Source organism: Amia ocellicauda, chromosome 18 (genome assembly GCF_036373705.1).
Source record: "Amia ocellicauda isolate fAmiCal2 chromosome 18, fAmiCal2.hap1, whole genome shotgun sequence".
Lineage (NCBI taxonomy): Eukaryota > Metazoa > Chordata > Actinopteri > Amiiformes > Amiidae > Amia > Amia ocellicauda.
The window spans coordinates 5,038,179-5,153,867 of record NC_089867.1 but is presented as its reverse complement, the minus strand read 5'-3'; the positions used below and the strand labels follow the sequence as shown (position 1 = coordinate 5,153,867).

Here is a 115,689-nt window from a genome sequence, read left to right as displayed (position 1 = left end):
AATTAAGGCAGTTCTGAAGGCGAAAGGGGGTCAAACACAGTATTAGTATGGTGTTCCTAATAATCCTTTAGGTGAGTGTATATATATATATATATAAATTAGTCATTTAATTGTACATCTGATAACAGCCCATGCTATTTTGTACATTTTACAGTGTGGGTACAAAGAATTGACTGAAAGAGTTCAAGTCAATCTTGGCATAGCTCAGCCAGCCAAAACAATACTGCCAGCCTCTGTGGATACATTGCTATGCTGTAGGGCAGAGTATAATTTCACAAAGGGTGTGATCCATGTTAATCCTGCAGCCCAATCAGATTAAGGTGTCCAAAGAGGGGAATTAACTTGTTGACGGGGAGGGTAGTGCTACTGCCAAGCTGGACAGACATTCACATTTAAAGAAGAGCTGTTCTAAATAAATAATAATAAAAAGTCTGTGTGTCTGTCTCACCCCTGGTTAAGAACTCCTGCCATAGGAGGACAGGTGGTTGATTGATGTATGTACTGTTTCAGTTAATAAATAAAGATGAAATTACCTTGACACTTTAGGACAACTGAACCTGCTTAGCTAAATTTGGAATGCTCATGGTTGGTTTTCAGATTCCGATTAGTTCTGGTTATTCAATAACATTTCAATGTACATCATAAGGATTTTTGAGTGGTGGGAATATTACAAAATGTTTCTAGCACTTTAACTGGGACACACACGATTTTAGAGATCATAAGGAAATCGCTCAAATGATAAAGTCATTAGGCCCTGATCTATGGATTTCAAGTCTCAGGTTTGGGGGAACATGCAATTGGCCTGCTGACCGCTTCTCTGTTTGTGTTTCATCAGCAGTCTGGGTGGCTGGTCTCAGACCATCCCACAGGTAAAGAAGCCAGAAGTGGAAGTCCAGGGCTGGCCTGTTACATGTGGTTTGTGCTTGCAAGGTTGGTTGGACATACTGCCAAATTCTCTAAAACCACATTGGACGGAGCTTATGGTAGATAAATAAACATTAAATGCTCTGGCAACAGCTCCAATGGTTATTCCTGCAGTCAGCAGCCAATCACACGCTCCCTCACAGTTGGTGACCTCTGTAGCATTGTGTTGTGACAAAACTGCACATTTTAGTTGGCCTCAGCACAAGGTGCACCTGTGTAATAATCATGCAGTTTAATCAGCTTCTTGATGCGTCACACCCGTCAGAAATGCTCACTAAAAGAAGTAAACAAATCTGTGGATTTTATTTTTTATTTTTTGAGAAATAAGTTTTGTGCATATGGAAAACCTCTGGGATCTTTCATGTCAGCTTATGAAACAGGGGACCAACACTTTACATGTCGTGTTTATAGTTTTGTTCAGTATATTTGAAATCAGACTTTATATTTAATGAAAACAGAAGTGAAAATAAATCCTGTACACTGTTGAAAGCTAAAAACATTTAATACATTAAGCCATACAAAACATTTCATTTAAGAATATAATCTAAATGAAAGTATATTTATAGCAAAATAAACATTTAATAAGTAGTCTTAAGCTTTTTACAATTAAATGATACAAGAAAAAAAGTATTTGTTTTAATGTGATGCATTTAATTTTGAATTTTCAAATCCGATCATTTATGTGAAGTTTTCTATTTCTTTGTTCATTTCCTGTAAAAAGATAGAAAGGCAAAGTAAAATATTTCACACTTAAAAACGCCAAGATGGCAGAAAGACTATGCAGTCAGCATTTTGCATTATAAAAATGAACTATAAAATCAAGAATTACAGTGCAAATATTCACATTTTAGGCCAACGTTTGTTAAAGTTGATGGTAACCGCAGCTTTTCAACTACAAGAACTTTTTTAATAAAAGTTCAGTGCCATATCCTCAAAATAACTTTTGAATTAATGAAAGCAAAATAGAATTTCAATGGATTTGGGAAAAATCTAAATTACACCATGTTTTATTTCCATTTATGAAACCACGTCTCTTGAGAATAAAGCCTGATCTGCTTACATAAAATGAGCAATTAAACCGCTTTAGTAATTTCTAAACAATGAAATTACCATTCCAGAGCTTAGTTTCTATTCAACAGCTCAATGACATGCTGAACTACCAAAACACAATTAAAAGCATTTGAAGAGTTTATAGAAAAAGTTGATTTGATTACTGAATACATACATTTCATAAAGTACAAAAGCACATACCTGTATTAGTGCAGTTTTATCATAGTCTCTCCGGTGTCTATAAATGCACTGACAAAGCAGTGCATAGAGCTTCTCAAGCTGATAAACTTCAAATCCCTCAGTCCTGGACACAACTTCATTCAGCAGATCCTACAACAAACAGAAGAATAACAAATTTGTGAAGTTTTTTTTTTTTTTACACACTGATGAGAATATACTTTTCCAAGCAGCTTTCGGTTTGTCGTTATCATGCATCACTAAAGTCTTCTAAAACTATGACTTCATACAACTTCAAATTTCAAGTGATATGAGTGAAGAGGAGAGGAAAAAAAAAAAAAAGTAGACCAGATACCTTTAGGTCCTGGTGGTTAACGATTAGCGGCGGTGTGTGTTCAGAGAGGATTTCCATGGCCTTCTCCACGCTGATGTGCTGCTGCTGCTCAACCTGTGAGCGGCGCCCTCGAGTCATACGCAGGAGGGATGTCTCTGGAGGAGCACACACAAATGGCATATTACACACAATATGGCAGGACAGCAGTGCTGGGAATGGCCAAGTCGAAGCAGCACAAAAAAAAAAAAAAACGGAAATTGTCCTTTCCTCAAGTTCAGTGCACCTTCGAAAAAATGTAATGACATTAAAACAAATTCAGATATTCACCATCACAGTGGGGGGGAGAATCCCCCTCCTATATGGTTGGAAAAATAGGGTTTATAAAGCCAGCTTAAAAAGAGCAACTATTTCAGGTTAGAACAGGAATACACATGATCGATATTTGATCAGATTTAGACCCATAGTGAAGATCCGTGAGAAATGACACTGCCTGCCTTACACATTTACAAACTTGGAAGACTATAAAACCCCCAGATTTAGAGCAGCCGCCAAGTCTACACACCTCTGGGCTCCTCCGGACGATCCGTCTTCTCGGGCTCGGGAGTTTCGGGGGGCAGTTGCTCTGCAGGCTCTTCCAGTTGTGCCGGCGTGTCAACGGGCTGCTGCAGCTTCGCGCACTCAGGCAGCTCGGGGTCACACTCCATTGAGGAGTCCCCATCACAGGCCTCCAGCTCGGTCTGCTCCAAGCTGCAGCCAGGGTCGTGGTCGGGCTCTTCTTCACCCTCATCGCTCTCGGCCTCGTCTTCTGCCTTCCCGTCCTCCTCAACCCCCGACATGTTTACGTTCTCCTTGGAGGTCTGAGCAGAGCTCTTTTTCTTGCTGATAATGCCACAGCTCCAACGGCATCGCCTGCGTTTTTTCTTTAGAACAGCTGCAAGCAGATTTTTGTGTGGGGGGAGGGGGGATTTAGCAAAGTGTTGCTTGCCTGACAATACATAGGGCTTCCCACACCTGATCCCCTGGACCCAAATGTAAACGTGTTAATATTTGAGCACATTTATTAAATTAAGTGAAATAGTTACCTACCTAAAATATTAATGTCAAGTTACCTAGAAGTTATTTTCATAAACCAAAATCAAAGTGGTAGAGAAGAAACAGGAATCACTGCATTGGCAATTTGTTAGAAAAATTGGTGTGCATACATGAGAACTGAAATGCGAAATGCTTGCCACTTTTGTTGATCATGGACACATTTGTCAAAGAGCTAACATTTTCAACTAACAGCCTTACAGGAGTTAAATTACCCTTTCCAATTATTCACATATATTCTGCAATGACAATGTTTAGCTCGTTCTTCAACCTCACTGGCTCAGAACTTCATGAACGCATTTATTTCTGCTTGCGAGTGAAGCCTTGAAATAGAGATTTTGAGATGTGATCTCAGTTACTCTGCTTATAACTCGAAGGTGGGCTCTATGCATCCTGTCCGGTCAAGTGGCTGTTCCTCTCCCTACTCTCGCTATTCCTTCAGTGGTGGTACACGAGTCTGATGAATAACTAACGGATGCTCAGAATTTGCCAACTGATGATTCTTTCATACTTCTGCTCAAGACCTCAGTGGTCAGAGATGTCAGCCCTGGGACTTTCACCATTCACTGAAGATGCACTACAAACTCTACAGCACTCTGGGATACAGAAGCTCCGAATGGTTAGGTCTTCAGATGCTTTATGCTGCAAAGATGGTGCCCCTTCTCGACGGTTTATCTCCCGTTTGAAAGGGCTCAATTTCTTCCTGATGTAGTGACTAAACTGATCGAACAAAAAGATCATGCACACAACTGTCAAACCTCACCTGCAGGGCGTGGAGTGCTGGCAGCCACAGGTACTGTGGACACGTGGGCCGTCTCTTTAACTACACTGGCATCCATCTTCTTGGGCTCAGCAACAGCGGCCTGCTTTGGCAGCACATGGTAATAGGAAGGTGCAAACTTGGATGTTGAACAACCTTCAATTCAAAAGAAAACCGTGATAAAGCATTTCAAATTTTAACGAGTACTACACAGGAAAGTTTATTTTTGTCTCTAGCAGATCATTAAACAGTGAGCTTTGTTCATGCAAAATGGGTTTGAAGCTAGGATTTGCAATGTAAAATAGCTCAAGTGTAATACCTTCAAAGGAATACATTTCACGCCTAATCACAATAGGGGGCCCAGTTTCTCTCAGAATACAGACCAGGGATCAGGAAAGATTAAAATTCAAAGAATGTTAAAAACTAGTCTGACTATGTGGCTAGTCAAGATATATTAAGCACTTGGATACACTGTGCCTATCTTCTAATAAATCATAAAATTTCATATAGCAATATAACCAAGCTTCTAAATCTCAAACTACTATACGCAATACTCCCTCTTTATCATGAAAACTAGTCCCAAACAGATTTCTAAAACACTTTACCTCTTTTGCTCCTGGATTCTTGAATTTGCTCGCAAAGCTTTTCAAAATCCTCATCCAGTTCTTCTCTGATGATTGCATGTACAGAGTCCTTCAGAGCACAGGCCCGATGGCGTATTAATCTATCTGTAACACACAAGAGCAAAACATTGAAGTGACTGTAGGAAATTTTGCTTAAATTACCAAGTCGAATACTTGCTAATCCAATTGAAAGGGTTTCCTCTCACAGGAATGCATGTAAAGTAAAAAATTCCACCCATGTATGCATCACTTATAAAAACCACTCCAATGGTTTATTTATTCAGATATAAATTAAATGGACGAAAGTTTAAATAAAACGAACGACCCCACAAACAACGTTCAAGATGTATAAATCTCTAGGATGCAAAGTCATGTTACCTGCAGGATCCTTGTCTGGATTGTATTCCAATGCATTTTTCCAGATGAGATCCACATCCTGGATGTACTCCTTCACAGTAACATACTTGTGCAAATCGATCTTGCAGAGAACAGTGGACAGATCCATGGGCTGCTTAATGACAGTTGTATAATCTGGGACCTAAAAAGTGGAAAATGTGCAGGTTAATCATCAAAGATGCATTTTCAAGGACAAAAGCACAGACAGTCATAATTTTCAATACCATGGAAGAATAAAGCACATTTTACAACCATATATGTCTTTACAGATAGTCACTGTAACCAACAAAGGGCTAGACCAAAAATTACAACCTCAACCTACATGCCAAAAATCACAAAAGTACAAATCACAGTTGAACTGCTCATCAGAAGTCAAAACATGATGGAGTCCAACTTTGTAACTTGCAACTTGTGGGCGGGTTAGCGCTTGGACTGTCAAACCCCGAGCTGCCCTGATCTGGGCGACGCACCTCCTCGATGTCCACAGGCTTGGTGAAGGCCCTAAAGCGCTTGTCCAGGGCCAGGCGGTTGGTGACGTCCCGCAGAAAGAGCCGCAGCTCCCGGAAGGTGTCCTCCTCCTGCTCCTCCAGCCGCCGCAGCTCTGCCTCGGTCATCGGTCGAGGAGGGGGTGGGGGGGCCACCGGGAGCACTTCCAGGGCCTGGATCACTGCATACAGCACAGGTCACAATCAGCTACACCCAGGCACTCACTGCAGAGCCACTACCAAGCAGCATGAGCAAAACACTCGACTAGACACCAGGCTGAATAGCAGTACACTCCATCAATGACTGGGCAAGAAATATTCAGACTCATTTACCATGGATAGACAAAGTAACAGAGGTCATGCATGAACTAGTATTTATAAAAAAAAGTATATTTCAGTGGACAATAGGCATTAAAAGGTTGTACTTGCAAAGTAAGCATAAATTAGTTACATATACATGCATAAATCACAACAGATGATTTCAATGATTCCCTCTCCCAAAAAAAAAAAAAAACACACAACCAACCAGCTTTCTTCTTAGAGGCTGGAGGCTTGGGACCTTGCTTTAGAATTAGATCCTCAAAGAACTTCCTCCTCTCTTGTTGGCTGGGGAGCTGAATTTCAAACACCTCTCCATATTCAATACGGAAGAGATCCTGGATCTGAAAATAAAATCAATCATTAACGAGACTCCCATTATTGAATCAGACAAATCGCTGCATTGGTTTCTCTGCATCAAGTGATTCAGTTTACAGTCAGCACTGCCATGTTCTGTGTTTGAAGCAAACTGATTTGCTAAAACATGAAAAAAAATCAGTAACTATAACTAAAAGCCAGTAAATTAGGCTAACTATTAAAAATGTGGAGTCTCATCCCCTCTATAGCATGCGTATATTCACAGACACCTTTAAGATTCGGGAAGTCTTTGTTATTCTCAGGATTTGGGTTAAACCCGTTCTGGCTTAAGTTGGACTCAATTGAGTTTAAAAAAAAACAAAAAACACAAATGCAAAACCCTCATGGTGGTAACATAAGGCACAGCCTGGAGGCAGTAGTACTACACATATTTAATTTGGATTGTTGATTGCATTTAGTCCCAGCAGGTGCAAATTACAGTGTGAAGAAAAACAATAAGGAATTAAAATACATCAAAGTGTTTCCATACCTCTGTGTATAGGCTTCCATGAGGTGAATTGCATGTGGCTAGAAGCAGTATTGGAGAGAATGAAGGAATATCTTGTAGCAAACTGAGAAAGGTGGCTCTCAGAGCAGATCCTACAGTCTCCCACCATTGGTTAATATGAGGAATGTACAAGATGCTGGGGGAAGTTCTCTTTGCTTGACAGAAAAGCTGAAAACCAAATTAAAAAAACTTTCAGATGCTGAAATAGAGGTGCAGAGAAAGTGTGAGGAGCAGACCATTCACTCTCCAAAATCCACACAATAAATATGGTTCCAACTGGAATCTATAGTAACAGCATACTATTCTAACTTGAGCAAATATCTGTTAGCATGATCAAATAAAAGTAAGTCTAAATCAAGTAAAAAGACTAATCATTTCACCCCCACCCAAAAAGCAGCTTTTCCCTTACCTGTGCACAAGTTTCCTCAGGGGATGTGGAGCTGACCCCAAAAAGCACAGCCATGTCCAGCGTGTACACTGTGAACTTCTCCAAGGAGTGGAGGACAGCAGGTGCCAAATGTGAACTCTGACCTGACCCCGGCCGGCCAGCCAAAAGTAGCCTGGGCCGGTACGAGGTAGGGTTATAATGGGCCGTCCTGAGGAGGGATACACACATTAGACCAAACTGGACTGGAAACAGATGCACGTGTATCTAGGCATCCATTATCAGCCCTATTTACATGCGCAAGTTACCTGTTAAAATGGAGGAAGCTGGGCTTTTGATTGGCTGGTCCATGGACAGGGCCATTTTCACAAACAGAGTGCCCTTCGCCGTCACTGTACATTAGATCATCATCCACAATATTAGCGGTAAGATCTGACAAAAAAATAAAAAGTTTAATTAGGACAAATACAAGAGGACTTGGCAGCACTGAGGGATGAGGAGAGCAGGAACACATGACCCACCGGTGTCCCTCTTCCTCTTGAGGCCCTCCTCTGCGTGGGGGAACACTCTGTGCAGGGCCTGCAGGATGCTGCCGAGAGCGCCAGAGAGCAGGGGCTGTACAATGGGCAAAAGGGCTTTGGCAGGAGAGGACACAGCCCGCTGGGAGGCTGGCACAGTCTTCCTCAATGCCATAGCGAAGTCCCGGCTGTTGATGTTAATGGAGGCAACATCCAGCTGCAGCTTCTCAGAGGTGGCGTAGATCTGTGGATACCGGCGCCGCAGTGCACAGAGCGCAGCCTCAGCACAGACTGCCTTAATGTCTGCACCACAGTAACCTAGGGAACCGGCATGAGAGGTCATGTTAAACGTAAAAGTTGTCTTTGGGAATGTCCAATAGCAACAAGTAACTTTGAACCGACTTTCAGTTCAGTTTTTAATTCAGGACTGGAATAATTAAGGCTATTAAATGCAATGTACAATCTGCAAAAAGCAGACTTGTAAGTCAAGGGTTTGAAAACATGAATGAGACCAAATACATAGCCAGATTAAACCCCAATTACTCAAACCAAAAGAAAAAGAGACTCTCCTACCCCTAATCAAAACCCCACTAAAATGTTTTAGAATGTACAAAACAGGAGTTTCTAATCTGAATACACCTGCATTGACATAAGGAATGAATGGACCATTTGCATTTTAATATCAAATCAGTTGATGTTGATAATCCCTTTTATGGAATTTCCAGACTTTTAACCCCATAAATGTATTATTTTCACCAAGAATAGGTTAAATCAAAAGGGAGACAACCTTTTGTGTACAACATGAATTAGAGAACAAAAAAAAAAAAAAGAGCCAAATAAATACCTACCAACACACTTGTCTGCCAGCTCTTCCAGAAAGTCATCAGAGGGCTGGGGGCTCCATTGCCTGGTATGTATTTTCAGGATTTCTTTACGAGCCTGCAAATCAATGAGCAAGCTATACATCATGCAGGACCAGAAAAAATGTACCAAAAATTTTCCTACTGACAACATGTATGTTCATTCTCTATAAAGAGTCAGTTGTATGTAAATTTAAAACCGGGGAGTTTTTGCATTACCTTCCTCTTCCAGTTAATGATTGGCATTTCCTGTACTTTAATGCATGTATTCAGTACTGCAGATTTCACACCAATTCATTTAATTTACACTTACATCTCTGTCTGGAAGCCCAAAGAGAAACTCCCGGTCAAATCGGCCTGGTCGTCTCAGAGCCGGATCAATGGAGTCCAGTCTGTTGGTAGCTCCAATCACCACGATCTCACCCCGACTGTCCAAGCCATCCATCAAGGCCAGCAGAGTGGACACAATGGAGCTGGAACAGCATTGAGAAGGGTCATGATGCAGTTACTGTATTCTAGAAACACAAGAGCTTAAAAATACTGGAGCATGTTGTAAGGAATGTCAGCTTCCATCCACTTCATTGCCTAATGAGGACAGACCCGTGATTCAGGCACTTAGTGAGTCATTATGGTCTACTCAAAATGATTGGTCACAGGAACTCAAATCCCAGAATGCTGGAGAAGTTTCTTAGTTAGCTTGAAATAATGTTATAGAACATTTTATAATGAAATCTTGCTCACCTGTGTATTTGGTCTTGCCTGCTCGATCGAACTGGTGCCAAACCATCAATCTCATCAAAGAAAATAATTGAGGGCCGCATCTGATATGCCTACAATTAGAGCATTTTAAACGTTTCTACTTTTAAACTCAAGCCATAGGAGAATTGAAAGTACAAGGTTGAGGATGAAGTTTAAATCTCCCTACACCAAAGACATAACAGAACTCAGAGATGTCAAGAGTTACTTTAAATTTTAAAATAATTGCAATTAAAAAAGTAAATAAAAACTGCATCTTAAAGTCTTCGGATGTAATTTGAAAAGTAGTAAGCAGTGAACGTTGACAAAACTAGAAAAAAAAAAAAAGTTAAAAAAGTTCAAAATATCTTTTAAGATCTGCTTAAACAAGAGCTATACAATCTCACAACTGTAACACCCTTTATACAATTAGTCTTTAAGCTACCATTAGAAAATAAAAGTAGTAAGTCACCTGATCAAATAACAGTCTGAGCTGCCGTTCCGATTCCCCCACCCATTTGCTCAAGCAATCTGCCCCCTTCCTCATGAAGAACGCCACCTTCCTGTCCCCCTGGCTGCACTCATTGGCCAGAACCCGGGCTACTAGGGTTTTTCCAGTACCAGGAGGTCCATAAAACAAGCAGCCTCTAAAAACAGAAAGTTAAAACAATATTTAGACTCCATCAGGTCATGTAAAGTACTTCATGGGTTATCATTTCTTAATGTCCTCATTTGTATTAAGTATTTACCGTGGAGGCTGAATCTTGAACCTCTCAAACACCTCTGGGTACAGCAGGGGGAAGACCACCATCTCCTTCAGGGCAGCGATGTGACTGGTCAGCCCACCGATGCTGTCAAAGCGAACCTGTTTGATGGAAAAGTGCAGGAAAGCATTCCTCAGGTTTAAATTCTTATACTCCTTAATAAAAACTATCCAGACTGGCATGCACTTATACAATCTGTCCAAAACATCAAGTACTAAATGGAGGATCGGTACAGAACATCAGGTTATTTAACCTTTAAAACTCAGGTTATGGGGGAAATAACGAGCTGTAAAAGAAAGTGACTTACTGACGGGTCGACCTGCATGGGGTCGACATCAGCGAGACTTGCTCCAATTTTCATTCTATCCTTGTGGATTCCCAACAGGTCCTCTTTGCGAAAGTTTATGGGCAGACATCTGGATGAAACACCAGTTCAATGAACACAGCTTTTAAAACAAGCTACAGTAAACCAAACTGAGACACTCTCAAAACAGGCTATTTGACAAAAAACTAATTGTAGACAGAAGAATTTAGAGGACTCTAAATTAAATTAAAATGGAGATGTATACATTTGCTGAAGATGCAATACTACCCGATGACAGACAAATGACATCATCATAATACTTTAACAAGAGACGTGGATCAAGACTACACCGATCAGTCATAACATTATGACCACCTGCCTAATATTGTGTAGGTCCCCCTTTTGCCGCCAAAACAGCCCTCATCAGTCGAGGCCTGGACTCCACTAGACCTCTGAAGGTGTGCTGTGGTATCTGACACCAAGACGTTAGCAGCAGATCCTTTAAGTCCTGTAAGTTGCGAGGTGGGGCCTCCATGGATCGGACTTGTTTGTCCAGCACATCCCACAGATGCTCGATTGGATTGAGATCTGGGGAATTTGGAGGCCAAGTCAACACCAGGGGTGGACAGGGATCAGCATGGGCACCCTGACTGGTCTGTGGCTACGCAGCCCCATACGCAACAAACTGCGATGCACTGTGTGTTCGGACACCTTTCTATCAGAACCAGCATTAACTTTTTCAGCAATTTGAGCTACAGTAGCTCGTCTGTTGGATCGGACCACACGGGCCAGCCTTCGCTCCCCACGTGCATCAGTGAGCCTTGGCTGTCCATAACCCTGTCGCCGGTTCACCGCTATTCCTTCCTTGAACCACTTTTGATAGGTACTGACCACTGCAGACCGGGAACACCCCACAACTTTGAGGACAAAATGTTCACTTGCTGCCTAATATATCCCACCCACTGACAGGTGCCATGATAACGAGATTATCTGTCAGTGGTCATAATGTTATGGCTGATCGGTGTAAAACTGAGTTCCACCAACTGGATACCATCGCATTTTCCTCTATATGGAAGCAGGAATCCTCTATGAAAGCAGGAATATGGAAGCAGGAAGTGGAAGTAGTTCCAGTCACAGCTATCCCAATAAATAACTTGTATGGCAAACCAGTGTATTTGTGAACTGTACCAGCTGAACGTCACCCTTGCAGTTACCTGTTCATTCCTCGGTTTCGATTCTTACTCCGGCGCCTTTCAAAGTGCTCCTCATCATCAGAGGAAGGGGAGGAAGAGGAAGTAGAGTCACTACTGTGGATGGCATGTCTGCGTCTTGTAAAAGAAAAGAATAAAAGCAGATTAAGGTAACTATTCTGTACAGTGGTCTGGTCAAACTTATGTGGCTTTATACTGAACAATATAGGTGATTGCTGTGATTATACCAGCTACACACAAAAAAAAAAAGAATACCATGTTTAAGGAAGGGGGTTTAAGGGTTTATAAGTGAAGCAATAACAAAAGGCCGTATTCAGTTTGGACAAACAAGCAAAGCTTTTAAATGAATGCAAGGTGTATACTAGATAAGAGGCATTAGTCTTCAGTGCATTCAAGGAGTCACTGACTGACTGCATGACTCAGTGACAGAATAGATTAATCCTAACCTGTTATTTCTCCTTTTGCTGTAGGGGCTCCTGGGGGCTGTAGAGCTGAAACGATAGCGTCTTCTGGTAGGCGAGGAGCGGCTATTGTAAAACAGGGTCTGCTTCCTAGGTTCTGCAAGTGGAGAAAACAAAAATCCCCTTCTGACAAATGCAGGCTCAGCTGGTACTGTTTGATATTAGAGATCAATGGGTCTTCCTCCTTTCTGGCTTTTGAGTAGGGATGATGTTTTTATATCCCATTAGGGGTGTTCATTTGAAAGGACATTTTCTGAAGATCTTCTATTTATAAATGGTTTCCCATGTGCAGCAAGAAGAGGGGGAACCATTTTGTTTTATGAAGTACATATCACCTTCATGCGTTTAATTCAATTAAGTGGTTGGAAGAGGCTTCTAAATCAGCCACTTCAGATAATTAGAATGCATAAGGGTCCAGATGTATTCCTTTTAAAAGGAGTGTTTAGATTGGTACAATACATTCAAAACTGATGCAGCATGAAATACAAACCATCCAAGGGAGCCTGGTAGCGATCCACCGTCTTCCTTTGCCTAAACTCATAGCGTTTTTGGTTATCCTCTTCTCCATCCTCATCCTCATCTTCCTCTTCAGTGAACCCTGGGAGGTTACATTATTATTAAAAAAAATGGACTGATTGGAGGTAGTGAAACTGGCACTCCACTGCTTTCTGACATTAACAGAAAAAGACCAACCTTCATTACCATCTTCTTGATTATCAGTCGTTTCCTCATCCGTTCTTTCAGACACCCTCTTCCGTTTGGCCCCTGAATAGATTCCGAGATTCTGCAGGAAGACAACAACATCAAGTCACAGAAAGCACACTCGCTCAAAGTAAACAAGGATGGTCACCCTGCATCAGGCTTCGCCATTCATATAGGTCACGGTTGGGAACTTACTGCTTCCTGCGTGTCCCTGCTTCTTAACCGGCGGCGCATCTTTTTCATGTGATCCATTTTCTGGAGCACAGCTTCTGCGGTGCTGAAGGAAAGAACACAATTGGATTTTAAAGAGTACATCAGGAGGTCAAAGGAGGCCTTATATTATACACCGGTCATCAATATCCCTGGGGATCAGAAATCAGCAGGTTTCAAATTATAATCTCTCAATGTTCTTGTACTGCAACACAGACGGTCATCCACGTACTTGGTAATGAGCCGGTCATACAGCACAGACTGATTCTTTGAGTTGAGCCGGTATCTGCTGATCCTCGAGCTGCGGCGCACTTTACCATCATCAACTTCAATCCCATCTTGCCGGCTCCTGGCACATCCGGGAGTGGGCGATTCTTCAACCTGATCTAAAGCATCTGAGGGTTAAAAACAACCAAAACAAATAACACTTAAATTCCTGTACTCAAAACTATTGCCGTCAATCAAGTAGTTGCAGAGTGTTAATCTGGACTGATGAATTTGGTTTCAGCATTGTGCATACATTGGGTGCACAAATCTCATCCAAGACAAATATTTATTTATTTATTTATTTATTTATATTTATTTATTTCACCCTAAGTGAGTGACTCTTTATTTTAGAAGTTGATCTTCAATATATAAATACATACACAAGCGAGATCAAGAGGGTGTTGTCATAGCTGCCATTTGTTTCTCCTTAAAACCATTTGATAATTAAAATAAATAAAATGGACAGTACAGATGCAGAAGGCAATACTATAGCAATAATGAGATGCATCACATTTTTATAGCTGTAGATCTTAGTCTGGAGGTTGTATAAATATACTGTATATCTAAATATAGCTTCTCCATTATCTGCTTTACAAATCATACACAGCAGGATGCTTTGATTAGGCCAAACTCCCTATCACAACAACAGGTGCTTAGCAGCAACATATCAAGGGACACAGATGTTCAACAACAGAGCACTAACGGTCATATTCCATTTGTTCCACTAGATGGGGCACAGTATAGAGAATGATACACTCAGCCATAAATAAACACAAGGCATACTACAATATAAGCACATTAACAGTAATACAGCCTATTGGGACTGCAGTATGTATATATACAGATATGCATGTACAATAAGTGATGCGATACTGTAGATGTATGCGCTTTGATTGGAACAAAAACTAGCAGGGCAGGGGTTACTCCAGCACCAGTTTGGGAATCCATGACAGAGCATTGAAATTTCAAAAATTAAAATATTTTTTTTATTAATTTCAAATTCAGTTTTTAAAGAGCCCCTACCTTTTGGTTGATCATCATTACTTTTACCATCAGCTTGCAATCTTGCAGATTTTCTATTAAGCAAACAAACGGGCAAAAATCAATCAAACTGTTCCACACTTTTTCCAATACCCTGCAATTATAGCCGATTTATTAATCAGATTCTGGTATGCACTTTAATTGTGATGCACGGGTACAGTGTCATTTTCAATTTGAAAAAAATACATCATTTTTAAAATGTGATAAAGTAGAAAAATTTAAAATTTTAACAAATCAGAAACACAAATGGGATTCTTATTTACACATACACACAGAAACAAGAAAATTAGATTACATTTAAAATTAGATCAGGATTTTCTATTTTCAAATGTTTTAAAAGACAATTCATACTGTTAGAAGTTAAACTGTAAACTGATCAAAAGAAAAGTACTTTGTTTTTACTTGTTAAATCTGCGTTTTCCTGTAGTGTATTATTTTGCTTAGATTTGTGTTTAGGCTATATATTTTTATATTCTAGATCAGCAAATATTGCTTCTTAAACAGACCAATTAGGGCTGACGGTGTGGCTTATTTTGAGACTGAATTTGACTTCATCACAAGGCTGTACCTGGTGCAATGTTTTCCCCCTTTATCATCCACTTCTGGAGTATTTGTACAATTTAAATCTGCAAAAGACACTTCTTGCTTGTCCTTCTGGCCTCTGGTCTTTCGGAGGGACTGTACTGCCAAGTTCTCTTCCTCCTTTACAGATAAATGGCCCTGAAGAAAAACACCCTTTCAAAACATAATACACCACCTCTCATTGTATCACACTGCACAGTATTGGATCTGTCAGTGAAAAACAACCTGTAGCATGCTGTACACTGGAGAAATTATAGCAAAGTCTGACAATACTTGTTAGTTTGGCAAACAACTCCAGTCCCCAGCTGGTTTGGATCTAACTGACATCTTAATTACACACCTATGTAAATGATAGGTTTACTTGGATCAATTTAAGACATTGGAGACACATGCATGCATACATACATACATACATACATACAACTGAGGTTGTAACCCTTGTGTGTACAGATGTACAGCACTGTATACAATTACTTTAAAAATGAACTTTTATTTGACATAGCATGTATGGTATATGAAGGATGAGGAGTTTAGACGGTGCATGGTTTAGATTAGGTGGCGTTATCTTAAACGCAATGCACAGGCAGCTCGAAAATAATAACCGACTGATCCGTAGGCATATTTCCCAGAAGTGCTAGTTATAAGTCCAGGGCGCCCTTTTACAGACAAATCATATATATTATATACACATATATACACATACACACACACACACACACTTTACCACAGTACACGTCTTAGACCAGGAAACGAGGGTATAATCTAAAATTATCCCACTGTATTCCATTTTCAAACTTCGTACTCGCCCCCCTAGGAAAGGAAATTGCGTATACAACAAACAACACACTTTGAAAAGCGCCATGTCGAAATTGCTCACGTTAGTGGGGTGGTTTTCCGTGCCACTGGAACTGTCCTCCATGGCCCTCTTGCAGCGGCCGGAGCGCCTCGGCGAGCAGCGCAGCGACAGAAACTCGGAGCTCGAATCCAGCACCGAGCGGTTCGGGGCAGCGGGGTCTGCGCCCGTACTGCTGCGCAACATCACCATTTTAGCTGGTAATCGTGCCAATCAGACCATCAATTAAGTGCTAAAGAATAATCACATTTAAATTAAACAGCAATCAGCCGCGTCCTTTTCCGGCTTTAGTCAGACTCTTGGCGAATGCACAGTACCCGTCTTTCTCTATTTTTCCATGCCTTGATTTCTGGCGCCACAAACGTCAGAGCTGCGCAGGTCACAACCGACAGTACGTCTCCGAGACGAGAAGTAGGTACTGTAACAAACTCCTATATACCTCAGAAAGAATTGCCCACTTGACAGTGCTGTTGTCGTGTAAAAGCGGTGTTGATACACGATTTTAAGATGGCTCTGGTCACTGTTCAATTCATGGTTTCTGATGGAACTGCGAAGGAGATCATTTCCTGGCGCGGAGTGATCTATCCTGCAAGATACCCAGGTACCTTTTTGGCGCGGCGCACACAACGCAGAGTGCGGCCTCTGGATTGGCTCGGCGCAAACACGCCTTCCTGCTCGCAGCAGATGTCATAACAAATGCATGAGGGTTAGAGAAAGAGCGGGAGCTGTCATTTCAAATCGCACAAATAAGCCCCGATCTGCCCCGTACAGCGACGTGGTTAACTTAACGACAGCCGAATTAAAATAGACACGAAAAGCAGCATTTCATTATTTACATACATATGCACGGATGAACTCCTGCATATGCCAATCAAATCATCTACATTTGGAGTATTTTCTGTTTTGATTGTGGAGAGGAGTATATAGGCGTATAGGAGTATATATCTAGCTGCTGTATTTAGTTAACAATTTACTTACCAAACTTTGTTAAAGCATTGTTCTGAATTTGCGATATAATCATTTGCTTAGGCTTTAGTTCCTTACTAACACAATAAGCAGAAACATACTCTAACGGATATGTGATCACCTGTTTATTTTCGGCAGGGGAAGGAATGATTTCAAATTGAACTAATTATTCATTATACAAGATTTGGGAATGAGCGGCTGCTAGTGGGGAAAAATAAGACTTAAATGTACAGCACTTTGCAACTTCCGAGATCGTATGAATTATGATGTATGGCGACGAACAAGCCTATGCATCCCTGTGTGTAAAAACACGTGGTTTTGTTTTTCACAATTAACAGAAGCGGTGTCGATCTCCAAATCCACGTCGATATAGCAAATAATCATACCATTTTAAAAGAGCAAAGACAGTACGAAGACCCTGCTACACACAATTGCATTAATGTAGGAACGCCAGTCAGCACTGTAAGTTAGTTTCCTTACCGGAGCAATAAACATGTAACACTCCAGTCCCACAAGTCTACTGTCCTGTCTAAGATGAAAACGTTTCGTTCCTTTTCTGGTTATTGCATTGATTAAGCCAAGTATGTTTTGATGAATTATAGTCTTTGACGTGTGTGGTGCAGTTTGTAAGTCATGAAAAAGGCAGACACTTCAAGTGATTATTGCTCTATCGCTCCTTCCGCACAAGACTACGTTTATACGAGCTGCTACTGGTGAGAAACCCGTGTGTTATCGAGTGCGCTGCACAGCAACTATTATCAATTGCGCGCCGCTGATAAGTCTGTTGCATTGTGACAGCTAGTCATATTATAGTGGTCTCAAGTTCAAAATTCAGATACTATTAAAACAATTGGTTACTTCTATGTTTGTCGTGTAAATATTTGCTCGGACTGCAGTATAAGGAAGGTGTTTTGGTATTTTTCCATATTAAGGCACTATTTACGCAAGATATAAACATTAATCATTAGTCGAGGTGATCATGAAACTCCACATTAATGTTTATTTAACTTAGTGGTTCAGAACTGCAGCACATTATTTATCTGTGACATATATGGTTTTATATACCCTGGTCTGTTTTAGGTAAAAGTATATTCGCATTTGAATGTGCAATGTGAACTTGAATTGGAACTGCTCTAAGAATTCCAGTTCCAAAAAGAACTTAATGAAACTCTTCTTCGATACAATTAAATCCATTCATAAATCCACATTGTAAAGATAAGTGAATGCTGTATTTTAAATTGCATGACAACTTACATATATGTAATGTGTGTTTTTGTGTGGTAATTTTATTCCCTTTTATATAGTGAGGAAAATGTTTGGAAGCTTTGTGAACATGTTATGACCAATAAGCAATGCCCTATGGATGAAGTTTATGCCATTTTCATATCAAATGACAGAAGGATGGTAAGATCACAAATTTGATTAAATAGAAAGCATGATAAAAATGGTACAATTCTACATGAATATCATCCTAAAACTCAAGAAAATGCCCAGTCAGATATAATTAAGATCAGTATCAAATGCATTGCTGGAGTAATTTTTTGTGATCTAAACCAAATGTAATCCATATATAACCTACCTAAATGGATTATAAATTAAATATATATTTTATATTACAGGTTCCTATATGGAAACAGAAATCAAGCCCTGGAGATAAGCCAGTAATATGGGTATGTCATAAGATTTTTCTTACTGCCACCTATTGATGCCTTTAATTTTATAATGCAATTTTGTTATTAAATGTTAGTTGGATAAAGCAGTTAGACAAATCAAATATTAGTTGTATGATCTATGTACACAATTGCTTTTAAAAGCTCCTCTTTGATTTTTGTTTCACTTAATCTTGCATGTAATGGGGCAAAGTTGAGTATGGTTTCTTTCAAAAGGCAATATGATGTTTGCAGGATCCTGTTTATGTTACAGTCTATATATACTCACTTTAACAATACAGGCAAATGTGAATGTCTTCCCCAGGACTACCATGTTATTCTACTACACGAATGTAACAAGGAACAAAAGAGTTTCATCTATGATCTGGATACCGTCCTACCATTTCCCTGTCCTTTTGATCAGTACGCCAGGGAAGCCCTCCAATCAGATGATTTTATCAATCCAACTTTCAGGAGGTATGTTTCTACACATTAAAAAAAATGGTTGTTACGATCACTTATCAGAGGTTATTGCTAGCTTTGAAGGGAAACAATTTCCCAGTTTAAAGGCTTCAGCTTTAATAAAGAGGTGATTGAGATCATCTCCAAGCTACTCCAGCCGTGTTAACAGAGGTGCAATGCTTTTCAGGAAGCTGCGAGTCATCCCAGCAGATGCGTACTTGAAGAGCTTCGCCTCCGATCGGTCACACATGAGAGATGCCAGTGGGGCTTGGCGCATGCCCCCGCCACCATACCCTTGCATTGAAACGGCAGGTATGTCTGTTTTCTTCCTTTATCGTACCCTACTCTAAAGCAAGGTTCATGAATGCACATAGATAACCTCCTGTTAAATGGTAGTCCTGATATTGTATGGACTAATTACAGTTCATTAGGTATATCGAGCGATCCATTTACACATACTTTTTAATTTTGAATATAACCCTCTTCTGCCATGCAGAGTCGAAGATGAACCTTGATGACTTCATTAGCATGGACTCTCAATTGGGATGTGGGCGTGTCTACACGTTATCAGAGTTTGTGCAACGGTTTGGCAAGACATGATTGCAGTCTGTTTGGAATCATCTTAAAGGAATGTCACTTTCCCTTTTACAAAGCAGCTCATAACCAGCCAAACAACATGCAGTGTCCCTTTTAACACAAAGGACTGAATTATTTGGAACAATTATGGGGTCAACATACTGTACCTCAGATCACCAGCTGGCTTCACAGATGGTACTTACATGGCAAAACATCAAGAACTCATCACCTACTGATGGAACACTACATGGCTACCCCAAAGAGAATGTTGTCCTTTAGACTTATGTCCTTTTATCTGTAATTTATCTTTAAATTCTATTTTAAAAAAATAATAAAAAGGAATAGAAAATGTGATAATTGAATTGGGATTTCATTTTGATATGACTTCAATGCAAAGATTTAAATTAGGCAAGATCCTTTCACTAATGAAAGGCTGTGGCCGCAACACAATTGCAGTCAGTTTGAAAAGACAATCGATTTGGTAGAATATAGATGAAGTATTTTGACTGTTGGGCTGAGAAGGTAGAACAAAACAACTCCATAAGCGTAGTAAATGTTGAATCCTTTTACCTTTCAAACTGAATGAGAAAAGGACAAGACTGCCCCGCTGACATCTTGTGCTCATAAAAATGTGCAGTCATTTTAAATGCCAGATTCATCAGTGTTAATCCCCTATGCAAAAGAATAAAGATCAAAGATTCAACAAAACCAGTTAAAAAAGACCATTTGGGTAGGAGATTAAGAAAAAGGCCTGGACTCTTATGTTTTTTTAATTACCGGCATTTATTGGTAGCTTTCTATTAAGAGGGAAGAAAATACAAATGATAAAAATGTTTCTCAGCTGAAAATACAGTATTTGTAAGTGTGTAGGTTTCACCAATAAATTCAACAAAACAAAATCCCAGACCAGGTAAACTTGATGCTGATGGTATTTTAGGCAATGGCAGCCAGATAGTCTTTGACCTCTGCGGGAGAAAGTCTTCTGAACCCTGCTTCATTGCAGATGCCCACCTCGATATTGTCTTCAGTCATCTGACCTTCGAAACTTTCCTGTAATTGAGCAAGACAATGGATCAAAATGCTTTATACTCCCATAACTAATATTCCATAGGCTCTTGCTTTAGAGAGCTACATAAAAATACAAGATTGCACTACAGTTAATTTTTTTACATCATTATTTTAAATCCTCCAGAGTACATTTTTCTATAACAGGAAAGTATCAGAGAAGAAGAAAAATGCAACTTTTTCTACCCAGGTTTCATCAATGGCAAATAAACTGTTATTCATCCAGGGAATACACCATATTCTGGTTGCATCACTGAAGGGATTTTATAATAATTTGAAAAGCAAGCTCCCTTCATGATTAACTCAATATCAAATATATTTTTTCTTTGATCATACACAGATGTTCAAATGTCATTCACTCAAATACAGATTCCCATTGTGCATAGTTTAAACAACTGGAGCAACCTGTGATTAAATTGCCTCAACTTTGTCAACAATAAAAACACAACATACATAACTCTCAAGGCAGAAGAAGAAGGTCCATAGGTTCTAGCTTCTAGAATGACTATCTCCATGTATGAGCAGGTATGGTGTTTTGGCAAACTGAATAACTCTGAAACTAAAAGAGGTATACTCTTATTACACCCTGGGTATTCTATTACCTTTAGCGTTAAGATTGCTGTGTGAATGGCATCTTCAAGCTCCAGATCTTCATTGTACCTATGAGGGGGGGAAAACAAAATGAATCAACTTCATGGGATTAGAAAAGCAACACTCATTTATCACATTCACCTTATTATAGGTTATACTAAAATACTTCTATGATGCTTGCTACATAAAATGAAAAAAAACATCTACTAAGTCTCATAATTGTTACCTTTTTTCAAGGAATGTTTTTCCATTTACATAGTTCTTCCCCATTGCAGTTGCTTTCCAAGCAAAATATGCACCCTGGGTGAGAAAAGAGTGTTATAAATGTTAAAGAGTAAAAATAAACCCCTTTATGTATATGAATCATTACAAGTTACCGACAAAATGTCTGTCAATACTTTTTAAAGTATATCTTTGCTAATGCTTATCTGCTACATACAGACGTGGCCAAAATTATTGGTACCCTCACCTCAATCACAACTAAGTAGGAATTGACAAAAGTATTTGGTATCCACAATTCTTTATTTCACATTCAATAGGACAGAAACTTTGCTTTTGATTTATGATGTAACATGTTACTTTAAATAGTAAAACAAATTAAGATGACACGGACAAAAACATTGGGACCCTTAACCTAATATTTCGTTGCACAGTCTTTAGAGACAATAACTGCAATCTAGCTCTGAATGAGATTTCTACATTTCTCGACTGGTAGTTTGGCCCACTACTCTTGAAGAAACTGCTCCAGTTCTCTCAGGTTTGATAGGTGCCTTTTCCCAACTGTGAGTTACAGCTCTTTCCACAGATGTTCAATGGGATTTAGATCAGGACTCATAGAAGACCACTTCAGAACGGTCCAATGTTTTCTTCTCATCCATTCTTGGGTGCTTTTTGAGGTATGTTTCAACTCATTATCCTGCTGGAGGAACCATGACCTGCGACTGAGACAAAGCTTTCCGACACGTTTCACTCCAAAATGCCTTGTCTATTGTCTTTTGATTTCATCGTGCCCTGCACAGATTCAAGGTACCCAGTTCAAAGGCAGTAAAGCAACCCCAAAACAACACTGAGCCTCCTCCGTGTTTCACGGTAGGGATGGTGTTCTTTTCTTTGACAGGTTAATTTTTTCCTGCAAACACGGAGTTGTTGTTTTTTTACCAAAAAGATATACTTTTATTTCATCTGTCCAAAGTACATTATCCCAGAAGGACTGTGGCTTGTCCAAATGCATTTTGGCAAACTCCAGTCGGGCTTTTTTGTGTTTCTCTCTAAGAGAGAGGTCTACCATGAATCCCATTTTTATTCAAACAGCGATGGATGGTGTGACTTGAAACTGTTGCAGCTTGAGCTTGAACGTTGGCTTGGATCTGTTTTGAGGTTTTCCTTCACTCTTTCTTCACCATTCGAACAATCCTTCTCTTCATTCTTGGGTCAATTTTCCTCTTGCAGCCATGTCCAGGGATGTTGGCTACAGTCCCATGGGCCTTAAACTTCTTAATAATATTGGTAACAGTGCTCACAGGAACATCAAGCGATTTAGAGATGGTCTTGTAGGACCATGCTTGGCTATTACCTTTTTTCTAACCTCCTCAGACAACTCTCTGGTTTTCCTTCTCTTTTCCATGTTCAGTGTGATACACACAGTGACACAAAACAACAGAGTGAGTACTTTTCTCCAATTAAACTGTCTGAATGAGTGATAGTGTGATTGAAGACACCTGTGATACTAATTAAAAGAGAATGGTCTGCTTGAGGTATCACTACAATACAATTATTTCATATCACTTCTAAAGGGTATCAATAATATTGTCCAGGCCATTTTAGAATGTCTTTATAGAATAAGCAAGAATTCAGTTATTTTCAGTTTTTTTGCTTTGTTCCACTGCAAACCAAATACATGCATGTATGGATAACAAAATATATATTAATTTCAACACTTTTCAGGGCAAATGGTGCATTATTTGAATAAAACGCAAGGGTAGCAATACTTTCGGCCACATCTGTACAACAGGATTGTAAAGACCACTTAAGACTTCCAAGTCCAACGCAATTGGCCTCTACAAATCACTGTACTACCCTTCATGCTACAAATCATGGCAAGAGTGGGTGCTAGAAAGACTAATATAGGAGCTCGTAATTAGTTTACAAGTTCCTATATTACAGTTTGAGGTATGATATTTACACAATAAATTCAAAGGTATATGTACAACTGAAACTTAACAATAGGTATGAAATACCTCTCCTTAGCCTGTATTTTCCATAAATGGCAAGAGTATGTTTTACAAACAAATGTACATTGTTTTTTTTAAACATAGCCTATAGTCCAAGTATGGATTACTGTAGTTTGACATGCTACAGCACTGAAAAGCTTTACTTACAGAAGGGTCTGACTGGAACAGATATGGACGACCTTCATCCCAACCAGCAATCAGCAACGATACTCCAAAAGGACGCACACCACTAAAACAGGAAAGGAAGGCATGAAATATTTCATTAACACAAAGCTGGTGATACATTTTGAATTAATGAATACTACTTGACAAGTTAAAAAGCAATATGCAGAAGTAAGAAGAATGTATGAGTAAGCCTCGTTGGAAATCTTATTCAACTAGCCCTGTAATATTCAGGATTTAAAAACCCTGCAGCACAAAAACTCAACACAAACTCCCAAGAACATTTTGTTATAATCTTGACTGATGTTACAGTAAAATAATATGGATGTGGACAGAATACGCACCCGGACTGCGTGTACTCCTGCATCACAGAGGCGACCCTCTGTACCAGCTGGGCGGTGGGAATGGGCTCCTGGTACACCAGAGAGTACTGCTGTGCCAGCTTACGAGCTCTTCGCACCAGCACTCTGCACACACAACCAGTCATCCGTTAGTGCCGTTCATTTCCTTCAACAATACTGCTTCTATTCATGACTTGTATAAATTTTGAATTTAGGTAAAATAAGAATAAACAAATTGAATTAATGTGATGCATGTCTACATAATCACACAGGTAATTTGCACTTTTCCTATATCAGTACTTTTTAAATACACTGTGGATAAAGAAAACGAAAAGCATGAACTTGGAAAAAGCAGTACCTGTAATCTGGACCCATGCCACTGTACACCATGCCTATGTGTTTGGTAATTGGCTCCACTTTGTGTACACTCTGTTCATCGTACAGGATGGACTTCTGTTTCTTCTCTGTGGCCAACACAACTCCATTTGCAGCTGAATGAAATCAAAGAGCATGTCCTCATAATTCAAATAAAAAAATATTCACCCATATCTGTGCACTGCATACTCTGAAGAACTTGAAATATCGTATTTTGCTAAATACAGCAAACCTAAATAATGCTTTAAATATTTACTCATTAAAAGATAAGGATATGTAAAAACAAAACTGCCACAAGTGTTTGGATTAGAGAGACATTCCACAAAGAGAACTTAAATATATGACATTTAAATTTCCACTCATGCATGTCAAACAAACACATGATTTCTAGTTTTATTTCAAGGGTGTATCATTGTTCATTAGATTACCTTTAATTCCAACAGAGGGGGCTCCGGCGGCTACAGCTGCCAGGGCATATTCAATCTGGACAAGCTTGCCTGAAGGGCTGCAGAAGAGAAAGATCAGTTTAGTAAAATAAGTCTGTTGAAGGGGAATGAAGTCTTAATAAATTGTGAAAATACATGACTGTTTTAAAAAAGGGAGTTAAGAAATATAGGTTATTAAAGTTACGTGCATTCAGAGTCCTGCCTTGTATTTCAGTTAGAATAGTTCATATTTAGGGATTACCAATAATATGCAGTAACATAATTAAAAACATAAGTGGAAGAACTAATCATTCAGAAGTGTGATCATTAGTGTAGTACTTCTCTGATTAAATCCATGCACAATATAAATAAAGTATTCAGTTTAATTTAAACTCTGAATACTCTACTTTTAATTTTCTGTGGGCATTTTACATTAAGACACCACACAATGTTCACAGTAAATACTAACGAAATAAAAATCAATTAGTTCATTTATGTAAAAATCCCAGCTGTGCTACTTTGCGTGAGGGTATTACATTGTATTTATAACGATTTCCTCTAAAAATGCAGTAGTTAATAAGTAGTTCAATAGTTATACATTCTTCAATGGCATCAGCCAAAATATTTAAGTAAAAAAAAATGTCTACTTAGCATATATAGCTCAGTATTTTTTAACGAATCTCTATAAAAATGAAGTGAACAGTTACTCTCATAGAGGGGACCCTTATGAAGAGGATCAACACTATGATTAAGCTGTTGGGTGAGATGCATGACATTGCAAATCCACATTTTCAATATAAACACCATCTTTTTTTGATGCAATTACAATCATTGACGTAGATGACGGTCTTATTACAGAAATTGACTGCTACACATCAGGAGAGATCTAGCTACCCATGATATGTCATGTCAATAACAGAGAAATACAAGACTTACGAAAGTTACAGTTCTGTGGTTAACTTGAACTTGTTCCACGTGTTTGATAAGTTTAGTTGAAAGATTGTGGAAACGGTTGAAAATGTAATAATCTCTAAACATACACCAAGACATAAAAATGAATTGAAAGTGAAAGTGCTTCACGTCCCAGCATACGGCCATACACTGTACTAAATACAAAACGATGATGCATCTACCTGTAAATTAAATTCAAATGGTCAAATGGGATGTCTATAACACATTTGTAATTAAAAGCAAACAATGTAAGTATTCAAACTACGGTACAGCACACTGCTTATTTTAAAGAAAAGAAAAAAGAATAAGAAAACGGACACTATAGGCCAACAGTGACTCTGCAACTATGTAGGATTATACCTCATCCTAAACACCCCGAATATCACCTATACAACTAAAAATAATTAACGTAGCGTTGCAAATTATTTTAAAAAGCAACATTTTATTTTTAGTTTGACAATACGGAAAAGAATGGTCAAATTTACCTGAATGTTGTGAGGGAGAAACTATAGCCTCTTTCTGCCATTTTCGCTCACTTGCCGGGGGAACTCACGCAGCACAGACATGCAGCGTGATTGGCTGAAACAACGTCTCGCGGTGCATTCTGGGATAATTATTATTTCGCCAAACAAAGAAAAAACTACAATTCCCAGCATTTGTTCCAGGTAATATGCGAGCATACAAATTACATAGAATGGACAGCTATTATAAGTGTAATCATATAATCGATTTAGTATGAGACAAATAACTTGAATAAAGTAAATTCGTTTTTACTTCTAGAGAACACGTGTTACGGGAAATCACGGCAGCGCAAGTAAACTACTTTTCCCAGAGTTCTCTGTAAATGTTCCCATAATCCATAATATCTGCGCAGTCGCAGTGCATGTGTGACCCTGACATGCTTTAACTTTAGTCGGGGGGTAGGTAGGGGAGATGAAAATGAGTGTGGCGGGGTTTATCTGTTTTTTGAGACGTTCATTGATAAGCTTTGAACAGCGAGTTCTTCAGACTGTGGGGTTTGAGAGGAATTTGGGTAAGTTTATATCAGTACGCTATTTTATTATTAGGCACCACTAGGCTACTTGATTGGGTAATTCTAGCTGCTCGTAGAGACACTTATGATTTCGGTCATAATTGAATCCCAACAAAGCAACTCAATTTAATAGATCACTGATGTGAAGTTTGACATGGACATAATAACAGCATAACTAGTGCAGCATTTCCACCAAGAGCCATAACACTCATCAGTATGCAGCAGATCCTCATTTACGTCCTTGACTAGAATAATATGCTTTTATTATGAATGTATTTTTATTCTTAAATCACACACAAACTACATATATCCACTATTCTCTTTAAGCATATGCAGTTGATGTTTGACGACCCGTAGCTGACGATCGTCTCAATCTGTATTTCTCCTAGTTCCCTGGCACACCTGCACTTCCTACTATAGACGTAAAGCATATTTTAAAGATGATCAAATCCGTTGATTTAAAGTCGTATTTTATTTCTCCTGCTCCTCAGCTCTTATTTGTGTTATTTCATACCCGATTGTGTATTAACTGCCTCTGCGCCGTTTCAGCTCAGATTTCCCTTGTGTTAGTTCTTCCTGCAGTAGGTTCTCAATATAAAGTGGCTCAATGCTCTGAATATTATACTGTTTGGTTCATCCACCCCTGATGTACTGTTTCTATTTCTCAATTGAAGCTGTGATGAGTATTTTCTGGATTTTTGTAGCATGAACAGGTATACTGCTGGACAAGAATCATGCAAAGCATATAGACCAACAAGTGTTGCAATTTAGTTCAACATGCATTTTTCTTATACTGTGTGTGTACGTTTGATATTTTCTCAAAATAGATGCATTAATTGATTAAGGTTTGTGGTGCTATATTATATAAATGGTAATTAATTTTAAATGGAAAGTGTCCCACTCTCCTACAGTGGTATTTTGTGTCTGCAGTGCAGAAGTATTTGCTTTATGGTAAACCTTTGAATAACCCGTGGTCTCTTGCTGTTATCCCATTTTGGTTTATAGTCCCCGCTTTGGCTGTACAGGGTCCCTGTCTCCTCCCCCAGCCCAAGTCCACACTTGAACAGGATGAAGTTCCCAGTTTTCTGGATAACATTTTCTGGATGGCTGCTCCCAAGAAGAGACGCACCATTGAAGTAAACCGCTGCCGCAGACGAAACCCTGCCAATCTCATCCCAATTAAGGTGCCTTTCTCCTTTTAAATAAGACCATAATAAGACCATAATAAGACCAGATCTGAAGTCTAAAGAAATCTAATGTTGGTGAAATTTGATGTAATTTTGTTGTTAAATTTACTGTAAAATGGCTTGAATGTAGAAGTAGGATCTAGTCCCCCTATGTTTGTTTGTTGTCCAATTCAACAATCACTGGAACTGTCTCCTTACTCACCAGTAAAATAGCATTCCTTTGCAGATCCATCCAATTCACATGTTTAGCATTGCCCAGATACACATGAAGCTCTTGCATTTAACTTCAATAACACTTCTTTATTGCATTGTGTGATTATGGTGGATAATGGTGGATTTAAAATACTGCACAGCTGGGACATTCTCACCAGTCATGCTTTTTAATTAAACTGTAAATGTGAACTTCTACTGTAATTTAAATGTCAGATTTGTTTTTATAATGGTTAATCAGCTGAGAGCAATGTTATATTTCCCATTACATTATGTGAAATGGGTTTTTGGTAGAGTTGCAGTGTTTTCAGAAGAATAATCATTAACTAGCACACAATGAATAGTCATGTGATGTGTAGTGATGTGACCCCTATGTATTCTTCCATCATAGGTGACGGGAACAGCATATCAATGTAGATTCAGGCTTTATATTCCGTCTGTTTTTCTTCCAGACAAATATTGTGCCATGCCCAGAATGCGGGCATCTAAAACTGAAGCACGTGTTGTGCGGTTTCTGCTATGAGAGAGTACGGAGGGAGACGGCTTTGATTCGAGGACAGATCCAGGCGATGGAAGAAAAGCCCTTTAACAGCCCGCATGTGGAGACTGTCGTTCTGTACGAGAACGAGAAGCCCAGCGAGGTGGACGAGGGGAAAAGAATCGTAGAGACAAAAAGGAAGCGTCCATCCTGGTTTACTCAGTACTGAATGTGTCGATTTCTCGCTCGTAATAAATGTTGTCTTATGGTACAGCTCGCTGAATGTGTAGTTCTTCTTTTTCAGTTTACTTTGTTACACTTGCTAGGGAGCTTTTGAAGGGCTACAGGGCAGGACTTGGTATAATGTACTGTGTATCTTGTCATTGAAGCACTACAGTACTTTTTTGAATGGCCTTATTTACCTATGTTAATTTTATCAATATGATTTCCTGCAGTATTGTATTTTTATTTAGAAATTGACAGCACTTCAGGGTTGCAATGTATTGGGAATACATGGCAAGAACTAATGGTGCCAATAAATGGTAGTAGTAATTATAATATATTCATATTGTCCATGTACCTGCTCTGTAAGTATAAACCTTGGACCTGGTGGCATAAAACAATATGATAATTAAAAAACAGAACAGTAACTTTACAAAGAACCTCTTTTATTTAATGTACTGGATTACTGTATCATTTTATATTTACAACAGGGAAGAAAGGCAATTAAAGCAATACAGTGCCAGTATAAAACAAATCTGCAAGCTGATAGTGTGAAAACAAGGATATTCTCACCACTGAGGAAAGCAAAGAGAATACATGTTACATTTGTGGTATTTCAAAAAGGTGGCGATATAATACGAATTAGAACAGATTTCAGATTTCAGATTCCCTAGTGTTTTCTTCACTTGCAGAAATCATTCAAAAGGTTTAACTAGAGGGGGTTAATATTAAACTGACAGTTGTGTGTCTCAAAACAAGTCCCTCTAGTTAGACCTAGACTTCTGTAAAGACGAGCATGCACTCGTACCAGAACATCTGTGAAAATACCAAGTTCTTAAACATTAGAAAGTCTACAAGCTTCATTAGTGCCCTTTAGTTAAATAAACACACAAGCCCTTCAGTGATCTGTACCAACTTTCTAATACTGAACAAGAGAAGCACCACTTTCAAATGTGCAAAAAAGGTCACAGATCTTTGCCAGTATCTCAGAGAATTCAGGAAGAATAAGGCAAACTAGAATAGTGAAATAAACATTTTATGACTGAGATATAGGCAGGGATATGATTTCCCCAATTCCTAAATCTAAGTAAGTACATTGAGAGAAAAAAACATGTAAGAAATAAGGGTGTAAAATTTATCACTTTATGGGTCTGAAAGTGAGCTAGAATATAATGCTAATGAAGTTATCAAGGTCTGGTACATCTCCATGTGTAGAATAATACATTCTGGAGGTCAAACCACTAAATATTTTTATAATTTACAATCTTAAAATGAACACGTGCCAAATAGCTTCTCACAAATCATGCTCTAGCATTACACTTTCAATTAAATCAAAAAGACAATTAATTCCCTGATACAATTACACTGACTCAAGGTTATCTTTTAAAACATGCCACATGCACAGGATGATTTTCAAAATATGTCTGCTGCAGGGCAAAATTTGCTCTCCCATTTTCTAAATTTAAAACATTAATGATGAAAGATTGAACTAAATCTCGATATGGATGAAATATCTGTGTCTCAAAAAAGCATTGAATCTGAACATTTACTGTGAGAATCTGGAAAGAGAAAAAGGCGTAACTTAACAGGTCATCTTGTTTCAGGGAAGTGTGTTTTATAATTAGGACTGTAGGGTATGACTGAGATATCGGCCTGAATTTAGCCGAGACAATGCACAATGTGTTTGACAACTCTTGTGGAAACCAGGTCAGCGTAGCGTTTCAGATGAAAAATCAGGGCTTTATCTTTGAAAACCAGTTGAGCTAATATGTTGTGGTCCACATCGGGCCCAACGGCAATTGCAGAGCTGACCACGTTTGCCTTCCTCATGGCTTCTATGCCTTCCTCGATGTTTTGGTCACGAGTTATGCCATCTGTGACGAAGACAAAGGAGACCTCGGCGTTCTTCCGCACTCCTCTGAATTGACTGTTACGGTTGTTCACTACATTATCTACAGCAAACAGAATGGCATTTCCTAACACGGAGGACGAGTCTCGATAAACAGCCTTGCTGATGAGGGAGCGAATGGTGGTCTCACTGTGAGAGAAATCTAGCAGCACATCTGGCTCTTGCTCCCCTCCATATTGCAGCACAGCTAGACGTGCTCCTTTATAGTCATTCTCCTTCCTGGCCAGCCTGATCTCCTGAGAGACCTGCTCGATGAAGTGCAGGACAGAGCCAAAGTTTTCGGCTCCGGTTCTTTCTGAGCCATCCACTAGGAACAGGATGTCAACGGGGCGTTGCACAAGAGGAGCCACCTGGAGAGCTGGGGCAACAGCACAATAAATCAATACATAGATATAGACAGAGATAGGTAGATAACAACTTTTTTACTACTTGTAAGGCAACCCAATACAACTATCTAATGAATAATACTGAGAAAATGTGATTAGATTAATGCTTTGGGTATGAAATAAGTCATTTTGTACCTACTTTTACCCTAGAGATGGAACCTAAACATAATTTTCCAGCTGTCATGTGCATTTATTTGAGAAGAATGTGATTTTGTTTTCCAGGTAATTAGTTAATTACACATAAAATACCAAAGGGGATCAAATAAGTAAAATCCTTACCTGTGGAACATTTCATGTCTGGGCAGATATGATCGGCTTCTGAAAAATTGCAAATGAGGTGTGGTTAAAGAGCTGCCAGCACAGATTCACAAAGCTGGAATCTATTTTCCTGAAAGGGAGAAAAAAATAAAAGATAAAACATACCTGGACAAAGGATTTGTTCAATTTCCTCCAGGAACTCTTCTGCAGTCAGATCGGCATACACGCTGAGCGTCTTCACTCTGTCACCTGTATTGCAGGCGATTTTCTCCAAAGACTGTCTTTCTGCACTGGTGTCAAACATGTCGCCAATTGCAATGGCGTACACCTCCACTCCTTTGCAAAGGGCTTCCAGGTTGTCCACGTCTTTGGGGTCGTAACGTCCGTCTGTTATGACAATGGCCACCACCTTGGTGCGCAGTCGTCTCCCTGGCATTATCAGGTTATCGTAGGTGAACTTCAGGGCAGAGGGTGTCCATGTCCCCCCGGCTATCCACTCCATTGCTTTGACTTTGGCTTTGAAACTGGTGATCGATGTTACATCCGGATCATCCATCCGTATCGCCTGTACAGCATCCTGATGGCTGTACTGCACTACCCCCAGCCGGGAACCTAAACACATATAATACGCATTAAGTGTTTATATTTGAATACTCTCTTAACATGAACTGTCCAAGGCTCTAAATGATCCACAGTTTTGGTCAATGTAAAAAAACATATAAAGCTGTTATAACAGCTTATGGCATTATTTTATATTAAAAGGAACTTGCAACTATATAGACCACAGATAGGTACCCTCTTACTAAATGTTTACTTTGGTAATTTTTATTGCATTTTCACAATATAATACATTTATAAAATAGCTACATATAATCATTGAATAAAATGCCTGCTGATTTTAGTTTTTGAAACATACCTGATACATCAGAAATATTCTTTGCCATTTTCCCTAGTCTGTTTGCCACACTGATAACAAAGTTTTTGGCAAGGCTGAAGTTGGATTTTCCAATACTTTCCGAGCTGTCAATCACAAACACTAGGTCCACAGCAGGGCACAGTTTTTCACAGTCTACAGGGCAAAAAAGCAACAGTAACAACTTTCATCTTCACACAAATGATGACTATTATTTTTCTGCAGCAGTGGATGTGGTTGTAGTTGTAGTAGTACACTCTATGTGAAAACATGGGCATACACGTTGCTTCTACAATGCTTTTTTAATAAGGTTCCTTTCAGTAGAGAATTTCTAAGCAAAAAAAAAAGGTCACGGAGGTTTAGTTATATCAATTTTTTTGTAAAACTGTTTCAATACATATGAGAATTAATTAAAATTACAAATGTTTGAAAATGAAGAAAAATCCACAAATAAAATGTACTGTGGAAATGAAATGAAACTCTCACCACAGCAACCACATGTTTCTCTCACAAATCCCATTATTTCGCACTCCTGGGGCAGAGAGAAGAGAGAGACACAAGACAGGTAGCAATAGATCAACCAAAACCATGTGCTAAGGGTACAACCATTTCAAGGGATTTTAATTGAATTGAACAAAACTCACAGTTAAACCAGAGGCTCCTCGGCTCCCAGGTGAACCCTAGGGCACATCAATGGCAAATTAAAAACACACCCTACTCTCCAACAGTGCTAACAGTGTTAAAAGTACAAAAAAGCATACAGTACAGTACATTTAAAAAAAATATTGCAGACTAAAACACCATTGAATTGCTTATATGTTTAGGAGAGATATACCTGATTTACAGTGAATGTAACTCAATATGATAAGCTCTGACAAAGGTAATGACACATTCACTGATTCCCAACATACTGCATTAGTAATACATGGGATTTTCTGTAAATGTTGTTTTGCCTTTACTCACAGGTGGTCCAGGCTGACCTCTCACCCCTCTGTCGCCTGGCTCCCCCTCGGGGCCTGGATCTCCCTGCAGCCAACACAGACCCATCAGACCCATTCGCAGCACTGGGCTGCACCATAAGTCAGCCCCACCCAGGACATAATACAAATCGCTCTGGCTATCCACCACCTTGCAGGGTAATTTATCAAGTTGTGTAATGTTTATTCCTTACAATACCAGTCTGTTCACATGCTTAACAGATTCAAAACAAAACATAACATAGGTAGGCCGCATCCAGTAAGCAGGCAATGTATACACTACGTCTTAGTCCATCCATAATCCATTACACATTAAGATAAGAACATAGGAATCATGAAAAATTACACTGCTTGAATTGGTCCCCAGTGTGTGATACTCACTGCATCTCCTGGGGTTCCTTTAGGGCCATGTCCTCCTTTCTCTCCATAATACCCTCTAGACCCCTAGAAAAGAAGTTCAGGTAAGCCAGTTGAGGGAGAGGGCAATACAAGAAAATGGCAGTATGGCAATGGAATGCAGTACTTACTTATTGTGGATAAATTGCTGTGTAAAACAGGGATTATTTTTTACAGACACTTTAGCTTTACACACCTGCCAAGTTGGATTAAATTTATGTTGTGGTCTAGTCATCAAGCTCTCTGGATACTAATGCTCATTAACAGCTTAAAATACAAGACATAACAGATCAAATCTATCCTAGAGAGGTGGAGGATTCGGGACAGGGACATTCACCTTGGTACCTTTCTGAAGTTTTGCCACGTTCTGCTCATACAGAACTCTGTACCTCAGTCTCATATTGCCACTTTTGGGGCCTGTTCTTTGTATTTCTACAACTCGAGATTTTGGACATTTCTTTTGGGAAACACCAGGAATATTTCCACCTTGCCATTGGTTAGTAAACACTATCCAGATGGTTTATGTTGGATAAGGCTTCTAATTAGTTTGAATGCATTAAGTGCATTTAGGAAACTGAGGATGGCAGCCATTAAGAGTCCCCTGTCACTGTATTTAATGTAAGTGTTACTGAAATTAAGACCGTGCAAGAACATGTACCAAGTCAGTTTCACCCTTATTCCTAACATGATTACAGTAATTTCAGGTCACACACACTCTTATGTGAAATCCATAACATTTAACAACCCTCACAGTGTTGCACCTATCAATGATTTAGGGTCTTGGCTAGATTTATCTAAACTGATGATGGCTTATGATATTAACATGTGAATTGCTGCTACCAAGAGTTCACCTGTGACCTCCCACACTCCCAGAGCAGTGATATTCTCCTTTGCCGAGTACCCATGACACGTACAAATACAGCAAATACAGAAACTCACCTGTAGTCCCTGCAAACCAGGATCCCCTCTGTCTCCCTGAATACAGATGGAAAGGAGCCTTAGTCACATACATTTGTAGCCAAACCTATTCATAGCCTGTATTTGAAATTGTGTTATGATGAAAGTCATTGAATTGTATAAAAAGTGATTATTAAGGTATACTTAAGTGTCACTGAAATCTTTTCAGATTTGCTGGAAACTGATTCGGCCTAGAGAAAACTGTGAACATTGATTGGATTGAGTAAAAAAACAAAGGGCTATATACTTCTGTCTACGGATTTCAACGTGTATATGTGTGTATATATTTAATAGCAATAACACATTCCACTAAACTTTACCATACCTGTGTTCCTCTAGGACCCACATAGTTGTAGCCGTCTTTTCCTTGGTCCCCCTGGAATTAACAAAAAACGATTCACAGCTGCATTAATAGTGCATCTTGGTCAATATTTCCATATTTCCAAGGAACTCACTGCCACAAGTATATGTATTAAGACTTATTTGAAAATAAGACCCACTTTGCACCAATTACTATTGAAAAATTGAGCATTATGTTGTCAAAGTTTAAATAATTAATTCGGTATAAATAAACATGAAGGGTAATTGCAGAAGTATGTTTGGTCACTTAAAACACCTGGAAATTGCAGATGACCTGTCAACTGAGAAAAGCAGAGCAAAAGCTGCTTCTTTCACACTCCCTCCCACAGAGGCATTCAGGTTTCCAGCAGTCTATATACTTTTAAAGCCTTTTGTGTAAGAACGGAGAGCATGTGTACACACTGTGTGACTCGGGCCTGCTATTACTTGAAGCAGGCCTGAAGCGCTCACCTTGGCCCCTGGATCCCCAGTGTCTCCTCTTGGTCCAAAATCACCTGCCTCCCCGTTGGACCCCTAATAAGAACAAGTTTCCATTTATTTAAATATTTATGAGATAAACTACCTTCAAAACAATTAAAGGGTAACTTTACAGTTCTGATTTCCCCCTGTGGGTAAACTGTGGGCTAATTGGCTGTGTAAAGGTTGGCAGCTAGCACACAGTTTGCGAAAAGGAAAAGAAGGACCCATATTTCTCTAATACCAAAAGCTTCCATGACATTCTGACCCGAATTCTGCACAGAATAATATGAAACTGTTAATATGTAAAAATATGTTATTTTTAATCCTAAATTGTGCTGGGACAGGAATGATTTAGACAAAAAGCAACACATTGGACACAGTGGACTACATCACCGACTACAGCACTGTAATGAAAGAGGGAATGAGGGGAAGGTACACCTTTTGAAACAGGGTTACTGACGGTTTTATGTTGATACCTCTTTTAAAAGATTTGCATTTTAGTGCTCTTTTCCTTTTGATGGAACAATGAGACAAACAGATCCTTCAGGTCCGAGCACAGACTGTTCAGTGTTGCTTCAGGACTAGAATGCTGTGTATATTTTCCTCATGTAAAAGTTTGAAAACCCGAAAGGTCTGAAAACTGATGAATCCGTATAGATGATTTTCCTGCGGCATTGTTTTAAATGAATGTACAATATACACAACAGACAAATGCTAAATTATCCTATGACAAGAAGGGGGATACAATGTGTTTTTTCTTTGTAATTGTGTTCTAATGAAATATAGAGATGTTTAAGAGAAATAAAAACATATTTATCATACTTTAGTATGTAAGTGTTGATTTTGTAAATGCATTGTAACTTATGATACCCAGGTAATTTATATGCCTTATAACAGTATGGATATAGCACAAGTATGACTAAAGTAGTACAAGTAATACAATTAATTAATTAATTAATTAAAGAACAATATATACTAAAGAGTACATTTTATACTTACAATTTCTCCAGCAACTCCAGTATCTCCAGGTGTACCTCTTACTCCCGGGAAACCCGGAGGCCCCTGGGAACATTAAGGGATTGGAAATTTAGGGGCTGGCTTGGTATCCTGATGAAGATCTTGTATTTAAATGTTGATCTGAATTTATTTTTTCTTTAACTTATTATTTTAAGAGATTAACAGATAATGAAATGATAGTATGAGTATTGCTGGAGTAGTGACTGCCTTAATGGGGGAATAGACAATAGTAATTAATAAAAGCTATTTGTTTTATACTGTTATTCCAACTAAACATTATTTTGCTTAGGCAAACGGTAATCTGACTTCCTTGAAAGGAATGGATCAAACATTCATCACAAATAATACAAAGTACAAATAATATTCTTGATGTACAATATCACAGACAAAGTGCAGGATAGAGTTTGTAGATATCCAGTTCTACATCAGAGTCAAGCACTCACCTAATGTTGTCGGGGTTCAGTTTAAATATAATGATAAGGTAGATATAGTCTGAAAAATAGAAAACCTGAGAAGCTTAACTCAAAATCAAAGTATACACATTTTCATCTTTAATGTTCAGCAGAAGTTATAGGTTTGTCCTTCTCCCTGTTTTTGACTTTTCCACAGAATATCATACTTTTTGCCATCAACTGTTCAACCACCCAAAAGACTTTATTCCTACCTCGACACAAAAAGATTTCAGCCAGTTAAGAAAAGATAAAATGAGATTCCACTCTCACTTACCATGACCCCGTTCTCTCCCATGTTTCCAGGCATACCTCTCTCTCCCTCTGGGCCTACTTCTCCCTTAAAAGCATCAGATTAATAAAACATCCAATTAACAAGGACTGCTAAAACAAGTTCCACAGTGTTATATTCACCCAAATGAGAATTTACAAACATGGCCACACTGCTTACCTTATCACCTTTGCCCCCTGTCTTACCACGTAGACCCGATGCCCCACTGTCACCTCTTGTACCCTGCCAATGAAAGTCCAGTAGGTCAGGGCTAATTCTTTATACAACAGTGGACACACATAGATCAACATTTTCATTTGGTTTCAAGTTCTGAAGTGTTTTTCCCCAATTGCAGCATTAGTACAGAAAGAAAAATGGCCCAGCAGAAGTTTGATGAATGATATGGTAATTTTTGCACCAGATCCAGGCCTGATTTAGTCACCCTGAAACAACAACAACAACAAATCTCCTGAGCCAGAACTACCATTGCTGTCCTCTATGTTTTCTTAAAAACACTGCAACTTTTATTGTTTTATTGTACAGCCTGTTTATTGTATGGGTTTACTGGTTTGCACTGTTTTTAAACTAAAATAATACTTACAAGGTCACCCACATCCCCAGGAAGTCCTGGCATCCCCTTAAAATTAGAAAAGAACAAAAAGCTTAAAAAAGAATGTTACTGACAAAAACTTAGATTGTTTTAATTCTACAAATCTCCAAATAAGATACCTTCGATCCTTTCTGACCCGGAAGACCTGGATTTCCGATGTAGCCGAGGACACCCTGTGTTAACAAAAGAGATCCTGTCTTACTCAATCTCCCCAAGCGCTGCTGCTCAGGTCTTTGATCATGGGAGAGGGGGGTTGATCTTGAGTGATCTTTTAGGCACTATACCTTTTCTCCATGCAGTCCCTTCAATCCCGTCATTCCAGGTCTGCCACTCTGTCCGGCAAAACCCTGAGTCGGCGACGAAAGGAAAGGTAATCAGACTCCCATTCATAACCCATGAACTGCCATAAAACCATATTAATAAGATCCTCTCCATAAGCAAAGGCTTCTGCATCCTAAGGAATATTCATTGGCAATTACTTGGAAATTATTTTGTTTGACTGAAACAAGGAATCCCATTTTAACAAGAAGATAGTTAATGAGGAGGTTAAACATTTTGGTATATATAGCTGTTTCATTTAATAACGGTAGCCAACTTTAGAGATCTTTTGTTTTATTAAGATAAGTTGCTTTGCTCTGCAGGATATTTATAATGGAAGCTGCAATCCCTTTACCAGACATTAATAAGTTATATGAGTTAGTGCCCAGCTACATACCTTGTCCCCTGGATCTCCAGCTTCACCCTTTACTCCAAAGTCACCTGCTGGCCCCATATCTCCCTGTCAGGAAACCCAATCAATAAAAAATAGATTTAGATATTAAAGTAATTTTCATCTAACATAGAATGAGCTTGTTTGAGAATGTAACAGTCACTAGATTTACACTTCTGTATCAGTGAGGGATATTGAACACTATTTGTATAATCTATCATCTTGCATTTCCTTCTTTAGCTTGTTTCATATGCTTTCCAACTATAGCCATAAAAACAGCTATGTCTCAAAGAAAGCGTGGACCAGGAGCAAGTAAATGAAGCACTGGGGAAACAAAGAGGAATGAGGTCGGTGCAATGTATCTATAACAGCAACTGTGAGCTCTGTGATCAAATTCAAATCATCTGATAAAACTGATCACCCTATTTCTGCACACTCAAGGTCAACGGAAAGAAGAAAAATTAGATAGTAATCTACAGAAGTGGTGAGATTAATCTAGTTTAAGGTAATGAATGCCCATTTTGAACATATGAGAACAGCTGGATAAGTGTTGATATGTAATGGAAATATTTTTTACCTGCATACCAGGGTCTCCTTTGCATCCAGGTGAGCCTATAGAACCAACTTTTCCCTTTGAGAAAACACATTATTATTATTAGATGTCTTAGCAGACACCCCCAACTTACAATATATCACATTATTTTAACATACAATTACCCATATACAGCTGGGTCTTTACTGGAGCATTCTGGGTACAGTGCCTTGCTCAAGGGTACAACAGCAGTGTCCACCACCTGGGACTGAACACATGCCCCTCTGCTTGGGAGTCCAGATCCCTGACCACTCCACACTACTGTCCACATGCAAATTGTGTTTAGGAATGGGCCAACAGCAGTCAACATGGCAAAAGCAGACAATGATAAACATAATGCAGTCAACCCTACCTTTATGCCATCTATCCCATTGTATCCAGAATTTCCAGGTTGTCCCTTAAACAGATCAAATAAAACATACACTTTTGTTTCAGGTTTATATAAGGTTATCGATGCAAAATCCTGAAGAGAATATTACAATTTTATCTTACCCTCCCATTTGTATTAAACTGGGTTTGAATGCAGCCCTAATACACTGATATATTCAGATATACATTTTCATACATATGACCTATCATACTTCAGTCATCTTGTAACCCCACCTAAAGTGAGATCATATTCCAAGACTGATAATCTGGGTGATTGAAGCCAGTCCTTGGTCATTTAAAATACCATTTATCTGAAACATTACCTCCTTTTGTTGGTTCATTCACTTTCTCATAATCAGGCAAGTATTTATTTCGTGGTCTTGGGAATGTATGTAAAATCAGCAGTACACTAAGTATAATAACTTAGAGAGGATACGGATAGGCTGTATTTATTAAGTAAAACAAGTGTACCTTCACGCCAGAAATTCCAATATCTCCCTGTAAAATTATACAAAAAACAACATTATGGAGTTAATGTAGTAACAAAGGGTCAAACACTATAAAGCATATATACATAGATAAACATGCACAAAATTATAAAATATTTGTATAACTATAACTTACTTTTTCTCCTTTAAGTCCAGGATACCCCTGAAAATGGAATGGTGGAATATTGTCAAAATAGTTCAGGGAAGACAGAAAGAAATACAATTATGTTTTCTTATTAGTACACATACCTTAGACCCAGGCAAACCTATTGGACCTTCTATTCCAGGGTCTCCCTAAAAAAAAAAAAGCAAAGCATTATATTTTTATATTTATTCAGGTTACCACAACTGGACAGAACCTCAAAGCGTTGTTTTGTGATGTGTCAGTTCCTTTTAGAAGTGTGAAAGAACTCTGTATGTTACCTTTTTCTAATGACTTAGCCCATCCATTATAACATTTAATATTCCAGATCACTCACAGTGTGTTTTAGTGGTTTATTCTTCTCCTGATTTCTCATCTGTGACTTTATTTTGTGAAAATGTGGTTCCTAGTATGTCCATTTTGTTTAGCTCACCCTTTGTCCAGTGGTGCCTGCATCACCAATAGTGCCAAAGCTTCCCTTGGCACCCTAGAAAATGAACCCCCACCACCAAAAACAAAAACATTAAAATATAGCACATGGAATTACAAAACCTTAATTTAAATAGACAACTCAATATTTCTTGCCTTTATTCCTTTCAATCCTTTAGGTCCTGATGTCCCAGTAGTTTGTAAGCATGATTGTTCTGCACACTACAATATAGCAAATAGACAAATTAATGAATGAACAAATAGATGACTGAATAAACAAACAAACAAACAAATAAATGATAGTGAATGACAGGCCTTTGAATGTGCCTGCATAACCCACACAAAAAAAAACATATCACTAAAAATATCTATTTGGTTTCCCTGGCAGCAAGAAGATAGTGTTATCTGTGTAATATAACAAAGTATCCTCACCTCAGATTCACCTTCGTTTACCTAAAGCACAAAAAAGATTGCAATTAAAAACATTAAAATGAAGAAACAATGCCTTTCACTTTGTAAAATGTATATAAGGACATTAAGGCTTCAGTTGGGGTCGGGAATCAACGTTTTATGCAAAGCATCAGTCAACATATTTTGATGAGTTTGCATTGGTATGTGTTGTGGGCAGGACGAGACTCACAGCCTTGGTCATACTTGCCATTGTGTCAGTGATCTTGTTAACCGCCAGTTGCCTCCGGTTTTTTGGGAAGGCCAAGTAATCCTTGCGGTAAAGCTCGACGGGAGAACTTGCGATCTGTTTTAGTTCGCTCTCCATCGTGTCATCGCTGGTCGCCACCACAAAGATCTTAATGCCTGCAGCTTTGGCTGCTTCAGTGGCCTGCTGGACTCCTCCACAGGGGTTCCCTGTGATATGCCCGTCGGTCAAGACCACGGCGAACTGTAGCTGCGGCTTCACTGAGGAGTACGCTTTCCGGACCTGATCCGTCAGGTTCCTCAGGGCGCAGTCCAGGAAGGTCCCTCTTCCGATGTACCTGATATTTCTCACCCTCGTCAGGAAGGCAGTGGTGTCGGTAGTTATCTGACTGAAGACCTCAACCCGGTCTGAGAAATGCAGTCCCCCGAAGGACCATTTCACCTTCTTGGCTTGCAGGGTGCTCCCCTGCAGCTTCTGCACAAACATCTCGAGGAACACTTTCAGCTCGTCCACCTGGCTGCCCCAGGGATACTCCTTGAGTGCCACGCTCTCTGAGGTATCCACGGTGAAGTATACGTTGATAGGGCAGTCGTCATTGCCTATAGTACATGCATACAGAACAAAGATCATCACGTTATACTGAAGGTACACTAGTGTATGCTATTCCACACTATTATACCCCATATTTCACATGCATTGACCTGTCAACATCGCAATATTTAGAAAAGGACTGCAACTTTGTTTGAATGCTGATCCATGCTCTCATCATATGCTCATTATCACTTGTGGTTATGTGTGTACCATTTTACTTACTATTACAAACTGATGGCTCATGTATCATAGTACATAGTACACAATCCATGATTGGCCCCCGTTTTCCAGGATTTGCAGTTTACAGGGTTGTGGATGCTTTATACATACAAATCAGAACCACACAAGCAATGGGATTTATGAATACATATGTGGCGATAAAGTTTGGCCAAGCAAGTGATGTATAGTCAGAGGTGTACAGAGCTGTCAGAGGGTATATATGCTATTGTATAACCTCTGTTAGCTTAAAAAAAAGCAAAACAAAGACAACAGTGAAAAGAGAAAGAAATGTTGGCAATAGTTTTTTCATTCGTTTTATGTAAATGCTTGTGGTTTGCAAATGATCTTCCCACACGTGACTGGTTCTCACCTTTCAAATTCCTGGGCCTTATGAGGAGACTTTCAGCCTCAGGGTCTTGGGTAGACAGCTGCACTGTCCACAAGAGGAAGGCAATCTTGAGCAGGACTTCCATACTCAATGCACATTGAGGGGGGAATAGAAGAGACAATGATGTATCCCTTAACTGTGTCTAGGCTGTGAACAAGGAAAGATACATAATTCTTTATATACACAATCATATAACTATTTTTATTAGCAGTTGCTTTCCTGCCTTGACCTAATTTCTGATTTTTAAATGTAAAGAAATGGTCTTTTCAAATTGTTCCATGACCAGTATGGCTCCCTAGTTTTAGACATGGAGATGAGAATGGGTGCTTAATTACTGTGTGCAGCAAAAGCTAACACTGATCAACCCCTGAGGCCTGGGTCAAATCAAAACTTTGACCTACTTGTAATCACAAATTACAAACTGGCACTCAATGGTGGTCTGTTTCACTGTCAGCAGCCACTTTCTATTACCACAATGTGATTGGGTACAAGTTCATCATTTGTGATTCCTCCTTTGGACTTTTATGTGTTTATTTTTTCCATTTGTTTAATTTGTATTAAGATATTAACCCAATTTAGTTCAAAAACAAACCTTAATCTTAACTACCTTAACTAAGTTGTGACAGTATCTTTCTGTCATTACTTATTTAATTGAGTGTAAACACAGACAACAATTGTAACAGGACAACAATTGCACATTCATTTTTATATACAAATTATTATTAAATAAAATGTATAGTGATGACTGTATTAGTACATGTACAAATTGCTGTTTCTGTTTTAATGCAAAAATCTTGTCCTGTCCTGGTGAATATAAATCCTTATTGTCACCCTTTCTTTGTGTGACAGGATATTTTTCTTGTTCCTGGAAAACCTGCACATTTTAACATTTGCAGAAACTTAAACATTTATTGTAAAACTGGTTTAAAATAATATTTTGACGGATACAAATCATGAGTGGAAACAAAGCTTAAACATTTATTGCTTTTTCCTAATGTTAAAAAAAATCTATCAAAAAAAGCTTCCATTCAACATATTCCTATTCAAACACGTTTTAATACCACTTGAGAGAAAGATTATTTTTCAGGCAGAAGCCAAAAACAATACAGGCACTGAATTAAATTGATGAATACCATTATAGTAATATTTTTTATTATGATTTGCTCCCAGAGGCCAATTTAATTCACATTAACAAAATTAATTACAGAAATTCACATACACAGTACAAGACCTTACATGTCAAAGTTTCAGTTAGTTTGATAATGTAGTACACAGATGTATGTTTCACAGTAAAATGCTGTAGATGTAATGTGAGAAGCATGAGGTAGATCATTTGTGACTCTCAGTGCTCATGTGTATACCTCGCAGGAGGGTAAAAACACCAGTCTCCCTGCAGCTGCAAGTCTGAAGTTGTGTCTTTACTTTTACCAAGCCTTAGGCTCTGTTTAGTTTGCACATAGCTAAACTGATATTTTCTACTATGTAAACTTCTTCATGTCACAGAATAAACAGCAGAATACAGACAGAAAGTGAAGCAGATTAAGGGAATTGAAAATAATGGTAAAAATACCTGTCAAATTCACCACTAACTCCCTTCATTTTACTTCTAATTTTATCAATATCAAAATCCACATCTTCACACATCTTTTGTTTGTTGGTTTATATTAGGGGAATGGAGATAGATGGTGCATTTGCAAAACCAAAGCTACACACATGCTATGATACACATTCATATTATGACAGATTTGTCTTGGTTGTTCAAGAATATCTGACATGTAATTTATAGAGACCAAACAAAATTGCACAAAGCAGAAAGGGTTATTAATATGATGAAAAAGAAGACCTGCTGCTCAATAGAGATAAAAGCTTACTTTCTGAATCTAGTCAACATTTGCCCCATTGGTCAACTACAGATCAATGCAATGCCTTTTTCATCACATTTACAACAAAAAATGTGGTATTATCATTGAAATAGACCAGTGGGAGAAAAGCAGTGTTTTTTGAGTAGCTTTTCTTGGCTGTAATGTGCAGTCTAAGTAGAACCTTAGAGAACACTGAAGTACAGGGGAATTCAAATCAATTCAGAAGTGACATTTTTGTTTAAAATGAGGATTGTGTCCTTAAACATTTTCAATACCCATAATCATGAATCATTCTAAAGTAAATGATCTCTTACCTAGTGAGGTTCCAGACTTCCAGCTGCTTTTTTCCATCTGCTGTGACCCTCTGCTCACTCCAAAATGCCACCTTTGTATAACTCTACACAGGAAAGTAATGGTATGCTGCTTGGCTTGTTGGGGCCTGTCAGACATCACAAAAGATCAGAAATCACCCAAGTTATGTTCTCCATTGGAAAAACAACCCCTTCCTCCCAAAAGGGAATATTCACATTATTTTGGACAACACTCAAGAACAGACCATCAAATTAAGGCTTATTTATTTGTTTTGTAACATTATAATTATGAAGGGGTTATTTTTTGCCCTAAAGTAAAATAACAATTATCGGTTGATAGATTTATAGGTAAACGTGTCATAAGATGTAATGGATGCCTGTAGCTGTGCAGATGTGAATTCGAGACATGGTATTTATCTGAACATCCTTTATCTGAACAATAGCCATGTAATTTCTCCAAATTCCTGTCATTTCATGGTCAGGATTGATCTCTGCAACCTTGAGAAGATAATAATGGAATAATAAAAACATAAGCCCTTGATTGACACTTAGTGGATGCATTCAATTCATGTTGTGGATTTTCCTCCTGTGAATAATTTATCAGTAATTCTATGTACATCAAAATGGCCCATCACTCCAACACTGTTCAAGTTAATTAAGTGGCAACAGGCAAGCATTAACAGTGCTGAAGAATTTTTGACTCAGTACACATTCAGACTAATTACATAATGTGATGTCAGACAAGTCAGGCTGAAATCCAGAACAAAACAGACCAATTATAACACCGTGTGACATTTTGTTTTGTTTTATTCCTGGGTAGTAAGTGTCATTTAATTATATTAAATTGCTTATGCCTCAAAAGTATAGAAAATGGGTATTATTCCCCACAAACTTTGTTTTTGTGACCAGGACAGTGATATTTTGAAATGTGCCTATTTCCAATGAGAAAATGGGCGAATTTGTGTCTTTTCGTTCACATAAAGTCAGATAAAACAACATATGAATCCAAATTAACATCTATTTATACTAAAGTAATACAAAAATGACTATAAAAGATTTAGAAGTGAGTAGTTTTTTGAGATTTACGATTATACCGTAAATCACTTTCAAGAATCAGCCCCCAAATGTAGTCTCCCATCATGTTCTTGTTATACTGTCCTTGGTAGCGGCGTTCAAAGTCCAGTATATCCTGGTGGAAGCGCTCACCTTGCTCCTCCGAGTACGCTCCAATGTTCTCCTTGAAGAGAACAGCCATCTTAAGAAGAAAGCAGCAAGTAAGAGAGCGAGGAAGACGTTGTAGATCCAGATGACAATTTCAGAGGTGGAGCTGAGGAGAGAAAAAGACCTCAACGACTTGTTTAGAGATCTTGATCTCACCAAGTCCAATGCCAAGCTTTTGACGTCTAGGTTCAAGCAGTGGAACTTGTTGGATGAAAGTGTGCAAGTCGCAGATCAGAGGAAGTGTCACAAACCTTTTTCTAGCTTCTTCACCCATCAAGATGGGCTCTGATCTGCCACAATGTGACCAGTCTGTTCGAGGCAATCACCTGTAACCAGAATGAGTGGTGCCTCTTCATTGACAGCTCATCCAGGAGCCTCAAAGCCGTGCTGCTCCATAATGGCAACAAGTACCCGTCTCTTCCCCTGGCTCACTCAGTGCACCTCAAAGAGGATTACAACAGCATCAAGACGTTGCTGGACACCTAGAAGTATGATGAGTACGGCTTGGAGGTCATAGGAGATTTCAAAATGGTGGCAAAAAGGCAGTTTTACCAAGTTTTCCTACCAAGTTTTGCCTTTGGGACAGCAGGGACACCAAGGCACACTACCACAGGCAGGACTGGTCACAGCGGACTGAGTTCTCTGTGGGGAGGAACAACGTAAATGGGAGCCACTGGTGGACCCCCGGAAGGTGTTGATGCCATCACTGCACATCAAATTGGGCCTTATAAAACAATTTGTCAGAGCTCTAGATAAGGAGTCAGCAGCCTTCAAGTACCTTTAAGACTTCTTCCCTAAGCTATGTGGAAGACACTCAGTCTTCAATCAGGTTGGAACGTTCGTTGTAATGCCTTTATTACACGCAGCGTGGAGAGGAACAGTGAATCAAGGAGATTCCAAAGTTGCTCTGATTCCTTGATAAAAGTCAGAGCTTTTTATACACACAGAAGTCAAAGATCTGGTTATCATTAACAAGTCATTACTATGTTATCTTAAAAGCTAGCTAAGCACAATATATATCATTATAGGCAATAGTTCATAGGTCAATACTAGGATTAGGGAGCAGACACTCAAATCATACTGTTTGGCATCTTCTCCAAGATGCTCATCGTAAATAACAAACAGAGGTCAAACTACCTTCTGGCCTGACCTTTTAGCTTGACCTTATTTTTCTTAAATATACATGAAGTAAAACATGTGTGAGAAAGGAATTTCTAGCTTTCCCTCCACAGCTGTCTGAGGCAAAGGTCAAAGCCGGTGTCTTCGTTGGACCACAGATAAAGAAGATCCTGGAGTGCAATGAATTCTCCAAGAAGCTCACTAGTCCGAAAAACTATGTGGAGCTGGTTGAGACTCTGGTGAAGAACTACGGCACAATGGGCTGTAGGATGTCCCTTAAAGTCCATATCCTTGATGCTCATCTTGATAAATTCAAGGAGAATATGGGAGCGTACTCGGAGGAGCAAGGCGAGCGCTTCCACCAGCATATACTGGACTTTGAATGCCGCTACCAAGGACAGTATAACAAGAACATGATGGGAGACTACATTTGGGGGCTGATTCGTGAAAGTGATTTACGGTATAATTGTAAATCTCAAAAAACTCACTTCTAAATCTTTTGTAGTCATTTTTGTATTACTTGTATGTTAATTTGGATTCATATGTTGTTTTTTTCTGACTGTATGTGAACGAAAAGACACAAATTTGCCCATTTTCTCATTGGAAATAGGTACAATATCACTGTCCACAAAATTTGTGGGGAATGATAGTCATTTTATATACTTTTGAGGCATAAGCAATTAGGAAATAACACTTACTACCCAGGAACAAAAATTGTGTTACATAGTGTCACTGCACTAGTATGGCTGACTTCGATACATCTGACATTAATTGCAGTTGTTAATGACTTAAAATAATAAGTGGGCTACAATGAAGGTACAGTGTAACTTTGAGAAAAGCACAAAATCACAAATGCCCCTCCACAAAAAATATAATATGGTGTAATAATGAATGAAAAAGAGACCGTAGATTTACAAAAGTATTCAGACCCTCTCACACATTTTAATGGTGTTGCTTTACAATCATGACACTTTGAAGCAGGAATGAATGAGTTATATGCACAACCTACTCTACACATTCAAAGCAAAAACAAAAACAAATCTATAAAATGAAATCAAAAGTCATGATTGCTTCAAAGTATTCAAACCCTCTAGAGTGGGAAACCTAAATTAATTCAGGTGCACAAAACGATCTTAACAAGACACACAATTTGTTGAATGGCCTGTGTGCGCTAATAGTGGCTCTCATGATATCAGAAAAAAAGCACCCATCTCTGTGGGGTTCCTTGGTCAGGTAGTGAATTTCAAGCAAAGACTCAACCATGATCAAAGCAAGTTGGGATAAAATAATTGAAAAGCAGGTATCAAGGCCTCAGAGTTCAGTGGCTGAGATGGGAGAAACTGTGCATCAATCAACAATATCCAGAACACTTCAAGCAAATTAATGTATGATGCAACGTACAAAATACTAAGAAAATATGTCTGCTAAACTGGGGCAAAAATGTACTTTTCAGTAGGGCAATGTTCCAAAGCTACAGTGAAGTGGCTCAAGAATAAGAGTGGATGTCCTTGAGTGGTCCAGTCAAAGTCCTGACTGGAATCCAATGGAGAATCTGTGGAAAGAACTGTGGAAAAACTGCTGTCGATAAGCGATCCCCCACGCAACTTGAGCTTGAGCAAATCTGCCAAGAAGAATGGGCAAAAAAATTCACCAAGCCAGTGTACAAAGTTGGTAGCGACTGACCCAAAAAGACTTGCAGCTGTAATTGCTGCCACCAAATTTTGACTCTGAATTCCTATGCAATTACCATATATAATTGTTTTCAATGAAAACTTTGAATTCTATCATTTGACACAGACAATACTTCTGATATGCTTTGTTATTGGTAAATACTTACATAAATTATATTTCAGCCCATCTCTCTGCATGTTTATGTACATTTCCACAACACTGCCCAAGCACACAATGTCAGGCATAAAGGAAGATTCGTAGCCTTTTTATTGAGATTTTAAATAAATCCAGTAAGCAGTAAGCATGCAGGATACACACCACTTTAAATACATTTGTATTATCCCATTAAGAAAGGCGAGAATGAGTGAAAAATGTATTTTATTTACATACAAGGTTTTGCTTTTCTCAAGGTGGCAGCTTTTTAACCACGATTGCTCCAAGTATTCCAATGTCTGCATACAGTTTAACTTTGTTTTATTCTACATTAGAATAATTCAAATCAGATATCAATAATATACTTTAAACCACAATGCACGGAATACCATAATAGTACTTTATGTCTTCTAAGGAAATAAGTAACATTCCTATGTGTAGTATTCGCCAGTATAGTACAGTACAAGAACAAAACAAAATCCAACATTTATCCGCTGTTACAAGTTCTGACTAATGCAAAGTTACAGTTTGGCAGCTCAGTAGGAGCGGATGGCAGGGGGGATGGCGGAGCACTCTTCCTCACTTAATGAATGGTCAATCACAGGCCGGTATTTAAGAGTCACCTGAAACACATGGTTAGTTTCATCACTTGGGAAAACTATGAACAGCCAGACAACAACCTTCTCAAGGAATATAATGAAACAGAGTCTGAACAAGGCAGTGTGTTATAAGAATATGGTGCCCTGAAGATACATTCTAACTTGTTTTGCACATCTTTGGAAGCAGATTCATTTAAAGCGAGACAGGAAGCCTTTACCTTCCCACTGGCATCCACGTAAGACAGGGTGTGCTTTCTCCAATGCTCGCTGAAGGGCTTCTTCTGCTGGCCCTGTAGGGGTTTGCTATAGTCGTATTCATCCATGCGTTGCTAGAAGACAAGACACTTGTTTCCAATGCATTCACATTAAGACGACAGTAAAATCATGCACTACCAACATGTAAGAGGTTTTCTTTTATTTCTTTCATTATACATGTCATGACTGCAAATTGGAAGCTAGAATGAGCAGATTGCCACTACACATAGCAACCATAATTTGGTTAAGGATACAGTCAAGGAAGTAGGACGATTGTTGGTCTGGGCCTGAGATCGGAAGCACCCACCTTGAAGTCCTCTCTGGCGTGCGCACCCCGGCTCTCCTTCCGTGCCTCGGCACCGTTGATGGTCTGCAGGGCGCACAGCATCAGATTCTGCAGCTCCAGAGTCTCGACCAGGTCAGTGTTCCACACGATGCCTGAAGACGCAGACGACACCCACACTTACACTTCCCATTTCAGCACGGTCCGTCCCATGCTCAAGAAAACAATGAGCTATTAACACAAAAATACTGTAGATTGTGTACTGAATATAAACTCAGTGAAGGCAAAAATGGTACCTCTGTCAAATGTCTTGATGTCTGCCATCGATTTGAAGATGGAATCAATTTTCTCACATCCTTCTTTGAGGACTGGGCCGGTGCGGAACACCGCTGCGTGCGCCTGCATTGTCTGAATGAGGGGCACAGAGACAAACCTCACTCACAAGCTCACAGCGCATCTCCAACCCAATAACAATACTCAGAGGATGGGTTTTAGGAAAAAAAAACAATTATGGGGAATGCTTTCAATTCATTACTTCAGTATAGTTTATACAGGCAAATTTATGTTTTTGTAGAATTTGTAGCTGTAGTATACAGATTTCCTGAGGTGTTTTCGGCCATTTGTGGAAGTAACACTACAAGTATATTTTGCTACTTTCATAATTTGGGTTTTAGACTGCATTTGACTTTGAAGGCACAACTTAGCATCTAAAAAAGAACAATCACAAACACCAGGGTACAACAGCAGTAATTAACAATTTGTGAAGGCAAATGCATTTGATTAGAATACCTCATTAATGAGACCACTTACCTTCTGCATGTTGAGACGGATCTCAGACGTTCTAATGTTGCCATTCGCAAATCTCAGTTTATCCAAGTTGGCTACAGACTCCTCTCCAGCATTTGATTTGAGGTCTGGAAGAGTTTCTCCTACAATCATAATTCAGAGAATCACATCTTTTTCACAGTTGAGACTCTATAGATGCGTACTGTTTCACTCTTGGCTAATGTGCAAATGAGTGTCAACATGCTGTAATGGAAATTATATCCATTCACCAGTCTAAAGCAAATGCACCGTTACAGAAAAAGCAAACGTGAGACTGCACAGAAAAGGGAATGTTTCAGTAATGTCCTCACCAGGCTTGAAGTTTTCTGCAATGGTCAGGGCGCAGGCACGGCCAAACACCACCAAGTCAAGGAGGGAGTTGGCGCCGAGCCGGTTGGCCCCGTGGACAGAGGCGCAGCCAGCTTCTCCGCAGGCGTACAGTCCTGGCACCACTTTATCTTGACCGTTCTCGTAGGTAATGGCCTTCAACAGAAACAGGCGATGACCCTGGCTGTATTTACAACTGAACTCTCCACTACTGGTGACCTTAAATTAGATATTCCCTAAAAAAAAAACAATTTACATCCAGCATGACTACCTGGCCCTTGTAGTTGGTAGGGATTCCTCCCATGTTGTAGTGAACAGTAGGAAGAACTGGGATGGGCTCCTTGGTGACGTCAACTCCAGCAAAGATCATGGCGGTCTCCGAGATCCCAGGCAAGCGTGTGGCAAGCTGCTGGGGAGGGAGGTGATGGAGCTGCAGGTACACATGATCTTTGTCAGGCCCAGAGCCTCTGAAAGGAGATAAGGATGCTTTGTGAGGACAGTGGCAGGACATTCGTTTTAGAAGTCCTTTTGGCAAACTGCTCTAAAGATCCTCTGTAGAAATGAACATAACTTTTGTACAAACCTTCCTTCTCGGATTTCAATGGTCATGGCACGGGACACGACATCCCGAGAGGCAAGGTCCTTCGCGACAGGGGCATACCGCTCCATAAACCTCTCTCCTTCGCTGTTAATGAGAATACCCCCCTCACCTCGGCAGCCTTCTGTGATCAGACATCCGGCCCCATAAATACCTACAAAAGAAGAAATCAAATGAGCATCCAATGCCGTACCTAATTTCAGTTGCGTTTTCATGATTCAAACAAGCAAATCTAAGCCTATGGAACCTGTAATAAACCCAGGAGGACCTTACCGGTTGGGTGGAACTGCACAAACTCCAGGTCCTGGCAAGGCAGGCCAGCTCTGGTGACCATGGCGTTACCGTCCCCTGTGCTGGTGTGGGCCGACGTGCAGCTAAAAAAGGTTCGGCCATAACCCCTGGTACGTGAGGGAAGAGAAATGGGTAAAACCATGCCTTCACAAAATTAACACTTATCACCACCAAACTTTTTGTAGGTCAAAAATGTAACAATGAAAGAGACTTGTTGTTTTCCAAAGGTTTAGTGAATGATTCCTTAATTTTTTGGAAAGGTTCTATCAGTACATACCCTGTAGCTATGACAGTGTTTTTTGCTCTGAACCGGTGGATTGATCCATCTTCCATACAGAGAGCTATGACTCCTCTACATTCGCCATTTTCCATCAGAAGATCCAAAGCAAAATACTCCACAAAGTAGCTGGTGTCATATTTCAAGGACTGAAAAGAAATACAGCTGTTTTTGAAGAGTGTACATTACAAGAAAACGAAACGTCTGATTTAGACCGTACAAAAGAATAAGAACAGCTAAGAGCAAAAACCATCTTAAATGTTCTTATCTGTCCATATCATTGAAATGGCAAATTGCACAAAACATAGGGCCCTAGATATCAGTATGGTATTTGCCAAGGAAACCAAGTCTCTTACCCTCCCATAGAGTGTGTGTAACAGTGAATGTCCAGTCCGGTCAGCCACACAGCAGCACCTGTGAGCCTGGCCCCCCTTCCCAAACTGCAGGCTCTGTCCCCCAAAAGCACGCTGGTAAATCTTCCCGTCCTCTGTCCTACTGAATGGCATCCCAAAATTTTCCAGCTACATCCACAATCCAAAGACAAAAAACAAAAGTTATAAATACAATGCAACAACTATTATTAATATTAATATGCTGAATGAACAAGTTGGTTATTCTGGTGATGTGAGCGAAGATGTAGGATTTCTTTTAACCCTATCCCTGCATTCAAATAGAGGAAGACAGGTCATGTGTCCTATCAGATGGAACTCTAGAAAATTCAGCTGGAGGTTTAAATGTTTTTCTGAAGGGATACAGAATTTTCAGTTCCTCATCACGATTTCCAGGGTTGCCCTGAATGGAATAAAAATGGCCAACGCATTCTTTGGTATGTGAAGTTGGGAGCCTAACTCAATGGAAGATATTGTGCAGTTCAGTTATAGGTGTGCTTCTTATAAATACATTTCTTGAATTTCTCTTTTTGACGATAAAGCGTAAAAGGTAAATTTTTTCAGAGATTTTCCAAGATCGTCATCAAGTAATTCAAGGCAAAGTGGAAAAGTACACCATGTCAAGATAAAATAATCACATATTTGATAAGGGAGGGTGTTGGGGTAAAATTGCCCCCTATGTACTGTATATACCCACTGTATAACTGTTAGAAAATATAAGAAACTTTCCAGTAAGTTACTAGTTAAAACGTGTTTTTATTAGGATTTCTCTGCTCAGACTTATCTGTGTGGCAATGTCTGCTGCCGTGGAAATTCTTTGTTTAACGAACCAAAATTATCTATTAATACGTTCTTATTAGTACAGTGTGTCCTTGGTACCAGAGCTTCCATATCTGAACTAATTACAAAGAAAACCTTTTTTGTTTACTGTGTCTTTGATATCAACACCTCAATGCTTAAACTAATTATAAAGAATACCTTATTGATTATCACTTCCTGTCTCAGAACTGCCCCGGACATATGCCAAGAAGATATCCAGTTTCAGGAGTGCCCCGAAACTCCTTTGAAATACTGCTTGTAAATGTATAAAAGGCTGTGTGAAACTTTCAATAAACTAAGATAAACGAACAGACTTCAGTGTCTGTGAATTTGTTCTTCCGGAGCGCTCGTCTCCTGTTGAAAGGTCTCATCTGTTACTGGAAGCGCTGACTGGGGTGCCTGATTCACTGGGACCCGAAGGGTTGCTTCAACTGAAGCATTGTACCTTAACAGAGGGCTTGCTTAAATAAACCAGTAATATAAAACATTAAGGGTTTTAAAAATAAGAAAGACAGTTTATGTCCAGCACACAACTAGTTAACTGCCTTGGCAGCTGGTGGTTCAGGGGTCCTTCCAAATAAATGTATATTTTTCTTAAAAAAAAAAAAAAAAAAAAAAAAAAAAGGTTATCAATCCTGGGCACTATTAAACGATTTTCTGGTAGGTTATGATTTTTGGTTTAAAGAAATAAGATAGACACTAAAGAAGTTTGTAATGTGTTTACTGTTTTAAAAAGCCAACCAGAATTTATTTGAAATCTTAATTTTAATAAAACAAAAGCAGCCAGAAATGGTGAGGAAATTGTTATTTGTTATTAATTTGCATGTCTTTTGAACAAAGATAAAGAATCCATTTTGTTGTGATGTAATGTGTATATGGACAAAAACCTGTGCTAATACTGTAATATACAAGTCTAATGCTTAAGTTTAAAAGGAATCTTTTCAAATAAAGAACATTTTTTTTAATTACAGATAATTTGATTAACAGATGTTTATTTTATGTTATGATCTGAAAGTGTGCTGTGATTTATTTTTATTGATTTGAAAAGGGGTGGATAGATCTGTAAAGTAAATGTTAATCGCTGTGTTAGTATGTATTAAGTTAAGGTAAATACAGCATTTAAAATGGAAAATGGAAAAAGGAATAGGAAAAAGCAAATGTTTAATTGTAATGAAAGTGAGAAGTTATTTAGCCTGCATAGTAATAATTATTCCTATATGCAGGTTGTTTTCTTCTTTGGCTCTTTTTTTTTCTGGAAAACTCATCAGAGCTTCACTACATGTGCAATTGTGCACCACCGTTACACCATTGGGAATGGATGACCATCCCTGAAATATCATTCAGCAACAACAACATCGGAGCCATTACAACTCAGCTCCACCTCTCTACAAATAACAAACACTGTTCACGTGATCTGCTTTTGAACTGCAAGAGTGGTAGGACAAACTAACTGATTGAGACAATATTATTGTTTTTTTATAGTTATTGGAATTTACTGATTGCAAATTACCATTCAAGGAAAGTATTACCACTGTTTTTTTGTTGTTTTATTCAGTGGTTTAGTATTGCACTATGCCAGAAATTGCACAACCTATCAATCCTAAGATATGCTGGACATATTATTATTATTTATTTCATGTCAGATGCCTTTATCCAGTAATATAGGGTTACACTTACATGCAAGATCTTTTTATCCTCGTTCACTCCAATAAACAGGTAAAATCATTCTTACTGCACAAGACAGCAAGTCATTCAATCTTCCAGTAAGCAAATTTTTTACAGGAAATAACAGGTTATGTTCTTCTATATTTTTTTCTTTTTAGTTATAAAAGAGAATGCTATCACTTTCAAGATGGTGGCTGCAAAGGTTGTGCTCTCCCTGCCTGACGTCTCTGACAGCTGCTGGACAAGTGCCACACACAGGTGCGCTTATCACATTACACTTTGCAGGAAGACATTTCCAAGCACCAGCTATTAACCTCGGACAGTCAGCTTTTCAGAGGAGCAGTTTCAAGGACTATAAAATATTTATTTACTGCATTATACATGGCCTCTATAGTTTGTTTATTTTATAAATCTCAGGCTTGCATATTACAGTACTGCCGTGATTGCACACCTGCAAAGGCATGGTTCTCACCTCAACAACTGCTGCTGGGGCCTGTTCGGTCATATAATGGATGGCATCCTGATCTCCCAGCCAATCAGATCCCTTCACTGTATCATAGAAGTGCCACCTCCAATCATCATCTTCCATGTTCCCCAGGGCTGCATTAATACCACCCTGTACAGGACAAAGAACAAAGAACAATCTGGATCAGAACGCACTGCTGGAACACTTATAATTCTGACCGTCTTCCTAAGTATGTAGAAAAGAAATGTCAAAACACTCCGCAGTAATGCATTACATTGAATTTCTCTCATCTTACCGATATACCTTTGTTAGCAAGCAAACACCCTTGTTGGGGAGCTCCTATCAGAGGTTTCAACCTGATAAGTATGAACTTTGGACTACCTATCTGCTGCTCATAATAAGTCCTAGATTAATTTTATTACTGGCTTATGGAACCATTATTTTTATGACCAGAGCACAAATTGTAGCTGCATAATGGCATCAAAACAGGTCTGCCCATACTAAAAGACATGAACGCTGTGTAAAAATTATTTATTTTTAACATTATTCAAAATAAAGTGAACAATTACATTGTCCAAATATATTTGGGCACTTTACCTGGGCTGCCACAGTGTGAGATCTTGTAGGGAAGAGCTTTGTAATGCAGGCAGTGTTGAAACCAGCCTCTGACAACCCAAATGCAGCTCGCAATCCGGCGCCACCTGCCCCCACCACAACTGCATCAAAGTCATGGTCTACCACAGGGTACTGCGTAGAGATCTGAAGAAAAACAAACACAATTTAATAGAACTTACCAAGTATTTCAGATTCAGCTATGAGCAGCTACTTTCCAAATGGTTATGTCAGATTACATTAGGCCGAATATCAGTTCCACAGCTCAGTAAATTCCACTGATCCCCTCTGTCATGGGGAAAAATAAAATCAATCTGACAAAAGACAATAACACGAATGACAGTTTGCATAGTAAAAAGCCTTCCTTTAATGACTCAATAGCTCATTTTGTTCCTGAAGTAGAACATAATTGGGTGCAAACCTGATATACACCTCAGACTTTTTCCATGCAACACTGAAACCTTGTCATCCAAGTTACAATAAGCATTCGTTCAATAATAACATACATAAAGAAAAAAATAATCCAGTGAGAGTTATTTTAAGAAGGAACTAAACCCAACTAACAGTTTCCAATTAGACCAACTACACATTAGCAGGAGCTGTAACACTGATTAACCCTGATGTTGGCATTTTATTGTATTTATTAACAGCAAAAACGTCCAAGGTCGCACGTATCTGTAAGGAATACAGACACATTAAAAGAATGTGCATATACACAGCATTCCTCTGACTTTCATATTACACCAGGATCCTTATTTGTCATTTTCGGGAACACTGCAAAACTGTAACTTCTGCTTTATTAAAAACAGAGGTTAGCTGGCAGTGATTCATATTCGGTGGCTTAAGAATGTAGATAGTGTGGCTTAAAAGTCAATGTCAGAAATAAACATTGAATCATTCTGGAGGCGTTTTAAACCTACTGCATCTGAAACTTTAGCAGCCTTTTTCCCATCGACGGTGAAGTGAAACGTCCGAGAAGTGCCCTGGTAGCATGCTGGGAGCTGATGAAAGAAACACACATTGTAAGCTTGTCATTTCCAAGGGTGAAATTGGGGGAAACATGCACACGAAATAAGCTGCAATTACACCGTGCAGACATATGATGTTATACACAAAACTATTCTTAAGTCAATCTTAAAATATTAATTTACAAGTGAATTACAACAAACACAAATGCAACAAAGGGCAGGGGAAGTGGTTATTGAACATGGATGGATGGAATATAGATCATACATCTATAAATTCATATTTTCTGTATATACTGGGACTAGAGAGTACATAACAGAAAAAAACAAAACGAATACGTCAACAGAGGTCGATAGCATCCTCTGCCTTTTGGATTTGTAGCAAACAGCTACTTCAATGTGAAAACTATCAAATAGGTAAGAAATGCATCCACAATTCATAAGCATCGACAAAAGAAACATAGCGAAACACTTTGTGGAAAATCAAAACAAGTTTCATACCGCAGTCCAACAAGGAGGATGTTTTACGACAGTCTCATACAGTAATACGACACTGCCTTGTAATTGTATTCCAAGCTGACCTTCACAAAACGAATGCTAATCGTTAACAAACGAAGCCACCCAGCTGACACAAATGCATACGTAGATGTTGTTTTTTTTCCACTTGATAAAACAAAACTGAATCAATTTAAAAAAGCATCAATCCCCTTAACAAAAAAAAAAAATGTTATATAGTTACTGAACTCGGGGAAAATAGCCACTGTACGTGACAAAAGCAGGTCACACTAGGAACAGTTAAAAGTCAGATAAGTATTAACATCGACAAGATGTTTGTAAATGTTAAAGTCAACTCAACAGGCCAAAAGACTCACAGTTTTAGATGACAGGACTCTCCTCGCAAGAATCCGAGAAGCAGCACACAGCGCAGCCATGATGTTCGCTACACGGTTCAATGCGCATGCGCCAGAACAAACCCACATCCTCTCTTCCGTTCATACTACAGATGTACCATCTTTGAATCTACGGCCGTGAAGGGGTATCTTATAAAAATCAATATAATGCAATGCAACATTTTAAGCCTTAGTCAGACTTTACAATAAAACAATATATAAAAATATGTTTTACGTAAGATTATGTAATGTGTTGATTCAATTGTTTTTTTTAGTAACATAATACATTTAAATACCTTTACAGTCTACCTCCCTTCGTAGTTGAACGGTCCAAAAATGACAGAACGTGTTGTGTAATGCTTGTGCAAGTGGGGAGTGTTTGAGACGGACCCGAGTGAGTGACTTTCCAAGGTGAGCAGATAACTAGTTCAGTGTGTGTGTTTACATCCTCTGTGTTTTCCGCATTACCTTAACGATGCAGAGTTAAAAGGGTTATCTGATCACAGACACTTCAGGGGAACAGCGAAATATACAGACGGCATAAGGTGTGTTGTGCTGGCTCTCGGCAGAAGAGGTGCATGAGCGATAATATTAACACTACAGACTACATGAGTGGAAAGCCTGGCTGACTAATGATAGCATTGGATGGGCGATGTTTCGTCTGTGATATATACTAATTGTGGCGTTTCTTTATTTTATTGCAAAATATGTATGATGTGCTTTCAGTAGGTATAGTTTAAAATACAGGCGAAAGAGATTGTTACACCCAGTAATGGTATTTTGACACCCAAAGAGTAGTACGTGCTGTCACTCGTAGAAGCTGTGTCTTGAAATCTGTTAATCCCTTTTTAAATGAGCCCAGTTTCAATAAGGGAAAATGCAATGCCCTTGTCTGCTCCAGACATTCCTGTAAACAAATTAATCCAGATCATCACTAGAAATAGAAAGGTACTGTATACACAACAAACAGATGATTGTAGAATAAGCAATTTAACAAATCTTTATGCTACTTTTGTTCTTGATTTTTGTGTGTTTTGTGGTTAATTAGAAGATGGTTTCAGTTCATTTCCAAACATGGCCCTAATAGCACCTGCATTTAGCTTAGTGCCTTAGCAGGTCAGAGCATTTATCGTTGGCACAGCCAAGGTAAAACCTAGACTCAAAACAGGACTACATTGCCATGGCACCTTGTAAATAACTCTGTGACCTGTGCTGTACCATTTTGTGTGTTTATGGTCTGTTCTTCAGTGCGTCTCCATGAACAACCTGAATGATCCTCCTGGGTGGAATATCCAACCAAACCAGCGAGGGGATGGGGATGGAAACAAGTGGAATTATGCCCTCCTAGTGCCAATGTTGGGCCTGGCTGCCTTCAGTAAGTGTGAACTACATTAATCTTCTGTGTAGAGCTTCACAGAGTTTGCAAACACTGCAGGAAACAGTGTTTCATTTATTGACACCCTTACACAGGTGACATGCACTTTCCACAAGAAGCATTTTCAAAGTAGTTCAAGTGCAGCAAATGCAATCAGTACAGATTACAATAAGCATAAATCCTAGTACAAATGTGTCACTGGTTTGTGCTAAGGAGTGGGGTGGGCATAGGAGGAGTTAAAATGTTAGAAGTGCAAAAAATATATCAGTAATCAGGAGCATGATTGAGTAGTTCAATAAGAAAGTGCATAAGAGCAAGAGTGCTGAGCTTCCCAGGAGATCAGGCTGTGGAACAGGTAAAGTCAGAACAGGTACAATCTGAGCAGGTGTGTCGTGAGGTAGTCGGGAACCATTCAATCGAATATCTAATGTGGAATTCACATGTTTATTTCCTGAGCAGACGTATTCTGTATGAATCGGTTATAACCGAATTTGCACAGGGAATTGGGTTTGACTTTTATACAATTTGAAACTGCTATTTTGGTTATACACATTTACAGTCAACTCTGATGTTTTAATGTGAACTTTTGTTGGGGGGTAAGTAGAGTCTCAATACAGTTAATAACCAAATAGGAAGTGGAATTGGATCAAAATCAGCAGGAAATACAGGTCCATTAACAGTAACAATATACCAAACTGGCATCATATTTTCTCTTTCTTTGTACTTTTGTGAACTTCAGTCAGCAGGACTTGCTTTGGGAATAAATTGGACAGCTTTCATAATATGTAGACAGATCTGTTCTTGGATTCCTACAGCTCTAGTTGGAAAACAAATAGGCTAAATCTCAATTTGAATGTGTCTTTCTGGGAAAGTGCAAGAGCCTTATGTACCAACTGAACTCGCTTGTACTTTTTCCTAGGATGGATCTGGACCAGAGAGTCACAAAAGGAGATCCGGGAAGTGAAAGCAAAGTACAACCAAGACATGGAGTCCATAGCCCAGAATCTGGAGATGAAGTACAAGGAAGCTGTCCTGGAGAGCCGACGGGCCGCGGCTCACCTGGAGCTGCAGCTGGAGAAAGAGCGCCAGAGAGTGCAGGGCTACAGGCAGGCCCTCATGTCTCAGAGTCAGCAGCTTTTGGCAGAAAGAAAGCAACTGCAGCAGGACCGGGAGAAACTGGAAATGGAGAAAAATCAGCTTTTGCAGTCGGGTGCGGCGGGAGCCCTCTTGCGCAGTGCTTTGCAACGGGAAACCTTCTGGCAGCGTAAGGCCACGCTAGTCTTGAAGGAATTCGAAGAGGCATTGGTAGAACGGCAGAGTGCCTACTGCAGCGTCCTCCTGCCACGAGAGAAGCGCTTTGAGATGGAGAAGAACGTGCTCATCAAAGCCGCCAAAGACCCGCTCGCTGCTGAACTGAACATGGAAGCAGATATAAAATACATTTTCAAACACGACAAGCATTGCGCCGATCTTATGAACACAGACAAGCGCAAGAACGGCAGGCTGATGTGGCTTTACCTCAGGTACTGGGAGCTGCAAGTTGAGCTGCAGAAGTTTAAGCGAGTGGAGCGCTCTGTTGCTGGAACGCCGCCGAACTCTCAGTGACTTTGCAGCAAGACATAAAAACTTGAATCACCAATAGCCACCTGGAAGCTTTACGTTTCTTTTGCACTTCTGTAAGTCGGGAAAAGGGAGCTTTAAAGACAGGGATGCTGAACTCAGATGGAAGTGGATAGTAGACATCGTTGAGTTGCACGTGAACTGTAAAACTCATTTTCTTTCAGTATAAGAATAATTAAAACCATTAAGTGTCTGAAAGGAAAATCTATGCTACTTAATTTAATAAAAAAGCTGTATGTTATTTACTGCATGCCTATCATAGGGTATGTAAAGTGGTCAAACACCATAGATTGAAATACAATCATTAGTCTATCTTCAGATTATTGAATTAATATCATCATAAATATTTAATTAATAAAGTTCTGTAAGTCACTGTTAAGCACTTTTCAAATTATATATTTATAAGAACTTAAATATGCAAAACGAAAAGAAAAGGTAATCACCTGAGGGGTTAAGGTATCTCAATAATATAACATTCTGTCATTAGGAAAGCACAGTTATATGCACAGAAAGAGCCTGATTTTTCCTGTAAGCAAATTGTGGGCTTACTGCCTGTGTAACTAATTTTGTTAATTCATACTCATGTATAATAGATCCATTTGTCTTCATCTGACGAGCCACCACTGGGCTTGTTGGGTTTGAACACCTCTAAAGGTCTGTTGTGGCTCATCAGATGAAGACAAATGCATCTGGCCTGTGTGAAATACTGGGACTTTTCCGGAACCTATTTCATTGACTTCAAATGCATAATGAAGCACTTCACTGTAGTTACTGCCATACTTCTTTGGTCTGAGTGGTTTCTAAGAGGACTGGCTGTCATCATTTAACACTAAAGACGTTGTTATAATAAAATATACAGTATAGTTCTGAAGCTCAGTGGCAGGAATAGCTGAAAGTATTGCAGTTAACATTTCCACCACTTGATGTCAATGTACTCCACTCGGTGCGGTTTAAGAGGAGTATTTTTGTTCATGTATATACAGTCCCCTGTATCGATTGAAAGTAACACAGGATTCGATGTGATGAATTCTACAGCACTGTGTGTCCTGTGTCCTGTCTACTGCACTGTGTGTCCTACAAAATATACACAGGGATTTCTTGGTAGGTGAAATTATGAGCTGGGCGATATATTTGTTGTGTTAAGTCTACTGTTTGATTTTCTTGGCGTCTGTTCAATAATCAACTCAAGAAACATACACAGTAATATCTCTTCTGCAGCACCAACACATTATCATTTGTGAATTCACAATCTGGCTAATAAGATTAAAATGATAGCAGATTGATCCAATAATATGGTCAGTGTTGTTTCAGGTCATGATTGTAATAACCATATACATATAGGACCAGGACTAATACAGGTATGCAAAAGCTAGAAAAAGGTTTAATTTTGTTTTACTCATGGTTTCAACTACATTTATGATGAATTTTTGAACATAAAAAAACTGCACCCTTGCATATTTTGTGTCCTGTTTCCCAAATAAGTAAATGGTATTGCAAATTCCAGTTGTACCCATAGATCTTTTTCACAGAGTTGTGTACTGCAGATGTGTTTGTTGTTGTTGTTATTCATATTATAGCTTTTATGAACTGGACAGGATAAGTTTTTCCTGCAGTGTTTCTACACAAATGCCAGGATACAGTGCAGTGGCTTTCACTGTTGGTGTGTGGTCTTCGGCTGTGGGGGTGTCTGAAAACAGTGTGTCACATCTTACCGTTCTGTGTAAATAAAGGAAAAAGTGGGGAAAGCAATTTTGATAAATCTGTGTAATTTGATTTACCTACATGTTGAGCATTACAGTTCCAGTGGTGTTCAGTAACATCCCTGTTATTATTTAATATGTGTCCGTGATATAAGTGAGTGTATATTATTCTGTGTGCTTTGTAGATCTGATCAGCACATAACAAGTGACAATTTGATTAGTTAACTGTTCACTACAATCCACAGATGTGGGTCTTTCGGACTGGCGGGTGTTAGTATAACTCTTTGTACAGCTCACTTGGAAGGTTAATTTCCCAGCAGTCTCCAAACATCAAATAACTCCTGTCTCTCTGTAATTCAATTGGTAGTATCTTTTGTTCATTAATCAAGGTGCTGTTGGCTTGATGTTTTCTATTGAGTCTTCAGAAAACTGAAGACAATCCCTACGGGAGAAATGTTATAAGCAGGTAAGCCTGGCTCTTCCTGTCTGGACCCTGCACGTTATTTTTATTATCTCGGTCAACCCTTTTTAATTTTTTCATAGCTCATAACAGATCCTTTAATTAATAAAAAAGAGAAAGAAGAAATTAAATCTGTACAATGTTTTTTTTTTATATATAGGAACTCTGCTGTTCTACACATTTGTTTAGATCAGGGGTGTCAGACTCCAGTCCTGGGGGGGGCGCAGTGTCTGCTGGATTTTGTTCCAGCCCAGCACTTAGCTCCTTAATTGGTCTAATTGAACAATTAATTATGAACATTTTAGATGAGACTACCTTAGTAAATAATGATATTTAAATGTCATTATTTACTCAGGTAGGCTCATCTAAAACTTTCATATTTAATTTTTCACCAATTCAAGTCACCAATTAATTGTTTAATTAGAACAATTAAGGAGCCAACATGTTTTTATTTTTCTTCATCCAAATTGCTATAATTGAACGTGTATAAATAAGGTACATAATTTAAGGTTAATGTGTAGTGATTTAGATTTAAAACATTTGTTTATAAAGCAAGTTTATTTTATTTGTTTCCATAATGCTATTTGTATTCAGGATGTGTTTTTTCTTCTTCTAATGGCCGGATTATTTCCCATTTCATAAGGTATTGAAAAGGAAGGATGTATTGTAACATTCAGATTTAACCAGATTATAGCTGAATCACAGCACTGTGAAGAGGGGGCGCTTCACTACCACACTGCTATGTTTTTTCTCCACAAGGTGGCCACAGTTTATGCTGCAGATAAAAAATAAATTCATAAGTCAGATCATTGTGGTCTTCAACTGTGCATCTGTATCACCCCTCTGTACCATAGTGCAAGGGGAATTGACTTTGTACAGGCTGAGTGTTTGTTATCACAGTGAATCACTTATTTGTAGTTATTATTTTATTTGGACAAACCTTTTATAATATATTGTTCAAGTAAAATCAATTTCAGTTAAAGATCAAAATAATATCTTTCACAGACGAAAATGTATTCAATAAAAAAATTAAATTATTTGAATAGCTTTATTAGGTAACTGTTCTTCCCTTGAAGATGAATTGCTCACAAAGAATATTTCACATAATTGTTATTATTATAATAAGGAATTGCAGACAGACAATAAATCCAAACCCCTATATTGCACATTTAAACAAAGAATTGAAGGTGCTTATATCTAAGGCTAATATACATGACAAAATTCTTTCTTTTTCAACCTTTCACAATTTCATAACTTTCTTTTTATCTGACTCAACTGATCCAGTATTAATGTCATTAAATGAGATTAGTAACCAGGATTACGGACACTCTCAAAACACTTACACTGGGAACTTTCACAATACTTTCTGAAAAACATATTTCAACACTCTACTTCAATTCTGTTATTTTTAGATTTTGGTTGGTTTTGCGTATTGTCATGACTATGTTATTATTATTTATTTCCTGGCAGTATGTTGATACATAAGTTGTGCTGGTGATGCATTCAAAAACCATAACACCTTCTTTTCATGCAAGGATGTTGAGGTTATTAACTACAACAGTAGTTCAGTATAGCTTTTTTTTAAGAATGTGCAAAAAATGCTGAGTTGTCTCTGATTAAGACATAAAACCAAAATTCCGCTTTGTAAAATGCAAATGTCTGTTTAAGTAATCTTTCAGTTTCATTAAAATAGCCATTAAGTCTATGCCTTTCACACACAAAAACATACAGTTTCAGTTTGAATGCAACAAACCCATATTTACCATGTTAAGACAGTAATCATGATAGATGTAGAATTCACATTATTGGTACACCATAATGTATTCAAATGTAAGATAAGTGCATTTTCCTTGTTATGTTTTGTCTCATGTGTGTGTTTTCAATGACTCTGTAATAGCTGTTCTAAGAATTTCTCAATGTTAAAATGTGAGATGCGAGTCTTCGGTGCATGAAACCCCATCATCAGGCTTCATAGCAGCTTGTACAGGGAGCTCTGAGACATTAGTTCTTATGAAAAGTGTATAGAATAACAGTCTGACACAAATGACATATAATTGAATGTGTATAAAGTGGGAAATGTAATAAACAATGCACCGTATTAGTCTCGAATTTGTATCGCATCAACACTTACATCCTAATAGCATGTAAGTCTTTAAGCTGTGAGAGTGGAGTGAAATGTATCCCCCTATTGAATTGACCCAAGATCCAGCACTAGCTTCTTTGGACAGCCTCAAACTGGCCAGGCACATTGGGGGGAGAAATGAGACTGGAGGCTCTGAAGCTTAACTGGTTAGGCTGGATCACTTTGGGCATTTCTTTCTTGATCTCAGATAGTTCTCTCCTGTCTCTGCTCAGGCCGCTGGACAAGGCACTCTCGAACTCCATGATGCCTTTCAGTTCTGCTGGCGTGGGTGCCCGGTCACGCTCCTTTGAGGACACAGCTTTGCTGGGCACAAAGATGGGTAGAGGCAGCTTGTATGGAAGCTGGTATTCCTTCATCTTCTCCCCCAGTCTCCCCAGCTTTATCTTCTGGGCGGGGTGTCTCTGTACTAGAAAATAAGCGATGTGCTTCTTCTCGTAGGTCTCCTTCCGCGACATGTCATTTTCAAAGAGAGTCGTCCTGCAAAAGGGTAACAGGAGGTTGTCAGCACTAGTAGCTCAGTTTCCCCATGCAATTCAGTACTGCTCAACATTAGTACTGGAGTATATCAGTTACTTATCATCCAAAGAAATTTGTGTATAAATCACCTTCATGGAAAATATCCATATTTATGTCTTTAATATATCATTTAAAAAACTTCTTACCCATAGGTTATGAGAAGTATAATATTGTATTTTTCCCTTGATCATTTTTGTAATTCACAAGCATGTTATATTAGCTTGTAACACAGCAAACTTGAATATAACCATATTTTACTTGAGCCACTTTTAAAATAATATCAAGGCTGTTTTCTAAGCTTCCTTAAAGTACGATCACCCTTAATCTGATTATTCATTCTGCTTGTTTAATTTAAGGCAACCACGTTTCTGGAGACACAAAGCAATGACTTTCAAGAAGATACAAATACTGATATTTGGCTCATTTGGAATGGTGTTTTTTATATACTTTTAAATATTAAAACTTTTCAGTTGAATACTTACTTTTCCTCAGGGCGTCTTTCCATGACCAGATCCAGCCACGTTGATTTATAGGACTCCTTCCTCAGCTCATTGTTCTCCTTTACATCACAATAGGCGTTGAACAGACAGGGGTTATCCTTTGCATTAGAGGAATGCATTTTGGGAGGATAAGACTCTTGGTTGATGGGGATAATTGTTTTTTTATGGCGGTTGGCTCCGTGCTGCCGTTGAATGACAGTTCTCGCCGTGTGGTCTCGAGCCTCTTAAATAATGCCGGCTCTCTATTTTAGTTCCAGTGCATCATTGCAAATGTGTTTATTATGCTGGCTGCCAGAATGAGCAATGGGAAAAGAGACTGACTAATCCTACATCCATCTAACGATATACATTTCACAGAAGTTCTCAGGAGTCGCATGTGACACATGTTCCCTTTTCCCTTCAGTGCCTGTCAGCACAATTCTAGGTAATATATAAACTTTAATGGTCAATCATTACTGAAACATGTAGTTTTATAAATCTATACAACAACCTGCTATGATATATGATAATGGTCTTGAAGGCTTTGTTTTAAACCCCCAATTTTGTGATATTGTAAGTGTTCTGTTTTTGGTTGAAGTTTGTTATTTTAAGTCGCCTAAGATTCAGCCAAACAGCTTTCAGTCTTTGGAATCAGTTTCTTAATTGATCTGAATACATCTTAATGAACTGTATTGTGTATCTAGACTGAAAGGCTGAGAGGAGGCTGATCACGTGTCTTTATGAAAGCGCTTTTGTCTTCCAGTATGTGCTAACTAAAGATATGGGTTTGTCGGCATTCGTGTCATCCAGTATGACCTTAAACAGAATGGTTCACACTGAGGGTAAAGACTGAATGAGGCTCCTGTCAAGGCAATACACAAGGTATAAAGAGCAACCCCTACCAGTTTCGGGTCTTGTCATAACAGCTGTTGTCAAATGTGAAGAATTACTCTAAGGAGTGTGCTAAAATATCCTGCTTATCCTGTCACAAAAAAAGCATCCTGCCCAAACTTGTAGTGGCAGTACAGTCTTGTCATATAGCTTTGCAAAACAGTCATAATGCCTCCCGTTTTTAGACTAAAAATGAAATTACCAAATTAAATAACTCTGAAATAATGATGCTCACTGTGCTCTTTATTCAAAACTGATTATAATAAAGGTAAATACAGTTTTCCAAACTCCAAACTGTCTTTTGTCAAGACCTTAAGATGCTATACTTCACACATGGGCATCAGAATAATGTGTAACACTGATACGGTCCCCCACTTCGCTTTGCTGTCACCTTTCACAAGGGCTCTTTCAAAAGCCATATGAAAAATGAGAGGCAAAAAAATATTACATTGAGTAACCCTTTAAGACCAAAGAATGCAGTTGGCAAGACTGGGCATTCTCGGGGATCATTCAACACATTTGAGAATCATATTGCAAAGGGTCTGGGCCAAAGCAACAGAGCTTCTGAAACTGACACCCTGTCAATGGCTGACGCTTTTAACAACCGCTTTTTCCTGGCAAGTTCAGAATGGGATTAGTTACACACAGCAGTGGGCGTTCTGGTTGACTATTCATTAAACTGAAAGCAAATCCAAGTTTCACCTCCTTCTGAAGTGGAAGGGGAAGACCATTTGCCTTTAACAAGCTACACACTTGACTATTATAAGAATGAGTAACCAATCTCAATCAGCTCTGTCTGTGTTTTATTTTTTAAATAAAATGCTTACTAATGTTCAATTTACCATGGCTAGTGTATTTTGGAGTAAAGTAAATCAAACAGTATTACAAGGTGATGCATATTCTTTTAGTTATGTTAGTATTTATTTATTTTCTTCAATATATTATACATTAAAATATGAATCTTGAGTTATTTTTAGAAAATGCTAAATATACAAAAATGCTTCCTGAAAGAATACAATCCTATATTGTTTATAGTATATATATATATATATATATATATATATATATATATATATATATATATATATATATATATGGCCCCCACAGTCACCAGATCTCAACCCAATAGAGCATCTTTGGGATGTGGTGGAACGGGAGCTTCGTGCCCTGGATGTGCATCCCACAAATCTCCATCAACTGCAAGATGCTATCCTATCAATATGGGCCAACATTTCTAAAGAATGCTTTCAGCACCTTGTTGAATCAATGCCACGTAGAATTAAGGCAGTTCTGAAGGCGAAAGGGGGTCAAACACAGTATTAGTATGGTGTTCCTAATAATCCTTTAGGTGAGTGTATATATATATATACACTCACCTAAAGGATTATTAGGAACACCTGTTCAATTTCTCATTAATGCAATTATCTAACCAACCAATCACATGGCAGTTGCTTCAATGCATTTAGGGGTGTGGTCCTGGTCAAGACAATCTGCTGAACTCCAAACTGAATGTCTGAATGGGAAAGAAAGGTGATTTAAGCAATTTTGAGCGTGGCATGGTTGTTGGTGCCAGACGGGCCGGTCGGAGTATTTCACAATCTGCTCAGTTACTGGGATTTTCACGCACAACCATTTCTAGGGTTTACAAAGAATGGTGTGAAAAGGGAAAAACATCCAGTATGCGGCAGTCCTGTGGGCGAAAATGCCTTGTTGATGCTAGAGGTCAGAGGAGAATGGGCCGACTGATTCAAGCTGATAGAAGAGCAACTTTGACTGAAATAGCCACTCATTACAACCGAGGTATGCAGCAAAGCATTTGTGAAGCCACAACACGTACAACCTTGAGGCGGATGGGCTACAACAGCAGAAGACCCCACCGGGTACCACTCATCTCCACTACAAATAGGAAAAAGAGGCTACAATTTGCACAAGCTCACCAAAATTGGACAGTTGAAGACTGGAAAAATGTTGCCTGGTCTGATGAGTCTCGATTTCTGTTGAGACATTCAGATGGTAGAGTCAGAATTTGGCGTAAACAGAATGAGAACATGGATCCATCATGCCTTGTTACCACTGTGCAGGCTGGTGGTGGTGGTGTAATGGTGTGGGGGATGTTTTCTTGGCACACTTTAGGCCCCTTAGTGCCATTGGGCATCGTTTAAATGCCACGGCCTACCTGAGCATTGTTTCTGACCATGTCCATCCCTTTATGACCACCATGTACCCATCCTCTGATGGCTACTTCCAGCAGGATAATGCACCATGTCACAAAGGTCGAATCATTTCAAATTGGTTTCTAGAACATGACAATGAGTTCACTGTACTAAACTGGCCCCCACAGTCACCAGATCTCAACCCAATAGAGCATCTTTGGGATGTGGTGGAACGGGAGCTTCGTGCCCTGGATGTGCATCCCACAAATCTCCATCAACTGCAAGATGCTATCCTATCAATATGGGCCAACATTTCTAAAGAATGCTTTCAGCACCTTGTTGAATCAATGCCACGTAGAATTAAGGCAGTTCTGAAGGCGAAAGGGGGTCAAACACAGTATTAGTATGGTGTTCCTAACAATCCTTTAGGTGAGTGTATATATATATATATATATTTATATATATATTTATTGCTTCAAATTCAGTTTTCTTTTTCTATAATAGTCTTTTCTCCAAAAGCAAGCTTTTCTCTTCAAAGAAGCTTGTGGTCTTTACTGTCTGACAGTGTGTGGTCTGAGGGGTGAAGCAGCACTGAGCCGTTTTGCCATTGTTTGCGTCAGTGCTTGGGCAGTGTAATCTGAGTCAAATATCCCTGCCATAACCACTCTCAGAGGATATGAGAGCTGTCACTAATGATGGATATGCTTTCATTGCCCACATTTTCTATCAGTGAAGCTGAAATTGAGTAAGCTGGGGACTGGCAGAGAGAGCGCATTCTGAAGGGTGTCCAACAAGAACAGGCTGTCCTAATGATTTCACTCACTCAGAAAAGGCCTTCAGGAGGGCTTCATGTTTTATGACTGGCAATCATAATCCCATTTTAAAGGGGTCAGCTGGTCACCAGTTACAAGCAGTTTACTCACTACACTGACACTGCATAAGAAATTTAAAGCTCATTTGCCAGATGCATATGATACATCCTTGGACCACTTAGTTATTAATGGACACCAAACGAGCACGATGAATGGACTCCTCTCATTTGTAAACTTTAATGACACACACGAGTTAGTGAGAATGTGTATATATAATGTGTATATATATATATATATATATATATATATATATATATATATATATATATATATATATATTTGTGTGTGTGTGTGTGTATGTGTGTGTGTGATTAAAGCAGGTTCAGCAGAGGAAAGAGAATTCCATTTATACTTTTAAGGAATATTTGTCTGGAGATAACTGAGTGAATGTTAAGATGATATAACTACATTTTTGTCCAAGATTGTAATCTTACATCTAACAGTAGAAAAAGAAAAATGAGTCTAAGAAGAAATTTTATGAGTCATAAAAGTATCACTGTACTAACACAACTTTGTTGTCCCCCCACCCAGAGGGCCTGTCTCCCAGTTCCAGAGACAAGACTCCAGAGAAGCTGAATCTGAACAAGTGAACATGACCCACCGTTCCGACAAGGTCACCCCAGTGGGAAGTCAATATATATGACAGTTAGAGCCCCCTGGAGGCAGAACCTGAACTTTATTCCCCAATTAACCACAGACCAATTGAGATTTATTTTCTCCTATAACCATCTCTATTATCCTTTTTGTTTTTGTTTTGATCTCCTCCATCCCTTTTTTCTGTTCTTAATATGTTCTTACTGTGTTCTTGTTGTGTTCTTAAGTGCTCTGTGGCGACTCTTCGCAAAGGGGGCCATACAAATTTAAAATGGAATCAAATAGAATTGTGAACATGAGAGTGTGCTGTAATTATTCAAAAAGAGAGCTCAAATACTGCAACTACATTTGATGTTAAGAAAGAGAAGCAATGAAAGACAGCCAAGTCAACAAGGATGCAGTGCTCTCTGGAGAGAGGAGCAATTTGGAAGCTGGAAAACAGAAATGCTTTCTACCCATCCAGGGACAGATAACCAGACTCACTGTCTCCAACCTTCTGCATAATGCCCAGAGAGCAGTTAGCATTAACACCAGGAATAGAAATCATGTGTCCCAAGAAGATGCCCACCAAGCTCAAAAAAAAGAGAGAGAGAGAGAGATCCACACAGTTAAAGATTGTGCGCTGCGGGACCTCAGAGATGGGAATGTGAAAATAGGTCAGGATCATCCAGTTGGACATCTGACAAATCCCTTGGAGGCAACATTTTAGTTTCTCCAAACTAGCGGTCGACCTATTAAAGTGTTGTGTAAATGTATCCTGCACATATTTTCCCTCTAGTCTTAGCTGATATTATTCTGATGTAATGATGAGAATTCTACAAGTCCATTGTAAATTTAGGCATTATAATAATTATTATTACTGTTATTAATGTTGTTGTTGTTGTTATTTCTTTCTTGGCAGACACCCTTATCCAGGGTTCTACAGTGAGCTATTCTTGGACAAACAGGGATTATGCAACTATAGTGTAAGCAATCAACTTTCTTAGGTGTTGCATACTTACATTGCTCTCTAGTCAGTGTACAGCTGGCAAATGCCACCACTCTCTCCCCAGTTTAACTGCTGGGACAGGACGGCACCAATGCCTTTGTCAGGTACATAAAGATAGGAACATACCTGTGACAGAAACATGTCTATCCAGTATGGCAACATAGCCTATACTTTACCATACTTAAAATGCTCCTCATATGTTTGAAAACCTGGTAGTAACTATAGCCTAAAATCTATAAATACATTTTACCCTAACAATATAAAACTCTTTTTTTTACTTCATCATGATGGCGAGCTGCCTGAACTGACTCCTGTATGTTGTTTTTGACATAAATGGTGGCTGATATTTTGGTCCCAGTCCGCCCCTGAGTCCAGGTACGTTACAACACCACTCTAGTGTGTGCAAGCTGCTATGACTTGGGGAACAAGACTGGAGCAAACTGGAAGCAAGATAATGCAATAATAAAGTCAGCGAATGTTGACATCAGCCTCCGATGTCCAAAAATAAAAGTTAGAGGAAGTTAGAAACAACTGACCAAAACAGATATCGAATTTCCTACAAAACAACACCCACCACAATGAGTGAATTGGTTCATTGAGATTAGCAGGTTTGTATTATTTTGCTCACTTATCATTCTCTGTTGGGTCTACAGCATTAGTGGGGAATGACAGATTTTATGGTCTAATAATTAGGTCTTAGTCCCCATAGACATAAGCCATTTCAGCCTAGAAGTGATCAGAAGTGTTTTTTACATGAACTTGCCAGATGATGCCTGGTGGTCTGATAGCCCTAGCGTATGCTATAAGTCCCCCAGGCACTGGACCAGACAAGGGGTCATTTGGTTGTTTCATATTGACAGGCTTAGGACCTAGATTTCTAACCACACACCATCTAAAAATGCCCTTTTTGTTATTTGTATTTATTTATTATTTGATTTTTAGAAAATATTATGCAGAATTATATTTAAAATGGTCTCTTCTGCATCATTCTCTGTGGACTGAATGGCATTATCTTGTCTGTAACTTCTCTTATGTTATATCCAGCACTATACATTATACACAACCTTAATGCAAAACAGTTTGTTTTCCTATTTAGATCGATATATGCCTTAAATCTGAGAAAAGTTCTCAAGGAATATTTTACAGGAAGTCTAGACTATGCTTCAGAAAAGACTAAAATGTTATACTTTTAGGGTAGTGATCTTCAACTCAGGTCCAGGTTGGTGTTGTTTTCTTTTGTCCCCGCTGAGGTCTCACTTAATTAAATAAAATGTCAACTACATTGAGTGTTCCTGGACAGTGGCTTTGTGTAGAGCTGTCATCTTAGCTAAAGGCAGAGCCTCTTTATATTTGTGCTCTGTAAGCCATCTGCTGGAAACACAACATGGTGTGAAATAATTTACAAGCTATCAGGTCAAACGCAATGCAACTTCATGTTGAAGAAAGGCATCACCTTTTGGCTCCCGTTAAAAATGGAAAAACTATCAATTTCAATTAAGGTATAAACTGATGACTTACTGTTGAGTACATTTTAAATTGTACTCCTGTCAAAATGGACACCTTTAAAAACATAATATGCCATAAGAATACTATTTTGTAACTATTTGCATATTTGCCCCTCAATGCTGAGTCAAAAATGTTTTATGCATCAGTGGTAAATTACTTCTTATGTTATAGAAGGGATGGGGTTAGACAGAGAAACCTGACAAATCATTAGTGACTGCATTATAGGATGTAATCATATCATTAAATCACAGACATTTTTTTAAATCTATGCTACATTAAGTAGGAATGCTACATTGATAATAAATAAAACAGTGAGAAAATGTTTTAGTAATCCATTAATAATAATAATAATAATAATAATAATAATAATAATAATAATAATAATAATAATAATAATAAAAACATGGACATGAAATGTACAAGCTAAAGTTCTGCCATATGAAGTCTCTTCTGTCTTTCCTCTGTTCTGTAATGTATTTAAAGCGCAATTAGTATGGGCTGAATCAGGAACAAAATAATACATTATTTTCAACAGCATAATGTAGTTGTGGCATTTCATGAATATAAAACACATGGGAGACTCTGGGAGAAGGCGCTTAAATAAATGAATCACCCAGTGACACTGTTTCAAATGATGGGTGTGGATTCATTTCAATAATAATGTACGCAGCTCATTCTAGCTTACCTATCAATGTAATGATATGTAAATAGTGCCACCTAGCGTGTGCAAATGAAATACATGTTTTGAGTTGGGCAGTTGTTCTTTTCCACAAGTCGTCATTTTATGGAGACCATGAAGCCCTGGGTTCGCAGGAGCAGAACACGATTACAGACAACGTGATTGAGTCAAACAGGATGAGGACAATTACTATTCTTTCACAGTTATTGTCCAACGTCAAAATGTAATCCGATCCCTGGGAGAAAATGGTGAGTTATATGGGCGACTTTTTTGTTTTTATAATTAACTCTATACCTACCTAACCTCTCTTAGTTAATATGAACGTGTAGCGCTTGATTCTCTGGCTGTATTGATAGTTATATTTGATTCTCGCGAGAACTGATGTAATGAACGCACATTTTAGTCTGTGTAATGGATTAAAAGTAGATGAGTACCAGTTATTGTCCACACCTGTAACATGTCAATCTGTATACAAGCCGCGGTTCATTGTTCACCAACAAGAGGTGCATTCTCTTATACCTGTGTGTTTCATCTGATACAGGATTGAATACATATTGCCCATTTAATTCAACAGCAACACGAACAACACACATGTTATGACAGTGCAGCTGTATGCGGTGAGACTACTACAAGTGATTTCTCACTCTCATTAATTCAAAGCAGTGTATTCACTTTAAAATGTGCACCATTCTTTGCAGCTGTACAACATGAGAACAATCTAACTTTGACTCTAAATGATCACATTACAATCATATAAGATAAAGAAGAGGGGTGATGGATTGAATGCAAAATAAAACCTATAATCAAAGCCATGAAGTTGAGATTCCACAAAGAGTTAAGCCCTCTGTGGACAGGAGGAAGTAGGAAGTGCTTTCCACACCGTTTTGTTTAGCAGGCTGTGAGGCACCTTTGCAGTCATGGATAGCTTTCTTTTTATAGCAGGGAGGGATTATTTGCCCAACTGGGTGGTGCCAGTTTAGAGGTGACAGGAGCTGCTCTGTAGGTGATTGTGTGTGTTTGTATGCAGAGTTCGCCTCGTGCCTTAGTGTGACTGAAACCAAAACAGCTGCTGGACAAGAGAGGAGACACTACACCGTGCCCTGCTTGTAAGGTAGGACACCCATGATAGCGTGGACTTTGTATCTCTCGTTGTTCTTCTTGGTGTGGTTAATATGACTTTCATAATGGCTTACATGAATGCAACCTTTTCTACCCACAGTCCTGCAAACGTTAAGATCTGGGGGCCATCACTCAGTGATGAATGCCTAACCAGTTGCTCAGAATCACAATGTTTCTTGAAGGAAATGCGGGGCGAGTTAAGCCCACAAACTGCAACGAGGTATGGTGAATAATGTATGACAGTAATATTTTGCTGGTTCCCCTGGCTGCTTTGTGTCACAAAAGGGAGGGAGCTGAAGTGCCTCTGGCTTCAGCCGATCGAACAAAAGAGCAGCTGTCTGCACTTTTCCTTCCCTCTTCTGGATCACATTAGGTTTTGGCATCAGCTTTTTGGGAGAAATCAGCTAGATTTGGGTGCCTGGCTATACTGACTCACTTATAATATTTTAAAACTAATTTCACAACACCATCAACACAAGGGCAGGTTTATTACCAAAACACAAGACCTCTTTTTTAAAGCACATTATACTTAAGTAGTATGGTTAAGAAGTTGTTTTGGAATACAGTGCAGTGCAAATCTTTTGTAATAAGTTACTCACAGATATCGTATAACAGGGGCTTGGATTACAGGAAAACCAAGCTATGATAGGGTCTGCTATTGTTGCTGCTTATTTTGGACATCTGACACTTTCAAACTCTTGTATTCCAGCCAAAGCAGACAGGGGAGGAAAGGGAGGCATACCGGAGCTGTGATTGAGGGCTAGTCTGGTTTATTTCAAATGTGTAGCTCCGAGGAACGAATGGAGAACGAGATCTAAGCATTTCGTGTCCCAATATTAACGCGGTGAGCCTGCCAGAGGGGTGTGTAAAAGGCAGAGGATTGAGCTTGTCGCATGACCAAGTAATTGCTGCCTGCTTAGGCTGATATGGGCCTAGTGTGCTTTAATTTGCAGTCTAGAAACAAACGCGTCGATGTCTGTTTGCGGTTGGGTTTGAAGTCATTGCATAGGCTGTTGAGATGGCTTGAAAGGAATTAAATGGGGGAAACAAAACTTTTTAATGGAATAAGATGTGTACGTCTCTCCTTTGGGAAACAGTCATCATATTTTGGTCTTTCCCTTTTTTTATATGATTTTAAGTCTGATAGTATTCCAGTCAATAGGTCCATCAGAAAGAACAATAACAATTAGTATGAAAGGAAGATACAAAATATTTGACATACTGGTGGATAATTCAACAGCTACTCTGCCACAGATCCAGATGGATGCATTTTACTTTTACAATTTTCGTGACCTACTCCTGCACTCTTAGTACAGTAATCTATCTTGATCCCAGATTATAGTTCTATACCCAGTGCTCTTTGGGATTGGGCTGAATTGAAATTGGCTCTGGGTTTATCCTTTTATATACCCCCAAGTTGCAGCTGATGCTACAGTTGCATTTCCTCTCATTGCAGCTCAAATAATAAGTGATTTGGCAGCGATTTGAGGCTCATCATGGGTAACTCATTTAAAGTGTGCCAGTTTAGCAGGAGGTGCCATGAAGGGCCCCTGTGTGGACACTGCTGAGGCTTTGGCTGTCCCTGTCCCTAAAAAAACATTTGAAAAATCAATAGTGGTGTAGGTAACAGGTGTACAATTATAGTCACAAATACAAATGAGGTAATTAGAGGGATAGCACGTCCAGTATTGTAGATATAATAATACCCATTCTGAACAGAAGAATGCTATCTAATTTTTGGAATTCTTAAATCATCATTTGTCTAATTATTTTAACAATAATTGTACACCTTTCATTTAAAAAGACTTGGGTCCACATCAAATTCTTATGGAGTTTAATTCAATTAACCTTTTTAGTGAATGGATAAATCATTTTCAAATATATTTTTTGACCGGTTTTTAACATACGCAATAAAGTCACATTTATAAACATGTATCAGATGTATGACAATCACATTACTCTAAAACAGGAAATGCAAAAAAAACACACTCACAAAATGTTTTAAAATAATTGGATTCATGTTCCCACAAGTCCGGCAGAAAAAGAAACATATTGTTTTAACAATTTCTCATTTGTGTTCCAATTTTCATTTATATTTGCAATCCTTACACATTGTGACATTTTGTTTTGGAACTAGTATAAAGTATCTATAGTTATTTTTATTCTTATTTTTATAACATTAAATATGAAATGACTGCTGCACAACAGCTGAGAGGCATTACAAAAAATCCAGGAGAGGAAAATACCAGTGACAGTATTTACTATGCTGCCTTTAAGTATTTCTATGCTCCTTCATTTAAACTGGGATGTCTGAGCATCTTTAATCCTCTGTAATATTCTTATTTTAAGCACGGAATATGTGATTAAGGGGTTGCATTGTTTTATTTCATTGGGAGCAGCCTCTCACTAGCTGCAGGCACGATCTGTTTTGCTGTCCAACAGGAATGTGGAGATAGTGCTGCCAGGCTGTTAGAGTTGGGAGGTTGTGACAACAAGGACCAGGCCCAGAATTCGTCATGCCAAATACCAGTCCAAGTGGTCTGCAGGAGGTGCCACTACAGCCCCTGGTGCTCTGCAAGCTGTGCCTTAGCGAATACCCCCTCGAGGACAGGAGCCAACTTCATACGTGCAACTGCGTCTTCTGTACCCCGGTAAGCTCGGACCATAATCAGTCTGTTGGCAAAGACCTGCACGGCACACACACACAGGTGAATTCTGGTGTAGATCGGAGATAAGTATTAACATATCTGGCACGTTTCATTTACTGAAATATATATATATTCTATATGCAAACAGCTTTCCTGAGCTGTGAAGGCCTCCCAGGAAAAAGGTATGGAGTCCGGTTTCAGTACAGTTGCTAGGCTAATACGGTTGGTCTTAAACTGAAACAGTTTGGATAAACTCATAAGCAACACCCATGTTTTGAAACAGTCTGTTCGTGTTATTAAGGAAGGAAAGGCGTACCTGGTTCCTAATCTTTTTCATTCAAAATACAGAGAAAAGGGAACAAGGACATCCTTTGAGTACTTTGCAGGAGGTTTATCGTGTTATCTTGGCAGTACTCCTCACTGTGAAAGTGCTTCAAGGGAAAGGTGTTCGTGTTCAGTCCCAAACCAATAATTTAGACATCAGCAAATTACTGGGTTGACTGTGCTTTTAACCTCCTTAGCACACAATAAAAACCTTGAGTCAGTGATAGATGTTTGAGACGCATGTAATTATAATCTTGTAATGCTGCAATGCTGTATTTACCGGCCTGCAGGATACATAAAACCGATTCATTGCTAGGGTGATGTCATACGTTTTTTCCCCCTGTCTTTGTTTGAAGCTGGTTTCATAGCAATATTTAGTGTTAGATGCCTTATATCCTATCAAACGGACTTCCCCTCTCCTGGACTTGGGGAATTCCGGGTCTTCTGGTTCTTCGTTCCACCTGAGCTCTTGATTACTTAAGCTGATCAAACCCTTTAATTGAACCGAAGACCGTTGTTACAATGCAGTCCAGTTTGTAATGAGATCCTGCAGCATTAGAAGATCGCATTAACCTGTTTGAACAGCGAGGTGAGCTCCTCCAGCGACCAAGTGTCCGGAATTAAACCAGCTGAGCCCCTGCAGAATTAACAGTGCTTATTATGAGAGTGATTGATACTGTATAATTACCACTTGTATCTGAGCAGCATTAATTGGTAACCTATAAAAGGTTGTTTAAACAGGTTTAAGGCAGCAACAGTTTAATACTAACGAGAGGTTATATTGAATAATTTTCAAATTACAGTACAGTACAGTTTTCAGACTGAGTTTTGAATGCTTGTGAATGTAGTGCTTTATCTCCTGTGCCTTAGTGCCTGCAGCAGTATGTGCAGTTTGCAATCAAGGAGGGTTGTGGAGCTCCTGTCACCTGTCCAGACATGGCCTGTCTGAAGAAGGGAACATTGCTGGATTCTGAGGTACCACGGCTCTTTGACAATAGACCAGATAACATCATAACAGCATTTTCCAATTGTTATTTTGCTTTTTATTCTTATTTTCTTGCCTTGACTCTAGTCATTTCAAAGATTCTGTAAAGATTAGTCCATATCGTGACAAGGAAATTAAGTTTGCCAATTCATTGCGAGGCCAGAGGATGAAGTTGCTTAATTCTGAAATGTTTCCTTCGTTTGTGTTGTGTACTTCCATACAGTACAAATGGTAGTGTGGACTCGTCGGCCGGCCCTGTATTTACTTCACCATCTGAGTAAACTCAATCTCTGCTTTAAAAAACATTTAAATGATTTTTTGAGGTCTAATATATAAGAAATAATTTTTAATAGTGTAAGAAAACTCTGCCCCTTGAAGTAGAAAGTTTGTATGTGTGATCTGCGCATCTTCACTACAGTGCTGGGAGTAGTGCCACACATTTTTGATTAAAGTTTACTGTAGTATACCATGGTGAAATCACAGTAAAATGCAGAAAATCAAGACATGTGACGGTATAGTAATCGGAGATACTATACAGTGAGGGAAAAAAGTATTTGATCCCCTGCTGATTTTGTACGTTTGCCCACTGACAAAGAAATGATCAGTCTATAATTTTAATGGTAGGTGTATTTTAACAGTGAGAGACAGAATAACAACAAAAAAATCCAGAAAAACGCATTTCAAAAAAGTTATACATTGATTTGCATGTTAATGAGGAAAATAAGTATTTGACCCCTTCGACTTAGTACTTGGTGGCAAAACCCTTGTTGGCAATCACAGAGGTCAGACGTTTCTTGTAGTTGGCCACCAGGTTTGCACACATCTCAGGAGGGATTTTGTCCCACTCCTCTTTGCAGATCCTCTCCAAGTCATTAAGGTTTCGAGGCTGACGTTTGGCAACTCGAACCTTCAGCTCCCTCCACAGATTTTCTATGGGATTAAGGTCTGGAGACTGGCTAGGCCACTCCAGGACCTTAATGTGCTTCTTCTTGAGCCACTCCTTTGTTGCCTTGGCTGTGTGTTTTGGGTCATTGTCATGCTGGAATACCCATCCACGACCCAGTTTCAATGCCCTGGCTGAGGGAAGGAGGTTCTCACCCAAGATTTGACGGTACATGGCCCCGTCCATCGTCCCTTTGATGCGGTGCAGTTGTCCTGTCCCCTTAGCAGAAAAACACCCCCAAAGCATAATGTTTCCACCTCCATGTTTGACGGTGGGGATGGTGTTCTTGGGGTCATTCCTCCTCCTCCAAACACGGTGAGTTGAGTTGATGCCAAAGAGCTTGATTTTGGTCTCATCTGACCACAACACTTTCACCCAGTTCTCCTCTGAATCATTCAGATGTTCATTGGCAAACTTCAGACGGGCCTGTACATGTGCTTTCTTGAGCAGGGGGACCTTGCAGGCGCGACAGGATTTCAGTCCTTCACGGTGTAGTGTGTTACCAATTGTTTTCTTGGTGACTATGGTCCCAGCTGCCTTGAGATCATTAACAAGATCCTCCCGTGTAGTTCTGGGCTGATTCCTCACCGTTCTCATGATCATTGAAACTCCACGAGGTGAGATCTTGCATGGAGCCCCAGACCGAGGGAGACTGACAGTTATTTTGTTATTTTGCACCAACTGTTGTCACCTTCTCACCAAGCTGCTTGGCGATGGTCTTGTAGCCCATTCCAGCCTTGTGTAGGTCTACAGTCTTGTCCCTGACATCCTTGGACAGCTCTTTGGTCTTGGCCATGGTGGAGAGTTTGAAATCTGATTGATTGATTGTTTCTGTGGACAGGTGTCTTTTATACAGGTAACAAGCTGAGATTAGGAGCACTCCCTTTAAGAGAGTGCTCTTAATCTCAGCTCGTTACCTGTATAAAAGACACCTGGGAGCCAGAAATCTTGCTGATTGATAGGGGATCAAATACTTATTTCCCTCATTAACATGCAAATCCATTTATAACTTTTTTGAAATGCGTTTTTCTGGATTGTTTTGTTGTTACAGTCTCTCACTGTTAAAATACACCTACCATTAAAATGATAGACTGATCATTTCTTTGTCAGTGGGCAAACGTACAAAATCAGCAGGGGATCATATACTTTTTTCCCTCACTGTATGCATGTATATGCATGACACAATGCCACAATGACACAATGCATGACACAATGCCTGGGAAAACTGCCAAATTCCTGTGCACTCTCAGTGTGTTCAGAAGGGAAGTGTCTACAAGATCATTGAATTGTTCACTTGCATAACTTTTGAATATTGCCAAAACTCTTCTGCTCTGAAAAATGTACTCTCAATGGAAAAGGAGCCGCACGGGTGTGTTGTAAAAGACTTTGTTTTTCGTTCCACCCCAACACTTTTGTAAAGGGATTTAAGTAGCCCAGCAGCAATATCGCACGCTTCTCTTTATTCCCAAATTATATGTTTGCATTATTTACAAGCTGCCATAGATTGCTTTCACTTTGTCCTTTTGTTGCAGATTGCCTGCTTGGCCCCTTCTGATCAAGTTCAGCTTTATCAGCGGCTGCGGTTCGAAAGAGGTGCAGTATGCTTGCAATTGTCTTACTGCAAACAAAAGTGTAATGTCAGGATTCTCGTCTGTGGTAATGCTGACTTTATCGCCAAGTGCTTTATTTCACACTCTGGGCCAACTGGTGGCATCAGTACAGCCAATCTATCAAGAGGGAGAGCTATCCTCCTGGCCTAAGCTTGCCTAGAAACCTTCAGTGTATCTCCGAAATATCCCTCTCCCTGCAAGGTGTGCATGGTATTTCTTTTCCACATCAGGTTTGGGTTTTGGGTGTGTTTGGAACACATACAACAGGTATGTTGCTTCACAACACTCCCTCTAATCTAATATGTCTTTGTAACCAAAACACGGTCATGTCAGAACACATGCCTACTGTGTCCAATTGCAATGAATATGGAAACGCATAGCTTTTAAACAGGTTTCCAATTCCAAGAATAATGAAGAGACGGAGGGGTGGATCGTTGCGCTGAGCATTGTTCATGGAAGTTTGACCGCTTTGTATTTTCAATTTCACTTTTTAAGTTCTGCTTTTCGTTGAATGCAGTCTGGCCTTTTTATTTGTATTTAAAGGAAGATCTTGTAAAGCAAATGTGTCGTAAGACTTATTGCATAAAAGTACACATCAGCGGCTGTGTCTGCGGTAGTAAGATGCAACCAATAAAAACAAAAGAACTGGAGCCACATACTTAAAAAGCTAGTTTTACCATTGAGGTATTTACTTCAAAGACTAAAACAATAGTGAATATTAAAAATATAGAATAGTTAGCTGTGGGAAACAATCTTAAAAGGAATGCTGGACGGTGTTATAGCATGTCTGTAGTAACACATAATATAGCTTACTTAAGTTCTGGCTGTACTGCAGTAGCCAAAACCATATTGTTTCCAGTTTTGCAGTACTCAGATTTGATAAAAATTGAATACCTCTGATTCTTAATTGTGCAAAGACACCCACACATTATTTGTACTCTTTTTAGTTTTACTTTTTCCCAAACTAGAGTACAATAGCTGCTTTTCTTCTCTGTGATAAGCTATTGTTTTAGGTGTATCCCTTTTTCAAAGCAGTTGCTGTGGGAAAAAATAAATAAAAGCAAGTTAGATAAACGGTTACTGACTTTGCTAAGCGAGTGTGGACATGTACAGTAGTTTCAGTTTATTTTTCAGATTACCATTTGGTTACCATAGTTTCTATCTCTTCCATTGAACTTGAAATGTAATTTGCCTGTTTGATTCTCAGTAAACAAGAGCAGAACCTAAAATGACTCGCAGATAGAGAGGCGCAAAAGTACTACAGTATTGAAAAGAAAGCTGCATTATAATTAGCAAAGGTGCATTTGGGATAATTTGATTTACTGGAAAGTTAGAGCACATTGGATTAACCACCCTATCTGTACAGACTTGTGAAATTCCTGGAAGTGAAGAACAGTAGGTTTTATCTTTCCAATTTGCATAAGCTCGAGAAACCGTATCATGTGCTTCTAGCTATTATTCATCTAAAATAATCTTACAGCAACCTCTAGCATACAGCTACCATCACTGCTGCTATTTCCTTTTATGTCTCCAGCTAAACTAAAGGTTCTTGTTTGTATTTGAATGTCCTAATCTAGGGTTAAGACATTTGAATGAGAATCTTTTCAAACGGCGGAAAGGAAAATTGCACACCAAAAGAAGAGTACCAAAATAGCTAAATACTAAAGAGAAATGCACATTTCTTAAACAATGTCCGTATTTTAAGAGCATACTAACCTTTCTGTCTTCATGTGTATCCTATGAATGGGATTTATCTCTCTCTAAATCAGTGGTCTCTAACCCTGGTCCTGAGGGTACGCTGTTCTGCTAATATTTGTTCAAACCGAGCTCTCAATTACTTAACATAAACATTAATTCAACTCAAAATGTGCCTAATCGGGCCTTTTAATTGTATTAAACCGTTGGAGATTAAAAGTTAAATATAAAACAGTGTAATAAGGCACTTGAATTCTCCAATATGTAAACTAAGCAATTAAAAAAGATGCCAAAGAAGTCACTGAGTGCTCAGTTGACCACAAACCAGCAGGGGCAGTGGGCTCCCAGGAGCAGGGGTTCAGAACCACCAATTTGGATACTAAAAACTGTTACTATTGCCCAGACACTGCTTTAACTGATTCACTTTTTCCCCCTCTTTATTTACACTCAGAGGTGCAGCTGGATCCTGATAAAACCTGGTGTCCTGTCTTGGGATGTCAAGCTGTCTGCAGCATCGGGCAGCACAGCAATGCCCAGCCAGTGTCTGTGTTGTGTCCTGCTTGCGGTGTTGTATTCTGCTCAGTGTGCAAGGGGGACTGGCAGCCAGGCCATTCCTGCTCCGAACGCCGGTCTCTGAATTTGCCTTCTGTGGATGACAGGTAGAACCTCTTACAAATCTGAAATGTTTGCTTTAGGAAAGTCCAGAGAGATTCTGGCAGGAGAACAACGCTGTATCTCCAGTGAAACCTAGTATATTTCTTAGATATGTTTGACTTTCCTGTTTATACAGCGTTCAGATCAGCAACGAACCAGACGCCCCTGTCAAGCAGTGTCCGGTGTGCGGCGTCTACATCGAGAGGAACCAAGGGTGTGCTCAGATGATGTGCAAGAGCTGCAAGCACACCTTTTGTTGGTACTGTCTTCAGAATTTAGATGTAAGATTCAAACAATTTGAATTTATTTTCTTAGATTTGGACCGCGTCCGCAATGATCAGTTTCCCGGTTTTGGTGGCACTTGTTGGGACTCAGTCCATGTCTTGCAATAACCCTTGCAGTTACAGAGATGCCCATATAGAGTCTAGGGAGTGTGGGACTGTACACTGGGACCTCAGAGGGGCTCAAGTGCCAATTGGAAGACAGACAAAGCCTGCGTTACCAAAGTCCATCTATTCACTGCTGTGTCAATATGACATTCAATTAGCCTTATTAAATGCTGCTTTATTATGTTAATGTTGTACAAAGCATAATATACAGTAAATCATTCAATTCAACACCCTTAAGTTACTTTTGATGTGCCACTCCCTCTTGACATTTTTTACACCTTGATAAATAAATACTGTGAAAGCTGTGGGAAGGAAAGAAGGAAGTATGGCTGCAGGGGTAGGCCGAATTGTCTCATTCGACTCACTGTCCATCTTTGAATGTCGGATAAAAGACGCACGTCTTCAGTGACGCAGAGTGTACATAAGTATCTGTGAACATACTGCCAAATTGGTAATATATACTGTGTTGAACATGGTTTTCTTGATTACATAGGGCGACATATTCCTGAGGCATTACGATAAAGGACCGTGCAGAAATAAACTGGGCCACTCGCGGGCTTCAGTGATGTGGAATCGAACACAGGTGAGTGCAGGTGGTCAGCACTGGTCGAATGTTGGCTTTTTGCTTTCTTTGCTTTTTATTAATGTTCAGCCTTGGTGAGGTGAAGATTTCCTGTAACTTCTGTTGCATTTCTCTTGCCTACCTCTCTCAAAACTGTTTAAGCTCTGTTTAAGGCAGCAGTTAAAATAACTGCTAAATATATAACTGTTAAAAATAGTCAACCAAAATGTATTTCCTCATCAGGTATATTCAAATAAGCATATTCTTGCTTATTTAAAATAAGAGAAGTTCAATCCTGATTTTTTTTTTTCTCTCCATAAGTTTCACTGACTGGCACGTTTCATGTAGTGTCATTCATTGTACCAAGTGATGGATAAAAGTTGTCTTCACAATGAGACTCCTTGTGTACACTCTGCATGGTTGTGCTAATGCTTCAGTGCAGTACAGAAGATCAAGCTGACCTGACTGCAGACCATAATGCACTGTTTATTCTTCCTCCTCACAGGTGGTGGGCATCTTGGTTGGTATGAGTTTAATTGTCCTGGTGACCTCACCACTCCTTGTGCTGGCATCGCCCTGTATAATCTGCTGCATCTGCAAGTCCTGTAGAGGCAAAAAAAAGAAGAAGGTCAACCACACAGAAACGGGAATATAGCTGAAATACATATATTAGCTATATATCCATTTTTCCATGTGCCATATCCCACATTTCTTATAATCCGATACCAAATCCTTCTCCGTAGGTGCACAAGTGCCTATATTACTGTGCCTGCATGTTCAGGTCCGGTGCTGGTCTTACCTTCCAGTCTAACAGTTCAGAAGAAGGCAGGCTGGATCAAGCGCTGGGGAATCTCTTCTTCGATATGAACTCTTTGTTTTTGTATAGGTGTGTGGGAAGCAGTACAGGACATGGGAGGCCAGTCTTTATTGTTTTGTCTGGATAAACTGTTCTTTTTCATATGGTGGGCAAAGAGTAAAATAAAAAGGTAAAATTGAAGGGCGTAAATGATATCGGCAGCATATTCCTGTATTTTCATTTAACTTTAGTTGCTCGTGGTATTTCAGTGTGGCGTACCTGAAGAATTTTCCTGCAGCTGCCACAATATTCCTGTGTTCACGCAATTGTTGAACTTCTACACATTTGCTTTGCTATTTATTAGCAAGCCGGGATTCTGTTTTATTGATAGAATACATATTAATACCTTGTTGCTTGGCTTCCACATATACCTTTTGTACACATCTCCTTGGTTCATGTAAAGACACAGAACACACCTAAATCTCATTGGAAAAGCGTAGGAAATACCAAAATATAATTGGGTTTAACCAGTTTAACATTGCAATCATTCCTTTAACTTTTTCATTATAATTTATGCTGTTCTGTGTACTGTAAAAAATAGTTTTCTGAAGTATAACTTGTACTGTGTAAATAATGCTCATTAACTATGTGTAATGTATATGTCTTGTTTATATTTTTTAAATCTTTTGTAACAGTCAACTGTTATAAAAACATGATCATTAAAACCTGATTTGCAAAGTATAAGGAGTTTTTTTTTTATGATCTAACTCTGCCTAGAGGCCAGTTTCTGGTTCTTCACATTAAATATACAGGTTTAGTATTGGGGAAGTTTGTGCTGAACAAATGCTTCAACTGATGAACTGAAAATCTGTGTTGGGGGTGACATTCCAGGACATCAAGTTCAGCAACCAATAATTGCATATGTTTTATATTAAAATCCACAAATGAATAAGCTATTTGTCATTGTGGTATTTGCCAGAGTCTGCTAGAGCGGTTCCCTGCAAGAGTGAATATATTTCAGATAAACATTTACCATGTTGTTCAAAAGATACTTTACAAGTTAAACTTATATATTTTCAACCTATACAATAGTTTTCATTAAAGGCTACAATTTTACATGTACAAAAAAAGGGGCAAATTTTTGCAGATCAAAAATATAAGAATCACACATTTCTACCATATATTAAAAATGTTTGTTCTGTATGGGTTTATGTGTTCAGCCCCACTGTTCTCCTTTTAAAATGAACATCACAATAGGTTTGTCCCTCATAATGCAACATTAAACAACTTTTCTCTTTAGGAAGCAGTAATTCATCCAAAATGTAAGTGATCATTGAAACCTGCTCTTCTAGATTTCAAAGCAGGATTTCTTCACATGTGACAAAGAAGCTGTTTACATTGTAAACTGAAGTCAAATGAATATACTCTTTTGTTTCATTGTTGCTAAGAAAGTGCAGGAATCAGGCTGAGGAAGTGCTGTTTATTTGCACATGCTTTTAAGTGTTAACAAGTGTACTGTAAAACTGCACTTAACAGGCATACAGTAGTTATTCTGAGCACACACTGGAGTTAAGAAAACATGACTGAAAGCCATTGAGCGTCAAATTGTGTGCAGTAAATGCAGGGAAGTGTTATTTTGATAAACAAAACACAACAACACTTTCTTTGAATGTGTTGCGTCATTGAGTTCAAAATGAATGCAAATATTCACAATACATACACAGTCACCTAGGCAGGCTTTGGCAGTTGAAGTACAATAAAAGGTTTTGAGGCGACACCGTGTGGTCAGATCTAAAAATGCATCACCGACTTTTTCCAGAGTTAAAGTTGCTCTACTTTACTGGAGTAGAGGACACCACTTTTGAAAGCGAGGTGGAATTCCCTGTTGTTCAAAGGTGTAAATCTATCGGAGATGGCAGATGAAGAGTATTTTCGTGGTAGGTGTCTGAATTGCACCGTGTTGGTCAGCCTGGCTGTAGCCGGAAAGCATATGCTGACGTCATCCGTAGAGAAGTGCGCTGCGAGTCTTTCCTGCGTTATTTACAGCCAGAACAAAAGCCCATAGAAGCGTGTGCCTGTAGTTTATGAGTATAGTATGCGTTTTAACAGTAAAATACCGGCAGTATAAAGAAAATCCTGTTATTATTATTTTTTAAGTCGCTCAGCGTACGTGCTTTCCTGGCTACATCTATGTTTATAAGGGTTTCCTTGTTGATTTCGCCACGTATTGCATGTCCAGACTTTGTAAAATCATCATTTTTGCAACACATGTAGGCCGACTCGGTTTTTAAAAACATACTAGTGTCACATTGTTTCACAGACCTGATCAGCACTGCTCTTGCACTACCTAAATAGCACTGGGAAGTCCAAGACTAGTGTTAAACAGGGTCTGTGAAACCAGCCCTGTAAATGATTAAATTGAGCAAAAAATGTCATGGTACACAACAAGCACATTGTGTGGAGGTCAAACAGATCTCATTCCTCCCACACTCCTTCCCCTATTTTTAAAAATATAATTAATTCCCTCTGGTCGTACTGGGTGGGATGTCCCTGCTCTTCATGTTTTGCCACCTTTGTAGACCATTTCAGAGATTTGCTTTCTGTATTTTGCCTTCGCAGTGTAGAGAATGGGCTGACTTGGGCACGGTATGCTAGTCAATCATAGCTTTCCGTTCTGCTTTTCCACAGGTATTTCTAAAATCCCCTATGTGGCTGGTGCCGGAGCAGGAAACGTGTTGGGCTTCAAGTACTACAATGCCCAAGAGGTGAGGCTGGCATAGACGGCTGCTGTTATTCCTCAGTGAGCTTCACTACAACTCATCAGTCTTATTCTTTTCTTTTACCCTCAGTGGACATCAGATATTTATAGACACTGCCAAACGAGTGGTAAACAAGTAGATTTTTAAAACCCCACAATAATAAAGCTGTGAGAACACAGAAAACATAATTTTTCGTCGTGTAGGAGATTCTTAATTCATCAAATAATTTTGTTAACCCAGCCTGCATCCAAAACAGGTTGTTTGAGCTTTTGGATAATGTTAAATTATGTTATCAGAATTAAGAATACATGCAACAAAATTAGTAAAGAAACTTAAAGGATTGCTGTTTATTTTTAAATTATATTCAGGAGGCAGTCAATATGGAGTTGAATCATAAATGCCTCTAACAAACTTTTCTAACTTTTAAATAACATTTTACTAGGACTCTACCACTAGCAAGGGCTGCCTTTTAGTGTGACTTTTCAGTGGTATATACCAGCCCAGATACGCTGTCTGCAAATCAATTAACACTGGTTCCACCTGACAGTGACAATAAACCAGTGACAAAGCAGGAAGAATGAATATATGACTTAGTATGAGAAGGGAGCCCCGATCTACCTCAGGGCCACTAAACATTTTTCCAAAGCACCTACACAAGAGTGCACAGGGTGAGATAGAATTAAAATCCAAAGCCGTGGTCGTTCTTCAGAAGAAGGGATCACAGCTGTCATCGTAAGCTTCCTAATGTATCGGCCGCACAGACCACCCCAAGTGAAAAAGATGATCCCTAAAATAATAAGCAGTCATTTCTACAGAAGTAAAATACAGTCTTTCTCACTATGGGGCAGTTTGAATAAAAATGGTAATTAATAATATATTCTACTTTCATCTTCCTATACTCTGCCCTTTATTTTTAGTTTTTAACACATTTTCTTATATTTTATAATCTTTTTCTGAATGCATCAAACTGAAGTGTTAAACTTTACATTTTTTTATTCCATCTTACTGTATAGGTTCTTCTCGGGAAGACAATGGAAGACTGGCTGAGTTTCTCGGTTTGTTACTGGCACACTTTCCGTGGGACTGGTAAGAGTTTCAGGCAGAGCCACGAAATGAAAAATGACTTTGGTGATGCTTGCCACCATTTGCAACTGACATTTCTGTGTGTAGTCAGTGTGGAGGTTTTTGATTACTGATTAACTCTAGAAAAAGGGGCAGTCATTTCTTCAGCTTTGCAGAAAGGGTTATTCACGAAGAGTGAGGCTCGCACCTAGTTTTTGGCTTGCAATTCTGCTGTTGTGTTTTAAAAATACTGCTCTGGTGCCAGGCAGGTGCTGCAATGGCTGATTAAAGTGTTGCCTTTATGCCTCTGGTGAGAACAGAGCTTTTAGGAGTGTAAGAACCTATACTAGATATCTATCAGTTCAGCAATAGACCCGTATAAATAGACAGAGGTCTTCTATAAATAATACTAAATTCCCTACTTCCAACCACAAGAGCTGTTTAAAAGATAAGATAGTACAACAACATTTAAAAATAGAATTTAAGATGACTAAAATAAAACCAAAATACTTTAATGTAATTAAGGTTTTTGTATGTCGGTGGCTGGTAACACTGCTAATTGAGCAAGACATTAGGGTAAAACAAATGCTAGGTTGGGGTGTACTTCCGTCCAGTTTTATATACAGTGGCCTGTAGCCCCTGTAGATATATGGATGAATACAACTATAAAACAAAAATTACTTGCAAGGGAATGGGATGCGGGACAATGAAAGAAATCGGTTTCTATGTACAGACAGAGCTCTCGCATTAGTGCAGCTTTTATAGGGCAACAGCAACCCTTTATCAGTCAAAACAAGTATAAATGTTACACCAATTACACCAGTAAGTGGACAGTGAAAAATGTAGAGCATGTACACACACAAAAATGCACAATATAAACAGCAGGCGACTTCAGGTGCCAAATCAGTTGGTCGCTAAGTAATTTCTAAAACCTCATTCTGATGACTTAATGTCCATTTAAACCATAACCTTCAGCTCAACACTGGCAGAAGTCCTAAGTCTCAGTATCTCCCCTGTGGTTACAACAAGTAAATCCATGGTGCTGCCATGAACCCAGATTCCTAGGTGTTGGCCTGTGCTGCAGCCCATTTTTCTTAATCTCTCAGGAGCCGATCCCTTTGGATTTCCCACACTGTGTCGGCCATGGGATGATGGGAAGGATTCAATGGAGACCGCTAAGAGGAGAATGCATGCAGCTTTTGAGTTCTTCACTAAATTAGGTGTAAGTGAGCTCACACCCCCCCCACACCCACTTGTTTACCTGTTCATGTATTTATTCATACAACTGCATTTATTCTGTATTATGATCATGATTTATAGCTATTTAGAATTGTTAATTTGGATCTAATGTATATTCTTACAATACAACCGTATAATATTATAAACATATATTGTATTACATTTTAGTTATTTGCTTTCTTTCTCCTCTAGGTGAAGTATTACACTTTTCATGACAGGTATGACTCCAGCTATACTTGATCATATATAGAAAATTGTGCTGATCCCTTTAAGATACATTTTTGACTTCTTTACCTCTTTAAATATTTTTTTAGCTTTGATATCAGTTCTTACCCTTTCATATCCAGTTGTGTTTTCTGGGTGGCAGTCTTATTTGATTAAATATGCTAAAAAAATAACTCAGTACAAAGTCATGAAGAGGTAATTAACCATGCATGGTGTAAGCAAGACTCCAAAACATATGTGTGAATTAAATGTACAATTACTTATTGGGGAAATTTCAAATGGTAAAGTTTGATTGTGATGGATGCTATACTTTGATGTTTATGCCTTTTTCCCTGTGACAGAGATGTGGCCCCAGAAGGTTCCACACTGGAGGAGTCTAATAGGAATCTGGTTGAAATCACTGACTTGGCCCTTCAGCTTCAGAAGAAAACGGGCATCAGAGTGCTCTGGGTCACCTGTAACCTCTTTGCACACCCCAGGTCAGCCCTTCTGATGTTAGAATAGACCTTCCCATGTCACTGATCTGAGCCAGAGAGCCGTAAAGGCAAGATGTTAATAGATTGTAACCTTGAGCTGGCCACAGTCCTCAGTCTCAAACCCTCATATCTCCCCTATGGTTATAACAGGTACATGAATGGTGCCGCCACCAACCCAGATTCCCATGTGCTGGCCTATGCTGGAGCCCAGGTGAAGAAAGGATTGGAAATAGCCAAGAAACTGGGGGCAGAGAACTTTGGTGAGAAATGCCCTTCAGACAGTCAGAGTTAAAAACTGCACCATATAAATCAGGTTGGGGCATGGCTTTCTGGAAACTTCTACCTGAATATTTATGGTGGATTCCAGTAAAGATATATCATTGTTGCAATACTACAGATGCAACCCTTTATGATGTATTAATACAGCTGCATTATCCACAAGACATGTGGTTCATAACCAATAGGTTGGAAATTGTATTTAGTTCAACTGCTAAACTGAATGTGACCAAATTGTTTAATGAAACTACATTAATGGAGCATTACTGCTATACTGGAAGGAGATAAACCAACAATAGTTCACATGAATGCTGATGTTTTACTGTATATAATCTTCCAGTTTTCTGGGGTGGCAGGGAGGGTTATCTGACTCTCCACAACACTGATGTAGCTGCTGAATTGAGACACATGGCAAACTTTTTCAAAATGGCGGTGGGTGAGTAATGCTTGCAAATATATATTTTTTTATTTTTTTTGCTCGTCCTGGTCTAAATGCAGATAACTGAAGTCTTTGAACTCATTGCAGCTTACAAAGAAAAGATTGGTCTGAAGTGCCAGTTTCTTATTGAACCCAAGCCTAAAGAACCATGCAGACATCAATATGATTACGGTAAGAATGACATTCGGTTTTCAGAAAAAACTAAATGGATAAGGCCCTGCATATACACCTCAGCTCTTTTCAGATATACAGAATGTAAGATACAGATGTAAAATGACTGTATTTGTTAAACAAGCTTTCAGATTTCACCATAAATATTAATTATATACATACATAATATATGCAGTATACACATTTTTATATTGGATTTTTTTACTGGATGTGATCTATCTTTGCTGATGACTGTTTTCTGGCCATTGCTAGATGCCATGAGTGTTATTGGATTTCTGAAGCACTTCGGGCTTGACAGCCACTTCAAGTTAAACATCGAGCCAAATCACACCACTTTGGCAGGACATTCCTACGAGCATGACATAGTCGTAGCTTCGGCGTAAGTGGAACAACATGTTTTTCAACATTTTCCTTATAACAGGATGCTTGGTCTTATGACATACATCAGAACAGGCCAACCCTGGTCCTGGTTCTTGTTTGATCTGAACCTGGCATTAACTAAACTGGTTCAGGGCTTAATTAGTCACCATGACCATGTGTTTAAGGTCTGGTCTGATGTAAATAGAAGGGGCTTGTCAGTTGAGTATAGTACAGTCAGCAGTCATTGAATACTGACCATGATGTAATTCACAACAATCGGAGTAAGAAGTGAAACTAACATTTACCAAATCGTGTACCATTTTATATAGTACACAATTACTATAACAGTGGTTCTCAAATCTGGTCCTAGAGGACCCCCTACCCTGATGGTTTTTGTTCCAGCCAAGCTCTCAATTACTTTATTGAACCCTTAATTTAACTAATCATTTCCTAAATCAGAGCTTTTTATTATTTTAAATAGTAGGGGGTTCACGATAAGTAAAAACTTGTATATGGAAATTGTCTTATTAAGGAACTAACTTTTTTCAGTCAAACATAAGCAAATGATTACTTCAATTAATGATAAGTAATTGAGAGCTCAATTGTAACAAAAAAGCAGGGTAGGGGGTCCTCCAGGACCAGGGTTGAGAACCACTGGACTACAAGACTAAGAAACATTTACTATTTTTATTTTATTGATTCAAATGATACACATTTCTTTAACTTACTTTCATGTTATGCCTACTATCTGGAAGAGTCAGATAATCTATTTGAAATTAGAAATGTATTTGATTAAACTACTTAATTGTATTTTGTTTTTTTTAGCTAACCCTTAATACTGGTCAGATTCAATAAATGAAGGTATTCACTATCAGCCTGATGTTCTAACCACATCATCACTTCATTTATGCTTCAAGAACGTTGTTAAATTTTGGTACCACTACCATACATGAATCATCACCGTTTTCATCTGAGTCACACTCTACTGTTGTAAAGTGCTTCTGTCCACAGTGCCATCTTTCAATAGAAGAGTTCAAAGAAACACAAAGAAAAAACAGAGAACCCAACAACATAATGCACCCACTAGGGTTTCCAAAACCAGGAGAAAATTCCAGGCCCTGGTTTTTGGAGTTTAAAATTCATAAACCCGAGATCCCCAGGTCACCAGGACTTGAAGCCAAAGCCGCCTTCCCCTGGACTGCACTTCGTCGGCAACCAGAACCGCACATCGCCCTTATTGAGACCCATCATTCACCAGCCGTCGCCCCCCTGGGTAAAAGTCCAGGGCCGGTTTTTGGTCCCAGTCCGCCCCTGTTCATAGGCATATAAATGTAAAAAATATGGAAACAAAATTAAATAGGCCTAAATAAAAAACACTAAGCTTACTCTAAACTTTTCCGATTGCGTCTCTCTCTCTCTCTCATTATACGACACTTTCAGCACAGCAGGCGTGGCACGGCACCTTGCAGGCACACGCATCACCCTGTCTCACACTGTTAGACACATCAAACGTATGTCTGAACTCCTCAAATCTTAGTTTTCCCCCTTATTTTATTAATTAAACTAGAACCCCTGGCCATATCAACTAAGTAATAATAAATAAGTAAAATAATAAACACCATTTTTGTGTGTATTTTATGTTGAGCTGAAATTAAACACAAACTCAGTATTTTGCATTATTATTATTATTTATTAATTCACATAGTTATTATGTATTGATCATTTGAATTAACTGAAGTGACCTTGTAGAGCCCCCAGCTGTTTGCAATACCTTGTTTAGATACGTTTTGCATTTGGCTGATTGGCCGTGTACTTCTTATAGGAAGTAGAACCAAACCGAGCATGGATCGGAACATTTTTCTTGAACTCCTTGTATTTTGCAAGTGCTCAATTATATTGCAGGTTTTGCCAACAGGTTACTGATGAACATCAATCTTCTCACCGAATGAAAAAATACACTAAAGTATACAAGATTTCACTGTTGTGCTGTGCACGCAATTATGTTTTTTTTTCCCCTTCAACCCTGGTTTTATACCCATGTCAAACCCGGGCTTGCGGGGTTGAGAAATCATGTGGGTTACCCGGGTTTTCGGTGCCCCGGGTCACCAGGCAGGAAACACTAGTACCCACGCATAGCAGGTTGCAGACTATATTGCAATGAAATAAAACATATCAGTCTTGGGGGACATTATATTACCTGTGGTATAACCGAAACCGCAATGTAATTAGGCACGTTAAATATGTAGATTTGCAGTAATGGAGCAATTGATTCACATACCATGCTTTGACAGCTTTGGCAGCGAGGTGTCATGGGAACTGCTGCCCTGTGTGTTTGCAGGTTTGGAATGCTTGGCTCAGTGGATTCCAATACTGGCTCTCCAGATTTGGGCTGGGACACTGACCAGTTCCCCATGGATATCAAGAATACCACTATGGTGATGAAGGTGAGTAATCACAGAAGGTAATCTGGCTTAACCTATATACAATCCCACCTCTGTAAAATACACCTGTAACCATTTTAGACATGCACTTTTGAAAGGATCATATAAATAGATTTTGAGTTAAGTTTAAATTTGGTGTCAGACAGTAGGTATTGAAAATGACCATTGAGAACCTCATCAGAAATAATACAGAAAATGCCACAAGATGAATATGAAACAAACACATTATTCAGAGAAAGATCATCTTTTTGCGGTGGTAGTCACTTTTGTACTGGGAACTGCGAAAAAAAGGTCACTGAATCAGATGGTGGTTACATCACAGGGTTGTACACTCACCTAAAGGATTATTAGGAACACCATACTAATACTGTGTTTGACCCCCTTTCGCCTTCAGAACTGCCTTAATTCTACGTGGCATTGATTCAACAAGGTGCTGAAAGCATTCTTTAGAAATGTTGGCCCATATTGATAGGATAGCATCTTGCAGTTGATGGAGATTTGTGGGATGCACATCCAGGGCACGAAGCTCTCGTTCCACCACATCCCAAAGATGCTCTATTGGGTTGAGATCTGGTGACTGTGGGGGCCAGTTTAGTACAGTGAACTCATTGTCATGTTCAAGAAACCAATTTGAAATGATTCGACCTTTGTGACATGGTGCATTATCCTGCTGGAAGTAGCCATCAGAGGATGGGTACATGGTGGTCATAAAGGGATGGACATGGTCAGAAACAATGCTCAGGTAGGCCGTGGCATTTAAACGATGCCCAATTGGCACTAAGGGGCCTAAAGTGTGCCAAGAAAACATCCCCCACACCATTACACCACCACCACCACCAATCTGCACAGTGGTAACAAGGCATGATGGATCCACATTCTCATTCTGTTTACGCCAAATTCTGACTCTACCATCTGAATGTCTCAACAGAAATCAAGACTCATCAGACCAGGCAACATTTTTCCAGTCTTCAACTGTCCAATTTTGGTGAACTTGTGCAAATTGTAGCCTCTTTTTCCTATTTGTAGTGGAGATGAGTGGTACCCGGTGGGGTCTTCTGCTGTTGTAGCCCATCCGCCTCAAGGTTGTACGTGTTGTGGCTTCACAAATGCTTTGCTGCATACCTCGGTTGTAACGAGTGGTTATTTCAGTCAAAGTTGCTCTTCTATCAGCTTGAATCAGTCGGCCCATTCTCCTCTGACCTCTAGCATCAACAAGGCATTTTCGCCCACAGGACTGCCGCATACTGGATATTTTTCCCTTTTCACACCATTCTTTGTAAACCCTAGAAATGGTTGTGCGTGAAAATCCCAGTAACTGAGCAGATTGTGAAATACTCAGACCGGCCCGTCTGGCACCAACAACCATGCCACGCTCAAAATTGCTTAAATCACCTTTCTTTCCCATTCAGACATTCAGTTTGGAGTTCAGGAGATTGTCTTGACCAGGACCACACCCCTAAATGCATTGAAACAACTGCCATGTGATTGGTTGGTTAGATAATTGCATTAATGAGAAATTGAACAGGTGTTCCTAATAATCCTTTAGGTGAGTGTATATTCAACCTTTCTACAAAAATGCCTTTAATGATATAACAGTTAATACAGTTCTTCTCATGTGTAATACACAAACCTCTTAACCCTTAGACATTGATGAGAAGGTGCCTGGTTTTCCATGTTTCTTGTATCTCTCCCAGAGCATAGTTGAACAAGGTGGGCTGCAGCCGGGCGGACTGAATTTTGATGCCAAAGTGCGCCGGGAGTCCACAGACTTGGAAGACTTGTTCATTGCACATATCGGTGCGATGGATGCCTTTGCACGGGGTCTAAGAAATGCAGTGAAGATCATAGAGGAGGGAGTGATTGCACAGATGGTGAAGGTAAGCTTGGTAGGGCTGGTTTCACAGACCAGATTAGCACTAGACATTGCACTACCCAATGTTATTCTAGGTTGGGTGATTCAGGACCAGCTGATGCCACTTGCAGTGCAACTCCTCCAGCATGGGAGACTTCAGTATTTTTGTATTTATTGCACAGGAACGCTACCTGAGCTTCAGCACTGGGATTGGTCAGAAAGTGGAGGAGGGCACTGCCACATTGGAGGAACTGGAGGTAAACTGTAACATGTTTTGTTCATATGAGGAAAAACACATTACCAATGCAGATGTATCAGAGAGTTGGGTAGTAAACATTACTTCTGACGTTGCCCTTTTTCCAGCTTAACAGGAGCAATACGTGATACCTAGTGCTGTAGTAAATAACTCCATTATATAGTATCAATTTAAAAATACAGCTAAATATCCCACGAGGTATGTGAATGCAGACTATTCAGGAACAAAATAATAATAATTTAAAGTCTTCTGTCTTTAAGTTATCTTTTATAAACAGAATTATTTTATGTTACACTTTTCAGCTTTCAGGTTATTTTTTCCATAGGGATGTCACTCGCATGGCAGTGTTTTAGAATGTGAAATCATCCAATTCAGTTTGCTGTTATTGTTGCTTCTTTGGCACCCTTGCACTCTATATGTGTAAAAATAAACATTTTATTTATGCAAATACAACATTTAAAAACTAATTTGATATAATGGAGGCTGTATTGAGATAATGAACAAGTATGAAGGTCCAATTAATTTAATTATTTATTCTGCAAAAAATGGAGCAAACAAAAGTAAAAAAAATAATAATACTAATGTGCCAGGCCACCTGACCAATCAGATTACTTTGGTAATATGCTGCATTTCAGGGTAGCTAATAGATATGTTTCATGGTCATTTATGTAATCATTCTAACATTATAATGTAGATATAATATAAAGCTAGAAAATAATATAAAAAACTCCCAAGCAAGAACAATAGGCTTTAGCCTTTCAGCCTAACAGCAAGAACAATAATAATAATATTGGATTTTCTTATCAAAGTTGGGTTAGATTCATTTAATTTTCTTCAGTTGTTTATTCTCTATTTGCAGGAGTTTACCATGAGAAATGGAGAACCAAAGATCACATCTGGGAAACAAGAAAAATATGAATCAATTATTAATCATTACCTGTGAAGCAGAGGTATGTCAGATACAGTGGAATATCTGACCAAATTTGATTCCTATCCTGTATAAAATTGGTAGCTGCCATAACTTTCCTCTAGGTCTTTAGTCAGCAATCTTATACAGAAACAGTTGTGGCTTTGCAGTGTAATGTAGACATAAGTATTTGTTCTAGATGTACAAGCAGGTATAAGTAGTGAGAAGCAATTATTAAAGGCTTAACAATGTATAAATAATACTGTATGAAATATTGACCTATATTTAGTTTAGATTGTCATTGATATCCATACACTGTAAAAGCAATTACTAAGAAATGAATATCACTGTTGAGTGTATTTGTTATATGTAATATCAGAGGAATAAAATGCAAGCACTGTACATGAAAATACAAATTATATACTAATTGATAATGGTCGCAGTTTTTACAAATGTAATAAATTAAAGCATTCTCATGAAAAGACATTCCAATCAAAAATGCATGTGTGGTGTGGATGTCTACTGCGGCAGACCCGCCTGCTGAGACACTGGATGGAGAAAAACTGCCGACTGACGCAGGTCTACCTTCCCCGTGACGTCACATCACACTAGAGCAGCGCTGCCTGCCAGCGCTCTGACCAGCACTCCCGGATTGGCCAATGACCAGATAGCGTGAGCTCTGCTCACCGCGGAGCGATTCCTGATTGGCTCCCGGACTCAGAGAGGGGCGGGACGGAGAGCGATCAAAACACGCGTCTAATTAGCATGCAGCCCTTATTATCATAAAATATTCCGCATCCTGCCCAAGTGACGCCGGCTGGGTCGCAGCAGGAGAGTCTGCACATCCTTCAATACCCCAGATCTCAACACGGGCTGGCAGGACGATTCTGGAAAGAATGAACAATATTTAACCGTTGGATTAATCACTGTCCAGACTTTAATAATATTATTATTCAAAACATCTGAAGGGAATTCACCCACCTGAAGATATTTGGGATTTTTACAAAACGCTTTTCTACTCATTTTAAAATACCACTGAGAGGTTTTTGAGCTGGTCGAGGCTGCACCGGTGGGATCTGTATAATAATCCTCTTGCATCTAAAACGGGATGAAAATTGAGACTTAAATTCCAGTATCTGATAATGGGAGAATAGTCAGTAGATCAACATTACCGGCTAAGCAAATTGCCCCAAGTGTCAACTTTTAAAGACAATAAATACATCTTGTTACTAATATTTATTTTCAAAGGGAAGGACTAAAGCACTTTTTTAAGCACTTTTGGAGTATATTTTTTATATTTTTAACTTGTTTTTACCTATACACACATTAAAATGTGGGCATTTCTAGGTATTGCCAGCTTTACCTATATTTATAAAAAATGCGATGCCGTGCTGTTTTACACCAGCAAGGAGCTGCTGCTGGCCGGGCTGGCGCTGCTGGCGCTGCTGGCGCTGGCCTCGCTGCTCACCTTCCTCAGGTACCGCCGCGGCCCCCTGGCGCGCCTCTTCTGCACAGCTGCGAAAGACTGCAGCACTGAGGGGGACAGCGCACCCAAAAAGGTAACTTAATTCAAGCATTTAAAAACATTTAATATACAATAAAGACCATGCATTTGGGAATGTGGGGGCTAATTCATTCATTACAGGTGTATGTATTCACAGATTCCTATAAATGTGCAGATTTTATTATTTTTTTTTTTTACTGTAACTTCCAATTTGTGGGCTACTGTTTTTTTTTTTTTTACTGTAATAGGAAAATTGATGCAGGCCAGATAAGATTGGCACAGAGTAATGTTTAAACCATTTCAACCATTTTAAGGCTGCAAGCCACACTCCCAGTAAATGCAATGCAACTTCAAAAAACATAACAAAACATGAAGTTAATGTATTACAGTAGGAATATGATTTGGATGTGGAAGAAAGGAAGAATGGAATCAGGAATGTCGGTGTAGATTTGGAATGAAATGCCAGCTTAATGCCACTGAATATTGACCACAGTTCTGGATTAAGGTGTATTGGTGAATTTATCACATAAAAGCACAAATGATTAGAACAGCAGAACAAATATTATCTATTAAAATATTTTTTTTCAATATAAAGAAGCAATTCAACTGTCAGTTTATTGGGAGATCAAATATAATACTGTTAACTGGAAGTAGCCAAGATGGATAGGCTCAAACAGACGCCCCAAAACACAGTATGAGGCTTTAATATATTTTCCATCTTTAAAAACATATAACGGTTACGGTTTATGTAGCTAATTGCTGACACATGCGCAATAGATAATTTAAACAATAAATCATACATCACGTATACAATACAATGTTTAAAGTTCAGAGGCCTATTTAAAATATTAATCCAAACAATAACTAAATGTAATACAAAGCATCCAAAGAAGGCATGTTAATTAGCTTAGTTAGTTAGCTTTTATAACTCAATTCATATTGCACAATGATTCAGAATAGTACTAGTGGTGGCTCATGGTCATTGCATGGTCATTTATTTGTGTTTGATTGTCAGCAATAGAAACACCCTGAAATATGTCTTTATCCAATTCTGCCATATTTCTGTCTTCCCACAATGCAAAGCCTGTTCCAATAATCTTTATGTAATACAAGGAAATCAGCAGCAGCTCAACATCTTAGTATTCAGATATCGGGTTGAAGGTACTCTAATGGCAGGTTTAATATGTCAGTTGTCTATAAAAGCTTCAATATCTACTGCTTTGTGTTCCAAAGATGAATTCCAATAAACAGCTTGAATTCAAATAATGAACATATAAGGATTCATTTTGCACAGAGGTAGGCCAAAGTAAAACCTAATCAGCTGGTTTGAAGGACCTCGACTTGTTGTATCCTTGGACTGCCTTACCTAAAATAAAATTGAGATCCAGTACTACTGCTTATCTGGGTCTGTTAAACCAGCCCTAAATGTTCTGCTGTACTGGGGGCAATTTATAATACAAAGTATTGGCTTCTGTTAAGGTTCTGTGTCTGCTCTATTCCTGCAGAGCGGCCGACACAGGCAGAGGAAAGCTGGGGTGAAAGATTCAGCCTGTTCAGAGTGTCTCTCAAGGTCTGCCTCCTCAACCTCTCCAGACCCAGATGTCATCATTGTAGGAGCGGGGGTGCTGGGCTCCGCCATGGCCGCAGTTCTAGCCAGGGACGGCAGGAAGGTGACGGTCATCGAGAGGGACCTGCGGGAGCCAGACAGGATTGTGGGGGAGCTGCTGCAGCCGGGAGGGTATCGTGCCTTGAAGGAGCTGGGACTGGAAAGTAAGCGAGCCCTGAACATCTCACAGAGAGACTAGAACACTGGTGGCCAACCTGGTTCCTAAAGAGTTAAAATCCTGGAGATTTCCCAGGCTTCTCTAAATCTCCAGTCATTGAATACCTTGAACATGTGGTAATGTTGACTTGTTAAGTCCAGTAACTGAATCAGTTAAGAAGTTATCAGTTTGGAAAAAACAAAAAACAGAAGGTATTATGGTTCTCCAGGACCAGGGTTGGCCAGAGTTGCTCAGCTCATCTCAGGTCTGAGTGCCGTTCAACTGGAGCCCTTCCCTCCTGCCCTCTTTGAGATTGTATGCACACCGCCTGTGTCAAGGATATCAATTGGAGTGGCAGTAGTTCAGCATTTATTCAACATTAGAATTAATTTAATTCATGAGTTAAAGGCAACATCGCACCACAGCTCAGAATATATTACTGCATTATTTTCTTCAACCTTTAACCTCAATTTATTGATATACACTCACCTAAAGGATTATTAGGAACACCTGTTCAATTTCTCATTAATGCAATTATCTAACCAACCAATCACATGGCAGTTGCTTCAATGCATTTAGGGGTGTGGTCCTGGTCAAGACAATCTCCTGAACTCCAAACTGAATGTCTGAATGGGAAAGAAAGGTGATTTAAGCAATTTTGAGCGTGGCATGGTTGTTGGTGCCAGACGGGCCGGTCTGAGTATTTCACAATCTGCTCAGTTACTGGGATTTTCATGCACAACCATTTCTAGGGTTTACAAAGAATGGTGTGAAAAGGGAAAAACATCCAGTATGCGGCAGTCCTGTGGGCGAAAATGCCTTGTTGATGCTAGAGGTCAGAGGAGAATGGGCCGACTGATTCAAGCTGATAGAAGAGCAACTTTGACTGAAATAACCACTCGTTACAACCGAGGTATGCAGCAAAGCATTTGTGAAGCCACAACACGTACAACCTTGAGGCAGATGGGCTACAACAGCAGAAGACCCCACCGGGTACCACTCATCTCCACTACAAATAGGAAAAAGAGGCTACAATTTGCACAAGCTCACCAAAATTGGACAGTTGAAGACTGGAAAAATGTTGCCTGGTCTGATGAGTCTCGATTTGTGTTGAGACATTCAGATGGTAGAGTCAGAATTTGGCGTAAACAGAATGAGAACATGGATCCATCATGCCTTGTTACCACTGTGCAGGCTGGTGGTGGTGGTGTAATGGTGTGGGGGATGTTTTCTTGGCACACTTTAGGCCCCTTAGTGCCAATTGGGCATCGTTTAAATGCCACGGCCTACCTGAGCATTGTTTCTGACCATGTCCATCCCTTTATGACCACCATGTACCCATCCTCTGATGGCTACTTCCAGCAGGATAATGCACCATGTCACAAAGGTTGAATCATTTCAAATAGGTTTCTTGAACATGACAATGAGTTCACTGTACTAAACTGGACCCACAGTCACCAGATCTCAACCCAATAGAGCATCTTTGGGATGTGGTGGAACGGGAGCTTCGTGCCCTGGATGTGCATCCCACAAATCTCCATCAACTGCAAGATGCTATCCTATCAATATGGGCCAACATTTCTAAAGAATGCTTTCAGCACCTTGTTGAATCAATGCCACGTAGAATTAAGGCAGTTCTGAAGGCGAAAGGGGGTCAAACACAGTATTAGTATGGTGTTCCTAATAATCCTTTAGGTGAGTGTATGTCCGCATTATTAAAACCTATAACAATAAAAGCCTTAATCAGCCTTGATCAAATTGACATTTATTTGATTGGTGTTTGTCCCTGCTTTGTCAGCTGAGTGTCTTCCTGTGCTGAAGAAGGGCACTGTGCACAGATTCACTTTGCCCCTTGTGTGAAGGTTGCTGTGCTGCTTCTCCTAATTCCTCCTCATTGTGTGGCAGGTTCAGTGGAAGGGGTTGACGCGCACACAGTGAACGGCTACGTCATTCACGACAGAGAGAGCAAAGCCGAGGTTGAGATTCCCTACCCGGTGGAGGAGAACCAGGTCCAGTGTGGGAGAGCATTTCACCACGGACGCTTCATCATGGGGCTGCGGCGCACAGCCTCTGCACAACCCAAGTAAGGAGCTGGTCCTCGGGCAGCGTTTCAGGGTTGGTGCTCAAGAGCAGGGTTACTGAAAAAAGAGTCACTGAAGAGCACTTCGTCACAGTGCAGATGACAAGTTACCATGAATATTTCAAAGTCTTTCACACATTTTAACAGGCCAAGTTAAAGCAAACAAAAAAACATCAGCCAGACACTCTGCAATTCACTCATTATGTTTTATTAAAGTAAAATAAGGCTTCTGACTTATTTTATGGAATAGAAAATGTGTATGTTTTTCCCAAGCAAACTGAAAACTTTTTTAGGCAGTTTGAAATTCTGCAAAATTATTTAAAATAAGTGGGTCTTTGAGTTTTCAGTGTTCGTGTTTTTACTTCTGATTGACTGAAAATTATTTTCTCAGTGTTAAATTCATTGAAGGCACTGTGACTAACCTGCAAGAAGAGGATGGGAGCGTCACAGGGATTCAGTACAAGGACAAAGAAACTGGGGATATCAAAGTAAGAAATTCGCTATTATAATTAATGTCACCTAGACGTTGTAAAAGGTGTAAATATGTGAGTATGTGCATGTCAGATGCATGTGTATTTAATCTGAATACTACCCACATTAATTAATTGACATGGGACTGTTGGATTATAATTTTTAAGATTAAGATTATAAGATTTACCCTGTTGGATGATAATGTTGTTATTGTGTTGAGTTCAGTTTCTTTATCAAGCACACGTCCCACAATACTTTAAGTTCTCATTGCTGCTTGAAAATTTGTGTTAAATGTGATGTTTATTTATCATGTTTCTTTTGTCATGTACAGTACTGTGCAAAGTACTGTGCTGAAGACAGTTTACTGTCAAAAGTCATACACCATGGCAAGACTGAGCACAGCAACAAGACACAAGGTAGTTCTACTGCATCAGCAAGGGCTCTCCCAGGCAGAAATTTCAAGGCAGACAGGGGTTTCCAGATGTGCTGTCCAAGCTCTTATGAAGAAGCACAAAGAAACGGGCAATGCTGAGGACTGTAGACGCAAGTGGTCGGACAAGGAAACTTATTGCAGCAGATGAAAGATACATCATGCTTATTTCCCTTTGCTATCGGAAGATGTCCAACACTGCCATCAGATCACAATTGGCAGAAAACAGTGGGACCCTGGTATACCCATCTACTGTCCGGAGAAGTCTGGTCAGAAGTGGCCTTCATGAAAGACTTGTAGCCAAAAAGCCATACCTTCCATGTGGCAACAAGGCCAAGCAACTCAACTATGCATGAAAACACAGGAACTGGGGTGCAGAAAAATGGCAGCAGGTGCTCTGGACTGATGAGTCCAAATTTGAAATATTTGGCTGTAGCAGAAGGCAGTTTGTTTGCCGAAGGGCTGGAGAGTGTTACACGAATGAGTGTCTGCAGGCAACAGTGAAGCATGGTGGAGGTTCCTTGCAAGTTTTGGGCTGCTTTTCTGCAAATGGAGTTGGGGATTTGGTCAGAATTAATGGTCTCCTCAATGCTGAGAAGTACAGGCAGATACTTATCCATCACCATTAGGGAGGCATCTGATGGACCCCAAAAATATTCTGCAGCACGACAACGACCCCAATCATACAGCGAAAGTCATTAAGAACTATCTTCAGCGTAAAGAAGAACAAGGAGTCCTGTAAGTGATGGTGTGGCCCCCACAGAGCCCTGATCTCAACATCATCGAGTCTGTCTGGGATTACAGGAAGAGAAGAGGCTGCCTATACAGAAAAACTGTGGTTAGTTCTCCAAGATGTTTGGGCCAACCTACCTGCCGAGTTCCTTCAAAAACTGTGTGCAAGTGTACCTAGAAGAATTGATGCTGTTTTGAAGGCAAAGGGTGGTCACACCAAATATTGATTTGATGTAGATTTTTCTTCTGTTCACTCACTTTGCATTTAGTTAATTGATAAATATAATCTATTAACATCTATTTTTGAAAGCATTCTTTCTTTACAGCAGTTTTTCACACCTACTTTGCACAGTACTGTATGTTTTCTTTAATCATGTTGTACCAAAGACAATTTCTACCGGCTTGGCTGTGTAGAGATACAGAAAATGAACAAATTAATTAATTAATATTATTTTGTTTTACAGGAAATTCACGCTCCTCTTACAGTGGTTGCAGATGGCTGTTTTTCCAAGTTTAGGAAAAACTTAATCTCCGGGAAAGTGCGCGTCTCGTCTCATTTTGTTGGCTGCATAATGAAGGCAAGTGGAGCAGAACTGGACTAAACGGCTGCTGTCCTGCACTACATGTTTTGTTCTATGAACGTAGACCTTTGAGTAATCATTTCTATCCTTGGTTTTCAGAACTCTCCACAGTTCAAGCCACATCACGCCGAACTTGTTCTAGCCAACCCCAGCCCAGTTCTCATATACCAGATCTCATCCTCTGAAACTAGGGTTCTGGTGGATATCAGAGGGGAAATGCCAAAGAACATAATTGAGTACATGGCTGAGAAGATACAACCACAGCTGCCAGGTAAAGGAACTAGGACAAATGGCCACAACGATGAAATCTAGCGAGTGGGTTTCCCCCTAAAGCAGTTTTGATTTGTTGTTAAAATCCAAACATTTGATTTGGTCATGTTGGTAATTTGGATGGATTTTTAAAGATGATTCTCCCATTTCCCATGTTCCTTTGCAGAGCACTTACAAGAGCCTTTCCTCATTGCACTGCAGAATGACCGTCTGAGGACCATGCCAGCGAGCTTCCTGCCTCCCTCACCTGTGAACAAACCAGGTACAGAAAATAAATCCTAAGGTGTCAAGGGGGCAGGAGATAGACCAGTATTTTATTTCAGTGCGAACATAGGGTTTGGATCTGAATACTTTAATTACACAAAGACTCATCGCCTGTTGCTTTCATTTTGTAGGGGTCCTTCTTTTGGGAGACGCCTACAATATGAGACACCCATTGACTGGAGGAGGAATGAGTGTTGTGCTCAATGACATCAGGATATGGAGAGGCCTTCTAAAAAACATCCCTGACCTGTATGATGACAAAGCAATGCTTCAGGTAGCCACAACTAGAGCGGAGAATTCTAATTAGGGCCGTTTTCTCATTGAAGTGATGTTGAGTTTAAAACAATCAACTGGGCTAAATAATGTGACAGGTTTATTTCTTTAACATTACTTCTGGTGAATTAACTAAATCACTGGTCAAGATCATCTTTCTGAAGACACTGTTTTTGGCTCAACACTTTGCCTGAAAATACAGCTTGAAGTTTATGCTCAATAAAAACACAAAACATTCCAAATAAAAGAAAAAAAGTAGAGTAGAGTGTTTTTCAATTATCTGCATCTAACTGAGGTATTTTACTTAGTGTGGTTGATTGAGATGGTGCTATTAATTTTCAATGACATCCTGTATTGTGCTCTTCAGGCAAAGAAGGAATTCTACTGGGCCCGGAAGAAGTCCCACTCGTTCGTTGTGAATGTGTTGGCACAGGCCCTATACGAGCTCTTTGCTGCGACTGACAGTAAGCAAACTGTTTCCTGGTAACAATGTTATTTCGCACACACTTAGGGTATTTCACACGTATGTATAATCAACTGCATGAACACTGCTGGGAGATTCGCCCCTAAATCATACAGCCTAAACATTTCAATTGGGGCCAGTGTTTTAGTTAAATGCCTCTATTTCCAAAATTCATAACACATCTTAAGTTTTGAAATTGTATTGTTTTATTCAAGCAGACCAAAGCTGCGCTCACTGATAACACTATAAAGGTGCTGGGCAACCAAGAGGTGTCGCTGTTGGACAGTAAACAGAAAACCCTTGTGGAGACTGTTGCTCAGCATTGTCATATAGTCATAGTATTGCACAGTTTTTATACTACCATCAAAACATTTTGATTGAAGCTTGTCAGCACATAATTAGTGAAATCATTTGCTGCAGTGTTTTGACAATACAAAAAAAAAAAAAAACATTTTCAATAATTTGAAGGTGGGCAGTGACTTGTGTCCTGTCTGAAACGTCAGTGCTGGTTCAAAGTCCGACTTCCGTTCACATTGGCAGTTCAAAGATGGCAAATGTTTATTTGTGTTGGAAAATTCCATTAAATGTTTTTATGTATTTTTATCTTTCTTTGCAGATTCCCTTCACCAGCTCCGAAAAGCCTGCTTCCATTACTTCAAGCTGGGTGGGGAGTGCATTTCGGGACCCATTGGTTTGCTCTCAGTGTAAGTGAGAATTTTTTCTCTCATGGAACGCCCGCCCCACACCCAGAATTAGCAGCCCCCTCCCATCGGAACAATATGAAACATGACACGCTGTGCTTTGACATGGTTTACTTTCTATCCTCCAGGTTGTCTCCCAAACCGATGACTCTGATTGGCCACTTCTTTGCGGTGGCGCTCTATGCCATTTACTTCAGTTTCAAATCCGAGTCTTGGTTCACCAAACCCCGGGCGCTGTTCAGCAGCGGTGCCATTCTGTACCGGGCATGTGCCGTCATGTTTCCACTCATCTACTCTGAACTGAAATACCTCGTCTACTGAACACTACGTTAAAAGGGAAAATGGCAACTGACGGTAATCGTGAAGCCTTCGAATTTCCATTGATTCAGTAGAATGTCAGCGGCCATGTTGGAGTCATGACTATATGAAGTTTGTGTAAATGAACACTGTGGCATTGAAGAGGGCCGATTTCACTCAGATAACTTACCCTAAATTGTTTTCAAAATATTTTTGTTATATTTTTATGAACTTGTGACAACCATGTGCAAGTACTGGTGGCTTTATTTTTGGCAATAATGTGCGCTTTGAAACTGACACAGTGTTATGTTTGATGTGTTGCTCAATGGCACCATTAAAGGGACTAAAAGCTTAGGTCTAGTACAAGCACCACTGACTGTAGCAAAATAAAAATGTATGCTTCTGCCATCTCTGCGAAGGACCTTTTCAGTTGTGGGGACGGATATTATTGCTTTCTCATTGGACATCAAATTGACCATTGCTGTTTTGATGAAGACTGCTTTTGTTTTTTAAAAGTTTTTAGCACAGAGTGTGACAGGTTATTTTGTAGTCAGTTTCAACCTGTTACTTATGAAGTGCAAAAAAAAAATTACAATATCAAATTTGCCAAACCACTATGCTGCTGAATTTGTAATTCCTGTATGAAAAATGTCTGTTTTTAAAAGCATTAGTGTAGGGGCTGAATGGAAATAATCATTTTCTGGGAATACTTCGAACATTGCTATTATAAGTTTGGATTTAAATATTAACATCAGATTCATCCTTTCTGAATTCAATACGTTGAACTGGTCTTCTAACAAAAGGAGGGCCACCTTTGATAGAAAAGAACTTGAGTTAACAGAGGAAGGATGATCTTATGTGTTCTAAATTGTAACCATTTTGTTTTTGTACTTGCTTCATGTATTCTACATTTTCACAATCACTTTGGCAGGTGGCATTATGCACTGCAATGTAAGCGGATGCATCTTCAGAATGGTTCCTCTCTCCTGAGCTCTGCAATAAGCAGATTGTTTCACATCTCCTACTTACAATGGAGAATCTCATAGCAATGCTTCAGATGTTGAGGATAATCATTTGGAAGAGGGATTTCATCTGCAGCCACAGAATTGATTTAATCCTGCTGTGTTCTAATTCACTTTAAGCTCTGGTTGAAACCTGCACAGTTTGCCGATTTCTCTCTCACTTCATTTTCAAATATGCAACGTGTGCCATTGTCAGTTTGTAACCTCTGCCTAACGCTTTGAAACTCGTCAAGGGGGACTTCTGTCTGTACCATCTCTACTTAGAGTTCGGTGTTGGTGTGGAACACAGTACCCTGTCCAGCACTTACAGAAGAAACCACATGGAGAAGGTAACAGAATGCTTCTCAGAGTGGACATCACCCGGCTTCCCTAAATATCTGTGCAGCTGTCAAATGAAAATACACACTAGAGCTCAATATTGTGAACAAGAAGGTTCTTCAAAGGGGTTGGATGATGAGTTAAGCAACAGCAGAGAGACCTATACATAGACTGGTAACATTCAGAGCCTATGCATTTAGTACAGAAAATAGGAGGCAATTCTCTACATAGTCATGGGTCATTTGGAAAAAGAGCTTGTGATGTCCCATGTAAATGATGCTGGTTTTCTCAGGTCCTGTGAAGAATGACTAGGTGATATTCTGGTATTGATTAGTTACTGCAGACCAAGGTTGCACTCTGTCATTTGCAACCTGTTTTTGCAATCTGGATTGTATGCAAATTGTATTAGTCTTTAATTGTTTAAATTGTGAATGAAAGATATCCTTCCCCTTGACTTTTTATTAATGTCTTTGTGCACATTTTGCATCTTAACACAATCAGCCACTCAGTAAATGGCATAGTATGCATCATAAAAGCAGGGCATAATTTGATGTATTGATCCGTAAATTAACGACCCAGTTAATGAACTGGACCAGACCAAGAAATTGGTCACAATAATGGTTTAAAAGGTAAAGCTGAATAAAACTTTAGGTGATTGTAAAAAAAAAAAAACGGACACAAAAAGAACACTTCCAGTTCCAATGTAAATAAATTCCAATGTAGTTATTTTATGTGTTTTTTAATTGTATTTAGATAAAAGCAGAGAGTGAGATTGCAGGATGAGTGTGCTTACATTTTTAAATGTGTGTGAAAACCCATGACTATATAAAGATGTACCCCCTATTTTCTGTTGGTACAGGAAAACAAAAGAAGGTGAATTACGAATAATGTGAGGATAAATCATATACTAGAAATTCTATTTATAAAACCTGAAGATATCAGACGGGGTTTCATAATATGCTTACATAATAAGAGCATCCTTAAAACCACATACAGATCAAAAAGAGTTATACTGACCAGTACTGCATTCTCATTATGGAGAAATATTTGGTGAGAAATTGTAAAGAATCTGAAATATAAAAGCAGTACCGCTATGTATAATCTCTATTTTTGATTTGTAAAGTTCACTGGGTAATTGCTGATGTTTATGTTACTTAATGTTATTTAAACAATATTTCACCAGAAGTTACTGCTTTTTTAAATCTGCAAAGTTGTATTTCTCTATTTTCATGAATAATTGTTTAAAAGGTGTTTTCCATTTATAATAAATCTTCTATAATTTTCATGTTTCTTTGTTTACTAAAAAGTACCATGTTTGCCATGGTAGAAATACATCAACCACATAATCTACACACAGCAAGACTCTGGTAAACAGAATCAGAACGGTCACTGAACGACAAGAATAGTCTATTTAAACCCCAAACAGCCTCCACCTGAACTCTGGCTCTCCTGTCAAGGGGGGAGTACAACTGCCTAATTACTGGCAACAGGAGCCAAAAACACTTTGTAAAATAATTGTAAATAATATTAATAAACCACTTTTTCAACCAACCACTAAATTCAAAATACAAAAGTACAAAACAAACGAGAAAAAAAAAAAAACATATGCACAGCAGTCCATTTCCTCACTTGACACTCACTAATTTGAGCAGGATAAAGCAAAAACTAGTTACCCAGTTGCTCTTGAGTTTTATCCATCCCTTCAATAAACTGTTACTTTGAGACGAATTATCAAAGAAAATGCAGATGTGTTAAATATTTTTCATGAAATCAATCCAAAACTGAAAGACTATGGGATGTCAATATCATATATATCGATCACATATAGTTATGTATGTTTTTCTTAGTACACAATGTCTAAAGGTTTTCATGCCCCATATTTGGGTATTTGGAAGTTCGATTTAAACTTAGGAAGCGATCAGAAGCTTGTGGAAATAACCTGAATCACCATTAGGTGACCAATTAGAGCACGCATGTAGAACTGCCATCACCGGCCTTCAAGGAGGGCTGGGCGATTTGGCCAAAATATTGTATCACGGTATTTTTCACATTTTTGACAGGTTTTTTTGTTTTGATTTTTACAACAAAAAAGTCAACAAATAGCAACAAAATAAAGTGGTTTTATTTTATTCTGACCAGTTTATTCTGTTTGTAAAACAAAAATAATAGGACACAAAATACATTGACTAAAGCAGTATTCAGTGAACTTGTATTCAAGACTGTGCCGATAACAAATAAACCTACAAATTACGTTCTGCTGTTCTGTGTCAGTTGTCTTGAAACCAAACCATGTCCACACTATCAATGATGTCACACCTTTCTTCGGGACAAATTCACAGGGGTCACTTTGTGGGGAAGTTTCACCCGCACTACTCCTCCATCTCGCATTCCTTCATTGTCCAGGCAGCATTCATTCCAAAACAAGGTGAACTCATCCAAGAAGATTTAATTTGTGAATGTTGTCAACATGTTGAAGTCCTAGAGATCAAGGTCCGTGCTTGCTGATCTGCGCTGTATTAGTGATACGGAAGAATTGGTCAATCCGCCCATGAGAGAGATGGTGTGCACGACAAAACCTAGGAGAGTTGAGACCTTAGAGCAGGAAAGTGTAGAGAACTGCTGGTTTACAATAGGTCGTAACCGCAGAGAAGGGTGTGCACATCCCATAGAGACATCCCAAGAGCTAGAAATGCCCAATAGGTTCCAACTGCTGGACACCGTGTTGGACAGTAACAGCTCAGAGGGTGATGGGAGGGCAGTTGAGCACGAGAGCACCATGGTGCCCACTCCCCCCCAGAACAGGGAGGTAGTTATAGTAGGAGACTCGATTCTTAGAGGTATAGATCACACAGTGTGTTCTAGTGATAAGGAGACCCACATGGTATCTTGCCTGCTTGGTGCTCAGGTTGCAGATTTCCCTAAACTAGTAGACGGGCTACTGGCCAAAGCCATGGGGAATCCACTGGTCATGGTCCACATTGGAACCAATGACATAGGCAAATGTAGGACAGAGGTTCTGCAAGAAAGAAACTAAAATTTTAAGAGCAGAACTTCCACAGTAGTTTTCTCCTAAATACTTCTGGTGCCAGGCCAGGGAGACAGGCAGAGATTAGAAAGTTCAACATGTGGCTGAAATTCTGGTATTGAGAAGAGGGCTTTAGATTTATGGAACATTGGTCTTTCTTCTGGAATAGATGGGACGTGTACAAACCGGACGGTCTACATTGTAACAGAAGGGGGCCTAATCCATTGGGAGAGCATATGTGCAGATAAATTTTGAATAATTTAAACTAGGGACCAGGGGGGCAGGGAGCTCTGATAATGGGACATGTTCCACTAAGGAAAGAAAACTAATGGACAATGCTAGTAGGAAAGTCCTGAAATGTTTGTACCTGAATGCCAGAAGTATAAGGAACAAGATGTTAGACATAGAAGCCTTAGTGCTGGCATTTGACAATGATGTTGTAGAAGTGACAGAAACATGGCTTTCAGAAAATTATGGGGATGAAAACAAATTGAAAGAATACACATAGTTTAGGAGAGACAGGCAAAATCGAAGAGGTGGTGGGGTAGCATTATATGTCAGAAATGACACTGAGGCAGAAGAACTCAAGTTAGACCCTAGTAATGAAACAGAATCTTTGTGGGTTAAACTTTTGAATAAAAGAGCAGGAGGATTAGTGGTAGGAGTGTGTTACAGACCACCCAACTCAGATATTCAGAAAGATGTTGCACTGTAATCAGGACTGCATGTACCAAGGATGTGGCTGTTATAATGGGGGATTTCAATTCCCAAACAGACTGGGAAAGACCAGTTGGGACTACAGAAGCAGAAACAGAAATGGTTGACATGGTAAATGACTGCTTTCTAACTCAATTTGTCAGGGAACCAACCAGAGAGAGCGTATGTATTGACTTGATCTTTTCAAATGACCAAGATGGAGTTAGAGAGACACTAGTTAGAGAAACTGTGATCACAATATGGTTAGCTTTGAGGCATTCTTTCAAAAAAACAAGGACCAAGACTAAAACAATGGTCTACAATTTTAGAAAAGCAAACCTTGAAGGTATGAGGTGGCACTTAGAAGAGTTAGACTGGAGCACACTGGATACAGATTCAGTCGAAAATGGATGGTTATATTTCAAGAATATACTATTAGAAGCCCAGGAGAAATTTGTAACAAACTGAGGACAACAAAATAGTGACCAAAATGTTTAAATAGAAGTATCCAAAAAAATATCAGGAGAAAGAAAATGTTGCATGGCAAATACAAAGAATATCTAGAACTCCAAAGAGATCAGGAAAGCAAAGAGGGAAATATAATGAAACATAGCTCTTGGAGCTAAAACTAATGCAAAGAGTTTTTTCCAATACTACAACAGCAAGAGGTCAATAAAGGAGTAAGTGAAACAGATAAAGGGCAAAAATGGAAGTATCTAAGAAAACTAACAAGATGTAGCACATTTTCTAAATGAGTATTTCACAGAGGTTTTTGCAAAAAAAAAAAAAAAACTGATAACATGCCACAGGTTAACAATCAGTCCAGTCAAACCCTAAGAGAGATCAGGAAAAATGAGAAGGAGGTACTAAAGGGACTAGCAGAATTAAAAACAAACAAATCACCTGGGCCAGATGGTATATTTCCAACAGTTTATTTATATTCCAAATTATTTATAGGCCGCTAACTCAAATATGCCAAATAACACTTAGAACAGGGGATGTACCAACTGACTGGAAGACAGCAAATGTCATACCAATCCACAAGAAAGAGGACAAAACTGAGCCAGGAAATTACAGACCAATCAGTCTCACTTGTAAAATGTTGGGAAAAATTATTAGAGGAGCATCTTAATGAAAACCACATTCTTGGACATAGTCAGCATGGGTTTAGATGAGGCAGATCATGTCTTACTAATCTATTCGAGTTTTTTCCACATGCAACTGCAGCTGTAGATCATGTGAAAGCATATGATACGACATATTTTCTAAAAGCGTCTGATAAGGTTCCACACCAAAGACTGATCCTAAAATTGGAAGCTGTAGGCATTCAGGGTAATGTAAGTAGATGGATTATGAACTGGTTGATGTATAGGAAACTGAGGGTGTCGATTAGAGGAGTCACTTCTAACTGGAGTGAGGTTGTTAGTGGAGTTCCACAGGGATCAGTACTAGGGCCTTTGCTTTTTCTAATCTATATTAATAATTTGGACTCTGGGATAGTTAACAAACAAATATGCAGATGATTCTAAAATAGGTGGCTCAGAAGATACAATCCTGGCAGCACAGGCTATTCAAAGGGACTTAGATAATATTCAGGTGTGGGCCGACACCTGGCAGATGAAATTCAATGTGGACAAGTGCAAGGTATTACATGCTGTTAATAAAAATGTCCACTATACACTATGGGAGGTACAGAACTAGATGAAGTAATGCATGAGAAAGACCTAGAAGTCTATGTGGACTCCTCACTCTCTCCATCCAAACAATGTGGGGAAGCAATAAAAAAAGGCAAACAGTATGTTAGGGTATATTGTCAAAAGTGTATAATTTAAAACAAGGGCAGTGATGTTCAGACTGTACAATGCACTAGTTAGACCTCATCTGGATACTGTGTACAGTTCTGGGCACCACACTTCAAGAAAGATATCGCTGCTCTAGAGGTAGTTTAGAGGAGAGCAATCAGACTTATTCCACTGAGTGGACCACTGATGACCAGGACTGTGTGTTATTTATTATAAATCCAATATGCTGGTGTGATTGTGTGCCAGTGTCTCAAAGCAGAGTTTAAACTACAAACCCTGGGCTGCTGCTCTTCTGGCCGCTCACTGTATATAAACCCTGCCCTGACCCTCCCACCGCATCTTCAGTTTGGTGAATGTTTTTAAATTTAGTTTTTATTGGGAGCCAGTGTCCACTTAGTGGATCAGTGACCACTAGCTCCACTCACCCCATCCCGAAACAACAATCAGACAATTTGATGCCAGGGTTGCCAGACACTTCTCCCAAAATTCCCCTACTGGTGTATAAAAAATCCCCCATTTTCCACTGTTTTCAGACTTTTTCCCCTATAAGTAAATGTGAATAAACAATACCATTGTTTTTGTTCAGACTATTATTATGTATACCTTGCACAGATATAATGTGAAATGAAAGCTCCCGCAGTCCTGTCCATTCCACTCCAAGTAGTATTTCACTTGCAGCAGACTTTCCAAAGTTTTGGACTAAAGTCTGTTTCTTAGTTTTGTTTTCATCAGTGTGATAGTGCTGAAAGTTTGATCCACTGCTGCAATTGAAAATAACATGTTAACATGGTGAGGGCAAGCTCATTACCAAACTGCTTGTTCCCTGCAGCATCCCTGTCATTGTACACCTCAA

At 39.1% G+C, this 115,689-nt stretch overlaps 11 protein-coding genes across 17 annotated transcripts; 6 read left to right on the top strand and 5 right to left on the bottom strand.

The window, feature by feature from the left end:
• Positions 1–1,323: 1,323 nt before the first annotated feature.
• On the bottom strand, positions 1,324–16,482 carry atad2 (ATPase family AAA domain containing 2). Of its 4 annotated transcripts, none has more exons than XM_066691345.1 (28): positions 15,909–16,482; positions 15,048–15,199; positions 14,462–14,514; positions 13,404–13,557; positions 13,157–13,238; positions 12,953–13,043; positions 12,750–12,857; positions 12,245–12,356; positions 11,802–11,915; positions 10,591–10,699; positions 10,269–10,384; positions 9,992–10,166; positions 9,526–9,614; positions 9,098–9,257; positions 8,773–8,863; positions 7,928–8,242; positions 7,715–7,838; positions 7,431–7,617; positions 7,004–7,189; positions 6,365–6,500; positions 5,824–6,020; positions 5,336–5,495; positions 4,940–5,062; positions 4,338–4,490; positions 3,048–3,416; positions 2,507–2,640; positions 2,176–2,304; positions 1,324–1,635 (listed from the first exon to the last, which is right to left on the bottom strand). In XM_066691345.1, the coding sequence occupies exons 1-28, from the start codon at positions 16,104–16,106 to the stop codon at positions 1,603–1,605; spliced, it is 4,050 nt and encodes a 1,349-aa protein (XP_066547442.1). In that variant the 5' UTR covers positions 16,107–16,482; the 3' UTR covers positions 1,324–1,602. The 4 variants fall into 4 exon arrangements, with proteins under 4 accessions (XP_066547442.1, XP_066547441.1, XP_066547443.1 ...); XM_066691344.1 differs by having other exon boundaries at positions 13,404–13,566; positions 15,909–16,481; XM_066691346.1 differs by having other exon boundaries at positions 13,404–13,566; positions 15,939–16,481.
• An 890-nt stretch (positions 16,483–17,372) lies between these two features.
• On the top strand, positions 17,373–19,963 carry ntaq1 (N-terminal glutamine amidase 1). 2 transcript variants are annotated; one of them, XM_066691309.1, is made up of 6 exons: positions 17,373–17,461; positions 18,185–18,284; positions 18,500–18,550; positions 18,855–19,006; positions 19,179–19,303; positions 19,488–19,963. In XM_066691309.1, exons 2-6 carry the CDS (start codon positions 18,219–18,221, stop codon positions 19,589–19,591), a joined length of 498 nt encoding a protein of 165 aa, XP_066547406.1. In that variant the 5' UTR covers positions 17,373–17,461; positions 18,185–18,218; the 3' UTR covers positions 19,592–19,963. The 2 variants fall into 2 exon arrangements, with proteins under 2 accessions (XP_066547406.1, XP_066547405.1); XM_066691308.1 differs by having other exon boundaries at positions 17,374–17,593.
• A 363-nt stretch (positions 19,964–20,326) lies between these two features.
• On the bottom strand, positions 20,327–26,302 carry psma2a (proteasome 20S subunit alpha 2a). The gene is made up of 8 exons (XM_066691307.1): positions 26,194–26,302; positions 24,761–24,837; positions 24,316–24,448; positions 23,961–24,083; positions 23,602–23,683; positions 21,450–21,523; positions 21,235–21,292; positions 20,327–20,617 (listed from the first exon to the last, which is right to left on the bottom strand). The coding sequence occupies exons 1-8, from the start codon at positions 26,232–26,234 to the stop codon at positions 20,501–20,503; spliced, it is 705 nt and encodes a 234-aa protein (XP_066547404.1). The 5' UTR covers positions 26,235–26,302; the 3' UTR covers positions 20,327–20,500.
• A 279-nt stretch (positions 26,303–26,581) lies between these two features.
• On the top strand, positions 26,582–28,887 carry mrpl32 (mitochondrial ribosomal protein L32). Its single transcript, XM_066691310.1, has 3 exons — positions 26,582–26,741; positions 27,747–27,925; positions 28,591–28,887. Exons 1-3 carry the CDS (start codon positions 26,642–26,644, stop codon positions 28,843–28,845), a joined length of 534 nt encoding a protein of 177 aa, XP_066547407.1. The 5' UTR covers positions 26,582–26,641; the 3' UTR covers positions 28,846–28,887.
• Positions 28,888–29,263: 376 nt separating this feature from the next.
• Positions 29,264–44,642, bottom strand: LOC136714022 (collagen alpha-2(VI) chain). Its single transcript, XM_066691306.1, has 29 exons — positions 44,559–44,642; positions 42,365–42,529; positions 41,188–41,783; positions 40,962–40,982; positions 40,686–40,751; positions 40,534–40,587; positions 40,208–40,252; positions 40,095–40,121; positions 39,942–39,968; positions 39,454–39,498; positions 39,087–39,140; positions 38,516–38,578; positions 38,085–38,147; positions 37,920–37,973; positions 37,792–37,827; positions 37,371–37,433; positions 37,197–37,259; positions 36,453–36,515; positions 35,445–35,507; positions 34,960–35,010; positions 34,617–34,652; positions 33,663–33,725; positions 33,268–33,330; positions 32,949–32,984; positions 32,791–32,836; positions 32,308–32,460; positions 31,557–32,003; positions 31,413–31,451; positions 29,264–31,105 (listed from the first exon to the last, which is right to left on the bottom strand). Exons 2-29 carry the CDS (start codon positions 42,465–42,467, stop codon positions 30,498–30,500), a joined length of 3,048 nt encoding a protein of 1,015 aa, XP_066547403.1. The 5' UTR covers positions 42,468–42,529; positions 44,559–44,642; the 3' UTR covers positions 29,264–30,497.
• Positions 44,643–48,815: 4,173 nt separating this feature from the next.
• sdha (succinate dehydrogenase complex, subunit A, flavoprotein (Fp)) lies at positions 48,816–58,101 on the bottom strand. Its single transcript, XM_066690629.1, has 15 exons — positions 57,963–58,101; positions 57,046–57,126; positions 56,111–56,272; positions 55,520–55,663; positions 52,531–52,695; positions 52,175–52,323; positions 51,880–52,004; positions 51,592–51,760; positions 51,280–51,475; positions 50,993–51,164; positions 50,667–50,785; positions 50,153–50,264; positions 49,881–50,011; positions 49,537–49,647; positions 48,816–49,342 (listed from the first exon to the last, which is right to left on the bottom strand). Exons 1-15 carry the CDS (start codon positions 58,068–58,070, stop codon positions 49,256–49,258), a joined length of 2,031 nt encoding a protein of 676 aa, XP_066546726.1. The 5' UTR covers positions 58,071–58,101; the 3' UTR covers positions 48,816–49,255.
• A 189-nt stretch (positions 58,102–58,290) lies between these two features.
• On the top strand, positions 58,291–63,266 carry ccdc127a (coiled-coil domain containing 127a). Of its 2 annotated transcripts, none has more exons than XM_066690772.1 (3): positions 58,291–58,391; positions 59,229–59,355; positions 60,275–63,266. In XM_066690772.1, exons 2-3 carry the CDS (start codon positions 59,238–59,240, stop codon positions 60,958–60,960), a joined length of 804 nt encoding a protein of 267 aa, XP_066546869.1. In that variant the 5' UTR covers positions 58,291–58,391; positions 59,229–59,237; the 3' UTR covers positions 60,961–63,266. The 2 variants fall into 2 exon arrangements, with proteins under 2 accessions (XP_066546869.1, XP_066546870.1); XM_066690773.1 differs by lacking the exon at positions 58,291–58,391 and adding an exon at positions 58,403–58,525.
• An 898-nt stretch (positions 63,267–64,164) lies between these two features.
• Positions 64,165–66,507, bottom strand: LOC136713636 (telethonin). The gene is made up of 2 exons (XM_066690774.1): positions 66,277–66,507; positions 64,165–65,755 (listed from the first exon to the last, which is right to left on the bottom strand). Exons 1-2 carry the CDS (start codon positions 66,411–66,413, stop codon positions 65,347–65,349), a joined length of 546 nt encoding a protein of 181 aa, XP_066546871.1. The 5' UTR covers positions 66,414–66,507; the 3' UTR covers positions 64,165–65,346.
• Positions 66,508–74,033: 7,526 nt separating this feature from the next.
• rnf144b (ring finger protein 144B) lies at positions 74,034–85,847 on the top strand. 2 transcript variants are annotated; one of them, XM_066690761.1, is made up of 9 exons: positions 74,034–74,204; positions 74,984–75,067; positions 77,492–77,726; positions 78,918–79,022; positions 81,508–81,568; positions 83,732–83,939; positions 84,071–84,215; positions 84,817–84,906; positions 85,391–85,847. In XM_066690761.1, exons 3-9 carry the CDS (start codon positions 77,592–77,594, stop codon positions 85,538–85,540), a joined length of 894 nt encoding a protein of 297 aa, XP_066546858.1. In that variant the 5' UTR covers positions 74,034–74,204; positions 74,984–75,067; positions 77,492–77,591; the 3' UTR covers positions 85,541–85,847. The 2 variants fall into 2 exon arrangements, with proteins under 2 accessions (XP_066546858.1, XP_066546857.1); XM_066690760.1 differs by having other exon boundaries at positions 74,035–74,204; positions 77,518–77,726.
• A 1,646-nt stretch (positions 85,848–87,493) lies between these two features.
• Positions 87,494–98,546, top strand: LOC136713609 (uncharacterized). The gene is made up of 14 exons (XM_066690740.1): positions 87,494–87,618; positions 88,370–88,446; positions 89,454–89,526; positions 90,609–90,724; positions 90,934–90,959; positions 91,308–91,445; positions 91,593–91,702; positions 92,059–92,154; positions 92,245–92,328; positions 92,581–92,707; positions 95,027–95,132; positions 96,824–97,006; positions 97,164–97,238; positions 98,097–98,546. Exons 1-14 carry the CDS (start codon positions 87,594–87,596, stop codon positions 98,178–98,180), a joined length of 1,320 nt encoding a protein of 439 aa, XP_066546837.1. The 5' UTR covers positions 87,494–87,593; the 3' UTR covers positions 98,181–98,546.
• Positions 98,547–98,940: 394 nt separating this feature from the next.
• Positions 98,941–110,596, top strand: sqlea (squalene epoxidase a). Its single transcript, XM_066690739.1, has 11 exons — positions 98,941–99,703; positions 101,154–101,418; positions 103,317–103,494; positions 103,883–103,979; positions 105,589–105,702; positions 105,805–105,976; positions 106,142–106,237; positions 106,371–106,513; positions 106,880–106,976; positions 107,592–107,679; positions 107,805–110,596. Exons 1-11 carry the CDS (start codon positions 99,476–99,478, stop codon positions 107,995–107,997), a joined length of 1,671 nt encoding a protein of 556 aa, XP_066546836.1. The 5' UTR covers positions 98,941–99,475; the 3' UTR covers positions 107,998–110,596.
• The last annotated feature ends 5,093 nt before the right edge of the window (positions 110,597–115,689 follow it).

What these genes read in the sequence shown, in the direction of transcription:
- atad2 (XM_066691344.1), bottom strand. Translation starts at nt 16,106, where the DNA reads ATGGTGATGTTGCGCAGCAGTACGGGCGCAGACCCCGCTGCCCCGAAC. An exon ending in CCATGCAGGTCGACCCGTCA is followed by an intron (nt 10,385 to 10,590) that starts GTAAGTCACTTT and finishes TCCATCAAACAG; the next exon opens with GTTCGCTTTGACAGCATCGG. An exon ending in AGGCAAGACCAAATACACAG is followed by an intron (nt 9,258 to 9,525) that starts GTGAGCAAGATT and finishes ATGCTGTTCCAG; the next exon opens with CTCCATTGTGTCCACTCTGC.
- ntaq1 (XM_066691308.1), top strand. Translation starts at nt 17,514, where the DNA reads ATGAAAAAGGCAGACACTTCAAGTGATTATTGCTCTATCGCTCCTTCC. An exon ending in GTTTATACGAGCTGCTACTG is followed by an intron (nt 17,594 to 18,184) that starts GTGAGAAACCCG and finishes CCTTTTATATAG; the next exon opens with TGAGGAAAATGTTTGGAAGC. An exon ending in GAGATAAGCCAGTAATATGG is followed by an intron (nt 18,551 to 18,854) that starts GTATGTCATAAG and finishes TGTCTTCCCCAG; the next exon opens with GACTACCATGTTATTCTACT.
- psma2a (XM_066691307.1), bottom strand. Translation starts at nt 26,234, where the DNA reads ATGGCAGAAAGAGGCTATAGTTTCTCCCTCACAACATTCAG. An exon ending in CCCCTCTGTTGGAATTAAAG is followed by an intron (nt 24,449 to 24,760) that starts GTAATCTAATGA and finishes GATTTCATTCAG; the next exon opens with CTGCAAATGGAGTTGTGTTG. An exon ending in CAGCAATCTTAACGCTAAAG is followed by an intron (nt 20,618 to 21,234) that starts GTAATAGAATAC and finishes GCTCAATTACAG; the next exon opens with GAAAGTTTCGAAGGTCAGAT.
- mrpl32 (XM_066691310.1), top strand. Translation starts at nt 26,642, where the DNA reads ATGAAAATGAGTGTGGCGGGGTTTATCTGTTTTTTGAGACGTTCATTG. An exon ending in GGGGTTTGAGAGGAATTTGG is followed by an intron (nt 26,742 to 27,746) that starts GTAAGTTTATAT and finishes TTTGGTTTATAG; the next exon opens with TCCCCGCTTTGGCTGTACAG. An exon ending in CCAATCTCATCCCAATTAAG is followed by an intron (nt 27,926 to 28,590) that starts GTGCCTTTCTCC and finishes TTTTTCTTCCAG; the next exon opens with ACAAATATTGTGCCATGCCC.
- LOC136714022 (XM_066691306.1), bottom strand. Translation starts at nt 42,467, where the DNA reads ATGGAAGTCCTGCTCAAGATTGCCTTCCTCTTGTGGACAGTGCAGCTG. An exon ending in CTGGGGATCCAGGGGCCAAG is followed by an intron (nt 35,011 to 35,444) that starts GTGAGCGCTTCA and finishes TGTTAATTCCAG; the next exon opens with GGGGACCAAGGAAAAGACGG. An exon ending in GAGGTCAGCCTGGACCACCT is followed by an intron (nt 32,985 to 33,267) that starts GTGAGTAAAGGC and finishes GATGTGCCCTAG; the next exon opens with GGTTCACCTGGGAGCCGAGG.
- sdha (XM_066690629.1), bottom strand. Translation starts at nt 58,070, where the DNA reads ATGTGGGTTTGTTCTGGCGCATGCGCATTGAACCGTGTAGCGAACATC. An exon ending in GAGTCCTGTCATCTAAAACT is followed by an intron (nt 57,127 to 57,962) that starts GTGAGTCTTTTG and finishes TTCTTTCATCAG; the next exon opens with CTCCCAGCATGCTACCAGGG. An exon ending in AACACTGTCATAGCTACAGG is followed by an intron (nt 52,005 to 52,174) that starts GTATGTACTGAT and finishes CTCACGTACCAG; the next exon opens with GGGTTATGGCCGAACCTTTT.
- ccdc127a (XM_066690772.1), top strand. Translation starts at nt 59,238, where the DNA reads ATGAACAACCTGAATGATCCTCCTGGGTGGAATATCCAACCAAACCAG. An exon ending in GTTGGGCCTGGCTGCCTTCA is followed by an intron (nt 59,356 to 60,274) that starts GTAAGTGTGAAC and finishes ACTTTTTCCTAG; the next exon opens with GATGGATCTGGACCAGAGAG.
- LOC136713636 (XM_066690774.1), bottom strand. Translation starts at nt 66,413, where the DNA reads ATGCATTCCTCTAATGCAAAGGATAACCCCTGTCTGTTCAACGCCTAT. An exon ending in GAAAGACGCCCTGAGGAAAA is followed by an intron (nt 65,756 to 66,276) that starts GTAAGTATTCAA and finishes ACCCTTTTGCAG; the next exon opens with GACGACTCTCTTTGAAAATG.
- rnf144b (XM_066690761.1), top strand. Translation starts at nt 77,592, where the DNA reads ATGCCAAATACCAGTCCAAGTGGTCTGCAGGAGGTGCCACTACAGCCC. An exon ending in ACTGCGTCTTCTGTACCCCG is followed by an intron (nt 77,727 to 78,917) that starts GTAAGCTCGGAC and finishes CCTGTGCCTTAG; the next exon opens with TGCCTGCAGCAGTATGTGCA. An exon ending in TGATGTGGAATCGAACACAG is followed by an intron (nt 84,907 to 85,390) that starts GTGAGTGCAGGT and finishes TCCTCCTCACAG; the next exon opens with GTGGTGGGCATCTTGGTTGG.
- LOC136713609 (XM_066690740.1), top strand. Translation starts at nt 87,594, where the DNA reads ATGGCAGATGAAGAGTATTTTCGTG. An exon ending in AGTACTACAATGCCCAAGAG is followed by an intron (nt 88,447 to 89,453) that starts GTGAGGCTGGCA and finishes CTTACTGTATAG; the next exon opens with GTTCTTCTCGGGAAGACAAT. An exon ending in TATTACACTTTTCATGACAG is followed by an intron (nt 90,960 to 91,307) that starts GTATGACTCCAG and finishes TCCCTGTGACAG; the next exon opens with AGATGTGGCCCCAGAAGGTT.
- sqlea (XM_066690739.1), top strand. Translation starts at nt 99,476, where the DNA reads ATGTGGGCATTTCTAGGTATTGCCAGCTTTACCTATATTTATAAAAAA. An exon ending in GAAGGAGCTGGGACTGGAAA is followed by an intron (nt 101,419 to 103,316) that starts GTAAGCGAGCCC and finishes ATTGTGTGGCAG; the next exon opens with GTTCAGTGGAAGGGGTTGAC. An exon ending in AAGAAACTGGGGATATCAAA is followed by an intron (nt 103,980 to 105,588) that starts GTAAGAAATTCG and finishes TTTGTTTTACAG; the next exon opens with GAAATTCACGCTCCTCTTAC.